The sequence below is a fragment of the Barbatula barbatula genome, assembly GCF_947034865.1.
Source record: "Barbatula barbatula genome assembly, chromosome: 24".
Taxonomy (NCBI): domain Eukaryota; kingdom Metazoa; phylum Chordata; class Actinopteri; order Cypriniformes; family Nemacheilidae; genus Barbatula; species Barbatula barbatula.
The window spans coordinates 2346299-2482362 of record NC_136787.1 but is presented as its reverse complement, the minus strand read 5'-3'; the positions used below and the strand labels follow the sequence as shown (position 1 = coordinate 2482362).

The 136064-nt window shown below is 39.9% G+C and overlaps 3 protein-coding genes across 4 annotated transcripts; all 3 read right to left on the bottom strand.

The window, feature by feature from the left end:
* Window positions 1-14767: 14767 nt before the first annotated feature.
* On the bottom strand, window positions 14768-22550 carry kcnv2a (potassium channel, subfamily V, member 2a). Its single transcript, XM_079449283.1, has 2 exons — window positions 20825-22550; window positions 14768-17609 (listed from the first exon to the last, which is right to left on the bottom strand). The coding sequence occupies exons 1-2, from the start codon at window positions 22136-22138 to the stop codon at window positions 17367-17369; spliced, it is 1557 nt and encodes a 518-aa protein (XP_079305409.1). The 5' UTR covers window positions 22139-22550; the 3' UTR covers window positions 14768-17366.
* On the bottom strand, window positions 22415-73234 carry vldlr (very low density lipoprotein receptor). Its single transcript, XM_079449282.1, has 18 exons — window positions 72875-73234; window positions 55339-55458; window positions 43129-43251; window positions 42439-42561; window positions 41259-41630; window positions 39237-39359; window positions 38069-38191; window positions 31549-31668; window positions 31315-31440; window positions 30767-30938; window positions 30399-30623; window positions 30180-30298; window positions 29533-29672; window positions 29294-29435; window positions 28991-29140; window positions 24939-25019; window positions 24230-24399; window positions 22415-23999 (listed from the first exon to the last, which is right to left on the bottom strand). The coding sequence occupies exons 1-18, from the start codon at window positions 72939-72941 to the stop codon at window positions 23964-23966; spliced, it is 2532 nt and encodes an 843-aa protein (XP_079305408.1). The 5' UTR covers window positions 72942-73234; the 3' UTR covers window positions 22415-23963.
* A 12653-nt stretch (window positions 73235-85887) lies between these two features.
* On the bottom strand, window positions 85888-114196 carry sh3bp2 (SH3-domain binding protein 2). 2 transcript variants are annotated; one of them, XM_079449153.1, is made up of 13 exons: window positions 113940-114196; window positions 106527-106666; window positions 105878-105980; window positions 103324-103441; window positions 103140-103207; window positions 97977-98062; window positions 96862-96933; window positions 95947-96475; window positions 95598-95700; window positions 90529-90584; window positions 89658-89736; window positions 87733-87792; window positions 85888-87654 (listed from the first exon to the last, which is right to left on the bottom strand). In XM_079449153.1, exons 1-13 carry the CDS (start codon window positions 114017-114019, stop codon window positions 87499-87501), a joined length of 1650 nt encoding a protein of 549 aa, XP_079305279.1. In that variant the 5' UTR covers window positions 114020-114196; the 3' UTR covers window positions 85888-87498. The 2 variants fall into 2 exon arrangements, with proteins under 2 accessions (XP_079305279.1, XP_079305278.1); XM_079449152.1 differs by lacking the exon at window positions 113940-114196 and adding an exon at window positions 107872-108005.
* Between the last annotated feature and the right edge of the window lie 21868 nt (window positions 114197-136064).

The window sequence follows — 136064 nt, the reverse complement described above, 5'->3', positions numbered from 1 at the left end:
TATAAAATTTCAATAAAAGCAACATATTATTAATTACAAAAAATAACTTTTTATCCTTAATTAAGAGACCAAACTTAATAAGTTCCCATGACAATATCAGCCTTACAGGTAATCTTTGTTGCAAACAGCTCAACGCATCGTTCCAGAATATGGTTACCAAATTGCACTGATAAAATAAGTGTTCAACCGTTTCTATCGCTACCTTGCATATTTGACATACATTTGAATCACCAACGTTAAATCTTACTCTTAAAAATTATTTTGTTGGATATATATGATTCAAAATTTTAAAATGCACCTCTTTACATTTAGGATTAATGGGAAATGAAAGAAACATAGTCCTAATTTTACACACATCGTTCTTCTCATAATGACGAAAAATATAATTTCTCAATACTGGACCAGGAAAACAATGTTGTATTAAACAGTCTCTTAAGAATTTGTTGGAACATTTTCTGTCAACAAAACTTACATGTTCTATAATAAGTGCTTGTAGTTTAGGAGTTATCATTGAATATTTAAACTGTTCTCTCACTAATTTAAGCATCGGAAATGGAATACTTTTGATAATTTTTTCATACATTTTAGAGGAGCAAAAAGCATCATAACTCAGAATATTTCCAACATTGTCCATTAAATGTGATAGTGACCATATGCCTTTCTGCCACCACTCATCAATAAACAAAGATTTTCTTTTCACAGTTATACATCTGTTGTTCCAGATTGACATATTATGAGGACTAAAATTATGCTTGAAAATCAATTTCCAGTATAATAATACTTGTTGATGGAAAGCAGAAAGTTTTACAGGGAGTTTGGAGAGTTCGAAGTCGCATTGCAGCAAAAAACTTATGCCACCACATTTATTGAATACGCTAGTAGGGATCTCAAACCAAAAAGAGGACTTATCATTAATGAAAGACTGCAACCATCTAAGTTTAATGACTCCATTCATAATATCAAAGTCAATTGTTTAAAGACCACCTTCTTCATAATCTTTAATCATATCACTTTTACGTATATAATGACTTTTCATTTTCCATATGAAATCAAAGTTTAATTTATTCACTGCCTTTATCTTTTTTGCCGAGACTGCTGAAGAGAAACAAGGATAGATGAACCTAGAAAGAATTTCTACTTTTGTCAATAATATTCTTCCAAAAATCGTTACGTCTCTCTGCAGCCAAGTGTTCATTATTAATTTACAATTGTCCAAAGTTTTATCAAAATTTTATTGTTCCAAGTTATCAATCTTCTTAGATAAGCGAATACCTAAATATTTGACTTCATTTTTAACTGCGATATTATATAATGTTAGATTAGGATGATCATGAATGGCCATTAACTCACATTTTGACATATTTAGCATTAAACCTGAAGCTTCTGAAAAACATCTGATTAACTGAAGTGCTATGGGAATTTGTTTTTCAGCAGTGTCGTCAGCAAATTGACTGACAGTAAAATTTTTACCTTCAAAACGAATGCCTGATATAGTTCCCATTTTGAGTAAAATAGACAACAATTCTGCTACCATTATAAATAATAAAGGTGAGCATCCACATCCTTGCCTGATGCCTCTTCTAACCTCAAATCTTGGACAAGTACCTTGGGTAAGAGCTACAGAACTGTTTATGTCTTTATAAAGCATTCCAACTATACTAATGAATTTAGGACCAAAACCAAAGTGTTTAAGCGTTTGAAAAATACGACAGTGCGTCCTCGTTTCCTTTCCTCGCTTCCTTTCCTCGTGTCTTAGCTCCACCTCTTCAGGATGCGAGAGAAGGAAACAAGGAAAAGACTTAAGAACGGAGGAATCGAAGCAAGGTTTCTTTTTTTATTATTATTTATTTATTTATTTATTCAATATTAACAATATAATACAACAACATCTGTTTATGCCAGGGTTGATACACAAAATACACTACTAAAACAGGCATACAAGACAAACAATAACCACAAAATAAAATAAAATAAAAAATAAAATAAAACGAGACCAAATTACATAAAAGGGTGCAAATTAAACATATTTAGAGAGTACAAGATCGGTCTTAATAGCCTTTCTATTTTTAAGAACTCTTACATTGGTGTGATATTGTTTTAGCTCTGCTAAGAGGTGTTCAAAATTTGGTTTGGACTCAGCCCATTTCTTCTTATGAATATGGAATTTTCCTAAGACTAAGAAAAATCCTTATCTGTTCCACCATCTTCAAAGGAAATAAACACATCTTTTCCCCTCAATGTTAAAGTTTGTCCAGTTTTACATCTTATATAGTTTTCAACATCTCTCCAAAATATCTTACTGTATGTACAATCATAAAACAGATGACAAATTGTTTCATCATAATTACCACAAAAGGTACAGGAATATTCAATATCAATTTTAAATCTCTCTAAAGTTTTCTTTGCTGGGTATATTCTATGTACAATTTTATAAGACACCTCCTTTATTTTATTATTTAAGAGGAACTTGTCCCCAATTAACCACATTCTTTCCCATTTGATTTCTTCAAACTGAGAAGCCCAAAAGAATCTTGCTGCAGGAAGTGTTTTAGTGTGCATTAGATTCCTAATGTATTTGTTTGGGCATTTTTTGGTAGTGATGTCAATGTCGCCAAGGAAAATTTCTTGTTTAGTCAAATAACTGCCACTTACAACAGTTGAGTTATATTTTAAAATCTTAATGATATTTCTTGGCACAGCATCAAAAATGAAAGCATACTCCTTAGGGGAGACAGGAAATTTGAAAGAAACTCGTCGTATGTTAGTAACTGACCTTCCCTTTTTGTCGGTCTCTCGACGTTGTGTCGAACCGACAGATGGGGTTCGCCCTTGAGAACCAATCATCTTCTGACTATTATGAAAAGGCTAATGAAATTGGCGAATGAAATTTGAAAACGCCACAGCACTAGCCGCGTCACAATCTATCGCGAAGTGACGTTGACCGGCCTAGGCGAGTCAGACGTAAGCGCTGTCGCGAGATTGTAACCTTCCAGTAGGTAGGCAGGGATCTCAGAGCTTTAGAAAAGATGAATAGCCCCTGCCCTCGGCCACCTCAGACGGCTCCATTGGCGAGAGCCGTCCGGTACCGTAGGACCCCTGGGTAAGCGCTATTCCCTCAATGGGGAGGTGCGCTACGGAGACCACGTCCCACCCTCGGGGGGAATACAGAGGAACTAACTCATGACGGAATCTCAGACAGAACCACCCTGCTGGGGGGGTTACTACGTCTGGAGCACTGAGGTCGGTTAGAGCTACATGAGGGTGACTCAGCTTGGGCCCGCCAAAGCTGGCAGGCTGCTCCGCTCAGCCCGCTGCCTTGAGTGCTTAGTGATGGATGGACTGCCTATTCTTCGCCCGAGGGGAAAGAAGGGAGGCAGATGATAGCGCACTGACCCACCTAAAGAGGGGGATGGCGCTCTTCACAGTCGTACGCCCTACCGGCTGCCGGTCTCACCTGGTGTTACCCTGTAAGACTCGAGCTGACACAGGTTCCACGCGGAGGTTGTAGAACCTCGCGAAGGTGTTGGGCGTGGCCCAACTCGCAGCTCTGCAAATGTCTGCCAGAGAGGCGCCCTGAGCCAGTGCCCACGAGGAGGCAACACCCCTAGTGGAGTGTGCCCTCACTGCCAGCGGGCACGGGCAGTCCTGAGATCGGTATGCCGTCGTGACGGCGTCCACGATCCAGTGCGCCAGTCTCTGTTTGGAGACAGCCCTCCCCTTCTGCTGACCTCCGAAAACAAACAAAGAGCTGCTCAGAGCTTCTGAAGCTCTGCGTGTGGTCCACGTAGAGGCACAAGGCGCGTACTGGACACAACACGGATGGGGTTGGGTCTTCCTCCCCAGTGGGGAGCGCCTGCAAGTTCAACACCTGGTCTTGGAAGGGAGTGGTGGGAACTTTGGGCACGTAGCCGGGCCGGGGTCTCAGGATCACGTGAGAATCACTGGGCCCGAAATTTAGGCAATCCGTGGACACGGAAAATGCTTGCAGATCCCCCACCCTCTTGATGGATGCGAGCGCCAGCCACCAGAGCCGTCTTCATCGTAAGATGAGAAAGAGCGGTCTCTCCAAGGGGCTCGAAGGGAGGCCTCTGAAGGTCCGCCAGGACCACATTGAGGTCCCAAGAGGGTACGGAGCGCGGACGAGGTGGGTTAAGCCTCCTCACGCCCCTGAGGAACCTGATGATCAGGTCATGCTGCCCTAGAGGTTTTCCAGCAACTGGCTCGTGATGAGCGGCAATAGTGGCTACATACACTTTCAGTGTGGAAGGGGAGAGATTACTCTCCAACTTCTCCTGCAGGAAGGACAGCACGTGCCTGACCGAGCAATTCCGTGGGTCTTCTCTGCGAGAAGAACACCAAGACGAGAAGAGGCGCCACTTAAAGGCGTACAGCCGCCTTGTGGCAGGTGTCCTAGCCTGAGTGACGGTCTCCACCACCGCGGGGATAGACCACTCAGGATCTCCTCGTCCCATCCAGGAGCCAGACGTGGAGGTTCCAGAGGTCTGGTCTCGGGTGCCACAACGTGCCCTTCCCCTGCGAGAGAAGGTCCTTCGTCAGGGGAATTGGCCAGGGGGGAGTTGTCGTCAGAGCATTAGCTCTGAGGACCAAGTCCGGTTGGGCCAGTAAGGCGCAACTAGTATCACTTGATGCTCCTCTTCCCTGATCTTGCACAGGACCTGTGCAATGAGGCTCACTGGGGGGAAGGCGTACTTCCACTTGTCCCGTGGCCAGCTGTGCACTAGAGTATCCATGCCGAGGGGGCCGTCAGACAGGGAGTACCATAGCGGGCAATGGGTGTTGTCCAGGGAGGCAAACAGGTCCACCTGTGCCCGCCCGAACTGCACCCAAATAAGCTGGACTGCACGGGGGTGGAGTCGCCACTCTCCACGGGGCGTCAACTGACGAGAGAGCGCGTCGGCTGTCTGGTTCAGGTTGCCCGGTATGTAAGTGGCATGCAGAGACTTCGTCACCTGCTGACTCCACAAGAGGAGGCGTCGAGCAAGTTGCGTTAACTGCCGTGAGCGAATGCCACCCTGATGGTTGATATACGCTACGGCAGTTGTGCTGCCTGATCGGACCAGTACGTGCTCTACCCTGCACGAGGGACCGTAGTCCCTTCAGTGCAAGCAGAACAGCTAGCAACTCCAGGCAGTTGATATGCCGGCACAGGTGGGCCCCCGTCCAGCGGCCCGACACTGCGTGCGACAGGGTCACTAGAGGAACGATCTGCTTCACCGACCCCGCGGAGGGTGCTTCGCTGGCTAGTGGTGCCGGCCGCACCTCGGGGGTGGGCTGGCTCTGCTGACTTACCTGCGTGGCGGTGGCGCAGCTCAACGCACCGTCGAGTTGCTGAACACCGTCCTGTGGAGAGTGAGTGCGGCTGAAGAAAGAAAGACCCAGAGAGAGAGACTGCTCTATTTGTGAGGAAGTGGGCACTAGGCCCCGAAAGGGGCAATATGTGCCTGATGGCCTCCGTCTGCTTCTGTACTGCCGAAAACTGCTGAGAGAAGTCCTCGACACAACACCAAACAGCCCTCCTTGCGAGATGGGAGCATCAAGAAAGCGAACCTTCTCTGCTTCTCGCATCTGTGCAAGGTTTAGCCAGAGGTGCCTTTCGTGGACCACTAGTGTGGACATCGTCCGACCCAAAGCCTGCGCCGTCACCTTAGTCGCCCGGAGGGGGAGGTCGGTGGCAGTGCGGAGCTCCTGCATGATCTTTGGGTCGGTCTTACCCTCGTGGAGCTCTTTCAGTGCCTTGGCCTGATGGACCGGCAGGATGGCCATGGCATGAAGAGCTGAGGCAGCTTGTCCAGCGGTGTTGTAGGATTTCGACACCAGTGATGCCAAAACCCTACACGGCTTAGACGGGGGTTTAGGTCAAGACCTCCACGTGGCCACCGTCTGTGGGCATAGGTGCACCGCGACTGCACGTTCCACCTGGGGGACATCGACATAGCCTCTAGCTGCCCCGCCATCAAGGGAAGAGAGGGCGACAGAGTCAGCTTGACGGGAGCGAGCCGAAAAGAGCGCAGCCACCCGTGATCGCAACAACTGTATAGTCATCCGCCCGCAGTGCGGGCAGGATGACTCCACGAAAGCTGCCTCAGCGTGTTGGATGCCCAAACACCTGACGCAGACATCGTGTCCGTCCCCCTCCTTGATGAGGGAGTCGCAACCACGAGAGCAGCGGGACATGCCACGCTGAAGAAATTAGCTCTTTTAGAAATTATCTCTTTCTCGAACACCTCTGGAACTGCTGAACGCCGGGGGGGATGATCACTGGAAGGGACAATCCGCTGCACCATGTCAAGATATCAGCTTCATTAGTCATTCGATGCGAAGTGAATGAATGAGCACGCCGGCTCCCCTTTTATACCCGGATATCCGGGGGCGGAGCCCGGCATGCAAATTTCATTCGCCAATTTCATTGGCCTTTTCAAAATAGTCAGAAGATGATTGGTTCTCAAGGGCGAACCCCATCTGTCGGTTCGACACAACGTCGAGAGACCGACAGAAAGGGAAACACAGTTGCCTTTCGTGGACCACTAGTGTGGACATCGTCCGACCCAAAGCCTGCGCCGTCACCTTAGTCGCCCGGAGGGGGAGGTTTCATTGGCCTTTTCAAAATAGTCAGAAGATGATTGGTTCTCAAGGGCGAACCCCATCTGTCGGTTCGACACAACGTCGAGAGACCAACAGAAAGGGAAACACAGTTGCCTTTCGTGGACCACTAGTGTGGACATCGTCCGACCCAAAGCCTGCGCCGTCACCTTAGTCGCCCGGAGGGGGAGGTTTCATTGGCCTTTTCAAAATAGTCAGAAGATGATTGGTTCTCAAGGGCGAACCCCATCTGTCGGTTCGACACAACGTCGAGAGACCAACAGAAAGGGAAACACAGTTGCCACATAAGTACAAAACTAAAATATTGGTGTAGTTGGTAAACATGTTTATTTACATTAAACTATTGGTGATGTGGGTATTGCAAATAATTTAATACATGAGGCTAGAGACACAGGGATTTTTTTACTCCATACAAAATCTGAACCTTAACATTGTGTGGAGCAAAATTTGTCTTTGTGTCTACAAATAATCATGTTCATTTAACTCCACCGGATGCACCTGAGGAGCTGAGAGTTTTGCTGCCAGATTATCACGCTAGGCATTCCCACTACAGACCCCTCTCACTGGACAGGGTGGAGGTAAACCAACATCATCCACCATTTCAGGGGCTTCAATCACGTCTCCTGTTGTCAGACAAATGTTATGCAGAACTGCACACGCCATGATATCTGTTGGGGCAAAGGTCTTGTCCACCTCAAGAGATTTGAGAAGCAGAGACCACCAGCGTGTTTTCATCATACCAAAGACCGGCTCAATTATGGAGTGAGCCTTGGCATGGTAGTGATTGAAGCGGGCCTGCACTCTCCCTTGCACTGGCTCCCGGTATGGAGTAATAATAGCCACAGGATGAATGATGCAGGGGTAGCCTTGTGGAGGATACAATGCATCTTTATACATCTTGCTGTTTCTCAGGACTCTAGTGTCGTGGAGAGAACCAGGATATCCCACAAAAACATTAAGGAACCGGCCCTTCCCAACACATACTGCCTGCATCTGAATGGATGGGAAGAGTTTTCTATTGATGTAGTCCTGGCCAGTGGGTCCAGCAGGGGTTTTTATGCGGACATGACATCCATCTATAGCACCCACACACTTGGAGAAGATGGGGCTGTTGGCCAAATTTTCAAAACCAAGGACAACCTAATCAAGGTCTTGTGCATCTGGGAACTGAATGACCTGCTGGCGCAAGGCAGCAATCTTTACGGTTCCTGTGTGAACCAGCCTACAAACAGACGATACTGGCACCTGAAAAGCCCGGGACACCACACTGTATGACAGACCATGTGCTAGCCAGTACACAGTAATCAGTGTGGTTATGAGATGTCCCCATCCATGTGCTTCATCTTGTGGCAGCATCGTCATCAAAGCTTCCATAGAGTCCCGGTTGAGTCGAAAGTCCACCTTGAGGTTCTGCCTACCATCAAAGTATAATTTTAGCAGTGGTACGTTGGCATTTATTTCAGTATAAATCGGAGTAGCTACATAGAATGCTGTGAATCTGAATTCAAATATTAACACGAAACATACAGTTTGTGCACATAGTATTTTTAACAATACCTCAGCTAGGAGTAGGACACAATGACGGAATCGTGCTTTCCATCTGCTTGAACGACGCTGTTCATGTTGTGCAATTGGTGAAGAATGTGGTGTAATGATAGGGCACAGGATATACCTACTATCGTTTCATCGTAATTGTAGATGGAAATGTGTAACGCAAATTGATTTATATACAGAATACACACCTGACTCTTATTAAAGTCCAATGATGATGTAATGGAATTAACAATAATCACTAGGCTAACAAGTAGCGTTGTAAACAATTGATCCATGTATGTTTGCAGAAGCATATTTTTTACAGTAGGCTATGTATTGTGCAATAATTCATAGTTAAATAACCCAGACTTTTGCCAACTTATATTTGTATTTTGATTTAGTAAAAATGGTGTTCTTGCCACTGTTTATTAATTATTATTATTATAATCATTATCATTATTGTTTACATGTACAAGACACAATGTATGTGAAATCACAGCAACAATAATTCATTAATAATAACTGGTAAAAAAATAAGAACAAATGTGGTATTTTGTGGAGGTTGAAACGGTTACACTATAAATAATTATATCTTATGTTCAAGAATCCCGATGTGCAAGCTAAATCCAGCGGTGTACAGTCATCATTAGTTGACGACGCTTTGAAGTGACGCTAAAGAGCGAGGATATATCATTTCACTTGCTTCAATTCGGGGGCGGGGCCAAGATGGCGTCATGAGAAGACGGTTTTGGGGTATAACTTTTGCTCAAATCCCGGTTTTACTTCTAATCTGGTCGTGTTCAGGAATAATTTCGAATAGCCACACTTTAATAATCTTTCTTCTTTGTAAATATTTATTAAATTCTGCACTTTTTACCCCAAATTATAGTTCGTTATCAACGTGCTAGCACATGCTTTTGCTTCAACTGATGCACTGAGTTGAGAATATGGAAGAAAAAGAAGAAACTCATCTTGCTATGCACAGTTATGCAAGGAGAACTCTAAGCACTGATATGGAGATGGAGACAGTTGCTGGACAGTCTGATGGTTTCGTGCCTTTACCCGATACACCTGAACCCAATCCTGCCAAAAAAAAGCCAATCGAGTTCTGATAATCCAGTAGTGAGTAACACTATGCTAATGAGATTCATGCAGCGAATGGAGGCCATGCTCGAAGAAACTTTGATTGAAAAAGCTGACGAGATGCATAGGAAAATCGGAAAACTGGAGAAATAAAATGTTGAACTTCGTGATAGATGTAACGATTTGGATGCTTACAAAAGAAGGTGGAATCTGCGTGTTGCTGGTATTCCGGAGAAATCAGGAGAGAACGTGAAGCAGGTGATCATCGACCTCTTCAGCCGGGTTTCACCAAGCATCGCGGCTGATCTGCACCTCGGAATTGACATCGCTCATCGATTGGGGCCTCGTTCTGCTGCGGAGAAATCCTCCCGTCGCATAATTGTCCTTTTCTCTTCGCGTTCCCAGCGGGACACAGTTTGGAAAGACGCCAAAACTTCGGACTTGCTCAGGAAGAAAAAATTAAAGGTCTTCGAGGATCTCTTGCAGAAAGATAAGGATGCAAGGTCTCTTCTGTGGCCGACAGTGGAGAGGGCGAGGAGGGAAGGGAAGAGGGCTGGCTTTCACTGTCCCTTCGCTGTCATCGAGGGTAAAAGACTGTCCGCTAAAGATTTAGCCAACATACCTACTTAGTAGTAACGGCTATGCAAAGGGTAATGGAAGCTTAAAATTACATTAGGGTTTATCTTTACCCTTAATACATAATACATTCATGGTATTACGCAATAGACTACTTTATATCAATAGTCAATCTCGCTTACAAACAGATAAATATATATATTTGAATTGGGTATTTGGAAACAGTAATTTAATTTGATCACCATTATTTTCTAAACTCAAATATGAAAACTTAAGTACCGGGTGGGCAACTTTTTTTTCTCTTGTGGTTGTTTGCGCTTTTTGAGGAAAGTGAGTTGAACGGGTGGTTCATTCAGTTGTATAGCTTGTTTTTTTTCTCTATTTCATATTGTTCATTGTTTATGTCATTGTCATTAAAATCTTTTAACGCCAGAGGGCTCAGGGATAGTGTCAAAAGGAAAGCTCTTTTTTTGTTTGCTAAAAAACACAAGTCCAATTTTTGTGTCATTCTACTAAAGATGATTACAAATGGTGAAAAAAATCTCAGTGGGGTAATGATATTTGGAGTTCACATGGTACTAAACATTCTGCCGGAGTAAGCATTTTGAGAAACATGTTTAATGGGGATATATTAGGCTCAGAGTCAGATAGTTTGGGCCACTTTCATTTATTAGTGATTTCACTTAACCAACAAACAATTATACAATACTTCTCAGGATAATAATGTTTCTATGACAAGTTAGATGAGAAACTCACACGTTGGTCGAATAAATTCCCTAATGCTTTTTTAATACTAGGAGGAGACTTTAATGTATCATTAAATAATGATTTGGATGGATATCCGCCAAAGAGGACTGCGTGTCTTAGCCCTACATTGTTAGGATTAATAAATACATCTGAATTGGTGGACATTTGGAGAGAAAGATACCCTAACAATTTGTAATTTACCTGGGCCAACAAAAGTGGGTCTAGTCAATCTCGAATTGATTATTGGCTCATATCAAAATGCATGTCCAATTTTGATTTGAATGTTGGTATTCAATCCCTTTAACTGACCATAAAACAGTTTTTATAAATACCCCTTTAACGGCAGAATGTGCACCAGACCATAGTAAAGCCTCTTTGTGGAAACTTAACAGTTCTCTTTTAGAATTTCCAGATGTAAATGATAAAATTAAAAAGTGAATTGCTCATTATTGGAAAGCAGCCACAATTCAAAATTATTTTTGTACCAATTGGGAGCTTCTAAAATTTGAAATTGGAGTTTATTTAAGGAACGTTGGAGCAATCTTAGCCAAAAAGAGGAGAGTTTTTGAGGACAGCCTGGTCATGAAATTATCTCAAACCCGTAACTTTAGTTGTTTATCTTTGGAGGTGAAATCTGAACTTGCAGGCCTGCAAACTAAATTAGATAATTTATATTAATCGAAATCTAAAGGTGCTTATATAAGATCCAGGAAAAGATGGCTTGAAGAAGGTGAACTTAATTCTGCATATTTCTTTAAGCTTGAAAAACGAAATTTTACCCTTTCAACAATTGATAAATTATATGTTGATGGTAAAATGATAAAAGATCCAAAAGATATTGCCAATTTCAGTGCCAGTTTTTATAAAAATCTTTATAGTTCAAAATGTACAGAGCAGATATCGAATTTGTTTCTGGATTCAGTTAATAATGTTGAATCTATTTCCGAAAGTGATAGAGTGTGTTGTGATGGAGTTGTAACTCCTGAGAAAGTACAAAGCGCAATCAAGAGCTTGAAAAACAATAAATCCCCAGGAGGTGAATGACTCACGGCGGAGCTGTACAAATTATTTGCCAATGAACTTTCTCCTTTTTTAACAAATGTTATTAAAGAGAGTATTGATAAAGAAACTTTACCTCCTACGTTAACGCAAGGTATCATCACTCTAATTCCTAAACCAAAGAAAGATCTTACAAATCTAGACAATTGGCGACCCATCACTCTCCTTAACAACGATTATAATATTTTTGCCATCATATTTGCTAAAAGGCTTAAAGATTGTTTGGATAGCATTATAGATGAAACTCAATCTGGATTTATGACAGACCGACACATAATGAATAACATTAGATTAGTTTTAGATTTATTTGATTATAGCAACCTAGTGGAACATAATAGTTTTATTCTTTTCCTGGATTTTTATGAAGCCTTTGATTCAGTAGAACATCATTTTATTTTTAAATCGGTGCAAAAGTTTGGTTTTGGTGAGTATTTCTGTAAGGCTGTAATAACTCTTTATTACAACTGTAATAGTACTATTAAATTAAAATACGGTACTTCTCCTAGGTTTTTCTTGTCACGTGGTATTAGACAAGGTTGTCCAATATCCCCTTATCTTTTTTACTAGTTTCCCAGATTTTTTCATCTTATGTTTCTAATAGTGGTCTACGTGGTATCTCTATTGCTGATAAACAGATACTCAACAGTCAGTTGGCTGATGATACCACTCTTTTTTTGCATGATGCAAATCAAGTTCCGTCTGCACTAGAATATATCCAGCAATTCTCCAAAGCTTCAGGCTTAGTTCTGAACCTATCGAAATGTGAACTGATGTCCCTCAAAGAGTGTAATTTGTCACAAATTTGTAATATTCAAATTAGAGATCAGGTATGATATTTAGGTATTATTATAACAAAAAATTAACAAGAAAGATGCTCTATAAATTTTAGTCCACTAATTGAGAGTACACAGAAAAAACTTTGTATATGGCTGCATTTGTATATGTTCTACTGAATGATGTTCCCTTCAATCTGTCATTGAAGGGAAGAATTTTACTAGCTAAAGCTGACGGCTTGTCAAGGCTAACATATGCTGCTCTTTCTTTGAGTGTTGACACTGCCATTCTCAAAAAAATTGAAACCATGCTCCTCAACTTTGTTTGGAAGAATAAAACTCATTTTGTCAGAAAATCTGTACTTACGAACTCCATTGAGAAGGGGGGGTTAAACTTTCTTGATTTTACTACGTTAAACCACACCTTTAAAATAAATTGGATAAAAAACTTTATCAATAAGCCTGCATCTATCTGGAATTTGATCCCTAATGCAATTTTTTCCAAATTAGGGGGTTTAAAATTCGTATTAACCTGTAATTATAGCATAATGGCAAATGTTTTTGTATGCCAGTTGTATAGTTCTGTATTTCATATGTTGATATGCCACCCGAGCATTATGCATTAGAATAGATACTAATAGATACTAACTAGTTTGTAAAGTAACTGCTTGTGTATATTTATTTGTATACACAATACTTAATGTGCACAATGTGTTCTCTTAATATTTCTCTAATCTCTAAATTTAATATTTCTTTATAATACAGAAGCTGTGTTGTTCAGCTTTACAGAGCTCAGATACTAAATATAAATCTACAACAAAACATCAGAGGCCAATAATTACTTTCTTATAAAAAAGGAATTTTATCAAAACATACCAAAAAATGATCCGTCATGCTTACGTATAGACGGTTTCATCTTAACAGCATATACAAACGTTCAATTTCCGGTGCACATTCAGAAACAATAGAGTGCCTGTAGATTATTTCTGAAAGCAATCATAAAGAAACCGAAAAGAAGCCAAACTTGTCTCTCCAATAGGCTACTAAACTTTGAAACAATTGCTTCGCAAAACGATTCACGAAACACCATGTGCTAGCGTCACCTACTTGTGAAAATGTTGTAAAAGCATCAAGAACTCAGGCCAAACTCAATCACATTATACAAAACCATTGCTAATGTTTTCTGAAAATAGTAACGTTTTCAAATAATAATAGATTAATCTGTTTCGTTAAATATTAGTGCCAGCATTTGTGCTTTAGATGTGGATTGAATTATAATCAGAGCATTAAAACAATGAACTACATATTTTCCCTTTTAAATAATCCACGTGTTTTTCATTGGCTGTGTAGAAGCCTGCCCCGAAGCCTCATCCTCCACCACTGAAAATGGCTATAACTCTTTTGAGAATTGTCCTCTTAAACCTAATAATGTCCTTAAGTTAAAAAATGTAATTGAAATGATTAATGTATAGCCTACTGTCTGCACTTTGTGAATATTTTTGTAACGTTTGGGCATATAGCCTGAGGGCTTAACATTTATTTAATCACATCAAAATGTCTTCTTTAATCACTTTTGTCTGTAAGATGTCCAGAAGATGCAGTGTGAAGCACATACATACCTTGTCTATGAATATTAGCTTTCAATAAATAGCCTGTGGGAGCACAGGAGTTTCAACATCAATGGTGTAATGATAACTGTGTTGATGATCACAATCAATTCATGTCAGGTAATTAATTAGGCATTTTAAGATAATAAAGGACTATAGATTTCTACAAACATAATTTATTCATTTTTGTTTGATAAATCTATATAGCAAAAATTATATTTTTTTAACACACATATTTAAATCTTTATTTATTCGTTTAGCATTTTTATTTGGTTGTGAATATTCTGTTGGTTGTATTTTATTTAAACGTTTGTAATGTGTTAAAGAACTAAAACAATGCTGGTTCAACACAGGTCCACTGGCCCGTTTCAGAAAGGATGTTTAGTGAAAACTCTGTTTTAACCGTTTGAATATGAGGTATGTCAAACCAGAGAAAGCAGGTTTACTCAAGCCCGTTTCTAAAAGAGAGGTAACTTATACTCCGTCAGTAACCATAGTAACTAACTCTGTTAGCCTCACCTGGTCGGGAGCAGGTTTTCTTTGGTAAACCCAGAGTTTCTTTCCATCTCCTCCCGATTTTCAAAGCACAAGTGGTGTACCTCATTCATTCATTAATACAATCATTCATGGGACACATTTTGATCACACAGAGACTTAAATGTCATATGTGCTTTTTTGAGGATCGTTTAAATGTGAAGAGGAAGCATTAATTCATAGGGATGTTCTTTGATTTCAAAAGAGCAATTTAGCAGCCGAGTTGAATTTTGTCAATTCCCTGTGCATTTTATTAAAACTGTATTTTTCTTTATATTGAATTAGATACAGGTATATCAAATATCAATCAGGGTTCGTACCACTCATCAGTCTGACTCAGACACGCAGGTCTGATACCCCAAGTGTCCTATACACCATGACGTCTGACACTCATCACCAGAGCACTGATGGGGAGTGAGAACATTAGAATTTTTTATTATTTCTGTTGTTTCATTAATTTATTCATTCATTTAGCATACAGATTAATTTCTTTGTTTACTAGTACATGTATCCATTAATGAATTAAAACGTAATTTTCAGCAAATTCGTAAATCCACTGTCGGCAAAGTGGAAAGTGTGCCTCACTCTCAAGTGCTTTCCGCCGCCATGTTGCTTTTTTGTGGTGCCGTTGCCATGGTGAAAAGTAATATTTGAGCTCAATTGATCATGACTTGTCCTAATTGTGGCGCAAGCGCTTAACTCAAGGTAAGCCTTCCAAGAGTTGATAGAACCAACTATAATCAGCTGTTGTGAAACCAAAAACTCAGTTTCGCATCTCTGTGTCAATCAACTCTGAATTCACATTTTACTCGGGGTTGGTTGAAACCCCAGAAGAAATTCTTGTTTATGTCATTCGAAGTGGTCTATATATAGAGAAATGCAAGCGCACACGTGTTTGAAAATTGACTTGCCCTCCCCTGGTTCCATCTATCACGCTTTGTAGTTCAAGGATAAATCTTTGAAGGATTATCAGTGCTTGTATTAGAATACTTTTAAGATGTAGTTACATGCACCACTGTACTTGTCTGCACTCTTGGTGCATGGCCAACATTTACAGGTCTATGTAAATGTAGTCACAATTTAAAAAGTGCTTCTTTTAAAATTATTTGAAAGAAAATAGCTTTTAGGATAGTTTTAATGTTATCCTGCAAACATAAAAGTAAACTTCATTATATCATTTTGCAAACTTCCTGTCAGGCTTTGGCTTTTTCTAGGATATTTTTTACTGCTGGATTGGTTCTTCCTTCCCTCCCACCTGGTACCCCGTTTAGTTACCCAGCGCTGTTAATTGGGTTAGCCACGGCAGTGCCAGTTATCTGTGAGGCGATGTATTTGTTTGATACGTTGTGTCGCGCTCTCTTCCCGTTCTTGAGCTGGAATTAACCTCCACATCTCCCTCTAGGAAAGTGGCAACTTGTGAGCCGGTTTGGACTATTTTCTCCCTTGTTACAAAGCAGCTGTACAAGAAAACATTGACTATAAGTAAAACATAAAAGGTTATGGAAGTCAATACACAAGTCAAATATCAGACACACAATTAATTCCTATATGCGGTGTTAATTAAATAAGACTATCAAATTCTCACTACGGAGAGAACAGCCGGCCGAGTTTTTTTCTGTGTGACGGACAGGAGTTCCCTGACGTTTTTTTTTGTTGCTGTGTGAATTCTTTATTGAATAAACTGTTATCTCTTACTCTGCATTTGAGTCCTTTTGCCGATTCTGACATTTCCTGACTGTATGCATTCAGAAAAAACCCTGATAAATAATATGACCCGTTTTAAAGCTAGACTTTTGCTCACGCGTTCCGCCATGTGGTTAATAAGCACAATTTTCTGTGACCAGTGTTGTAAATATTGTCACTGTGTAAGCTTCCCCGTGGGCAGCACAATGCGTATGAATTTGTGTACGGAGCTGATGGAACCGGCAAATGCAGAAACGTTGTTTGGAAATCATATTGTACTCTTCCACAGGCAGGGGATGGGCTGGGCTACCAACCCGAACACATAACTTACATATTGTGGTTGAAGCCACTATGAGGCTGCTCAGGTTTTACCACTGAAATTGTTGAAACACTACAGTGTTGCTTTATTGATTAAAGTACCTATGCAAAGCATGTGCTTTGCTGCATGTTAAACCTTAAACTGCGGGTTTTTTTGAACAGTTGATCTCAAGCAATGAAACTGTACTCTTGACCATACTAAAACAGTGTGTTTAACACAATGTTTTAAAAATTGATGTATTTATTTTAAGTTTATTAACTGCATTTCAACATATTTGTCAGTGTATTTAACTGCTTCCCTACATATTTCTCAGAGCAGATTACATTACTACCTGTACATTACTAACACTTTAACAGAAGGCAATAATCATGAGAAGTGCCTTTAATACGGTCACTTTGGATAAAAGCATCTGCTAAATGAATAATTGCAAGTGTATATGTAGCAAATAAGACACTGAAGAGACATACAAGACTTGATTCAAGATACGTAGTCATCTTTTCCAAAAACTTTCTACAAACTTAATTGCCCTGTTTCACAGACAAGGCTTAAGGCTAGCCCCAGACTAAAATAAATGCTTGAGCGGTCTGAACATAACTTGCCCTGAAACTATATTTATATGTCAGTGCCATTTGTTTGTCCCAAGATGCACACTGGTGTCTTAAGTTTCCCAAATTAGTTGGTAAAGCTTCAACCGCTGAAGTTAAGTAAACTCAGAAATGCTTAATAGATTGCCTAAATTTAAATGACCCTTTTTTTCAGTTTGCTCTCAAAACACTATACATGATGCACACAAAAATGAACGTGTTGTGGGCAGATGATTAACAGCACATTCTAGAAGTGTTCAGTAAATGTCTTAGCAGCTCTTTGTACAAACCTGACTTTTCCTCTATTCTTTATGGAGGAGGTGTATTCATAGGCTTTTAACTTTGCATAGTAGTCTGAGAATTTATTGAATAGGATGGATATTGGCATTCCATTAAGAATAATGCCAAATGAGATGCAAGCAAATGCAAAAATCCTGCCCAGGTGAGTTTCTGGAAACATGTCGCCATAGCCCACAGTGGAAATGCTCACCTGTGGAATAAATGCACAAGTAATATTTTAGTAGTTGTACAAAAGTCATGAATCAGCAGTGTTTTTTGATCAAGCTAAGAACAAAGACAGACTGTTTTTGTATAATATAATGTTATACAGAATGTTTAATAATTGTCTTAATGTACTTGAAATAGGGTTAGTATAAGGAACCTTTTACAGATTCCTAACCACAACAATCTTAATAACACTTAAAAATTAGTATAGACACAATTAATAGTGATATATAATGGTTAACTAAGGCTTGAAGTGAAAAATGCTTTATATTAGGGTGCGACAATTATTAGGCAGTATTTCTTTTACATGTATGAGTCAATAAAGACATTTAATATACACTGAAAAGTAAATATATGAAATACTCATTTTAAGAATAAAATACTATTGCAAGATCGCAACATTGGGGTGTGACTAGTGGGCAGCTAGACAAAAGTAGGCAAAGAAAATACAATGCAAAAGAATGAATGAATAATTAGGATGAAGAATAAGGTGTGAAACCATAAGGAACCCTTTAGTCTCCACTGCGACCGTTTTTCAGAACTGCAACCCACCTGTAGTCTTCTGAAGTACAAGGTTCTCAGAGACTTTGCCAAATAATCTTAACCCCCTCCACACACACATATAAGAATAACAAGTTGAGATTGTAAAATACATGAATACTGACAGAGGTTAAAACAGTATCATGAAAAGATTTGATATTATAAAAGCATGACATCATTTTATACACTGCTCGATTCTTCGAACAATGCGTTTTGAGAATTCATTTTTATTCCATCTCCTTCCCTAAGAGGTCTGTCTTGCTCACCCTTAGTTAGGGTTAACACCATAACCCCCTCACCAAAGTCTCTTGTCTGACTCGCCTTAAAAGTCAACCTTCATGGATTTCACAACACTAAGATGTGATTGCTAAAGTAAAGCATGTGACCCCCACTTAATAACAAAGTCTTACCTGAAAATAAGGTCGCAATGCAGAATAGTTTCCACATGGTTTCACACCATATTCTTTACCTTAATTCTTCATACCTTTTCTTTTTGTCCTGCTTTTGACTGACTGCTAGCCCAATGAGCAATTCTCTACCCCATTGGTCACGCATGCCTCAAAGTTGCAATTGAATTGCATTCTTATAATGGGCATTATTAGAGGAAGGGTGCCACAGTGTTTCATGCGTTCTGACTTCTTGACAATGTTAAACATGCTGGCTTCTCAGGCTTGACATATACTACGTCATGGCTTTTTGACAAGTTGACTTTCTGTGCTTGATACCTCCCCCAGCGTTCATAAAGGTTTCGGACAAAATGCTGAACATGAAATTCAGTTTTGTAACAACTTTTCTTAGTCCCTTTTTGGATAATTATCTCGGAAAAGCATGCCCACAAATCAACCATGGAGATTGGGGGGAAGAGCACACCCATCAATGTGCTCCTTCGTTCACAAAGTTCAGCTGTGTTTGTTTGTTCACTGCATTACAACAAGGTAAACAGTGGATAAAATGCTGGCTTTGGAGGTCGTTTGAAACTGACAGATTGAGCGCTCCCAGCACTAAAAAATGCCGGTCATGGAACGAAAGCGGTAAATGATACAAAGCCATATGTTTTGTTGGCAATCAGTGCGTATGTGCATAAGGTACACCACATGAACTTACTGAGAATTTACAGTTATGCGAGGATAAATATGTTGGTTATGTTATATTTTTATATGTTAAAGGGAATAGCTTTGAAATGGCTTAGATCTTATTTATTCAACAGTTTTCAATATGTAGCAATAAACAATGAGGTGTCACGCAAATCGCAAGTTCAGTACGGTGTACCACAGGGCTCAGTCTTAGGGCCTATGCTCTTCGCATTATACATGCTACCTCTAGGAGATATAATAAAGTGACACAGAGTTAGCTTTCACTGTTATGCTGATGACACGCAACTTTATATTTCCTCGAAGACTCTTGAAACACAGCAATTCCATCGAATGGTGGAATGCGTAGTCGATTCTTCAGTAATAACAATTTTGTTATTACTAAACTCGGTCAAAACAAAAGTGTTACTTATTGGAACATTAAACCCTCATCTTCAGCAAAACATCTTGACATTTTATTCGACTTCTCTATTAATGGATGTTCCATTAAACCCTCATCTTCAGCAAAACATCTTGACATTTTATTCGATAGTACTCTGTCATTTGAGAACCAGGTCGCAAACACCTGTAAAATTTAGTTTTTTCCATCTTAAAAATATATTTAAACTACGTCATATGCTGTCATCATCAGATGTAGAGAAGCTAATTCATGCCTTTATGACATCAAGACTAGATTACTGTAATGCACTATTAGGTGGTTGCACTGCAGGCTTATTACTAAAAACTCCAACTGATCCAAAATGCGGCAGCTCGAGCTCTTACTCATACAAAAAAGTATGAGCATATTAGCCCGGTTCTGTCAACCTTGCACTGGTTACCTATAAAGCATCGCATTAATATAAAATCTTGCTTATTGCCTATAAAGCTAGAATTTTATAGTTTTATTTAATTAACACTGCACATATGAATTTATAGTACAGCTGCTTTATAACATTGAAAATTGTAAAAAGCGGTATATAAATAAAGTTGACTTGACTAATGCGATGATGTAATGTGTGCTCATGCTTTAGTTCTGAATTGAATAGAAATAGAAAACGAATAGAAACGAATAGTTTTTGTTATATGAAGTTACTAGTTTCAACAAAAGCTATAAGCATCTACTGTATTATTGCTCTTGTATGACATTTCGCTTTATTTGCTCTCTGCAAGTCGTTTTGGATAAAAGCGTCTGCTAAATGACTAAATGTAAATGTTCTGCTTGGACTTTGGAAATGGTACTTTTAACAGCATTAGAGCACAAAAACATATTTTTAATTTCTGTTTAAGCACAGAAACGAAGTATTAACATCATGGTGTACTTTAAAGAACCTTGGGTTTCCATATAAATACTAAGGCATATAAATGCTGTCTCATGGTAATGTAATCTGATATTTAAAATTGCTGTACTTGGTTACCAGTGTTATTTTCTTGCAATTAGGATTTCAAGATTAAAGCTTCAAGTAGTACTATATCTTTTGCATCCTTTAAAAGTTTCAAACTGAGTTTTCTGCAAAAAAGAGATTGTGAAAGTTAAGCTTTACTTACTGTCTGATAAAACAGACTTTCAGCATAGTGATAAAAATAAACTTACAGCTGCCCACCACCATGCATGTGGAATGCTGGTGAAGTTTGTTTGATGCACGTCATGCTCTACGGTATACACCATGGCAGAGAAGGTGAAAATTCCCATGGCAATAAAGAGAAAAAGACATCCCACTTGCTGGTAACATTGTCGGAGCGTAAAGCCGAAGGCTCTAAGTCCAGTCGAGTGACGTGCCAGTTTCAGGATACGAAAGATACGCATGAGGCGCATGATACGCAGAACTTGACCCAATTTACCCACACGTCCAACAGTCTCAATATCACTGCCATGTTTCCCATAATCTTCATTATCAAAACCCTCTAGGATCATCTGAAGATACAACGGAAGAATCGCAATCAGGTCCACAGCATTCAGCATGCTTTTTCCAAAGTGTTTGAGATTAGGGGTGGACACAAGTCGAAGCAGATATTCCATAGTAAAAAAATCAATGCAGAAAGTCTCCACATACTCACAGTAGGTCTTACCACTCAGCTGGCCTGTTGTAGTTATATACTGCATTTCTTCTACTGTATTGAGAGTCATGGCCACAAGTGATACCAGCACAAAGAAACTGGATGCAACTGCCATGAGCTTTGCTGTGATAGATGAGAAGGGCTTCTCCATCATATTCCAAATAAGGAAACGAATATGACCAAAAGCCATATCTTGGAACAAGTCCTCATGTTCTTCAGTTTCCACCTCTGCTTGCAGTTCCCTTTGTATCTTGAGCTGTTCATTTATTTCATCTTGACGTTCCTCAAACGAGATGCGGCAACAGCGATGGGTGTTCTTAATGCGAACGCCCCAATAGTTGATCTCTTCCAAGAAATTGCGGGGACACAACTCATCTTTAATCCAGACAACTCCAGTTCTATAGAAGTTAAAGATGTTGTGGAAGATGTCTGGGTCACGGTCAAAGAAAAACTCATTGTTCTGCACAGTGTAATCGTCACAGAGATCAAGTTTCCTGCTGTGATCAGTATATGTTGCAAGGCGACCAATTCTTGTCTTGGGATATTTTGCAGCTACTTTATAAGATATCTGGTAGACCTTGCCTCCCACGTTGATGTTGAGCATGTAATTCTTAGTTGGAGAGGAAAGCTTACTAGAGGTGGATAGCAGTTTATCTTCTTCATCATCTTCATACTCCGCATAGATGTCATAAATATCCCCACTCAGCTCCTGCATTGAATTCCATGGTTTCACCCAGTTGTGTTGGTCAAAGGGAAAGTCAGAATCATCAGGATCTTTGGGAGCAGGGGCTGTGACCCCAAGTTTGTAGTTGGGGAACAAGCTTTGCCTCCGTCCCTTAAGCTTGATCATGGTGTCAACGTCCACTCAGTTAGGCAGATGTACTGGTTACTATGGGTGTAGAGGCAAAACATGCCTATAATACCTCTGAGTCAGACCCCTGAGCAACTGTAGTTAATAGCACCGACTAATGTTGCTGACAGAGGGGATTTGAGTGCTTAAAGGTTTAGAAGCCATTATCCTCTTTCAGACATTCTCTATCCACCATGATGTCTTTCCTTTGCCTTACATCCACAAATCTCCAATAAATGTCACACCGTGTGGCATGGAAAATATCAGCAAGTTCTACACACACTACACATTTTTACCATATGCTGATAACCATTTTCAGTGGGTTGCATGTTGGATCCATCTGTTTGTAAGAGTTCTCTAAGAATTCAAAAAAGTAATAAGCAGCAAGTTACTCCTACTGTGGAGAGACTTCACATTTACTTCGAAAGATTAAAGTAGCTTTTAAATATTTGTGCCTGTATTTCAGTGTGTCGTCTCGCCAAGTAGTAGTAGTACTGGAAAACGTTATACTTAATAAAATTAGAATATGACGTAATATACAAACATTTCCTGCAGTTTTTTTAAACACCAATACAAAATTTGTTGAGAGATAACATCTATACAGCATCATGGTTTTACCAATACAAGTTCCACTATGATTCTTTTACAGACACACCCCCAAACATGGCTCAAACATCAGCTACCACACCAATATTAGTCAGTGCGAGTTCAATGTGCATGTCTGGCATGACTTCCTAAAAGTAACATCATTTAAATCTTAATTTTATTGGATGTGTTTGCAAATATTTACGTTCTCACAATACAGAGCATTTTGTTCCCCTGCTAGAAAGTGTCACAGGAACAGCAAACATACATACAAAATTGTTTAAACAAACATTTTTAAATAAATCATCTACCCTGGTACAATGCCCAAACATACCAAAATTGCCTCAGTCAAATGTATACAATCTTATTTACAGAGGAAAATGTGACCAAAGGGCTACGTCCTGATTGATTATGATGTTAAGATGGATATATTCTGGGTTTTTTCAAAGGATTTAACAGCACTTTCCCTTCAAGTTCTATGTGGTATAGCCAATTAAAGAATGAACAATCTGTCATTAACTACCCTCATATTGTACCACAACAGGATGACCTTCATCTTCAGAACAAAAAATGAATCTTTCTCACCCCAGCCATGCAACTGCCACCTTCAAGGCACAGAAAGATAGTAAAGACATTAGAAAATGAAGGTGGAACCACTGTAGAATAAAAACAACTTATTCAGCAAATTCCTCTCGCATTCTCATCGCTTCATAAATTGAAGTTGAACCATTGTATTCACATGGACTATTTAATTGATGTCTTTACTATTTCTACTACCATTAAGGGTTGGCAGTTGCGATGCTGTCTATGACGGTTAAGAAAGCTCTTGGACTTTGTGTTCCGAAGATGAATGAAGGTCTTACGGTTGTGGAACAACATGAGTAATTAATGAACAAATTTTCTATGGACTATCCCTTTGAAAATGCACTGCTGAGAAACTACTTCTGTTTGGGGAAACATATCTTTGAAGGCATGACAGTCTAAAATATGCATTTCATTTAAACATTTCAGACACACAAGTGAGAATGTAGATCTGGACTCCAGTTCTACAGCTATGCAGTCAACATCATAAGTAGGAAATAGTTGAACTACTGATGTAAATGTCCTTTCTCGTACCACAATTCACATACTCTTTATGATGAAAATGCACATCAGAAGGCACCTGGTTTTGAGGCCCCTGAACTGGCATCAGTTGCCATTGGTGCGGTGGCAAATAAACTTGAACATTGTAGTGCTCTGGTTATGACAAGTCATCTTCTGTGCTTACCACTGAAATCTGGAGAAAAGAATAAAAGCAGGGAGATGAGATGTAGTCTGCCAAACTTTATGAACAGTTTTTGTGCCTGAATAAATTCTTAAAACAGTATAGTACATTATTTCCAAAGCCATGGATTAGTGCCTTTGCTTTCCATTTTACGTTGACAGCATATTTCCAATATTTTGTAACAATGAGGTAAATGGTATCCAATTTATATTAAACACAGACAATAAAGATGCATAACTCACAGCAGGGTATGTGTGGCCAACAGAGGCAGAGTGTCTACTTATATCTATATTGAGGTCCTCTTCTGTAGTCTTCAGATACACTGGGTTATCAAAGTTCATACTCTTCTTGTTTTTGATCTGCCAGTTCCTCCACATCAAGTAACCACCCGCAGCAGCCATGGCCAACAACACTGTAGGCAAAGAGCAATAAGGTGTGAGTAAGTAATAAGTAATTGTATGGTGGACATTTTGTTTTTAGCAATAAGGTGTGAGTAAGTAATAAGTAATTGTATGGTGGACATTTTTTTTGTAGTTAATATATAAAAAAAGTATCAATGAAAAGGCTTGACAATTATTGTTTCAATAGAAAATATATTTAAACAGTAAACACCACTGGGTTTGGGCAGGATGCACGCAAACCTTAACCTAAAAAAGATTTTACAATTACATTTTAAAATGTTTTATGTTTTAATATTTTAGATTTTTAGAATAACATTTTAAGCATAACATTAAAAATGAAAAGTATGTTTTTGGATCTAGGAGGACCTCAAACGGATCGAGATAACCTTTGGACCGACAAACTCAAGTCAAAACACAAGTAAACAACATAAATAATGCTGCTAGCGATATTGGAAATTTTATTTAAAAATACTTTACATTAACGGAGTCCTGAAATTGATCAGAAGTGTCCGAATTGAATGCTATCAAACAGCAGAAATGCCGTACTTACACACAGGGAGAATGGCCCAGGCAGCAGCAGACCCTTTGGCTGATGAATTGACTTCATGTATAGAAGTACTCATATTTCCTTCTAATGGTTAAAACAAAAAAAGATCAAGCTTCAGACAAATTAATTATAATAAAACCTATTTAGGCAAAATAATAACCAAGAAATGCTGTAAACAAACTTTACAGTAATATACAACATTACATAAACACAATCAAATGAGCATATGATGACAGCAACAGCAAGAAAAGGTTGGTGAATGGTTTTGTTCTGGAGACACTTTAAAACAAATGATTTTCTTAGTTTTGGGAAGATGGAAATAAATCTTGTGGCGCTTACAATACATTTTACATTTACATTTATTCATTTGGCAGACGCTTTTATCCAAAGGCGACTTACAAGTAGTTTTATACAGTGGCACATTACTGCAGAGCAATCAGGGGTAAGGTGCCTTGTTCAAGGGCACTTCAGCCATGACCTGCTGGCACTGAGATTAGAACCGGCGACCTTCTGATCACAAGCCCAACGCTCTAACCATTAGGCCACAGTTGACCCAAATTTTGTGACATGTGCAAGGGCTTATGACCTATCGACTGTCCAAATTTTAATCTTGTACGTCTGGCCTAGAAATGCTGCTATTTAGGGCTGCACGATTAATCGCAATTCGCATTCAAAACGTGATTACATTTATGTGGCTATTGCGATTTTTACTTTTTTTCAAAGCTCCTTTGAAAGGAGTTTTTTCTTGATAATAGAGTAATAAGCTGTTTTCCAAGTCGGGGTCTGCATGCTTCGAGGGCTGCTTTTCAAGACCGAATGCGTCACAGCAGCGTGACTAAAGACTGGTAAGGCCATTTCGAAGGCTTCTTCAAAGGCAGTCTCAAAATGTGTCCTTGTTGCCGTGAGCTGACATGGCTACAATGAATACAATGAATCTCGTGACAGGAGCAGCAGGTGACATAACTTGGAAATCCTGCATAAGACTAGACCGTCTCATTTCGGTTCGCTTCGTGGACTTTGGGTGCTGCATAGGAATGGCTTTTAAAGACACTCTTAACTCCATGGGCATTAGACAGCATGTGTCAGGACCCACTCACCTTCGTAATCATACGTTAGATTTAATACTGTCTTACGGTATAAATGTGGACGACGTAAAAATCCTTCAGCAGAGCAGCGACATTTCGGATCATTATCTGGTATCTTGCTTGCTTCATTACCCTATGGCTGCAAATCAAACTCCTAGTTACCAAAATGGAGAACAATAACTTCAACTACAAAATGTGCTTTTCTTGATAATTTGCCTGAATTGTCTCAAATCTTTAGTATGAGTAATAACGTTAAAGTTCTTGACTTTACCATTGAAAATTGTACTGCCACCTTCTCAGAAACGCCAGACACAGTTGCTCTTCTGCACTTAAAGAAGATTTAATATGACAGCCTGACACCGTGGTATAATGAACAAACTCAGGCTCTTAAGAAAGCGGGAAGAAAAATGGAGCACAACTTTATGAAAACTAAATTAGAGGTATTTCGTACAGCATGGAAGGATAGTATTTGAAAATACAGGAAAGCCCTAAAATCTTCTAGATCCGCCTACCTTTCATCACTAATAGAAGAAGACCAGCACAACCCTAGGTTATTTAATGCAGTGGCTAAATTAACCAAAAATAAATTGTCAGCAACTTCTGATTCTGTATACAAACATAGCACTGATGAATTGATTAACTATTTCATAAATAAAATCCAAGATATTAGTAAAATAATTAATAACCGTGCAACCAGAAGTGAAACCCGCTGAACAAATTACTAACTACAACGCCCCCAAGTAGAAATTGTGATTATTTTCTACCAAAGATCACAATGAACTATCTAAAATCATTAGATCATCTAAATCAACTACATGCATGCTAAACCTTATACCTACAAATCTACTGAAAGAGATGCTCCCAGAAATTATAGATCCTCTCCTTAGCATTATTTACTCTTCTCTGACACTAGGACATGTGCCTAAAGCATATAAGGTGGCTGTTATAAGGCCCCTTGTCAAAAAAACCCATCTCGACCCTGGAGAACTAGTTAACTACAGACCGATTTCGAATCTACCTTTCATATCTTAAGTTCTCAACTCAATTATGTTCCTCCAAAGGAATGACATCAATGAAGATTTTCAATAAACAATGAGGTGTCACGCAAATTGCAAGTCCAGTATTGTGTACCACAGAGCCTAGTCTTAGGGCCTATGCTCCTCGCATTATACATGCTACCTCTTGGAAATATAATACAGCGACACTTAGTTAGCTTTCACTGTAATGCTGATGATACGCAACTTTATATTTCCTCGAAGCCTCCTGAAACACAGCATTTCCATCGAATAGTGGAATGCATAGTCGATATAAAAGTGGATGAGTAACAATTTCTTATTACTGAGCTCGGACAAAACTGAAGTGTTACTTATTGGACCGAAAACCACCATACGTAACAACCAAGAATACTGCTTAACTATTGATGGATGTTCCATAAAACCCTAATCTTCAGCTAAGAATTTTGGCTTTTTATTCGATAGTACTCAAAGTCGCCAACACTTGTAAAATTGCGTTTTTCCATCTAAACTACGTCACATGCTGTCACCATCAGATGCAGAGAAGCTAATTCATGCCTTTATGACATCAAGACTAGATTACTTTAATGCACTATTAGGTGGTTGCCCTGCAGGCCTATTACAAAAACTCCAACTGCTCCAAAATACAGCAGCTCGAGCTCTTACTCATACAAACAAATATGAGCATATTAGCCCGGTTCGGTCAACCTTACACCGTTTACCTATAAAGCATTGAATCAATATAAAATCTTGCTTATTGCCTATGAAGCCCTGCATGGTTTAGCTCCTCGCTACTTGAGTGAACTTCCCTCGTATTACAGTCCTTCACGTGCACTACGCTCTCAGGTGTCAGGTCAGTTGGTAATACCTAGAATTTTAAAATCAAGTGCAGTCGGCAGATCCTTTTCCTATCAAGCGCCTAAACTTTGGAACAGTCTTCCCCGCACTGTCCGTGAGGCAGACATACTTTGTCAGTTTAAATCTAGACAAAAGACGCATCTTTTCTATAGTAAAGACCCATCTTGTATACACTACACTATCATAATATATATATTCTGAAGGTTTAGGCTGCACTAGTTAGAGCAACCGGAACAATGAACACTTCCAATAACAACTGATGCATTTGTTGCATCAAAGAGTGCAGAACAGTACTCTACCCTCAGCCAGACTTGTCTCATTGTTCCAAGGTTACTAGAGCTGGCAGGACGCAGTCCAAGGTTACCAGAGCGGGCAGGATGCAGTCCATGCCCAGACCTGTCAAATGCTGTGATGATAGAGCTGTAAAAAGGATGTGGCGACTCTACAAAAGTATTAATGATAATCTTAAATCGAATTATTTTTTGTATTTTGCCTTGTTGTGCAAGCAGTGTCAAGCTTGTGCAGAGGCTGCAGCTTTTGCCCGAGGGGAACAGGACTCCCTGGTTAGGCCTGGTGTCCCTCTAATGTTATTTTCTCCTCCAATGGAGTTTTGGGTTTCTCGCCACCGTTTTCATACTGTTTTGCACTGTTTGCCTGGCCGGGGGTGCTGCTAGAATTGTATAGTTTTATTTAATTAACACTGCATATAGGAATGTATAGTCTGTCTGATATTTGACCTGTGTTTCGTAACAAGTGCTATATAAATAAAGCTGACTTGACTTGAAGACTGAGATCTCGTTTTTAAGTCTACAGCTCTACTGATATTTTAACCTTGTTTAAATTACAATAGATTCTATTTATTCTGTGCCAATAGCATATCACTAACATCGAGACTAAATCAGACGCGACCAAACGTTGTTGGAAATTCTGTAATTTTCACTTCGTGAAAATAGCTTATATTTCCAATTTTTTTTTCAAATTTCACTTTGTGTTAATGGCATCTGATTGCTATTTGCAACAAAATTTACAATGGAGATGAAAAGTGAATTATGGGGAAAATGTCTCGAACATTATTTTTAACAGGGTGACTGTTACTTACCTGGTCTGCAACGCAGTCCATCCAGAGAGAGTGTTTGACCTTGTGGACAAACACAAGTGTATTTTGGGGAATGTTTGTTAATCTGTGGAGCTGGCAAACACATAAACGAACAGCCTCCATTCTCCAGCTTCTCATTACACCAGTTTGTCCCTGTATTGAGAACACAAAGCCTTTGCTCTTTAGAAGGTGATATTGGCAATAATAAATGCAGACAAGGGAGTAACTAATGAGTCACTGATGCAGAAATATTTCTCAGTTAATTTGGAGTTTGTTTCTAACATTCTAGATATCTGCAAGACCCACCTGACAGCTGAATAAGCTCATGGTACACAATGATGTCCTGTGGTTCATTGAGGTTGCTGGCCAGCATAGTTATATTAGAACCTGTGAACTTGTTTGCACCATAGATGGCCTCGTTTTCACCATCTGTCCAGAACACACGATCCTATGGTAAGTGTATGTAAAGGTTAAAGGATGATCTGATACAATCAATTAATTTTAGAAGCATCAGTCATGTCTGATCAAGTTTGAGCTCTGTGTACCTCAAAAACTGCTATAGCCAAAGGGTGGGCAAGGTAATATGGGGATTGCAGCACTTTTCTGCGATTGTCTCCATTCAGGTCAACACTACAGAGCATGTGCAGCTTGGAGTCCACCCAATATAGTCTCCCCTTGATAAGATCTATAAAGACACAAGTTTTGATTTAGGCAGAAAACATGTTTTGTCTGTAGTATTTTTACATTGTCTAGAAAAGAAGTCAGTGGTGCTTGCCCATAGTTTTGGGTAATTTCCAGGAAAGCCAGTTTTATCACATTACTTTTCAGTTACAATGTTCTAGGTGTTTGCTAGCTGGTTTCTTAGTGGCCAAAGTCATATTCCTAATGATACCCTGGTGATTTAATTTACATTTGAGGAGTTACCTGAGCCATATAACCAGGTTTCTTTCTCACATGCATTACACACCATGAGAACCTAAAGTAATTAAACATCTCCACTCAAGTGAACAATGAGTTTTTATTTACATCTAAAGCTCACAGAGAGTTACATACAGAAACTAATATGTAAAAAAGTAGGTGATTTCAACAAATCCCAACCATAGGCAAACACAACTTACTGAAAAAAGACAACACCTACTGTATTGATTCAATTACTTTCAGGCAAAAAAAAGACCACACAAAGCTTACGGACCAAGAGTGATTCCATTGGGCCACTGAATGTCCATCTCAACTAGCACCTGTCTGTCAACTCCATTCATTCCAGACTTTTCAATCTTGGCTGGTTCACCCCAGTCGGACCAATACAGAAACCTAACATTGCAGAAAGGTTACAGTACTGATTGATCCAGAATACATAAAAACAGGCAAATATCAGCAAAAATGGTTTTTATGTCTGATCTAATCACATTACCCTGACAGAGGATCTACAGCAATAGAGGCCGGTTCTTTTAGACCGCTGTCAAACAGCACCTTTCTCTTAGTACCATTGAAGTTGGCCACAGATATGCTCTTACTACCCAGGTCTGACCAATAGATGTTTTTGTAAATCCAGTCCACTGCTATTCCAACAGGCATGTGAACACCATCAATCACTTTGCTATGACTTGCTCCATCCTCCTGATTATCCAATACTGTGCTGTGGAGAAAGACATCAACTCATACGGGACATACAGGAATTTAGATAAGAGTGCACTTCTATTACATGTGTGCACAAATGCATTTAATGTCTAACATTAGTTGTATATGAGACATGCTTCATACCAGAGAACAAGCAGTTACCTGAAAATCCCTTTTTGCCCAAGATCAGCCCAGAATATCCTCTGCTGAGTAAAGTCAGCATCTAGTGCAACAGTGTTCCGCAGCTGCTCCACAATCTGAGTATATTCACGACGTTCAAGGCCCAGTTTACGAATGTCTCTTCGATTGGTGAAAATAAGACAGGGCTCTTTACCTGAGCACGTAAAATGACCATAAAGGCTGTTAAAGTTAACCTATAGTAACCTATATAGCAATTCATCTATATCTTACTATAGGAATTTTGATAAAACTACGATTGTACAGTACAAAGCTATAATGATGACTATAGTTTGTGATTATTTTTATGAAATGTTTTTACAACAAAAACAAATGCGTACAAAACAGGTAGTGTTGCAGATTTGGCGTTATTAGCTTGCTATGTTGTCTTGAAACAATAAAGATAGAAGTCTGACTATTTCTGTGGCAAAGTTCTAATGGAATGGAAGCAAATGTTAAAAAAAAATTTACATCTCATTAGCCAAGCTAAAGAACTGAGAAATTGCTTTAAAGTGTACTCAAAATTCTCTTGCCTACAGCCTTGCACACTCCAGTGGTGGGATCCATCTGATAGCCATTATGACACTCACACTTGTAGCCTCCTTTAAGATTTATACAGATCTGACTACATATTCCAGGGCTTAGACACTCATTGACATCTGCAGAGGAAACATTAAAGACATACTTACAAATTAGAACCAAGATTGATTTTTAGAACCTACAATAATTATTCTAAATTATTAAACACCCGTTTAAGGTATTCATACCACCACAGGTCTTGTGATCAATGAGCTGGAGTCCCGGCGGACATTCACATTCATAGCCAATCGTCATGTCACTGCAGATGTGGGAGCAGCCGCCATTGTTGAGCAGGCATTCGTTCATATCTAAAATAAATAGCGAACACCAGTGTGATACATTTGGAATACCAATGTGGCACACAAGCAAGAGACTTAAGTACTTAAGAGAGGTACTCAACATAATGAAACAATGTCCTGGGATATGGATTAAAAACATGGAGCATGCTGGAAAAAAGTGTCATTCATATTTTTGCTTGGTGGAACCTCAGGCTACAACTCTATAGTGTATTAATTAAATAATTTAATTAATTCAGTGTAAACTACTTCAGAATCACATTGCTTTAGTTGCACATGCTCTAGAGTACTGTGTATTGTGGCAGGAGGTGGATGTATTGCGACAGTGAATTTGTACAGTAGCATTTTTCTATATCTGTAAAGGGCCAATTTCTTTGAAAGGGAAAGCCTTTCATAATCAAAGATGTATAATATATGTGACAACCACTTTTAGGCTCCTAAAACACAAATCAGTGTTTGTCCGGGCCTCACGATAAGCAAGCAAGTTTTTTTGTCACAGTTTAAACCATAGACAATCTGAGTGTAAATACTACTTTGACGTACAATCCAATGGACAATAAGGAGTCTATGCAGATGCCATCTTGGTAGTGGCAAAAGACGACTATAAACACCAGTCGTCTTGCAAACCACAAGCTGCATTAATCATGTAATGCAGTGCGCAGAAGTTAAGAGCAGAAGTCTGCAAACTCCAAGTAATGTAATCCGTGAATGGCCGAACACCATGTAAAACCAATAGTAGCAATCCACAGAGAATTTGTCCGGGGGTCGTTAGATTTTGTCAGGGATTTTCTGGAATCTGTGCGTGTGTTCATCGTGAAAATGGGGTAAAATAGGGAAAAATATTTCCTTGCTGAGTTTTTGGCTGGCTTAATTGCGCAATCTGTTATTATTACTGCCTTCCTTTATTTAGTGCTAAATAGGCCTAAATAATGTTGCCTTTTGCAAATGACAAAGACATCAATTTTAAAAAACAAACTTTATGTATATATTTTGTTGGTTAATGCAGAACAATGAAGAGGAATGAGGCACAAAAACGCAAGGTAGGCTATAGCCAAATGAGATTAACCTAAATAGAAGATCGATATAAAATGTAATATGAAAACAAATAAAAGCAAATTGTTTAGGCTTGTTCAGTGCATATTTACCTTAGTGAAAAAATATAACAATGCAGCAAATATTTTTTGTAACATAGCCTAATGCAATACAAAAGGCACGGTATAATTATTTTAAAGTAAAATGATGTAAAAAAAATTAGTTTAAAACAAATCGAGAAATAAATTTTTAAACTAAGTTTAGCTTTTTTAAGCGTTTAGAATTTGTAATCATTTCGGAATAAGCTCACGAAGATCCAATTTTAAAATCCTTTAATAGGGCCTAAAGCACATTGCACATAATGCTGTACAAACCATAAATAAACAGACAGTTACAGGAGTGTAATGAGTCCTCTTCGTTCTAATAACATGGTGCCTGAGCAGGCCGATGTTTTTTACTTTATAAATGTAATTTACTGCTCCATTAACATTCACAAATAAGTGAAGGCGTAACACAAGCAATTTAAGTGCAAAGGGTCACAATCAGACTGACCACAAGGCTTGGTCTGGTAGTCCTTTACCCATATATTTGGTAGTCCTATACCTATATTTGTATTTAGCTAATCATGGATGAATGCAAGAGTCCTAATCACCCAACTTAAGGTCAGATGCGTGAATAGTGTTGTCAGCTTCTAAACGCAGTTTAAACTTGAAATAACTTGTATCAAAACTATTAACACGAAAATACACAGTGCTTCAATAAACTAGATTGGTTACCAACCTTTAAAACACTGCTGTGTGCATCTGCCGTGCTTGTGCTGCGCTGTAGAGAAGCCTGTGTGTTTCTGTGCAGACACCGTTAACAGATTAACTCCAAATCCGAACAAACTAAGTGTTTATCCTGTTGCCATCAGGCAAATGGGTGAGTAGTCTGATGGCCAAAACTGAGAGGCTTTAAAGGACCCCTCAGAAAGGATCCATAATCATCATGTCATGCGTTACTTAGCATACAGCACTTTGTACTGTTACTTCTATTAAACGCTGCATTTATAAAAACCTCTTCACAATGTCCAGACAAAAAAAGCAACACTCTCCAAGAGGTAAATATGTAAATGAATAAACAAAGAGAAGACAAGGACAACTACAGAGTGTTCACAACGAGGCGCAAAAGCCTAAAAAGAATAGGAGGGGTAAATTAAAACTTCTAAAATATCCGAACAAGCTCTAAAAAAGCATTTTTGGAGTGATAAAACACTTGAAAATATTTAAGGAAATTGTCAGAGTGCTCAGCATGCATGTCTAACAAACTATTATTACTGTGTAAACTTATGCGATAAATTTCCCATAAGGGAAGGAGGTCGATGCCCAAAATCTCACGATACATGGCCCAATCCATCCTCCTTTCAATACGGTGCAGTCTCTTTGTTTTTGTTTATACCAAAAAGTTATATTTTGGTCTCATCTGACCACATGACCTTCTCCCATGCCTCCTCTGGATCACCCAGATCAGAGGTCCCCAACCCTAGGGTCGCGACCCAGTACCGGGCCATGAAAGAGCCTATGCCGGGTGAAAAAATGTGCTGAAAATCCTTGTTACGTCACTCTATATTTTTATTATGCCTTGGCTCTTTAAGAGTGACCGTTCAAATTTACACAGAGGGCACGTTTTTAAAAATTTTTGACTTTCTGTCAACCAGAATTAAAATGAGTGCAAACAAACATCGCTCGATGGATTCTTCAGTGGAGGAGGTAGGAAAAGACAAAGTGATTGTGATTCAGAGACAGCTAACGTTACTTACAAGAAAAAGAAAACCACCTTTAACCGAAAAATATGATATCTAAATTATGTGTTTTTAGCTACCGGCAGCTCACAAGCTCCAAACCCTATGTGTGTAATATGTGGAGATAAATTGGCGAATGAGTCAATGAAGCCCTCAAAATTGCTTCATCATCTTGAAATTAAGCATCCAGCACTGAAAAACAAACCCTTTGAATACTTTGCACGGAAAAGATGTGAACAAATAGGGCAACAGAAACCGCTGAAAGCCACTACATGTTTCAAACATTATCTGGAAATAAGAATCCTCAGCCATCTCTCTACCAGCTGATCTGTAACCATATAGCTTCACTGTCAGTAGAGTTTGAACGTTACTTTCCAAGTTCAAGCAATCTAAGAACCGGAAAAGAATGGGTTTGTGATCCTTTTGAAAATATGCACCACGAATCATCCACGTCGGTTCATGATGAGGATCAGCTCATTGAAATCACAAATGATGGGGGACTAAAGAACATTTTTCAGACATCCTCCCTTGCAGGCGTCTGGATCAAATTAAAAGCGGAACATCCAGCGATGGCTGCGAAGGCTTAGAAATGTTTACTCCCTTTACAAAGTTCATACCTGTACTGACAGCAACCAAAACAAAGTTAAGAGGCAGGCTGGAGATTTGCATCACACTTCGCGTTTCACGGTCACCCATCCCTCCTCGTTTGGACAGTATTATTGCGGAGAAACAAGCCAAAGGCTCCCATTAATTGAGTTATGGCTTTGTTTCAAAAGTTATATTTAGAATTTCAAACAATGAATGTAAAATAAATTGGTTTTTTAATGTTTTATTAAGTTGTATGAAGTTTAAATGACGGCGAATTTTGACAACATTATGTAAATTCCATTGACTTTGTTTGTAAATGCTTTTATTTAGTTGTTGTCTGAAGTTTGAATGAGGCGAAGTTATACGATTTAAACAAAAAATTTATTGACTGATGTTTTATTTAGTTGGAATGAAGGCGTAGTTTGACGATTTCAACTAAACTATATTGACTTTGATGTTTTATTTTTATGCAGTTGGATGAATGTGCAGTTTGACAATTAAACGGAAATTAAATGTTAAGTTAATAATAAATAAGTACGTAATTAGTTATTAATTCACAGTTATGGATAATTAATTATTGTCCTGTAGCCCATCCGAGCCTTGTACAGGTCTACAATTTTGTCCCTGGTGTCCTAAGAAAGCTCTTTGGTCTTTCCCATAGTGGAGTGGTAGGAGTCTGATTGATTGATTGTGTGGACAGGTGTTCCGCTATGCAAGCAAAACTGCAACCATTAAGTGCGTGAAGTGTCCACAGTTCCACACTTCATATTTGCGGTTGAAAAAGTGCATCACCTGGGTACTTAAAGTGCACCTCTTTTTGGAGAATTTACTTTTAAACAGCGTTTAGAATTTAATGTGAATGCAGTATTTCTTTGGAATTTTCAATGTGAATGCAGTATTTCTTTGGAATTTTCAATGTGAATGCACTACTTTGAGAATTTTCAATGTGAATGCACTACTCACACTGTTTATACTACAAAATGTCATAGAATAGTGCACAAGTGCGTGATTTGGGACGCACCTTGACTGTCAGTTACACTTCGTATGTCTGTTATGAGTATTCTCTGCCAGGTCTATCAAGTAATTTGTTTTCCGATTCAACCACATAGTCTGTTAAGTGCACACACGTGTCCTATTAGCAGGTTTTTGTCAGCGTTATTATAGTGAACAGTTACTCTATAATGTTATTTAAGATTTTTGGCTGTGTATTTAGAAAAAAAGACTGAACTGGTGTTAATGTGTGATGTTGCTAGCTCGTGAGACTGATTATACCATACATATGTTAACTCAGTTAGACAAGCACATCATGTTGCGTCTTTTTTCACAGTAGTGCATTAAATCAGTATTTAGTGCTAATTGTATTGTTACTGGGGAACAGATGTGTTTTGTCTGAATTACATAAAACAGTTTGAGATCACACTTGTGTGTACATTGGAAACGGTTTAAACGTTTTAAAAGAAGAATTTTGCGACAATGAGCTTTGAAAACCAGGTGTTAATGTTACGATTAAAACGCACAGAACAGTGCATACTTTACTTACATATTTATTTTATCCTAGGACCTTTTGGAGCAAGACTGCACTTGAACACCCATTGGAGGAGCAAAACACTGAAGTAACAGACCCTGATGTGGATGGAGTGTACTTTATGCTATCATGAAATGGCTCAGTTCAGGACAACGATTAAGCAAATCTCACAATTCAGAGATATTAACTTTGTGTAAAATGTTGTGCTGCAGCCTGTTGAAAAACATACTTTAAGCTAAAAGCACCAGACTATAATTGATGTAATTTGTGTGTTTTTTGTTTCATTTAACACCTTTATGACAAATGACACAGGTGTGCCGTAAGTTCCAATGGCAAAAGCAGCAGCATAGAGGCGGCAGCCAAACAAATAAAAAAAGGCTGCCGCCTGACACCTGCGTCATTTTCTGAAACAACTCTCTTGTTCACTCGCTGCCAAGGGATAACGGAAGTTTTCGGACATTATCGATAATAGCTGTGTCAATATGGATATTTCTCTTAAACGCATCGATTCACTTCAGAAGACCTTTGTTACATTGGACATAAAGCACACAGTTTCTGCCAATCTCATATTAATCTTGAGAACCTATTGCATACTTCATAGCTTCGGAGAGTCTTTAGTTTGATCACATTTATAAAAGACAGATGCAGCTATACAATTACTTCCGAAAACAGGCAAGCCCTGAACGCGTTCAGTTGGGCAGGACTACAGCACGCACAAGCAATACATCGTAGCATTATACCTGACAATTGATTAACTGTAAGTTTGCCTTATGCACATACGTGCCGATTGCCAACAAAACACAGACAAAGGACTCATTTACCACATGCGACCGGCAACTTGAGACAGCTCCATCTATCAGTTTCAAACTCTCCCCAATAAGGCACCAAGACAAGTTGTTACAAAAAATTATTTCATGTTCAAAAAACCTGTACGAACGCTGGGGGAGTGTATCAAGCACAGAACAACTACATCATACGTCCAACTTATTTTATGACAAGTTGACCAAGTCAAGCCAGCACATTAAACATTGTAAAGAAGTCATAATGTATGAAAAACTGTTCTCTTTAAGACCACAGAGCCATCTCGATCAGTTCTTTGATCTATGTATGCCCTTTTTTTCGAGCTTCGAAAACTCACTCCCATTCTACCGCTTGGAAGATAAAGCATATGTGATAAAACAACTCATATGAGTCATATTCACATAGGATTCCTTGAGGGTGAGTTAAACATGTGAACATTTTGTTCCTTGGGTGAAGTATCCCTTTAACACAGTTTTAACTCCCTTGTCAGCAGTACACAGAAGGAAAAAAACTGTAGAGTTACTACAGTGTGTGTATATAGATATGGCCTGGGGGAAAATTTAGTTCTTATAGCAGGTGCTTGCGTCAACAATTGCAATATAGGAATTGTGAAAACATTCCTGGAATGGAAATACCCCTTATAGTCAGTGATATAATGACAATATCATTAAAACATTTGTACTTACTGCACTCTTTGATGGGTTCATCGCTCCAGTCAGGGCAGTCACGGGCCTTATTACACACTTTACTCATCTCAATGCATTCCCCACTTCGACACTTAAACGTGTCAGGGCCGCTACACTGAGTCACTGAAACAATAAACAAAGAGTACATGAGTTTCTGACCAAAAAGACAAAAATGTGAACCAATTTATAATAACATTAACTAAATTATTTTACATACACTAACAAGGAACAATATTTCTACAGGCTTTGTTATTCATAGCTATTTCTAAATATATAGAATTAAGCTTTGTGTCGGGTCCTATAACAACTGGCCGGTTGTCTCCTTAACTTTTCCTGCCACTCCCCGCTCTGGAGGTAAGGAAGGTGTGCGAGCCCCACCTGTCCCCAATAGCCAAAAAAACGAAATGGTAAACGCTTTGGATAAAAAAAGGGTCTGCTAAAAAAAATTACTAAATGTAATAAGGTCCACTGTCTGTCTTGGTTTTCTCTGCGGGTGCCGAATCTCCAGTTTTCTTTTCTTTGTGATCTGATAAGTAATTTTATGTTTTGAGTGTATGGTCAATAATAAAGTAAATAATAGAGATGACAAAATGTCCACCCATCTGTTGGACCCCACTTGTCATGTCTCTATTCCCCAACAGTGGGGCCCGCCCCACACTTTAAGAAACACTGCCTTAACTCAATTAATGAAACCTTGTTGTAAAGTGTTACCAAAAAATATAAATGAAAGGGATAGTTCAAGCAAAAATTTAAATTGTTTACTCACACTCTTGTCATCTCAAACCTGTATAACTTTCTTTCACAAAACACAAACATTTTGAAGAATATTGATAACTTGCACCCATTTACTTGCATAATTTTGGCAACATACAATAGAAGTGAATGGGCGCCACTGCTGTGCGGTTACCAACTTTCTTTAAAACAGCTTCTCTTGTGTTTAGGGGAAGAAAGTCATACAATTTTCAAATGACATGAGAATAAGTAAATGATGACAGAATTTTGGGAGAACTATCATGCATTCATAGTAAAGCAAATATTTGATTTCTCCTTTTGCATGAAAAATACATGCAGTAGACCTATATCTGGCCCGACTCCTCGCTATTACCCAAAGGAATTTAATAAGGAATTTAAAAAACATAAAATATTCTTTCCAGTTCAACAGACTCACCATTTTTGCAGTTTACTTCATCTGTGCCATCTCCACAATCTCTAAACCCATTGCACTGCCGGCTGCCATGGATACAACTTCCATCCTCGCACTTGAATTGGTCAGGCCTGCAGGTACGGACAGCTGTGTAGGGCAGGAACAAAGAACCACAGGAACGATTAAGGACCATTGCCCGGTTGCAAATGCTTAAAAGGGATACTCCAACCAAAAATGAAATCCACAATAAACCATCAAACCAATATGTTTTCCAATAATTTCCAAGTGAGTATTTCTGTCTGACAATGTGCATTGTTACACCTTGCTCTTCAAATAACATTATATCAGTCATTGCGTTTGAGACTTTGGTTGAAAACTATTGTTATATAATGCTGCCGAAGATTGCAAAATATTGTGCAATGCCTGGTTGTGGAAGAACACGGTCACTGCATAACGTTCCTTTGGATTCTGATAATAGGAATGTGTGGTTGAAGTTTATTTTTAAATAAGTTCCAGCTCACATGGGTAAAACATTGAGTGTTTGTCTACTTCATTTCAATGCGGATTACTTTGTAAACAAGGTACAGGTCAACGCTGGATTTGCAGGGAGACAGAGTTAAAAGTCATGCAGTACTGTCAAAATTGGAACCGACAGGAAAGGAGCAGCAATCTTATGCGAGTTAAACATATTTGTACTATGCGTCACTATTTCTTTGTTCGAGATTGCCTGATCGGTCCTGATTATGTGTAACCTACAGTACGTGTCCACCAGGGGCTGTTTCAATAAGGAGGTTTAGTGAACTCTGAAATGAGGGAAACTCTGGGTTTTCCTTTTCAGAATGCGAGGAATGTCGAACCTGATAAAGCGGGGTAAGTCAAGCCCATTTCTAGAAGAGAGGTACCTTATACTCCGATTCAGTAGCCATAGTAACTTACTCTGTGAACCTTACCTGGTCGGGGGCAGGTTTCCTTTGGTAAACACGGAGTTTGTTTTAATCTCCTACATTTTAAGCGCAAGTGGTGTATCTCATTCATTGATACAGTCATTCACGGCACACATATTCATGACTAATATATCATGTTTTGCTTTTCATTCATTCATATCGAATGTTCTTTGATTTCAGGAAAGCAATTTAGGACCCGAGCGGAATTTTGTCATTTCCCTTTGCATTTTTATTAAAACTGTACCTTTTTTTACAGTGAATTAGATAGATCTAATGTCTGAGCACAATTTTCTATGGACGATGAGAAATGACTTAATAAAGTGTATAAATAAAGTGCATGAATAAAGAAATTAATAAATACAGATATGCTTGCAGAAATGAAGCGATAAAGGTTTTTACATTTGAAGTGCAGCCATTCCAACTCAAATCTGCTCAGAGTAGGGTTTGAGCCGTTGATCAGACTGACTTTGCACAAGAGTCTGACACCCTACATGTGTCCTTTACACCATGACGTCTCATTCGCATAACCAGAGCACTGATCTCGAGTGAGAACATAAGATATTTATTATTATTGTTTCTGTCTTATTTCAGTAGTTTCATTTATTTAATGATTCATTTATTTGTCTATTGGTACATATATACCTCCTTATTGAAATGGGGTTATCCAATCATAGTGGGCGTTTACTTCCAAGAGTGTTTCTCGAGCCTACCTCCAATCCAGGGTAGACAATAGCCTATTATTACATATTGACTTTTATGTTTTTGAATGTAAAAACCATACGAATGTCATACGTTAACTTAAGTCATCAGTATAAAATAATAAAAAGGCCAGTTCACAACACCTTTAAAGACTTTCTTGTGCCTTAAATATATATTTCAACGGTTTAACAAAGTAACTTAGCATTCAATGGAATTTTTTGTGTCTTTATCAGTTGTGTGTTTAACATTATTTTATTAATTTGTTTAGCACCAGTTTACCACTAAACTCTATGAACACCATATTCTCAAAAAACAACATTCTCAAAAACATTGAATAGAGTATTATATCCTCAAACATATTGAGTATTGCAAAATCTTGACCATTTGACATCAGTGTACTCACAGCAGTTTTTCTCGTCACTGCTGTCCTTGCAGTCTGAGTCACCGTCACAGCGCCACTTCTTATGAATGCATTCCCCAGAACCACACTGCATTTCACTGGACGAACATTTTGCCGGTGGCGTTGGGTTGCGGCCGCAACGTTCAGGGGACTCATCTGATTGGTCTTGGCAGTCTACATCATCATCACATAACCAGCTCCTAGGAATGCATGTAATGTTTCCACAGGGAACCTCACTGGGACCACAGGAGGATGGAGCGCAACCCTGCTCATCACTGCCGTCCCCACAATCATCCTCACCATTGCAAACAAAATTATGAGACACGCAGCGACTGCTGGCACAGGTGAACTCCAGAGGTGAACATGTAATGTTTCCTGACAAAATGACATGAAGAAAATGTGTGATGACACTGTTAGAAGGGCTAAAATGTGCACGTAATCGAGGCAAGCTTTACCCAATAAATATTCTTTCTTCACTTCTAGAAAATAACTTTTCTGGAAAGACCTAAAATGTCTAGATTTTCCCAAGTGCATACTGTTCAGATGCACATTCACTCAAGGGAACAAGCTCCCAAAAACAAAGCAAAAACACTACTATCAGAAAATCAGTACACACAACATACAGGGGGAAAATAAATTATATTAAATTTGAGTAAAATAGTCCACATTCAAATACTTATTAAGTACTTTTAACGAATACACTTTGAATTCCAAACACTACACTAATGATCCTTGGGTGTCAGTTATTGAATACTTATTCTGTACCAGCCATAAACAAGTCGATTTTTACTTTTACCTTTACACTTTTACACTACACTTATTACTTTTTACACCAATATGGTATGAGTGCGGAGCTTTTAAATTGTGGACAGCATTGCTCCAGTCTTGGAAGATATTTTGATTCATGTTTACGTTTAGAGATAGCACGTGAGATTAGGGGCTTTGATCTTCTGTGCTAGAGACTTTCCATTAAAATAAAAATGAGTCTAGTATATATATAGAAGAATAGATATAAAAATTTGAAATGCGTGACTTTTCCTTCATATGGGTTTCTCTGAATGACTAATGTGCCAATATTGCCTTAACAGCAAGCAGCAAGAAGTGGGGCAAGCAACCCTGACCGTAACAGTTTGGTTGTAAGACCTAGGTTTAATTTCAGCATGTGATGTGCCTTGTGACTCACCACAATTAACCTCATCTTCCCCGTTGTCGCAATCTTTCTCACCATCACACTTCCAGAAAACCGGAATGCACTGTGTGGAGCCAACACCACAGCTGAACTCATTCACTCGGCAAGTTCTCATGTCTAGGTAAAAAAGAACAAGACATGACCATGTGACCTAATTCACAGATAATTTCAGAACTTAACTCGCTCCAGTTTAGCAAACAAACACAAATGGCTTTAGCCAATCCCATTAAGTGGGAATTATGCTTCAACTGGAGGATATATTTACTAGCTCGTCATCAAGATTATTTATTGTGTTTCAAAGAAAAGCTTTTATGTGTGGTGAGTAGGAGGGATCAATCATGGAATGTTAACTGATCCATTCAAGTACTTGCAGAAGTGCAGTTTTTCTTTATGGCTACACCCTGCATGTAACATGGGTGTAATGTGGGTGTAATGGGTTAAAAGTTACTTTTAAACCAACAGTATGTACAGATGTGACTAAATATAACAATACAGATTCAAATTCTCCTTTAATTCAAAGGTAAAAATCACACTCCAGTTAAAACAAACAACAAACTGTACAGTGTAAACTTGTATCATCATTTCAAACTGAATAGCCGGAGTCCACAAAGTCACAAAAGCAAAACAAAAAACGCAGCTGACCAAATATTACTGCTAGTCTTAAAGCTACAAAATCAAACTTACGGCACATCTCAATGCTTTCATCGGAGCCATCCTCACAGTCCGGTTCACCATCGCACTGCCATCTCTTAGGGACACACTGACCACTGTGACAGACAAAGTCCACTTCTGCACAGGTCTTCCTTACTGGAAAAGAAAAAATAAAAAAAACGTAAAAAACCACTTGAGCAGAGGCTCAAGAGTAAGCGCAAAATACATGAGATCAAGCACATTCATGTGTGCTTGAAATGTTTGCCAATGATCCCTAGTTAAGGACTAGTCAAATCCATTCTTGGAGGGCAAGTGATCTGCATAGTTCAGTTCTAACCAAAATCCAACATACCTGGTCATAATTTTCAAGCAATCCTGAAACTTTGAATAGCTTGGTCAGATACATTTTATTAGGGTTGGAACTAAACTCTGCAGGACTCCCTCTATGACCCGAGTTGACTAGCCCTGCCCTACATTAGGTGTTCAAGCATGGATTTGGAAGGGGACTTTATGCTGTTTGAAAATTCTTAAATCTTAGACTTTGGCACATACTTTGATTACTTATGAAGCAGACAGTGAAATGGAGCTGTTCCAGTTTAAATGTATTCATTTGCTTTATTCAAAAATAAAGCAAGAACAATAATATTCTGAATTTTATTACAAATTAGAGTGCTAGTTGCACGTTGCCGTCATATTAGATTTCTGATCAGCGAGTGTGTGAGGCTTATTTCCAATCGTATAACACTGCATGGGAAAAGAAGGATCTTTGGCTAGCAAATATGGATGTTCTTTTAGATAAAAAAATTGCAATCATTTTAGTTGCATATGCTCCCGAAATTTGACCTGTGTGACCTCAAAATATATTTTCAAGCATTTGGTCAAATGCATGTTTTGTTTCTGGTGCGACCCGTTTTCCTTACTAACCAGAACTGCACAAAGTATGTGCATACTGTGAGCTACAGTGACCAGCCCATCCATTCATAGACAACGTGATTTCCCATCCCGCTGCACTACTTTCCAACAGTTTCTCCAAGTAAAAATATTCTGGCGCGCGTCTAATTTCTTTCCGCATCTCGGGCATAAGCACTAGCATCTACGGTGGTTTGTGGTGCGGCAGCAATGGCTGAACAGCCAGTGGATCCCCCAGAAAATTTGAATGGGGTGGCCACTAGGAGGCTATGGCAAAATCTTTGGGTGGCACCAAAAACAAACAAAAAATTCAGTGTAATATGTGTTATACTTGTTTACGTTTGTTTCTGGTGGCGCCAATCAACCTAAAAATATTTTTTTTGGTGGCTGCATATTATTTCACTTATAACTATTGCGAATTTACATTACGTATTCAAATTAATAGTACCCACTGCACAAACACACTGGGGTGGCCAGAGTTTATACAGGGGTCGCCGTGGCTTAGACACACAGAACAAAAGTATTATGAAAAAGAGAAGGCAAAGAGAAAACAATACATACATATCTATAAACATACACAGTATAGTAAAGCTGATTGTTTTTGTTTTTCAACCACAGTGTCTTGCATGTGGAAGCTGATTGGATGTTTACTAAGAACCTTCGAAGAGTTTAATAATACTAATATGAAAAGAGTTCCCAAAAAACAACAAACATTAACCTAAACGAAATAAAAAATGCAATTCATGATCTATATGTCATCATTGTTAAAGGAGTTACTTAAAATTTTATAAGTCTAGTAGTTATTCACACATTCATTCAAACTACTTTGATTAATGTTATAAACAGACATAAAACTACAAGTAAATCAATACTTGGAAAGGTTATATATGAATATATGTACATTTCTACATAAATGTAGGTAAGACTGTGTGGCTGTCCCCAAATTGAATAAAGAGGGTGCATCTCGATACATTCCATTAGGTTGTAAAAGAGTTTTATCAGTTTGCTATAGGTTGTTTTGGTCACCAGAGGTCTGGTTCTGCATCTGGGTGTTTACAATTTTTGGGGTAGACCCCCTGGTGACTAGTTGGTTGGGTGAGGGTGGTGTTGTTAAATTTAAGAAATATAACTAGTTATTGCATTGTCTGATCGGTCTCAGGCACTACACAACATAACTAGTTACGTTACTACAATGAAAGTGTGGTCGTCAGATTAAGTTGCAGTTACATAATCATGTATTATGGTTAGTTTGGACTGCTATGCACATTTTGTATGTCTCCCTTAAAAGGCAGGGTAAATTATTGTTGTTTTCAAATAACGGTTTTCAGAAATAAAGCAAACAATACTACGCAAAAGGAAAACATCCCTTCCTGCATTGCTCCACCCTCAAACCAGGTGTCACGTTAACAGAAAACCTTCCGTCATTGACAGATTTTTTTACCAGTCTGTCAATTAAACGCACCTATAATGTTTAGCCCAAGCAATGACTGGATAAACTAATAAAGAAACATCGGAGCCATGCACGGTGCTGTTGACACAGATTTATTTTAATTTTCTCTCAGATCTCTTACTGCCTCCATTTCTGCTTAAATCTGAACCCCCATCCCATTCTTGCAACGTACGTTTTTTAACAGAAAAAAACATGCGTTTTAGATAGGCGGAGCAAAGAGGAGATACAAACATGCACTATATGTGGAAAATACAGCATTTTTAAACCTTAAATGTGTATACACATTGTATTACATCTAAAGCAAACAATAATATTAGTTTTAGCCGCATCAAATGAACCCTTTAATGAATTTGGCCTTAACATTTAAACCGGGCGATCCGACGGTCCCTGATCGCATCACGGCATGCCTGAGTGACATCTCACTTTGGATGAAGGATCATCACCTGCAGCTAAACCTTGCAAAAACAGAACTGCTTGTGATCCCTCCATTCAACTAGGCTCATCTGCTATTACACCGTCCAGCACAGCCAGAAACCTGGGGGTGGTAATTGATGATCAGCTTAACCTCTCAAGTCATGTTGCCAGCACCACCCGGTCCTGTAGATCCATCCTCTACAACATTAGGAAAATTAGACCTTTCCAATCAGAGCACTCTACGCAAGTCCTAGTCCAGGCTCTTGTCTTGTCCAAACTGGATTATTGCAATGCTCTTCTGGCTAGATTTCCTGCTTGCACAATCAAACCTCTCCAGATGATCCAGAATGCGGCGGCAAGAGTGGTCTTCAATGAACCGAAGAGAGTGCATGTAACTCCGCTCTTCATCAGGTTACACTGGCTCCCTGTTGCCGCCTGCATAAAGTTCAAAGCTATGCTCCTAGCCTACAAGACCATCACCGGGTCTGCACCATCATATCTTCACTCGCTAATACAGACCTCTGTTCCTGCCCGATCCCGGCGCTCTGCAAATGAAAACTATTAGTGGTACCATCCTAAAAAAGTCACTCTTGCGTACCTTCTCTGGATCTTTTCCACATTGGTGGAATGATCTGCCTGCTGCTACAAGATCAGCAGACTCTGTTGCCATGTTTAAATAACGAATCTTCCGTCAACATGTAGCTGATAGATTTTAACCTCTAATTCTTTTCGGTCTTCTTCTTAAAAAAATTAATAATTGTACTAACCTCACTATTATAAGCTTTGTATACTGTGCTAGGCTTTAGTGGACTAGTTTTGATGCACTTATGCATTTTGTTGCTTATGTTGTTATAATTGCTTCCAATGTTTCCTCATCTGTAAGTCGCTTTGGATAAAACCATCTGCTAAATGACTTAATGTAAATGTGAACATAAGACTGGCACCGTTCTCCATACCTAAAAGCCTGAATTGTCCTTACAGAAGTTAAAATTGGGTCATCGCCTTCAAGTTACAGACTGTGAATAAATTCACACTGATGCTTTTTGTCCGTTTAAAAACGTGCTGATTTCTTACCTTACTTTAAATAAATAGGCCTACCATATATATGGATGAAATTACAATGCAAAGCTAAACAAGACACTAACCGTGAACGACGACGAAAACAATATTTATATGCGGTGCTGATCAGCAGGAAATATCTAGATGACAGTCACGTAATAAATAGGGAAACAAGCACTTCAATGGCTCAGTCTTTGTGAAGGGGTATTTTTTTAGGATCTTAACAGTCAGCATTGAGGTGGAGTTAGATCAGAGCAGTGCCTTTTCTCCACTGTCGGCTTGTTGAACAGACTTTCATCAGATTTAAATAAACCTATATGCTTGTTTTTCTTATCAAGAACATGTCAAGGTAACCAGGGCTGGACTGGGAGATCCTTTTCCTATCTAGCGCCTAAACTTTGGAATAGTCTTCCCTGTACTGTCCGGGAGGCAGACACACTGTCAGTTTAAATCTAGACTAGACACGCATATTTTTGATCTTGCATACACTACACTATCATTATATGAATATATATATATATATATATTCCAACGATTTAGGCTGCACTAGTTAGATCAACCGGAACCAGGAACACTTCCAATAACAACTGATGCATTTGTTGCATCAAAGAGTGCAGAACAGTACTCTACTCTCAGCCAGTCTTGTCTCATTGTTCCAAGGTTACTAGAGTGGGCAGGGCGCAATCCATACCCAGACCTGACAAATGCTGTGATGATAGAGCTGGACGAAGGACGTGGCGACTCTACAAAACTTCAGCCGCTATTAGATTATTAATGATAATCTTAAATCTAACTTTTTTTATTTTGCCTTGTTGTGCAAGCACTGTCCAGCTTGTGCAGAGGCTGCAGCTTGTTTTCTTGTACAGCTGCTTTATAAGAATGAATATTGTAAAAAGCGCTATATAAATAAAGCTGACTTGACTGTTGCCGGGGGGATGGTGGAGGTGTATGGTCGGGTCTGTCGACCGGTGAAAGGGGTATTGGAGGTACAAGGTGGCAAACATACAATGTCTTTTGCATTCGCCTTGCTTGTATTCGCATTAATAATACATCTGTCTGAGCAGCCCAAGCCTCCGTTCAGGCCCCATTCGTTAGTGGTCCACCTGGAAAACGCCCGGAACGCAAGATGGACAGTCCACACCTGAAGATAACCATACACCACAGATCTCAATGTGTCGTGATGTGTCCCACATCTACAAGCTGTCTATCTGTAATGGGCATGTTGTTTTATAATGTAACGCTAGACAAACAATCACAAAAACGAATGCTGCGCAAATTGCATGAAATTTTTAACATTAATCAAAGAAATTGCATGTGCTAAAACCGACCTAGTCACAGGGTTTGGTCAGGTTTAACAATGTCAAATTTAAGATGCGAGACCCCCCAATGTGACTTGAAACATGATGCTATCCAGGCATTACTTACTTTTACACGGGAGAATAAACATTTAGCAACACAAATCCCTGTAATGAAGATACAGCAATAACTGTCCACTGAAGACAAGATGGCGCCGTTGTGTGTGGCATACCGTCTGCTCTCGGTGTCGTCTGTAGTTTTTTGTGTCTTTTTTTTATCACGAGTAAAAACAAACTCCATACAGCACTACATGAACAAGCAACCTAGGTGTTTGGTTTGATAATCTTAAATTTGCTATGCAGATAACTGCTGTGGCCTAATGGTTGGGCTTGTGGTCAGAAGGTTGCCGGTTCTAATCTCAGTGCCAGCAGGTCATGACTGAAGGGCCCTTGAGCAAGACACCTTACCCCTGATTGCTCTGCAGTAATGTGCCACTGTATAAAACTACTTGTAAGTCGCTTTGGATAAAAGCGTCTTCCAAATGAATAAATGTAAATGTAAAATGTACTGCAAGTTCCAAGGGCACGTCTTAAAAACAGAGGTGATCGTGGTTTGTCTGTTGTTGGCCCTATGTTGTGTGGAATAGGCTCCCAGTCAATATCAGATTTGCGTCAACATTTTTCGATTTTTAAGTCTTCGCTTAAAACGCATTTCTTCTCTTTGAAATTTAATATTTTTTGACCTGGTGTACGATTATGAATAATTTTACAGTATGCATTTTATAGTTTGTGTTTTTCTACTTGGTATGCCAAACAAAACAGGTCAATGATATTCTATGTACAGCACTTTGGTTGACAGGTTGTTTTAAATGTGTTCTATAATAAATGTTGTATTGTATTGTATTGTTCATTAATCACAATTGGTAAAACCAAAGAATATATGAGCCTGCTTGTTTGAACAAAATCTGAATTCTTCATTTACAGATGTGCTCAAATTTGTTGGTACCCCTACACAAAAAACAAATGCACAATTTTCTCTGAAATAACTTGAAACTGACTTAAGTAATTGGCATCCACCATGGTTTATTCCATATTTAATAGAAATCAGACTTTGCTTTTTTTATTCAACATATTGTAAATACTAAAACAAATAAAAAAAAATCTTGGAAAATAATGGTGGGACCCCTAACGTTATACTTTGTAGCACAACCCTTAGAGGCAATCACTCCAAGCAAACGTTTTCTGTAGCTGTAACGTCTACACCAGTTAACAGGTAGTTTGGCCCTCTCTTCCTGAGCAAACTGCTCCAACTGTTTAAGGTGTGATGGGTGCATTCTCCAGACTGCAAGTTTCCGCTCTTTCCATATATGTTTGATAGGATTCAGATTAGGACTCATAGAACATACCTGCAAACTCTGACAGTACAACCCCCTTATCCCCAAAAACGTTTCATTTTCTTCAGTCTTTTGGCCTGTTTTTTAAGTGAAAAACATGACACCAATGGACAGCAGCTAATCACATTACAACAATTTTGAGCTACAGGAAAAATATGGATTTTGTAATTTGAGATTTTTATAAAAAATAAATGCCCTCTTCTCAAGATCCCAATGCTCCAAGACATAATTAAACTTCTAAAATGATCTTTATTTGTTTAAGTTTTCTGAGAGGTGCACCTTTCCTCATACAAACTGGACGTGTGCCCATCAAAACCAAAGCGTTTGGTTTTTGGTTTCGGTTTTAAAACATGCAGGATTAAGAAAATAAAGTGTGGGATCTGATTGATCCGAGTTATAAGAGCTTTCATAAAAAGAAAGGTCAAAAAGCAGATACAAGCAATACAAAAGTAATCCCTGGGGCTCCTGGCGACATATTAACGTATTATGAAACGAATTGATCGGTCTCTAAAGTAATCATTAAATATCATCTGTAAACTACAGCTTCTGCGACAAACTTCGGACGAATACCAATTGCACCCAAGTGCCTTACTCAGAAGAGCAGAGCTCTAGAAATGGAAATTTGAATGGGAGACTAGCAACTGTCTCTCATAACATAGCCGTTTCCATCAAACGGGTCACCTGAATAATAAATATCAATGCCATTTTCTCTTTGACCGACACTTTGCAGTCCTCCCTTTCAGCACGGGCGCAAACATGTTTGGAACACGTGATTCTGGTTGGCCCAAGGACCAAAAAAGACGAGGCGGTTAGCTGTAATCTTTATTCTGGTTGGCCAAGTATGAATGAAAGTATGATAGAAGGCCACTTCAGAATTGTCCAATGTTTTGTTCTCATCCCATCCATTCTTGGGTGATTTTTGCTGTGTGGTTTGGGTCATTATCCTGTTGGAAGACCCATGATCTGCGACTGGTACTGCCCAGTGTCAGAAAGTTCTGTCCATTTCATTCCAGAACACCTTGATAGTCTTAAGATTTCATTGTGCAAAGCATAACCAAGTATGGTGTTCACTTCTTTGAAAACTCGATTTTTTTCGTCTGTGAACAGAGCTGATGGGACTTGCCAAAAAACTTTCAAAACCAGTTTTGACTCATCTGTCCAAAGAACATTCTCCCAGAAGGATTGTGGCTTGTCAATATGGATTTTAGCAAATTCCAGTCTTGCTTTTTTATGTTTTTCTTTAAAAGGTGGAGTCCTCCTCGGTCTTCTTCCATGGAGACAATTTTTGCTCAAAAAGCTATGGATGGTGTGCTCAGATACTGACGTACCTTCACCTTGTGATGATACCAAACAACACAGTGACTACTTTTCTCTGTTTAAATAGAATGAATGACTGATTATAAGATTAATTATTATCAAGATGTATCCAAAGAAACAAATAAGTTTTAAATATCACTATAATCCAATTATGTATCATCTAAGGCAGGGGTGGGCAATTATTTTTCCAATATTTTGGAGGGCCGGGCCAAAATGCCAAACTCAATTATGCATAATATACATTTTATTTCCACATTTTAGTGTTCTTCAGTTCTTTTTTTTCATTCAGTGTGAGAAATCCAGTCTCTGTTGAGCTTTAACAAGTCCATCAAAGTCAGGTTGAATGTCTGAGGTGGAGATGCGAAGCACAGCTGACAGATGTTCATCAGTGAGAGAGGATCTGTACCTGGATTTGGTAAACTTCATGACTGAGAATGTCTGTTCACATATGTAGGTGGATCCAAAGAGCAAAGAGAACCAACATCTTCTGAGCATGTCTCCTCATGTTTGGAAATTTCTCCTCTTTGAGAGCAGAGTAGAACTCTAGCAGTGATGCTGACTTAAAGTGCTCTTTCAGTAGTGAATCAGACTGCAGGTCAATGAGTTCAAACTGAACATCAGTGGGTGCACTATCAACACTGCAGGTAAAGGGAGAGGAAACCAGCTGCATTTCATCCTCAACCTTTTTGAAATCTTGAAAACGCCTTGAAAATTCATCATGCAGTGCTCCTAACATGGATGAGTACCTGTGCCGGTGATCAGCTGATGGTTTGACTTCTTTCAGGGTTTTCATGTGTTCGAGATTGTTGCTGCCTAGTTGCCTTGAAATTAATTGCAACTTTGTCATGAAGGCTTTCACATGGCTATGCATTTCATGAGCAAAAAGGCCCTTGCCCTGCAGTTGTGAGTTCAGTTCATTCATCATTGCAGTCACATCAACAGCAGTTAAATCTGCCATCCAGTCCTTATCAGACAGCTCTGGGATGGTTTTGCCTTTCATCTCACAAAACTCCTTAATCTCTGATTTCAGAAGCCAAAACCTTTTTAGCACTTTGTCCAGGCTGAGCCATCTGACAGCTGTGTGGTACCTGACATCACCATGTTCGCTCTCTTGCTCCTCATATAGTGAAACAAACTGCCTGTGATTTAATGCTCGCGCTCTGATGAAATTAACTGTTGTAGTAACAACATCAACCACATGGCTAAGTTTTAGCACTGACTTGCACAACGCTTGCTGATGAATAATACAATGTATAAACACCAATTTCTGCTCTGCGTTGAGTTCACTCACTTTATCTTGCATTCTTTTCAAAAGCCCAACATTTTTCCCTGTAAAATTCGGACATCCATCCGTAGTGACACCTGCCAGTCTGTCCCATTCGAGTCCCAGTTTGTGCATGCATGCGTTTACCTCGGTGAACAGATCACTCCCCGTTGTGGTTCCTTTCATTGGCCGCATTGCTGCCAGCTCCTCCGTAAGCTTGAAGTCGCGCGTTATCCCCGGAGAAATATAAGCGGCTGGGCTGTGTCACGGACGTCACAGCTCTCATCCAAAGCCAAAGAAAAAAAGTTGAAGCTTCCCACTTCACTTTGCAGCTGAAACTCCAGATTCTCTGCTATGTCCTCCACCCTTCTCGTCACGTTGCGGCGGGACAGCGGGATGTTTTCAAACGCTTCTTTTTTCTCTGGGCATAGCAGTGCTGCAGACTCGACCATGCACTCTTTCACAAACTCCCCCTCCGAGAACGGCTTACTGTTCTGGGCGATTTTGTGGTGCTATCACAAAGCTGGTTCTGGTCGCTGCATCTCTGGCTCCATGCAGCTTTGTAAATCAGCCTTGTTGTTTTTCTAGCTTTGCTAGCAAGTCCGTGGATGTCCGCGCTCGTTCGGCATCAGTCAAGTTTTTGTATTTCTCGGCATGTTTCGTCTCGTAATGCCGTTTCAAATTGTACCCTTTAAACACGGCGATATGCTCCCCACAAACCAAACACACAGGTTTACCCTTGACTTCAGTAAAGAAAAAATTTGTAGTCCATATTTGTTTGAAAGTTCTGCTTTCGGCATCCACTTTCCTCTTTTTGGCATGAGCCGACATTTTCGCATTTTTCAGGGGTGACAAGGAAGGTAGACAGGTTGTCAATCACACGCATTTCACGTGCACGATTACGTGCACTGTCAGAATAAATGGGCTTCAAAATAAAAGCAATGCGGTTTTAGTCCACCCATAAGATAATTAGAAAATATGTTTTATTTTCTAATTATCATGTAATCTTTTGCGGGCAGGTCAGAATCATCCCAAGGGGCCGTCTTTGGCCCGCGGGCCGTCCAATGCCCAGGACTGATCTAAGGGGTACCAACAAATGTGTCCAGGCCATTTTAGAATATCTTCGTAGAATAAGCAATAATTAATCTCTTTCCACAGCTTCTTTCATGCTTTTGGTATGTCATAAAATAATGCAAAGTATACATGATACAATAGCTTTTAATTTCACTGCAGCATTGAACTTCTTGAGTCACTTCAGGAAGTAGTGTTTTGATTGTCGGGTTTAAGCTCATTCTGACTGGCTAAATAAGCCATCCTCCAAATAAGAATATCACCTTGGCAGGAAGGTTTAAAAAATGCCACACACAAATTCAAAGCAATCCACACATGTGTGCAGATTTACCAATCCATTAATACATGTAAAACATTACAAATGATTATTTGAAACATTTGAAAGAACCTGATATAAACCTTTTCCCTAAATGCTCACAGAAATAAATTCAAATTGTTTTCACAAATATGTTTGTGTATTTATGAATACGTTTTGAAATTATGAATCTGATTTTGTAAATGTAATCAGCTCATGTTAATATCAGAACAGTTTTTTTATTTAATTTGTTAGATCATTATTCATTTTAGAGGTATACACTCACCTAAAGGAAAATTAGGAACACCATACTAATACTGTGTTTGACCCCCTTTCGCCTTCAGAACTGCCTTAATTCTATGTGGCATTGATTCAACAAGGTGCTGAAATCATTCTTTAGAAATGTTGACCCATATTGATAGGATAGCATCTTGCAGTTGATGGAGATTTGTGGGATGAACATCCAGGGCACCAAACTCCCGTTCCACCACATCCCAAAGATGCTCTATTGGGTTGAGATCTGGTGACTGTGGGGGCCATTTTAGTACAACTCATTGTCATGTTCAAGAAACCAATTTGAAATTATTCAAGCTTTGTGACATGGTGCATTATCCTGCTGGAAGTAGCCATCAGAGGATGGGTACATGGTGGTCATAAAGGGATGGACATGGTCAGAAACAATGCTCAGGTAGGCCGTTGCATTTAAACGATGCCCAATTGGCACAAGTGTGCCAAGAAAACATCCCCCACACCATTACACCACCACCACCGCCTGCACAGTGGTAACAATGCATGATGGATCCATGTTCTCATTCAGTTTACGCTAAATTCTGACTCTACAAACAGAAATCGAGACTCAGACCAGGCAACATTTTTCCAGTCTTCAACTGTCCAATTTTGGTGAGTTTGTGCAAATTGTAGCCTCTTTTTCCTATTTGTAGTGGAGATGAGTGGTACCCGTCGGGGTCTTCTGCTGTTGTAGCCCATCCGCCTCAAGGTTATGCTGCATACCTTGGTTGTAAAGAGTGGATATTTCAGTCAAAGTTGCTCTTCTACCAGCTTGAATCAGTCGGCCCATTCTCCTCTGACCTCTATCATCAAGAAGGCATTTTCGCCCACAGGACTGCCGCATACTGGATGTTTTTCCCTTTTCACACTATTCTTTGTAAACCCTATAAATGGTTGTACGTGAAAATCCCAGTAACGGAGCAGATTGTGAAATACTCAGACCGGCCCGTTTGGTACCAACAACCATGCCACCCTCAAAATTGCTTAAATCGCCTTTCTTTCCCACTCTGACATTCAGTTTGGAGTTCAGGAGATTGTCTTGACCAGGAACACCCCCCTAAATGCATTGAAGCAACTGCCATGTGATTGGTTGATTAGATAATTGCATTAATGAGAAATTGAACAGTTCTTCCTAATAATCCTTTAGGTGAGTGTATAAAACAAAAACATGGCAAATGGACAACATTAACTTAAGGTAGGTAATTCAGTTCTTATTCCATGTACACATGTCCGCTGTATGATAAAACATTTTTAAAAAGTTTAATCACAAGGTTTAACCAGGAAAAAGAAAACATTCTGGCATTAGACTAGGTTGTGGGTGAGGCTTTTCTGGCATTCACAGAGATTCCACACCCACATCAGGAAAATGCTGAATATTGTGCTGCAGAGATTTCATTCTTGCATGGCCCATTAATTGTATGAGACCTAAAGATGACCATTTAAATCTGTACACAGAAACACACACATCTCCCAAAAAAATAACTCACCGCAGGAAGTCTCATCACTGCCATCTGAGCAGTCCTGGTCACCATCACACTTCCACACAGACGGAATACACCTACCGTTCCCACACTGAAACTGAGACTGCTCACATTCTGTTCTGGAAGCTGTGAAGTACAGTAAGAGGACATGGTTTCAAGGCTTTGCATCTACAAATTGTCTCAATTAACACAGCTAAACCTTCCCAATACTTCTGTAGAAAGTATACATGTGGTAAGATTTAGCCAAACAATGCTTTAGGGCTGGGCGATTTTTCAGATTTTTTCGATAAATTCGAGTTTACGTTTTAACACAATTTAATTTTTGTTAAATCGAGACATCGAGATTTAAAAAAAAAGTTTATCATGCACATCCAATTAGATACGTTGGAAATACTTGTCAATACCACTTGATGGCGCGCTTGAACACGTCTCAACCGCTCACTCAGTGAGAAATCAGTAACGTAGAAGTTAACGGCTAACATCATGGAGACGCCTGGCTCTTCGCATCAGGATGATCTTGTATCAAAGAAAGGTAGTAATGTTACTTCAGTGATTTGGAAATGGTTTGGATTTGAGAGGGCAGACGTCAAACAAACTTTCGTCAAATGCAAGATATGTCGAAAGTCAGTTGCAACCGGCAGTGGCAGCACAACTAATTTGTTTCAGCATTTGCGACAGAGACATTAGGCTGAATGGCTCGAATGCACAAAATTAAGAGATGAAAACAACACAGTCAGCCATCCAAAGACGACAGATACACATCAAAATGCACAACGCCAGGTTTCATTAGCGGCATAATTTTCCAACGCCATTGCATATGATAGAAAGTCACACCGATGGCAAGAAATAACAAATGCTGTGGCATTTCATATTGCAAAGGACATGGTTCCCATGCATACCGTGGAAAAGCAAGGGTTCATAAATATGCTACACGCCGTTGATCCAAGATACAAGTTACCAAGCCGCAAACATTTTACAGAAGCCGCAATTCCCCGCATGTACACTGAAACACGCGAAAAAGTGTCGGAACAGCTTTATAGCGCATCTTTTTTTCCCACGACGACTGACCTGTGGAGTAGTCGTACTCTTCAGCCATACATGAGCCTCACTTTTTTTAATTAAACTATAGTTGCTTTTATTATTCAATCATATATTTTGCAAAGTTGTACTTCTACACCTTCTTGACCACTGTAAAGTACACTGAAAAAACAACTAGGCACAATAAAGAAATGTTTTAAAATACAAAAACTTTCCTTATTTATGTTTTTTTTCTAAATTACTAATAAAGAGAATGTTATTTCAGTACTTTATTGTTGTAGTAATGTTTTAAGTTGACTAGTTAAGCAAAAACGAAAAAAATCGAAATCGAAATCGTGAATCGGTCAAATGTTCAGAAAAAAATCTAGATTAGATTTTTTTGCTAAATCGCCCAGCCCTACAATGCTTTAATTGACTTCTTACCCAATAAACTGGTCTAATTCATGAAACACACGTATGACGCACTGATGACTAAATGCAAAAGTAAGAAGTTCGGCAATATAAAAATATAGAGATAAAAAGCTGATTACTTTATAAAACAAGGTGTGGAGGGCGAGGATGCTGGGAGAAAGGACAAGCAAACGAGCCAGGATACAGACTCAGACACAACATAGTCTTATGACAGGGTTTACATGCGATTCATCAAACATTTGTATGCCGCCAATCTCATCATACAAATGATCATAACTTGATAAATGTGGCGACTGAAATCGGTTGTAACTTACAAATCGCACCCCTATAAATTCAGGGTGTAGACTCCTTGCTCTGAGATTTTGCGACATGGAGAATCCGGCCAGAAAGATGAACTTTTACGATTTAGAATTTAAAGTTACACCTTGAAAAGCGAAATCAAAAGGAAGTAAAAACGGTTTGGAAAGAGATCGCTGCGGCAAACAGCGTTGGTGTAGTGAACCGCACTCCAGTTGAGGTTTGTATTTCCTTTTGATATTTATGTTTTGAAAATATGCAATTGTTTTATAATCTTTTATTATTAGTGTTTGACTGTTATTTTTACACTGAAAATATTGTTGTTGCCCAGACCTGAAAAAAGCTGTGATGATAGAGCTGGATAATGTATCTAATAGCGACTGAAGTTTTAAAAATTTTGCCTTGTTATGAAAGCACTGTTTGACCTCTGTTTTGACTTGCATAACCGTATGTGTTTTGCTTATAGTCAATATGTTTTCTTGTACAGCTGCTTTGTAAACAATGAAAATTGTAAAAAGCACTAGAATAAATAAAGTTGACTTGACTTAAGTTACTTTGGTTGTGTAATGCATTTAAATGTAAACAAAATTAATCGGATTTCAGTCTTGAAAAACATGTTTAATGTGTTAATGTAAAATAAAATGTAGATATAAATTACTGATCAATTTTACCGTCCATTAGCACGGTAAAATAATAAATAATAATATTATAATAAAGTTCATCTTTCTTATATAGAATAATATTTATATGTAAATGTTTTAAACAGTTAATTTAGGTGAAGAAAAAAAATGGTCTGTGGCAGAGGTGATCCGTTTGCTGGTCTGATGCATTTGGCACACTTCTTTCAGCACGTTCGAAGTCGTCATCTGATTGGTTAAATTTCACAGGATTTCCTGTAGATGTGCATGTCGCGTTCTTTAACAAGCGGCTGTAAACAACACGAAGATGTCTGATCTAGGAAGTAAGCTGTAATGTTTACAACGGTTGCTATAAGAATTCATCACGATTCACGATCAACTAAACGCTTAATACTTATAAGTTTTTACAATGCATTTTTTTTACCATTTTGTTGCTGTTAACTTTTGACACGTTTGTGAATTTACACCGGTCTGTTATTGCAGGGACATTTCAACACCTCTAAATATTAACGCGGCTCTAGACAAAGAGTGATTGGTTACTTTACCTGTCAGTAATATGGCTTAATGGGGAGGGCTTGGTGAAAGAAAATGCCAATAAGCTTCAAAGGTCTGGCTACGCGAGACTATGGCAGATGAGACTGATGCATGTTTCTAAAAAGTATAAAGGTTTAAAATATACTGCTGCTAATCTTGCATTTCAGGCTACTTAAATCAAGCACAGTTTCATGTTTGCTTCATTACTTTTTTCTCCCTCAGAGGGAGGACCAGCGGTCTTCAGCCCCATAAACCGGCCTGGAACCTGCCACACAAAGGCAGGCAACCTTGAGCTGTGACCCAGTGCACTTCCATCCCATCAAACATCGCACAAAAAAAATAAGCAAGCATGTTTTCATTAAAATGCATATTTGTCAAACAAAGAAGCTATCATCTTGTAAATATGTAAACTTACCCATTGCTTGTAACTGATTATTGTTGGTTTTAAAAGGTTTTACTTTTAAGATGATTTACCACAATTAAAATGCACAATTAAAAGTATAGCCTAAAAGCTAATGAAAGTTTTTTTTACACCAAAGCACCCGTTAACATTGTAATTTCAAACAAATAAATTATCAAATATTAAGGCTAGAAAGGAAAATTCTTTATTAATGTAATGAAAATAAGAAATCGCATCAGAATCTATGTTTAAACTTGTTATATTAAACGAATACAAACTAATCTTTCTTTTGTCATTAATCCTTTTCAGTTATCAAAAGGGTAAAGCATATACAGACCTTCACCCCATTTCAAAACTTGTGTGCACGAACTGAGCGCTGTCATGAGATTAGATCGTAGCAACCGCTCACATCCATACTGATAAACGCAAAGTTTCAAATGACAGTGTTTACGTGTGATTCATTAAGCATTTGTGTGCCGCCAATCTCATCGTACGAATGATCATACCTTGATAAGATATAGCTAATCATTGCATTAACTGAATGGTCAAAATGTGCTTTTATATTTTCAGAGTTTCATTCAACATTATAAACTAAAAAAATGAATAAACGAACTGTTGGATTATTATAGGCGACATAAATAAAAACTCCATTTAAGCAATTCTGATGGACAACTATTTCAATTGTACAGGGTACTGTGTGCAGACATTGGCAGATAGGTGTGTTTTGGAAACCCATTTGCAATTCTGCCTGGTGATACCAGGGCAAAATTTATTACACACTTCGCTTTTAAAGACCTAGTTTACAAACTTACTTTTGACAGCTTAAACTTATTGTCTTCACAGCTACTGTACTTGTTCTAATTCTCAAGGTTGTGAAGCAGTACATTTTCCACTGAGTAGGTATAACAACACCGGCTTAACGCGTTTCTACAAAGTTAGAATGAGCGACAGAACTCCGTCTGGAGTTCAGTCTAGAATTCCATCTGGAGTTAGAATGAGCATCGAAAAGCAACTATGATTTCCACCAGAATTAACTTCATTATATCAACACTGCTGTTCTTTCATCTTCATCTCTGATAGTAGACATCCAAGACTGCAGGATAGCTAGAAATCAATCAGTTTTGGCCCATGAACAAGATGGAATAACACTACGCTGTCACTTTGGATCAATAACAAGCACGCCCGCCGATAGGGGGGGACAAACGGGTCTGTTGTCCCGGGCCCAGGATAGGGGGGGGGCCCAGAACTGGGCCCTCATTAAATTATGGAATAATTTAAAAAAAATGTTTTAAAATAGGCATATTTGTGGAAAAAAAATATATATTTGACTTGTATAAAGCTTTTTTTTTGTTTTCTTCCTAATTGTCCTTAAAATAGTGGTCAAGAACCCCCCCACCCCCAACACAAAAATGGTTTGGCCACTGATCAAAACTTGAAGTTGTCAGTAGATTTGAAGTTCGGTACGCTCAAAATGTCCGGTCAGCACAAGTCCGGTGCTCAGAAAAGGAAAGAAAAGAGAAGAAGAGAAGAAGAAAATAGAGGCCTTAGAGATTTTCTAAACAAATATTTAAAAAAAGGTGGTGACGGTGAAGCTGGAACTAGTGAAGTCAATGTAGAGCAAGGTAAGAAACAGCGCAGCCAACGTTTACGAGCTTTGCAGTGTTAATTTCGTCAGACGAGACGAGACGAAATATGTTCGTCAACGACCTTTTTTTTCATGACTAAGACGAGACGATGACAAGACGGCACCACTGTCCAAAAACGCTGACTAAGACTAAATTAACATGCATTATTGTTGACGAAAAAAGACGAGACGAAAATGTTTTGCATAAAATAAAAACTAAGATAAAATCTCTCTTCATTTTCGTCTACAATCGTCTCTGCTTTTTCATCAGCTGTTACGCCTTTAAAATATTCAGAACGAGTTTCGCGGCTTTGCGCTGTTGCTCAAGTTACAGGTCTCATTGTGTGTTCACATTGAGCTTGAATGAGGCGTCAAGTGCGAGTGATTTACATGTTAAGTCAATGCAAAGACGCGATAGACGCGCTTGCGGCGCGAATAGCGCGAATGACTGTGTGTTCACATCGAGCGCCAAAGAGGCGTCGAAAACGCGCTATTCGCGAGTAGTTGGACGCTTGAACATTTTGTGTTTACTCGCTTCATTCGCACGTGAAATTCGCGTCATTCGCGCCGCCTCATTTGCGCTATTCGCGCCGCAAGCGCGTCTGCAAGCGCGTCTATCGCGTCTTTGCATTGACTTAACATGTAAATCACTCGCGCTTGACGCCTCATTCGGTTGGAAACTCATTTGGTTAGTTTTTTTTAACTTAAAATAACCCTCAATGGTTTGGATTTTGCTTTCTGTTGCAAATCTTGCCTTTGAACTTGATTGTTTAATTCATTCCTAAAGTGGACGTTTCAGCAGCTGTAGTAAGTTTTAGTATCAGCAGCTGTAGTACAACAGAATTGTTAATTGTTGAGCCTTGTTAAAGCGTTGTTAAATCTTATTTATTATTTCCCAAGATCAACATAGTCTGTAAATAGGTTGCAGAGAAAGGTGTGAGGAGAGGAAGAGCAGAGGAGAGGAACATGAGAGGAAGGGCAGAGGAGAGGAACAGGAGAGGAAGAGCAGAGGAGAGGAACATGAGAGGAGAGGAACATGAGAGGAGAGGAACAGCTGAGGAGAGGAACAGCAGAGGAGAGGAACATGAGAGGAAGAGCAGAGGAGAGGGAGAGCAGAGGAGAGGAAGAGCAAGGGAAAAGGAGAGATCTGGGCACGGGGGGCCCATCTAAGATTATCTTGTCCCGGGCCCAGGCAAGACTGTCAGCTGGCCTGATAACAAGACCGATAGTATATTCTATCAGATCTATCATATGGTGTCACGTCAGAAAAGAATGGCAGCTAATCGGACTATGGTAACTGATGTGAGAAAATCTGTGGGTAATCTTCTCATCGAGGAGCTGCAACTAAGGGGGATAAGAAGCAGTGCGAGTTGGTTGCCAAGACAATAGAACATGAGGTGCAAAAGGAAATCCTGCAGGTCTGCTCTTCAATTACATGAAATGATATCACCCTTTACTCCAAAACTACTATGCGTGTTTTATATTCTATTTGTTCAATAGGGTATGATAATGTCAGGAAAGAAAATTACTGACAGGTTGTCTGAAACTAAGGGTGATACATAAATTAAGCTAGATGAGAAACCTGGGGAATTGGGAAATAAACTATCTGAAGGCATTCAAACTGAGACAGACGGATGCAGTAATAGTTCCGTAAATTATTTTCATTTATTTTAATATTGTTGATCAGAAACAATGCAAACATACATATTAATAACCAAAAATCATTGCAAATTTAATATATTAGCAATTCCAGCGATATGTAACGTTATGATTGAGCAGTTTGTAATTTCATATCTTGTTAAATTTGTCAGTTTTACAAAAAATTTAGAAATCATCACCCAAGTAAACATTCTGGAAAGGATATACTGCTTCATGTGTCTTCGTTTGCTTGTTAGATAGCTGTCTAACTTCTTCAGAGTGACGCTGTTGCATAGTCAGAGTTAGTATGTAAAATAACATGAACATTCTGTAGCAAAAAAACAGCCCTTTTAAGTAAAGTATTACATACAGTCAGCCGGAATAAACAGAGACAGGGTGATCAGGACCCTGAAGCAAAACTGGAGAGGTCTTGTATCACACCAGGGTGTATAAGATAAACACGCAATTTGATTAAATGAAGTGTAATGTAATGTAATCTTACATTTTGCTTAATTAGACTGGCAAATCAGGATCAGGTATTTTAGAGGTGTGTGTAATAAGCAAGCAATAAACAATTGTTTTACATCATTTATAAATTTATGCTCATGTTTAAGAATTTACTAACACTTTTAATACTTCAAAAGTTTTAACTTATTGCATTTTAAAATTAAATGGGAAGAAAAGTATTGTTTAAAAGTTCCAATGGCAATTAAATCATGCAGTCTAACAATAGCATCAGGCTCTGTGGATAAACAATGTGGCTTACAGATCTTCTTAATCAGTGACTGTGTCCTTTGATCAATGCGGTCACTACACTGGCGCACTCAGCCTTTATGACGTGACAACATAACTAGGACAAATCAATGCTATACCACAATGACAACCTAATACTATCTAATAGGGTTCAATATTTTTATGTCATAAAGTAACATTAGATCATGAAAATTACATTTCATGCAGTGTGTTATGTTGCAGTGTTTGAAAGCAAGCAGTCTGCCAAGTTCTAAGTCCGAAGGAAAATTAACAAAGTTATTGGCTTGTAAAAAAGGGAGTCGACTCAGAATCACGCAAACGATACGTGACCTAGTCTGAATCTCTAACAGCTGTGTATCTACGTCACTAGAAATATCTACGTTTTGCTGGGACTTCCGCGAAAACTTCACTTTCCTCCCCCAAACACTTTCGCTCGTTCGTGACGCGTGTGAATCATGTCTAGAACCTGTGTTCTTGGTTGTAAAACAAAGTTAGTCTTATTTAAACTACCAAAGAAAGAATTTATGAGGAAACAATGGTTACAATTCATTTTCAAAACGACACCAAAGGAGTATAAACCCTGGGTTTTACTGTGCGCGCGTCATTTCACTTTAGATTGCTTCAATAATCTCAGCGCGTTCACTGCAGGATATGTTAAACGACTATGCTTGAAAGAGGGGGAAATACAAACTTATTTGGAATGTTAGCTCCACCGAATCACAACCTGAAAGTGTGACTATTTATTTTTGTCTTAAATAGAGATAAGGTACACAAATATTTGTGTTTAGCTGCGGGCGGATGGCTATTCAGACGTTGCAGTCACGGATGGCCGTGTCCTTTTAAAAGCCAGCCACCACCTCGTTTGCTTCCTGTCCTGTGACCGCGGTGGCTCCTGCCACGCCGTCAAGGACGGCGAGCAGCGTGGGTGACATGGGGATTTCCGTGAGCGTTAATACGTCAGCCACCGGCTCGCGGACCGTTCATGCCCCGTCTCGCTCGTCTGGCCACTCCCTAAAAGACGGCACCTCTTGCTCCTTCCCCACGTACTTGGACACGATGCGTGACGAAAATGAGATGTCCCTTGCAGCATCGGAGGGTGACGTACTGGCTTCCGACACGGATGATTACTTGGAGCCCCCTCGCCGGGAGGTTGAGCTCGGGATGAAACGGACGGCGAAATGCCGGCCGTGCAATCTCGGGCCGCCGCCAGCACTCTGAGGCGATGCACAGCACCGCCCACCCCCGGTGCCTTTTTGTCCCCGAGGTGCATGAGGAGCTCGGTAAGACTGGGAACGCCCCCTTTTCGGCACGTTTTTGTTGACTGTCACTTTCTCTTCCCTTGATGACTGGGCAGCTAGGGGCTACGTCGACGTACACGGTGCACTTGTGCAGCAGACGCCGTTCACCTGGGGGAGCCGATCTAGACTCCCGTCTACGGCTTGTGGGTTCTCGGCACCCCGGTGTCGGGAGCTTGCAGTGCAGCGGACCAGGCTGCCCCCGCTCTTCACACCACCCTAGACTCACCCTAGAGCGCGCACAGTCAGTGCTGAAATGTTTGAGCCTTCTCAGACAGCAACCAGCGGTCCCCCTGAAATTATTTCAGAGGCTCCTGGGGCACATGGCATCCTCGGCGGGGGTGGTCCCCCTCTGGTTGATGCACATGAGACCACTCCCGCACTGGCTACAAAGACGAGTTCCCTGGAGAGCGTGGCACACAGGTAGCAGGCGTATCGTCATCACGCCTCTCTGCCATCGCATCCTAACCCCATGGTCTTCAATTACCTTTTTTACAGGCCAGAGTCCCTCTCGGGCAGGTCTCAAGGCGAGTCATGGTGTCAACAGACGCCTCCTCGCAGGGTTGGGGTGCGGTGTGCAACGGGCACGCAGTATCGGGTCAGTGGACGGGCCCCCGCCTTCGCCAATTTCATTGGCCTTTCCAAAATAGTCCGAAGATGATAGGTTCGCAAGTCAAACCCCATCTGTCAGTTCGACACAACGTCTCGTTCCCTCCATCAGGGAACGGAGGTTACATACGTAACAGAGACGTTTTTGCACCTATATAGGGGTGAAACTAAAACCTTTTTCATAACGTCGGCAATCAAAAATGCTCTATGAAACATAACGCACAGAAATAGCACTATTACTAATGTATCAACAGTATTTTAAGTAAAAATATTATTTTCAATGATGAGCAAAAGCACAACATGCATGTTGTCACACTGGAAGTTTTGATGACAAGAGTTGTCACTTGCCACTGAGAAACATCATGCTCCAGTCGTGCTGGAGTTTCTTGTTGATTAGCGTCTTCGGATGTTTCCTTGTCAGACCTGGCCTCAAACTGCTATACACTGTATAAAATACCCAACCACCTGTAAACCGTAATCCAGTTATGATGATAGGCGTTCCACTAGCGACATGATGGACGAGTTTGACCAATCACAACAGACTACACCATCTGACTAATCACATGACACTAGGCTCGTGGATAGGAGGGGATTAGACTGATGAATCGCGGAACGAATCATTTGAGAGTCAGTCAAGAAGTATGGTAAGAATAACTGCCTATTATGACAAGTGTTTTTACACCTTGTATGTACATACACTTGTTGTTGGACACTCCATAAACCAAAGTAGGACCTTAAATATCCAATTTTACCCACTCTTTAAAGATTACATTACAGTTACCAGGCAAGACATTCTCAGACAGCTATATTCTCTTAAAGCTGATCTTTTCTCAATGTTTCTTGATAATGTGTAGGGTTTAAGAGAATGACCGTGAATATAGCTCATTGCATTGTAGAATGCATCATTTAAAAAATAAAGTTTTAATTAAGTATACTGTCATATGACAGTGTGCATTTAATTTAGCGAGCGGTGTAGAGATAAAAAATTATGAGATTCTCCTTCAGATGTGAAGGCATCTGACATTATTTTAAGCAGACTGAGAGGATCATTGAGCAGCACAGGCATATACGAAATGCCCTGAAGCTTTATGCTTTCATGTAAAAAAAAAGTATTCTCCTCACCGGAGCGGACACGGGGGAGGGATAGTAACAATTTGAAAGAGCTGTCCTTCAGCACACTGTTGGTTGGCCCTGAAACAGCCTCTTCCACTTTTGAAGCCCAGCTTCTACACTTAACCTGAAATGGCCCTGTGTGTTTAGGGGTGACTTGCAGTCCTCCGCACTCTACCAAGGATTAAATACATTGCACTGAACTCATCTGCAAAATTTATATTTACTACAATCGCTTTATATTGGTGGCAGATTTCAACATACACGTTTGTTGTCCGTCTAACCCAGAGGTGCCCAAACTAGGGCCCAAAGTTGGCCCGCTGCGACCTTTATTTTGGCCCGCAATGCCATATATGGTAAGAGAGGTAAAAAGACAGCAATCATGCAGATTTTAATTTCTGATTTGACATAATATTTTAACATTTTACATGACATGTTTTTGAGTGACAATGTACAATGATGTCAAATTAAAGGATTAATTATTTATGATTAAGCGAATTTGACTCTTATTTGCACATGCCTAATATGACTCGCAGAAACGGCGCGATTTGCGACAAGGAACGTTTACATTAATAATGGAGAGAGGGCGGCAGTGCCACACAGACAAGAGACATTTTAAAACAAATTGGCAAAACTATTTTCTTTTTACTGAGGTTAATTCAAAGCAGTGTGTCTAGTTTGCAAACAGTCAGTCGCTGTGTTGAGAGTACAATATTCGTCGTCATTATGAAACAAAACATTCTTCGGCTTTCTCAAAGTACAGCGGAGAGGCACGAAAGCAAGAGGCTGCTAAACTTCGATCGGAGCAGACTACACTGCTACGTCCTTCGTTGGCTCAAGAAAATAACACACGGGCCAGCTATCAAATTTCTGAATTAATTGCTAAAGGTGGAAGGGCCTTCGCAACTGGAGAGTTTGTCAAATAATGCCTTGCAGTAGCTGCAGAAGCAGTATGCCCCTCTCAAATAAGAACATTTTAGCAAATCAGCTTGTCAAGGAATACCTTTACCCGACGCATAGTGGACATGGCAGAGCACATTGGTGAGCAAATCAAGGCAAAGGCAGCAGCCTTTTCTGCCTTTTTAATAGCTTGCGACGAGAGCACAGATATATCAGATTCCGCACAGCTGTTGGTATTTTTACGTGGAGTAAATGAAGATTTTGAAGTTACACAAGAGGCACAGAGACTCTTTCAGGGACTACTAAAGGTGAGGACCTTTTCTTTGCGGTTGAGCGCGTGTTAAGAAAGAACAAATTAAAATGGAAGAATATGGCTGGAATTACAACTGACGGAGCCCCAGCAATGGTAGGGAAGAAATGTGGCCTTGCTACTTTGGTGTCTCAGAAAGTCCATGAGTGTGGGGGGGAAATCGTGAAGTACCACTGTATTGTAGAACAGCTAGAACAGCTATATGCCAAATCCATTGGGCTTGTTGATGTGATGCGTGAAGTCGTCAAAATTGTGAATAACATACGCTCCAAGGCGCTGACTCACAGGCAGTTCAAGGTACTGTTGGACGAGATGGATGCGCAATATGGTGATGTGCTGTACCACCAGGAGGTTAGATGGCTGAGCCGAGGAAAAGTTCTCATGAGGTTTTTTGATTTGCTGGATGAAATCAGAGCTTTTCTGGAAAGCAAGAACAGTAACTTCCAAGTGCCAATGGACCAGTATGGCTTTCTGACCTTGCTTTCCTTGTGGACATCACAGAGCTGCTTAATGTTTTGAATGTTCAGCTCCAGGGAAAAGACCAGATTATTACCCAGCTTTTCGATCATGTCAAAGCCTTCAAACAAAAACTACTGCTGCTCAAAAGACAACTCTCAGCAGGTAACATTCAAAGTTATAATATTAACCATTTTATGTGCAGTCAATAATTATATTTTGTTTGTATTTAGTGCATATCCAGTGGTATCAGTTGTATTATTTAATATATTTGCTAATAAAGCTAGTAATTGTTTTATAAAGTTATTTTAACTTGTGTATTGTCTTTAAGCTTTTTGTCACTGTTTTACATACCTGCTGCATATCGTTCAAATCACTACTACACGTCTCTCACTGTTTCCCCTCTCTCTCTCTCTCTCTCTTCTATCCTTAAATTCAGGTATATTGGCTCATTTTCCCTGTCTTAGAGAGGCAGGAATGATGAAAGATAAGGTACCCGAGTACGATGCTGTTCTCAGCAATCTTATCCAGGAGTTTGACCGTCGCTTTGAGGACTTCAGAAACAGTGCCGCTGACTTTGAATTGTTTTCTCAACCCTTCACCATCAGTGTGGACACAGTCAGTGATGATATTCAGATGGAACTAATTGACCTTTAGTGTGATTCAGAACTCAAACACAAGTTCAGGTCCCAACCGTTCTACAAATGTGTCCCAGCAAACAGGTACCCAAAGATGTGCAAACAGGCACAAGTGATGCAGTCTCTATTTGGCAGCACCTACCTCTGTGAGCAGACTTTTAGTCTGATGAATGTGAACAAGTGTAAACTGAGAAGCTCACTAACTGACTCTCACCTAAATAATGTACTGACTTTGTCAGTAAGTCAGCTGCAGCCCAATATAGAAAAACTTTTGAAAAATAAGGACCAGCTTCATGTATCTCATTAGAGGAGAGACTGGCTACACTGCTATTATAGCTTGATTAGCTGTATTAGGAATTGATTTCATGTGCACTCAATTGCACCGTTTCTCAATTTGAATTGTTATTTGTATATGTGACTGTTTCTGTGTTTTAATTGTACACAACTTTGTACATGGCACTGTTTCTATGTTCTGAAAGTACTTTATATAGTGTACAATGCAAGTTATTGAATATTGAATTGTAATTTCATTGAACTATAAACCTTGGAATACAAACTGCATTCATTATACAAATCACAGAGTAATGTATTTACTTTATCAAATGCTAAATAAGTCATAAATAAATGGGATAAAACTTTAATTTAAATATTATACAGTTTGGTATATTTCACAGATATTTCGGCCCACAGTCCTCAGTCAAATAATTTTTTTTGCCCTTCATAGGAAAAAGTTTGGGCACCTCTGGTCTTACCCCTTGTCACATTAATTTCCTAAAAGGGGTCATATGGCGCGAATACGCGTTTTTTGGTGTCTTTGGTGTGTTACAAGTTGCCCATGCCTGTATTAGACACGTAAAATAGCAAAAATTTAAGAATGCATAATTTGTTCCGACACTATCTAAAAGTGAATGCTCACCCAGTCCTGCCTGAAACGATTCGTGAAACCATCCCCCCACAAATCTACGTCAGTTTAAGGTATGGTTTGACTAAGACCGCCCAAATGTATACGCAAGTAAAGTGGGCGTACCTATCAGTACAATTGCTTTGGAACCTGATGTTCCAAATCTGGTAAGGGGCGTTACGTCTTCATTCAGGCTTGCAGTATTCGACCAATCACTATGCACTGGACACATTATTGGTGCTGCTAGACCCAAGTGCTGCATTTGACACCATTGACCACAGCACCCTCTTACATAAGAATCGTCAGCATTATTGGAATCTTACTTATCCAACCCTTTTCAATTTGTAGCAATAAACAATGAGGTGTCACCAAAATCCAGTACGGTGTACCACAGGGCTCAGTCTCAGGGCCTCTGCTCTTCATATTATACATGCTACGTCTAGATATAATAAAGCAACACAGATATAGCCTTCACTGTTATGCTGATGATACTCAACTTTATATTTCCGCAAAGCCTCACGAAACACAGCAGTTCAACAGAATAATGGAATGCATAGTCTATATATATACTGGATGAGTAACAACTTTTTATTACTGAACTCGGACAAAATAAAAAAGTGTTACTTATTGGATCGAAAACCACCATGCATAACCAAGAATACTGCTGAACTATTGACAGATGTTCCATAAAACCCTCGTCGTCAGCAAAGAATCATGATGTTTTAGTCATTTGTATTTATGCATTTGGCAGACACTTTTTTTTATCCAAAGCGACCTATATTGCATCATCCTATACATTTGTTTCTAAGCAGGTGCAATCCCCTGGGATCGAACCCACAACTTTGGAGTTGTTTACGCCATGCTCTTACCACAGAGCTACAGGAAAACTATGTTTATATTGTTCTATGGTAATCTGTCATTTTAGAACCATGTCGCCAACACCTGTAAAATTGCACTTTTCCATTTTAAGAATATATCTAAACCACGTCATGTTGTCACTATCAGAGAAGCAGATAAATTCATTCATGCATCCATGATATTAAGACAAGATTACTGATCTGCAGGTGCGCATTTCGTGGATTTTAGTCAAGCATACACGCACAACGTGAGCGTGTTAGGATGTGCTGTGACGGATTTTAGTCTTTGTACGAATGAGTTGAGACGTTTAAATCAAAACTAACCGCAGAGGAATTCAGGAAATATAATTTAGCTAAAGCATTGCCACGACATTATGGTCTGTGCGTGTGTTGTGTTGACACGCCGGATGGAAGGGGGGTGGGGTGCGCTGGGGGCTGATTATGACGTAGGAGGCAGAAACTCGAAACTATGGAGGACTGCGCCTCCTAAGGATCTAATGGACTCTTTTTCAGCCTTCCATAGCACAAAGCACAGCTACCCTCTCAACAAAATCCATCTCAGCCATTTCGCAATGAGACTGGAGCCGCCTGGCAGAAGCCCCTTGCATGCCGTAAATTCGAGACTGTTGTGAAGTGAATTTCAAGCGCAAATGAAGCGAGTAAACTCAAAATGTCCAAGCGTAACGTGAGTAGCGCGATTTACCACATTTGGTGTGAACACTATTAAAGAGCCAGCAGCATAATAGAGAATGTTCATCAAACAAAAAAAGGACGTGCCCAAAAACACTCACTGATACTAAAGGAATTGTGTTCTCTTATACGAGTTGTTCACAACAAATAAAGGAAGAAGGTAGCTTTAAGGTAAAGCGTTGAAAGAGAGTTTACATATAAAATTTAAATTGATACATCAATAACCATCATTGTTTTAATTTCTAATTTATTTATTAATGTATTTGAATGAAGTTTTAGTGATTCTTTTTTCTAACCTCACCTCATGACTCTTCATTGCCTTTCATAAGCCAGTTACATCAGCTTTTGTAATCAAATTCACACGTATTGAGCTGCACCGGGGAATCTTTGCGACAGTATATACGACGTACGTATCAGACAATTGCACTAATCAACCACATGGGGTAACCTTACAATAAAACAGCTTGTTGTTGCTTTAAAACTTGCGAGCCCAATAAATCCAAAATGAATGCAAAGAAATGCATTTTATTTTATACAGTTGTTGTTATTTTTTATTCAAGTTATATATTGGCTATGAAATTATATAACCCGACACAAATATAACCCGTCACTCTCCACAATGCTCCTTCGTTGCACTCTTTGCAAAAAGCTGTAAATTTGCCACTGGCCTTTATTTTTACCACATAAAATTAAATCAAATTAGCTATCTCAAAACTCAAAAGTAACTAAATATTATATATTTACTTTACTATATATTGTCATAAATAATTTTTACATTGACTTGCTTACCAACCACTCTTGTTAAATGGTCCAAGCACACTTGTGTTCTGATGTGCTTTGAGTGACTGATTTGATGGGTTCAGTCAGTGAGTCTTGTGAGCTTAGTGTTTGATATAAGAGTTGTTTCAACAAAATGAATCCGTTCAAATGAGCCATTACATTGCAAATTGGACATAAGTATTTCAAAGAAGATAGGACACCGCAAAAGATAGACGTTAACAAGGAAAACACTTCATTGGATAGGATTTTTCCTTTATGTCAGGTGCATGTGCGGAACACTTGTTGGGGAAGAAAAGGCAACATGTTTTTGAGCACATTCACACCCAGCTGCAATTCAGGTAAAACAAATTCTCTGAATGTTTGCCATGTGAAACATGGATTCTGTCTTCAGACCTTACTTTTGATTAAAGTGTGCGGGAGCTAGACAGTTCAGAAACCGACTTGTTTAACTACATTAAGCGCTGTGCAGAACAATCGGAATACAATTTTTTTAAACAATTCATTTTCAATCATCAGTATGAGTCATATTGACCACAAATTTCAGTTAGTATTAGTCACATATATCAATAAGTGGGTCATGGGAAAATGTGGGTCACGTGGCCAAAATAGTTGAGAACCACTGTCATAAGGTACTTCTGGGTATTCGATTTTTCTCACAGAATGGTCTCATTACAACCAATTAGTAATCTAAAATGTCTTGAACTCTAAATTCATCTCAACTCAACACAAGGCTATGCATTTTGTTCAACAGTAAAATAAATGTAAAAACACTGTTGTGGTTAAACAGAAATACCGCTCCACATTGGAAACCACAAGCTAAAATTAACCCACCCTTGCAAGTGTTTTTGGTAGCTGGCCAAGGCATAGATTATGAAGATAAAAAATGGTCCATATTTAAATGGCCCCATAAAAGCATACACAATTTGTATGACCAGTTTTACTACAAATACCACGGTTAAATTATGAAATTACTATAGTAGTCACAAATGTTATACTACAAATCGTTCCTGTAAACACAATTTCCCAACAACATTATTTAATGGTTTGACAGCACAGGACTTAAAACGCAAACATATAACTACTGAAAGCAAAATGAGCTTAATCATTGTGAGCTTGTAAGTGGGCCAAGAGCAAAGCTGTACGCTTAAACTGGATACCTGTTTATTGTCTATTAACTAGAAACGTGAATACAGGTTCAAACTGAATCGTGCATTTCAAACAAATAATGTTAAGGCCATGTCTTAATAAATTGGGCCTATAATAAACAACTAATAAATGATCAGCTAAACGCATGCATGGACACGTTGGCATGCGTTCATATTAAACGCTAAAAACGTACGATTGCACATAAAAATAGGGGAGACGCGTGGCGAGATAACGTTACCAACACGAATAGTGTTTGATTAAAGAAAGATTGCTGTACACATTGGCAAGGGCCTGAAGACACGCTGTCAATGAACTGTCAACAAACCATTAAATGAAATGTACTTCCTACCGAAAATGAAAATAATATAGCATACACGAAACAGTGAAAGAAAGAACTGAGCAGCGTAATTTATGACGTGGAATTTAAATTCTCTAATAAAAGACAGCAACAGAACGCGGCATTGTGCAATATTATCTTTCCATGGCAACCACTGTTACCATTGTATTGAACACTCACCGCGGGAAAATCCACACAACTGAAAACATACTGGAAGGCAGAGAATCCACAAAATAGACGTGACCATTTCGCATTAGTCCTGATGGCTGTGATGTCGGTCTGTGGCCTCGTCCCTGATAATCTAGCACAGCCGTGTCGTCTCCGTGGGACAACAGAGTGCAGCCTGTTCTAGGGGCTTTTATCTCATTTATGCAGTTCCTTGGTCAGTCTCTCCACGCAAACGAACGAGTTACGGAACCGCAATCCATGTCCTAATTTAATGATCGCGTAAACCTGCAGCGAATAACCGCGCCGCTGCCGAACACAGGCGTTTTCTCCTTCAACATGTCATTTACACATTGTTAACCCTTTCTTCACCACAACTGCCTCACACACGCTAGTGCTTATTACTTCAACAATTGTTTATTGCTGATATATAAAAAAATATTAACACGTTTTTCGTTATTTACACCATTTTAATTCTATTAATCAAAAGATTAGTTTTTTTTGCCAATGGGTTTGTGCATATTACAATTTGTGTTGGTTTTGCTTTTATACGGTTACGCCATGTACTGTTGTGTGTACATTGTTTTTCTTGTTAAGACTTATCAAACTTTGCTTTTTAAATAAACCTAAACATTAAAAAGAAACATGTATAAATAAACCTAAATAACAAATGTGTAATACAGTGCTCCATAAACTACACCTAGCATTACCCTTTGACAGATACAAAAACTGCATATTTAAATAAAACCCTTTTCAAAATGTCCAATGCATTCTGAACAAAAACATCAGAAACTGTGCATCAAACATCTAAAAACAGCAGTGATTGAAGAGTTTTTTCTTTTTAAAAATAGGATTACTTGAACAAAAGTTGATCTGGGTCAGAAATTAAATGTACAATTGATCTGTGTTCTCAGCAGAAGTCAGGCAGATCAGCCTGCAAGGAATTATCACATATTCATCATTAATCACCAACTGGACATACAGTATTAGAGTCATTTGTTCTTTCTATTTATTGTGATGACTGCTTTGTGACTTCTACTTTTGCTCAGTGCCAGAGGATTAAATAGCCACTCAGAATACCATAGCAACCGCATAACAACACCTTAGCAATCACACACCCTGCCAACAACATACCAAGGTCCTGCAAACCACCACAATACCAGGGAATCTCCTACAAACATAACATATTGTAATATACTGGAAAATATCATTCAAACAGCACATGTTCATATTTAAACAGCTCATTTAAAGCTCTGTAAATACTCAGGGGTAATTCCTATAACTGATTTAAGTCTATTTTACACAGAATCGCAACCTTCTGGTCTCTCTCATCATGAAACCAATAAGGAAGTGACTTAAAACGCTATAGACTGACCCCAAAAGGGAGTAAATTTAATTGACACCCCATGTTAAAATGCCCAACTTCACAGCAGAAAAAAATATGTTTACAGCCAGGTACAAAAAAAATGGTTTTGGTATATATAGCTAATTTTGTCCTTCATGACAACTGGGGGACGAGGGGGGTGAATTGTTTAATAACTCATCCGTTAAAATTATATTAAAGTATGTAATTCTTGGGATGATCTATTGATAGAAATGCAATATAATATACATGTCTTCAGATGTGTATAAAGAGCTTACACAATGAAGCGTAATGTTTTAATTACCTTAGAATTACCTATTTCTATACACTGTGGGTCCCCTTGCATGTAATTCACCCTGTTCTGTCAGCCATCGTATTGTTTCAAAAGGGAGGGGTGGATCGAGTGAGTGGTTGGTTGCAATTTGCAACCTTGCCGCTATTTATACTGACTAGACCTTTAATACTTAAATTTCTTTAAGATCATTTCTATATAATTAAGGGCATGGCCACTTGAGTGACAGCTGAGTGATCATTTCGTCCATCCCTACCATCAATGTCCCCGACTAACAACCCCTGTTACCAGTAGCACATAGCATTAGCTATTGTTTGCCTGAGCTAACTTGATCACATCGAGTTAGGCAGGTGTGGTTTCAGCAACCAGATACCTTAACCTATTTTAGATTTTCCGGGAGTAACACGCTGTGATACGCTACCAAGATGGCGATGACCTGCTCTGCCTACTTTCTGCTACTTTAAGGTGACTGCACACAGTAGAATTTTTGCCAAGATTTGGCCGTCTCAGACAAATTATGAAAATCCTTAAAGATTTCTTAAATCCTAGTCCAAAATCTGTAGTCTTGCATCGTTGGTTTGACATGATCGCAGACAGCCGATTAAATATCACTGCGATCAAATCTGTCCCCCGATAAAGTTTTGGCATTGTCAGAAATTTTGAGCTACTATCCTGCAGTGTGGCATTTCCTAGGACGACCGTCTAATGAGGAACCAATATGAGCAGAGAACGTGAAGATAAAATTAATGCGGCTACAACAACACAGAGAAAAAACACACACAGAGAAAATGTTGAAAAGAGCGAGGTGGACTGTACAACAAAAAGAAAAACTTTTTGAATTATAGAGAGAGAAAAAACGTTTGTTCTACGTTGTCATCACCACTGTATCATGACAGAGGACAAAAGTTCTTGCACGTGATTGCACGTTGATGCACTTCAACGTCAAAGTCTAATGATGTAAACTCCGGACGAACTTCTTCTGCGGGTTTATTGGCGTTTGACAAACGATGTGTTTGTGTATTACTGCCACCAACTGGTATGCCGGATGATCTTCTCGTACGTATCGTACAGTCTGTCATAAATAACACGTAAGATCGCAGAGTGTGTCATGAACTTAACTGGGATCATGTTCCTATAGTTTGACAAACAACGCTCTTAAATAACTATATAAAATCGCATAGTGTGCAGGGTCCTTCAGGCTTTAAAAATGCTTATCACAAACCTACAGGTGACGTCACAGACATTATGTCCATGTTTTATACAGTCTATGTTTTACACTAAATTCAGATTGTATTAATACAACAATATACATTGTTTAAAAGCCCTATTCTGGCTGGCACTACAGCGAATGCAACCAAACCCCTGCAAATGATCCAGAATGCAGCACCGCCCGCACGTTTGGTCTTTAATCAACCAAAAGGAGTTTACATCACACCCTTCATCATATCACTCTATTGGCCAATTGTAGAAGTGATAATTCACTTTACTCTCCCTCTTGTCAATTCAAACCCGATGACTTTCATTCTTGCACTGGACATAAAAGAAGATATTTTGAAGAAGGTTGTTGTCTGGCCCCCCATTCACTTACATTGGTTTTGTGTCCATACCATAGAAGTAAATAGGAGCCATTGCTGTTCGGTTACCAACTTTCTTTAAAATATCTTATTTTGTTTTCTGCAGAAGAAAAAAGGTTTGAAATGACAAGAGGGTGAGTAAATGATGCCAGTATCACCTTAAAGTCACTGACACTGGCCTTTGGAACAGAAGTGGAAACTTCATCCTCTTACCTGAACCCACTCCAACAGGTTTACGCCCCTCTCATCATTTATGCTCTGTAAGAGACGTCTTGCTACATCTCAATGTGGCACGCAAAAACGTTTATTTATTCTGCTCCTCTCTTTTGGAATGAAAGGCCAGCCTCCACCTGAGCTGCGCAGTCCATAACAACATTCAAGAATCAACTGAAAACATGAACTTGAAAGACGCCCATAACCATATGGTGGCATTTTGAGTGCACAATTAAGTGACTAGATGTTTGATTAATTGTATCCCATTGTGATCAATTTTGTGCTCTAGAAGTAATTTAATCATTGTTTTCATAGGTAGTAATGGTGATGATAGGGCACAAAACATAGACCAAACATAAAGTATATGAGATGACATTTTGGTCAAAATAGCAGCATTGCGGAAAAGACCATTCGTAGAGTTCATCAATCTTTCCTGGACTTGAATAGCACTTGCTTCTACATGAGCGAGGTCATTCTGGATCAAATTAATCGTCATCTGATCTCCTCAGGGCTGCCGAAACTAGGTCTCCTGAGCGGCCTGCACCTTCCAGGCCACCAGAGCTCCCGGCATCCAAGGCCCCTATCATCCCTGGTGCCAGGAGTACCGTCCTGGAGGCTTCCCATTCCATCCTGTGCTGTGTTCCCTACCCCAGCCTCTAGGATGCCCACCCCCCCTCCACCAGTTGTTACGGTATAGGCGTGAGGATGCACCTCCTGGAGAGGGTGGTTTTTGTCTTCAGTATTCCTTAGCCTGTGTTCATAATTTGTTAGTTAGCTCCTCACCTGTTTCCTCCCTTGATTATTTCTCCATGTATTTAAACCCTGGGTGTTCCTTAATTCCTGTGGATTATATCTCCTTGATTTAAGTTAAATTATGTTGGTCAATTATTTACATCCTCAGAACGAGCCCGTTCTGTTACATGGATATAGTAAATGGGGCAGAACGTTCATTTTTATCAAAGCAACCCTCCCCAACCATGACAGAGGTAGAGCAATCCACCTGTTCAAATCATCACAGATTTTCTTGAGCAATGGAGTGAAATTTGCTTTATACAATTTACTCAAAACTAAGAGTGGGGGCTATTTTGTTGCCCAAGTAAATTATTTGATCTATGACTGTTGGTAACGACCGCAGCCACAGGACCATTCCATTTAATAAAATGTTCCCCAAGGCCAAGCTTCTCCAAGGTGTAAAATAAATAAGAAAAATACTCAGGCGGCCCTCCAGCCGGTTACGCGGCCGGCACCCAGCCCTGCCTTCTGTTTGGCATCCTGTCCGGTTCTGCCGTGACATGCCAGCCGGCGGCCAAGCCTGCCCCAGTAAAGTCCCCTCCGACTCTGCGCTTTAGAGTGTCCCCCCAGACTGTGACTCCCCAACCTACCCCTCACCCATTTGGACTTCCCCCCTCTGTACTCTTTTGTCCCTCCCTCCCATGTTTGTTGTTTTTATTATTCCAACCCTTTTGTATTGTATTCTTGTCTGCCTCTGCCTTTATTTACCATGTTTTGTTGGATGTTGTCTGTTTCCCAGTCAGTCTTGGTAGAATCATGACAGAGCCACGTGCTTTGTGTGGAGAGAAACATATTATTGTCAGCCACGACATAATATGTGTTCTCTCCGGCCCATCTTGTTCTCTCGATAGCTTCCCTTTAGTGTTTCATTCCCTAAACCTGTCCCTTGTTAATTTCCCTTTGTTAGTTCCCCTATATTATGCCCTTCTGTCCTGTGTTCAATTGTTTTATTCCAGTGTTCGATTGCTGTTGTGTCATATTGCTCACGGTCTGGAAAACGTTGTGTCTTATTTCCCGGCTGTAAATCACCCCAGTCTAGTCTAGTGTAGCTTTGTCAAGTGTAGTTTAGTCTAGTGTTAGTAAGTCTACGTTCATGTTTGCTTGTCTTATTATCCCTTGTGTTTATTGTTTTCCCCCCTTGTGGGTCTTTGTTTTGTGTTCTGTGTTAAATAAATCTATTTTGTCAACCCCTTCACCACGGCCTGCACTTGGGTTCTCTCCGTGTCCAAATCCTGACAATAGGTGCATTAAGAAGTTCCCTCTGTTAATCTGAGACAGTCAAAAATTACTCCATGTGACTATATTTTTGAGGTATATAACTAGAATGATACAGGCATTAATAAAATTGACTGAAAGGCTGAGAGTCAAAAGGCTGCACTCCTTTATTGTCTACAATAGAAAGGATAAATTGTGACATAGATTTAGCCTTCGTGAGGTGAGCTAGATATTTACATGGCTTATTGCCCCATTCGTACAACTTTTGCTTCGAGTACATAATATTTGATCTAAGCTTTTGTGTTATCTTAAATTTATTTTTGTAAATTCTGGATCATATATGCAAGGCTCAATCACACTGTAAGCCATAATTAACGTCGGCTTTCTTCTGAAAAATCGAACAGCTGTATCTCTGTAAATATTTGAAAACTAAACACTTTTCAGAGATATGAAGAACACTATACTACTTTACAGGAACTCAAGATTAACATAAAATTAGCAGAACCATATTATGTAATCTCTCCTTTAAATTTACAGCTGGATAAATAAATGTATTCTAAACTACAATACTTTAAAATATACTTAAATGCAGAGGTAAAGAAATAATTTTATTTCTTGTTAGGCCTGGGCAAAAGTAAGTGGGCATTTAGGGTCTTTCACTTGCCCAAGTGTTCTATATAACTAAAAACAAACCAACAGACTAAATACATCCAACAGTTGTCACAAGGGAAGGGTTCAAAACAGAAGAGCACACCACAGAATTCTGGGAAAGAGTGGTTAATGAGATGCCATCGAAGTGAAAACAAGGTGCTGGAAAAGCAGGTAAGCCAAACGGGCGTTAAACAGAAGGTAATGCCCAAAAACAGGTAAGTAATCCTCAGAGGGCTGGTATCGACAAGGAGTTAACAGCAATGCTCGACACTGTGAAAAACATGAGGGGAAACTTTAATAGTCCAAACAAATGACGTGCAGGTTGTAACGTCTTTCAAAGTTTGAAGTCTGCCCAGATAAAGAATAGAAGACACAGTACAACCGGGTGAACGGGTGAAGCGGTGAGGGAGCGCTGGTGCAGTGGGCGTTGAGCTGAGGTTGACTGCTCCAGTGGACCCTAAAGGACGACGAGGGTGCAATAAGATCCATAGAAGGGAAGGAAGGAGGCGGGAACCGGCGGACATTCAAACAATAAAACTTTAATAAAACAAACAATAAACAAGGAAATAAAGACATAAAACATACACACAAACTTAACACAATGTCCAGGCCCGGTGCTCTCTCGTCAACAGTCCTGCCGGTCGTCCTTTTAAGCTCCCGATCTCCTCCGTAAGATATGTGGGAACGGGGCGCACACAGCTGATTGCACTTATCACCCACGTCACCGGTCCCGCCTCACGGCTCTCGTCCCGCCTTCCTCACCACAGAGGGTTACTGAGGGGCTCAAGTAGTGACACTTGGAAGGAAGGTGAGATCAGGCAATGAGCAAGTAGTTGGAGCAGGTTAGTAACTGGGTTAATCTGGCGGATGATCGTAAATGGGCCTATGTATCCGGGACTCAGCTTCCAGCAAGGTTGTCGCAGACGCAGGTCTCGGGTGGACATCCATACTCGCTGTCCCAGTTGATAAAAGAGGAGTAGAGGGGCAGCGAGCATCGGCGTAGATCTTCTATCTGCGAACAGTATGCTGTAGATGTTGGTGGGCTGAGTCCCAGACCCTCTTGCTCTCCCGGAACCAGTGCTTGAAAGCTGGCTCTGATGAGGTGTGTCCGAACCAGGGGAATAGGGGGGTTGGAAACCGAGTATGCAAAGAAATGGGGTCAGTCCTGTGGAGGTTTGCCGTAGGGAGTTCTGTACATACTCGGCTCATGGCTGAAATCTGTGCCAGTTGTGTTGATGGGAGAGGCAGTATGATCTCAGGTAGCTCCCGATATCCTGGATCTTTTGGTCAGCCTGGCCATTTGCCTGGGAATATTAGTTGGAGGTAAGAGTGACAGTGACATTCAGTAAGGTTCTGGATCAGAGGTTTCAGGTTCAGGGCTGTTCTAACGGGAAAGCCCATCTGCTTTGCTATTCTGGGACCCCGGACAGCACGTAACAGTGAAGTCAAACCGGGAAAAGAACAACACCCACAGGGCCTGTCTGCAATTTAGTTTCTTGGCATCCCTGAGGTATTCTAAGTTCCAGGGGTCAGTGATGACTGTGAATGGGGTTTTGGCTCCTAGCCAGTGTCACCATTCTTGCATGGCCAACTTGATAGCCAGGAGTTCTTTGGTCCTGATGTCATAGTTTAACTCTGCCGGGGATAGCTTATGGGAGAAGAAGGCTGAAGGATGTAGCCGAGGTTGGGTCCCCTGCTACTTTGATTAACCATCTCAGTGAAGGGGTCTGTAGTTCCAAAACAGGTAAGTAATACACAGCCAATGTTCAAAATCAACATAATTCCACAGATCATCCAATTGTGTCTCAAAAACAGGTAATTCCAAATACAGGCAAGTAATCCTCAGAGTGCTGGAATCGACAAGAAGTTAACAACAATACTCGACACTGCGAAAAGCATGAGGGGAAACTTAAATAGTCCAAACACATGACGTGCAGGTACGGGATAATTAAAGATGGCGGGGAGTGCAAGGATTTCTGGGAAATGTTTTTGATCAAAAGTCTGGTGAAAGTAAACAGATGAAGCGGTGAGAGAGAGCTGATACAGGGGTTGTGGTCGGCGGAGGAGCTGAGGTTGTTACAACAGTCAACACGATCAGCTGAAGTATTCAGGCCATTATCATTATAATTTATCATTTTAAACTCAATGAACAATTGCAATCACAGCTTCTTCATAATGGTCCTCAAGGATCACTAGCAGAATTTGTGGACTATGTGCTGTTGTTGAGCAGTTTCTCCATCACCGTAGGGGAAGCAGAGGAGGACGTTACCCCTATAAATTTTTTGGGGAGCAGTAGGGAGCACTGCCAGAGACCTAGCTCTCCGGGCGACCGAAGTGACGGAACACACACTGGATCTGACGATGTCAACTCTTGTGGTCCAAGAGAGACACCTTTGGTGTGCGATCCGGTTTGAAAGGCGAGATCGTTCCCATGCTTCGGCCCGAGGTTGCCAACCTTCTGGAGAAGGGGCCAATCGAGCCTGTCCCTCTGGCCAAGGTGTCTTGGGGTAGCATCCCCTACTTCATCATCCCTCAGTAAGGTGGGGGGCTGCGCCCCATCCTGCGATGTTGACAAAGAAGCGCATCCTGGAGTCCGTCCCACACCAGGTTTGGTTCATGGTTATCGACCCGAAGGACGCATACATCCTGTCTCTATTCTCCCCTGGCAGACAGTTTCTTCGGTTTGCCCTCAGGGGTCTAGCATCCTAGTAAAGCCTCCCCACCTTCGGTCCACACCCTGCTCCCCTTGCCTTTATCATAGAAAACGTACCCCTGAGACAATCAGGGAATTGGGTCTCCTTATGAACATTACTGACTTTTCTCACATTCGTGAAGCTACAGACCCTGATGGTTGGTGCCTTAACCTCAACTGTCATATCCGTCTAGGATAAAACAGTTCCAATAAAGAAGGTTATTAAAAACACAGATATGCCCTGGGTGACTGTTCAAATTAAAGATCTTTGGAAGAAGTCAAATTGCAGTGTACCTCCTCTGAGTATTGGACAAGTCAAAGCTAGATTTTGTAAAGTGAATGCAATAAAGGCTGCTGGTCCTGACTGCATTCTTTCCTGGGTGCTGAAGACTTTTTATGTAGAGTTGGCACCGGTGTTATGTTATATCTTCAATACGTGCATCCAACATGACATTTTTCCACAACAATGGAAGAAGGCTATAGTAAAAGCTGTTCCCAAAAAAGCAAAGCCTAGTTTTACAGTAGATTATTGGCAGATCTCATTACCAAACTGTGAACCATCAAAACGAAATATATAAACAAATATATTTGACTTTTATATGGTCAGTTCTTGAGTATGCATGCCCAGTATGGGGTGGAGGTCTCTCTGGGGAGTTAGAGAATTCAAAAGCGATGCTGTCATATCATAGGCATTCCAATTTCAACTTTTCCAACATTGAGTAATAGGCGTGATGAAGCCACCATGTGTACTCTTACTAAAATACTTCATCACCGCTGCATTGTTTTTTCCCTCGGGTCCCAACACCTACCTATTCTCTACGGCAGGACAAGACATTTGCTGTATCCACGAGTAAGACTAAATTACATGAACTCTCCTTTATTCCCCCTGCTCTAAAACTGTTGTATAAATAACTCACAGGTGTCTGACAAACAGTCTCCAGAAGCAGAGTTGGTGACCACTGATTAACATGATCTTCAACATCATTAAACATGTATGCATTGGCATATGCATCTTCTCAACAATCTCTGACTTTTATTAGGAAAACCAATGAACATTTAAAAGACATCCCCAATAACACCATGATAAGTCAACACCATGTACTCATCAGTGACTACAAACCCAAACACTCCACCCCCATTGCCACAGATGCCGTCTTCCTGAACGAGCTTAATGACTTTTATGCTCACTTTGAGAGAGACAATAAGGAAACAGCTACCAAGCTCACACCCTCTGCTGACCACCCAATCATCACACTGAACTCCACTGATGTTCACACTGCACTAAGCCGGATCAACGCGCGCAAGGCTGCTGGCCCAGACGGCATCCCTGGTCGTGTACTCAAAGCATGTGCGGAGCAGCTCGCTGGGGTCTTCACGGACATCTTCAACCTGTCCCTCGCCCAAGCAGTGCTTCCAGCATGTCTTAAATCCACCTCCATTGTGCCCATTCCAAAACATTCGAACCCGACGTGCCTTAACGACTACCACCCTGTAGCACTCACACCCATTGTTATGAAGTGCTTTGAGCGGCTGGTCCTGGCACACCTAAAGGTCTCCCTACCACCCACACTGGACCCATACCAATTTGCCTATCGCAACAATAGGAGCACAGATGATGCAGTGTCCATGGCGCTGCACTCCGTGCTCACACATCTGGACAATAAGGACACTTACGCACGCATGTTGTTTGTAGACTTAAGCTCTGCTTTCAATACCGTCATCCCTCCCAAGCTAATCGTCAAACTTGGAAACCTAGGCATTAACAACTCTACCTGCAATTGGATTATGGACTTCCTGACGAACAGGCCTCAGCTTGTTAGGATAGGCCACATCTGCTCCACCACCGCCACCCTCAACACTGGTGTACCACAGGGCTGCGTACTGAGCCCCTTTCTCTACTCCCTTTTCACACTCGACTGCAGGCCTGTGAACGGATCTAACTCCTTCATCAAGTTTGCAGACGATACAACAGTGATTGGTCTCATCAGCAACAACGATGAGACTGCATACAGGGAGGAGGTCCGGCACCTGGCCACATGGTGCTCAGACAACAACCTGCTCCTTAACACCTCCAAGACAAAGGAGATCATCGTGGACTTCAGGAAGGCGAAAAGAGGCACACACAACCCCATCCACATTAATGGGATTGCTGTTGAACGTGTTTCCAGTTTTAAGTTCCTGGGGACTCATATCTCGGAGGACCTAACCTGGACCACCAACACCTCATGCCTGGTCAAGAAGGCTCAACAGCGTCTCTTCTTTCTGAGGACACTGAAGAAGAACCAACTGTCTTCAACTATCCTGGTGAACTTCTATCGCTGCACGATAAAGAGCATCCTGACCAACTGTGTCACAGTCTGGTACGGGATCTGTTCTGTTGCTGAGCGCAAGGCACTGCAGCGGGTGGTGAAAACAGCCCAGCGCATCACAGGGACTACACTTTCTCACATTGAGGACATCCAGAAGAAACGCTGTCTGCGTCGAGCTCGCAGCATTCTCAAGGACTCCTCTCACCCTGCTCATAGACTCTCCTGCCTCTCCTGCGCTTCCGGTTCCTCCAGACAAGAACCAGCAGACTAAGAAACAGCTTTTTTCCCAGAGCTGTTTCATTATTGAACTCTGGCCCCTACTGATTCCTCTACCTCTCTTACCTTGAACTCCAAGCTGCTATAACATTGTTTAGATTGCACTACAGGGCTGCATGCATGACTGAACTATACACACCAGTACTTCATGTTATCTGCTCTACTGGACTGTTTACACACGCACAGCATCATTTGCACTCTATACTGCTCACTTGCACATCTGAAATATGCTCATTTGCACTAATGGACCACTTTCATAACTGCACTTACTTATCTACTGCACTGTAACTCTATTAACTGCATCTACTCATCTATTGCACTGTAACCTCAATAACTGCATTAACTCATTTTCTGGACTGCAACCTATTATTAACTCTTTTACTGCACCGTAACTTTAATAACTGCATGATCTCATCCACTGCACTGTTACTTCAACAACTGCATTAACTCACCTATTGCATTGCACCTTTAACAGCTAATGTCAATAATCTATGCACACTTAAATCACTTGCACTATTGTTTAGTCTAAATTATTATCTGCTCATATCCACCTCTACATTAATGTTCATAGTGTTAATGCTCATAGTATATAGTCATCTGTATATATTGTTCATAGTACATACCTACTGTCATATTTTCATAGAACATACCTACTGTAAAATATTTTCATAACTGTATAATATTTTCTCAATATTGTATTCTGTATTTATTCTATCTGTATATCCTGCACTTGCTAATTGCACTTCTGGTTAGACCTAAACTACATTTTGTTACACTGTACTTGTAAATGTGTAATGACAATAAAGTTGAATCTAATCTAATCTAAGAACATTCACCACACTGTCATCAAGTAAGCTCCTCACCTCCTATGTTTGGGAAAAATATGGCTTCCTGTTTGCGGCCAGCCCCTTTCACTAGAAAGCTCCAAAGAAAAGCTAAGACAAAAAGAATCATTAGCAAACAACATAATTTGTCTCATTACTATTTTCTTTTCCTTTTACAAAGATCCAAAACCTTCAGTCAAACTGGAATGTGCACCCTCCATGTGACTGAAAAAATGAAAAGAAACAATAAATAAAGTTATCTTGTACAAGGCATTGTGGAGTAATTCATTAGCTGACATGATACATACACTCACTATGTCACACCTTGCAACAATACCATGTATCTTAATACTATATATTTTCTCTGATTTTCCCCTAGTATTATTATATTACCATATAGTCTCTTTAATTTTGCCCCATATATTCCCCTAGTATTATTTTTCTTAAACATTTTATTATGATGTATGTAAAGCTGCTTTGCAACAATGACAATTGTGAAAACCGTTACATAAATAAAATAAAATTGAATTGGACTAGCCCATCTTAGACTGGGACTACATGTGACAAAGTGAGTATTAGGTTATTACAAAAAAATTCCAAGAGCATCCCATCAAATAATTATTTATATTCATACATAATGCAGAGAAGACAAAGACTGTGTAGAAGTTCTACCTCCTAACACAAAGACATGCAATATAAAATCCAACATCTGGAAGAAGATGCAAGTAACTGCCATACTGAAGACAGTGACACATGTTGTTTCAACAGTATTTAATTGTATGATTCCTCTCCCTTGTGTGCTGTGAATAATTATAGGAAATTTGAGGAAAAGTACAAAATAAAAACTTTATTGACATTAGTCTATATACATTTGACATCAAACATCATATAAATTATAGGGCAAAATAGTTAATGATAATACTGTCTTTGACATACATCTGTGTTCAATTTTAACAAGGATTTTTCATTTATAGTGATTAATAAAGTGATATAATATGACAACATGACAGAGAATCAGTGGTAATACCATTTCATCACCGGCAGATCAGTGTTAACAGAGCTCAGGTCATGCAGTTAACCTGGCAGTTATCCTGTCCCTGACCCGTTTTTGTTTCCTAAAATAATTAGCCATTGTAACTGAGTTAAATTTATATAGTGCTTTTTCAGAGCTCAAAGCGCTTTACAAATCATAACATAAATACAACTAAAACAGAAAAGTACAAAAATATATACAATATACATATAAAACATCACAAACAATCACGGTGCCAGATTCAAAACATTGTCCAACATAAGAAATATGAAATTTAAATATCTATTACTATCTGTTATTAACTACACAATGCTCTTGATATGTTTCATTAGATGCACTCATGTACACATACAGTTTGTGTACAGACTTCATATAAGTAGAATTCAAATTACAATATAAAGCTTCCTGAATATTTATAAGATTTACAAAGTGCATGAAGACCTCAATCTGATCTCCATATTTATGACGTAATAATATTGAGACCACATTCATAATACTGGACATCTCGTTTCACTAATATTTTCAATCGATCAATACATAACCAGTGACTGTTATTTATTCAGCTTTTTCATTAGATACCCATTCGTATGTTATTAATACTTATAACCAGTGCTTGAAGTGGGCCAGTACCCCTGGTTGGTGCCGAGAAATGCACCCCTGCCAGATTATATTGATTCTCTATATATTTTCATCTTTAACGTACATTCACATCTGGAAAGGCAATCGAAATCGGGCATGGGACCTCTGAACTCTCAGATCGATCAACCCCGACCTCAGAAGACAGAACTTTACTGTCGGCAGGAGGAAACTGATTCAGTTTTAATGATGACTGTGTAGTGAGATGTGAGAAGGCAAACATAACAAAGTTAACGGTTTTCCAATAAAAAAAGATAAATGGCAAGATTTCAACGATGCAAAAAAACATAATTTTTGGGAATTCTGCTGTTTGAAATGACTTACCATCTGTTTGACTTAACATGCCTAGAAACATAATATTGTATAAACTTATCTGTAAACAGATAAGTTCATAGCATCTAAGGCATCAGATATGACTGTGTGTTTATGTTGTATTAAATTAACAGAAGAATTCAATAAACTGCAGAACTATTGAATAAACTGCAGAACTACTACTCACAGGTAATGAAATGACTATTTTGAGGTCAAATTTGTATTAAACATAAAAAGTTGTTTGGCAAATAGTTCCTTTAGTGAATAAACATGTTGTACCAGCAATATCTCCAAATACAGTTGTTACTTGTAGTGACATTCTGCATATGTCAACGTGCACATGAGAGTACCGGAACTTTTTTCCTGAGAGCAGTACAGACAGTACAGAGCAAACCACAACCTGAAGCATGAAGTCCACAATGCTTGTTGTTGTTTCAGCTCAGGTAAAAGGATGATGTCACCTCGGTGGTTTGTATCCATAAGGTATTTGTAAGCACAAAGAATTGTTGGGCAAAGAGTTGTTGCTACTGGGCAGTGCATAAATGTAGTAGTGCTCGACCAGAGCAGCTAAGGTTGAAAATGTTACATCTGTTTCCAGGTACACCTTCTGGCCCTACAAATGTAAAAGTGTGATAAATGATAGAAAACAAAAACAATGTAAAGATTTAGTGTGTGTCGATGCTATACTGACCTCCTCAAAGAGCCTGTAGTTTCTGGCTTTGTTTAAGCTCATGTCCCATACAACCAGCACCTGTATCAAAGATTAAACATGTAAACATATTGCACAATACCCTATCATACATTTTATAATTGTCTTTGCCTTCTTCAGGGCCGGGTATAGTTGACTTTCCGCATCCGTCTTCATGACAGGCAAACGCATCTGCATTGCTTCCAAAGCATACTCCACCGCATATAAGCGCGGTCTGGACATGTCCAACACATATCACCTAGTGGACTCGGCTGACTCAACATTTTCTCGCGCATGCACTGTTGTTTGCGTTCAGACGTCTTCAGACCTTTCTGATGATGAAAATTATGTTGTGGACGGACGGACTATACTGTACTTTCACCTTTAAGGATTTATAAAAGGAATAAAAAGTAAACATTTATTTGGGGAAAACAAAAAACTATATGGCCCTGATTTATCTATTTGTATAACATGATGTCCTTTTTCAGTAACTTGTCTATTTATGTGATGACCTGTTTTTTTTAAAGATGATAACAGACTTTATACAACTTTAACAAAATTTAAAAAATATTGTGTTTTTTCAAAAACTAAGCGTGAACAACTTTTACAAGTGTTCCACAAAAAACACAATAAAGATCTCGAAATACCCTGAAATATGGCCCATTTTAAATTAAATGTACAGCCCTGCTTGTGAAGGGTCTCAGTTTAGTTCTAATCCCAAAGACGTTTGCTCTGTCCAAATTCTCCTACTTATCCTATGTACTAAAAGTATGAACTTTTTGTACACTTTTTGTGGGTGTGTAGCAAGAGTGTACAAAGGAAGTGACTGTTGTTGAAGTTAAAGATCAGTAATATGTACTACTTACATTTACATTTATTCATTTGGCAGACGCTTTTAAGCGACTTACAAGTATATTTTTTATACAGTGGCAAATAACTGCAGAGCAATCAGGGGTAAGGTGCCTTGCTCAAGGGCCCTTCAGTCATGACCTGCTGGCACTGAGATTAGAACCGGCAACCTTCTGATCACAAGCCCAACACACTAACCATTAGGCCAAATAAAGTTGTTTAAATAAAGTTTTGTTTTTTATCTCACGTCTGCCTGCGCTTGGGTTCTGTCCGTAAACCGTGACAATACGTAGAGTAGACAGAGTTTTGTGACGCTACACTGCATATAACTGATACATCACTAAATTAACAAATGTAAGTATACAGTAAACATTACATACTAAATAATAAATTAATAAATACTTTAATGAAGAGAAGAGCTGTATTTTGATGTGTGTGACAGTTATTGGTCACAATGTTGTCTAGGCAACAATGGCCACTTCCTGTTAGTATGTGTGTGCAATCTATTTTGCCATACACTCAAAAGTACCTACTATTCCAACACAAAAATAGTACCTACAATTAGGGCTGGTATAAGTAGGTGAATTGGTAGGCAGGGATTGACTATTTTAATGTCTGTAAATGTTGACAGTTGGTAGCGTTATGCACTGGACTCACAATACCATACCCACATCCATGTGATCAGACCCTGTGACTTAACACTGGAAACTAACTTCCCTAAATCAGGAAATTGTTGAATATAGTCTGTATTTTTGTTTATTTACGCACACAATTTATACTCGTCGTATAATATAATTAAAACGGAACCACTGGAGTGACATGGATTATTTCAACAATGTCTTTACTTTCAGCACTTTGAAGTTTGGTTGCGTGTAAATAATAAATGTATTATTATTATGGAAAGACAAATTATTATGATTTAATGTGTTCAGGTCAGCAATAAATTAAAAAACAAATCAGAATTTTCAAAGTTCCTTATATTTTTCTTATATGTTCAGCATTTTCCAGATTATGCAACGTGTATGAAAACTTTTGACCACAACTGCACATCCTAATTAAGGCAAGACGGATTTCTGTACCTGTGATGTCTTCCCTGTTCCTGATTTTCGGATGCAGTAAAGACCGTTCTGAACAGAGCTGTATGTCTCTTTAAATAATCTGTGGTCAGAGAGTCAACACATTATTACAAATTTTTCTGTATTAATTATACAATATGTAAAATGTATATATTGCTGATGTGCATTTACAACTTTTTTACTGTAGAGGGCAGTCATACAAAAACATTGCATGTTACTGTGATGGTTGTGAAAACAATGCTAGAAATGTATACTAACAAAACAACATGACACAAATTTTGAGGGTTAAGGCCCTACAAAAATGCACCAAAAGCTTCAACCCCATATTCTTTCTTTGCTGGTAGTAATATATATATATATATATATATATATATATATATATATATATATATATATATATACACATTTTTCAAAGTTTAACACTCACCACACACCAAGGTTATTTTAGTTTAAATATTGACCTAAAAATTATTGGAAAGACTTAAAGGAAAAAATTTAAATAATTACTGAATAAGTTTAAAGCACTTAATAAGTTTAAAGCACTAAAATTATAATAATAAACAAAAACTAAAATAAAACTGAAATAAAAATTAAACAATTTTATATAGCAACATAAAACATTTTTATGCAAACTTTAACTTTAAGTAAAGTTAAAATAAAACTAAAAGCTAATTAAAAGGTAAAAGCTCATTTTTAGCAGTTATGAAATATATTGTATTTCTAATCCTTAAAACAACATACCATTTAAAATTACATTAAAGTGTATAACATAAGCTACATAGTCACTTCAAGAATCTTCCTGTGGTAAAACATTTATTATTTAAAAAAAATTTATTTAGCCTAAGCTAAATCTATGCAAAAATCTTGTGTTTACCTCTCAACATCATTCGTTTCTGTCGTGTCCACAAAAACAGAGGACGGTAGTTGCACCTGCAGAGAAATTTTTTTTTATAAATGTGTAATGTTCACTAAACGTCAACATTTTGTGTGGGTTGTCATGTTTTAACCAAACTGCAGTAGAAATAACATCTCCATAAATGTAGCAATGGCAAAACAAAATGGCTAATTTGAGAAATGAATCCCACACAATCTATTTCGATTCATTGGGGAAGTGAGTCATGTTTTTCCACCATGGCAGCTGTGCAACTGACATTTTAAACCCCAACTCTTTCACAATATGTTATCTGCTCTTCCATGGATTCACCACCAGATGTCGCCTAGTCACCATAAGGACTCTCATACATATGTCACCAGGACTTCATTTCCCATAACCCTTTGCACACACCCACAGCCAATTACACACACATTTATGCTTCATGCTTAATTCTTTTTGTGTTGAGACTTTGTTTTCTAAAATATTCAGTGTCTGAGGTTTTCATTGACCATAGGCGGGGCATGCATGAATATTCATGAGCTTCCTGTTACGTGTTGAAGTGCCACTGAAAATATTAGAGTACACTTTTCAGATTGAACAGAAACTGATTTTTAAATTATGCTTACGTTTGGGCATAACACAATTAAGTCAATGATTAAAGTCATTGCTTTGCCAAAGATGTGGTGACAGAATTACGTTTCAGTTAAATGAGCCAGCAAGTATGTTTGTTGTGCATTGCTGTTTACTTTGACAGGCTATTAATAGCTAGTATAAATGTATGTTTAGTTGCATAATAAAGATCCAGATGTGTTGGTTGGCAATTTAATATTGTAATTAAAATGGCTGAAATAATCCACCACATAATAACTGGCACATTCACAATACATGTTAAAGATTAAAGGAACTATGCTGCATATTTTGCAGCCATGAATGAAATACAGACAGCAACCATTTTAGTGTTAAAGTTTTATACACAAATATGTATGTGAAATAGAACATGATATACTGGCTAATATGTAGGATTTCAACTGACATATACTGTAACGTTTTGTGATTATTCTGTGCTGCATTGCCTCAGGATTATTATGTAGGCTATAGATAACTTGAATTCCAAATGTTACATACAACTCCCATACAGGACAACTAACCTTCACATTTAAATTTTCAGTCAAAACTGTGACCCAGTTCTGTGAAAATGTATTCTTAATATCTTATTGACCGGGTAATGCCATTTTTAAATTGACATCATAGTCAAATTAATGATTGAAATAAAACTGCGATGCGTATTTTGAGACCTAAGCCTTTTTCACAGACTGGGTCACACAAATGGCACTTAGATTTTTTACTATTAAAATTAATAAACAAATATTTTTAGTATTTTTAAAGAGACCAAGCTAATTTTTAAACAATCTCTTTAAAACATACACTTTAATATCTATTTGATACCGTGATTAGATGGGGAGAAACCAGTGTTGCACAATCACCTATGTAATCTGATGTGGAACAAATCAGTAAACGAGGTATTAAAACAAGGTAACATATCATAAGACCCTTCAAAGCCATGCTCTAGTAGTTAGTGTGTTTAACTTAATGCTGCTATTATAGCGACCTCTTATTGCACACATTAACTTTGTACCTTTGGGTTCCAAAATAAATATTTACTAGCCAGTCAAAACAGCACACTCGTCTCACTAGCATAAGGTCTAAACACAGCTCAAAGATAGCGGCGCCCACATTTACGTCAAAAATAAGGTGTATTGTTTACACTTATCGCTCTGTCCAGTGATAGCAGCTTTACGGAGCCAGTGCATATTATAATAGTTTAGTCTTGTTTCCTGTGTCTAGATTCTAGCCTTAGTACTTTGGATCATCCCTTTGTCTTCGGACCCTGTTTGCTCCCGCCTGGATTTTTGCTTGTGTACCTGGATACTAGGGCTGTCACAATTATTGAAAAATCGTCTCATCGCAATTATTTCTGATAACCACAATTATTGTGAATCCTCAGAAAACAAGGGTGCACCATCCTTGATCTTGATTCAATGTTACATTCAAATGACATTTCTCCATCATTTCATTTGTATTAGTTTTGTATTTTTTTGTTGATTTGTTTTGTTTCCAGACTTGCTAAATCTACAAAGCAAGGCCCTCATGTCTAGTTTTAGTTTCTCAAAGTGTGGGGGGGGGCCACTGGTGGGGAATAGAGAGATGACAAGTGGGGCGCTACAAATGGGTGGACATTTTGTCATTTTTTGACAAATCTCTATTAATTACTTTATTATTGACCATACACTCAAAACAAAACAATGATATTTAAAGGTAAGCCTTACATTTATCTGCACCAGCAGAGAAAACCAAGACAAGTTTATTACCCTTTTTTTTGGCTATCGGGGACAGGTGGGGCTCGGACCCCTTCCCTACCTCCAAAGTGGGGAATGGAAGAAAAAGTTTGAGAAACACTGCTCTACAGTAAAAAATACTAGTTATTTACAAACTTTTCACATTTTAAAAGTATATATTTTCTTCATTGAATAAATTAATTGTCATTAATAGTTATATTGTCAAAGCCAGACAATATTTTTGCCATAATCGCAATGATTTAAGAGACAATTAATTATTAGCCAAATTTCATAATCTTGACTGCCCTACTGTATACTTTTCTGTTCTTGTTTGCCGGTGTTAGACCCTAGCCTGTATAACATCTGTACCGTCTTTGTTGACCACGCCCCCGCACCAGAGCCATCCAACCGATACATCCGTTCTCAATCAACAGACTTTTAACTCCAGGACTACACCTCCCATCATGCACTGCACTCCTCTGATATCCTTGATCACCCTGCACCTGACACCCATTATAATCCACCCGAATCCCATCCCAAGGACTCTATATATACTCAGCCTTTTGTCATGTTAGTTGTCCAGTAAAGTTGTGTTCTGCCTTAGTTTATGCACGGCGCTCTTATTTTGCACCAGCCTGTTCTGTGGATGTTGTTTGTGGGTTTCTGGTTTCTGTAATTCCTGTGGATTCATATTTATTTACTTCGTTCCTGTGGATGTTTGCTCAATTTGCTTGGACTCATTAAAACGCACCCTGTTTACTTCAATTCTCTGTGTGGCATGGATACTTCTCAGACGAACTGTTACAGCCTGTTTGTGGAATGCTGTTTGTCTTGCTTATTATATATAGGGATGAACAATTATAAATTATTTTTGGTAAGATTATAGTCTGAGGAATAATCAAGGTTGCATGATTATGACGATTATTATGCATACGTTCATTTCTACATTTTAACTGGCCTTGACAAAAATTTAACAAAATGTAATAACTAAATAATATTGTCTAGTTATTAGTTTTTTTACCTATATGCAATCTTAATAAAAAAGCTATTTTTAAACTATTAGCTCTCTCTTAACTCTAATCATAATAGTAAATTAGTAATACAATTAGAACAAATTATCAAATTATGAGCAATAGCCCGAATAAATGTAATAAAGCAAACGCACAAATAAAATTAACTGTGCTTTTTAGGTTTTTCAGGTTGGTTTAACTGTGGTTATTAGGTACAGAAACTGAATTAAGGAGTCAAATGTAAAATACTTCATAGTTTAATGAAATATACATCAAACCATATTGAAGTTAAAGATCCATCAGGAGTGAGTCTTGTTTTTGTTGTTTAATAAGCATAAAAACTTTATTTATTATGCTACTGTTTAAGAGCTAGCGCGCATGGATCACATGTTTTCTCAATGTAATAAAGAGTCTATTCGCAAAATAATAAAATAAAAATAAGTTAAATTGGTTCAACTTGCATCAGGAGTAGACTTTGAATTTGAGCTTGTACTGAATGGATTGTGAGCTGTCGACGCAACGCTTCTTGTCCTGTGTTTGACTCTGTTAATCGCTCTGTTTGTTTACGTTGCTATGAAACCCCAACTTTCACCTCTACAGCCTTAATTGTGAATGTACGTGTAAGATTGGCTGTTTGGTCTCTCTGCCATAGTTAATCTGCCAATATGTGTGTCGTGGCCTCCTTGTCTCTGATAAGCACGACTCTTTAAGCTAGTGTTTCATTTTGTGCAAGGTGCAATTGTATCAGTTCCGTGCAACAGAAACACGAGGTGGAACGAAGCTTTTACGATTAATTAACCTCACAGTTAATAGTGAAACTCGGTAATCGCTGCATCCCTACTCGTTTGCCATTATATTGACCCATGCCTGATTTGACCATGTCTTATGTTAAATATAGCCTGCAAATGGATCCGCATGCCTCCAATACAGTTTTCACCGTGACACTAACCTTTGTGAATGAACATCACACTTCAAACCACAACCCATGCTGTATTAGCGAGCTCAAAAGGTCTCACAGAATTGATGGAAGCATCAACCATTTCTTTCTTTGGTAAAGGAAGCTGGTTTCCCTCATGTATACATAGGTGTCCTAACAAAATTACTACGGATAATACACTACGTCTCACAGATAGAAAATGTCAAAATAGCAAAAATTTTATTTTCGTTTTTAACAAATTTGTAAATTAGTGTTAAGTACTATAGGCCCCGTTTCACAGACAAGGCTTGGTATAAGCAAGGACTATTTCTTAGTTACATTTAGTCATTTAGCAGATGCTTTTTTATCCAAAGCGACTTAAATTAGTAATACCTGGAATACCATGTAACATTTGTACCTTCCTTGTTTCCTTGCCTAGCCCTGCCCTTTGCCAACCTGATCTTATTTGTCTGATGTTGCGTTGTGTCCTTAGTTAGTTTCTTACTGTCCCCCTTGTGGGAAGTGTTTTTGTTTACAGTTTTGTATTTTAGTTTAGTTTAGTTTAATGTTTTCCCCCATCGCTGCCTGCACTTTGGTTCTTCTCCACCTCGTTCATGACATATTAAATACACAAACATTTATTTTAGAGAAATGTTTTGTCTGCAACACGTCAATGCTATGAATCTTTAAAGTGCTACTTTGTTCTCTTGTGCATAATGTATTCTTACATTTGAACTGAGATTTTTCTGGTTATTTAATAAATGTCATCTAAGCGTCCTGAGTTCAGCAGATGGCAAGTATGCTTACATTTTCATAGTCATCATCATCAGAATCCTCACTGATTTTTTGGGGCACACACTTTTTCTCTTCTAAAGAGGAACGAAAACTTTGTCCATCTGGAGATGCTCTTCTGAAATAAAATGTACAAATATATTTTTTCAGATGCTGATGACATAAAAATTAGCAAATGTATGTTCTACCAAAAATAATTTACTTCAATCATAGAATGTGCCTGGTGTTTCTAGGTTATAAAGGAACTGAGCCAGACTGGAATTTAACATTTCAAATGCGATAAAAGTATTAATTTGCTGTGTAAACAGTTTGTTCAAATTCAATTCAAACTTATAGCAAATACAGAAGTTCTGAAGACACTTACTGGAGCAAAGGTCTACTGGGTTTAGGTTTGATTGGTAATGGAGGCTTTGGTATCCGGGCCAACTGAGTTTTGTTACCCAGAGGAGAAGATAGATGAGGTGACAGATGAGGCTTGTTCTCTGCTGTGGACTTGCTCCCCAAGTGGTGGCTGGAGCTGGAAGTGGGTGGTTTATTTCCAGTGTTTAGGATCACTTTCTGTAAGTTCTCAACAATAGGTAAAGCAGTATTTCCGACGAGAGACCTATATGACTTTTTCTCACAAATAGGTTTTGTGGCAAACGAGCCTGGCGGGGGCAGTAATAGGGCCATGGGACCACCAGGACCTCTGTTTGGTGTGTGCATGACTGGTTTCTTTAAATGTGGAGCGTATGGTAGAGGTGGAGGTGGACCCTTGTTTGTAGGTATGCAGGAAGGAGGTTTTTTAAATGACGGAGGAAGTGGAGGTGGTTGTCCTTTCATTTGGCGGTTCTCTCTAGACAGGTGAGGAACTGGGGGTGGAGGGTAAGGGGGGGGTGGAACCATAGGACGACCTGTAAAAAACAACAATAATTTTTACGCTGTGTTCAATCTAAAACTGTTGTGTTAAAAACAACACAATCTGTATTGAAACACATCTCTGTGTCTTCTCACATTTGGTGTCACTTTAATCAGCCTTGTGTTGGTCCCTTTTAATTATTTAACACACAATCAAATGTCACAAAATAACACACTGTCTTAAAATGACACATCATGTATTAAAATTTCATAGTTATTATAATATATTATCAACACATCCGTTTTGAGAATGTAGGTATTTGCTAGGTTAAATATTGTCTGTCAGTATAAATACTAGACTAAATTTACTAAAAGCAAAAATGCTGTGTGCAAAATGCTTCACACAAACAAGCCAAGAAATTAAAAATAATTAAACAGTGACCTGGTGGAACTGGTGGTTCATCTTGTTTGTGGTTGTCCTCTTCATCACTGTCTTCATCTTGTGTCATATAATCTAAATCAATTAATTTAGAATTGATGTTTACAAAAATTAAAATACATTTTACGTACTAAAATTCCAATTATACGCACGCATGCACACACACAAACAAACATATAGTATAAGGGATGCACAGTATTATTAGCACGCAAATATTATCTGCCAATATTGGCTTAAAATTAAATATCGACCTGATATTGCTGATTTGGTGAAGACCGTGTTGATTATGCTGAAGACGTGTTGATTGTGTGCAGCTGTTCTTCTGACATACAAGTGTACACATGGGAAGGCCTGGAAAGTAAATTCTGGAGCCATTTTCACTGTTACTAATATATAGCTATATCTTATGTCCTTGCAAACACACCTGTAAATGCTGGAGCCATTTCCACTGATACTAATATATAGCTATATCTTATATTTTACATTTAGTCATTAAGCAGACGCTTTTATCCAAAGCAACTTACAGATGAGGAAACATTGGAAGCAATTATAACAACATAGGCACAAAATACATATGTGCATCAAAACTAGTCCATAATATCCTGGAAAATAGGGCTGTCACGATTATTAAACAATCGTCTCAACGTGGTGGTTTCAGATCATCACAATTATTGCATATCTCTATAGAAGGCTTCAACATAATCAACATGGTCTTCACCAAATCAGCAATATCAGGCCGATATTTAATTTATAAACCAATATTGGCAGATAATATTTCTGTGCCAATAATTTTGTGCATCCCTTATATATATATGTGTGTGTGTGTGTCATGCAGTAAACCCCCTTTACAAACTTCATGTAATTATGTAAAATGTTTAAATGTAACAAGTTTTGCAGATATATACAGTGCATATGGCAAAAATATAACAGAGACCATTTTTTTCCAAAAAAAGAGATGCACCTTTCATACATAGGCCTAAAGTATATTGATATTGGATCGGCTAATTACCTTTTTTAAACAAATAAATATTGGCAAAAAAATTAGATTTTGCACCACTAAATATAATAAATGTAATTATAAATTATAAAAGAATACCTGCTTCTAATCATTTATCTACCTGCTTCAGGGTTATCATCAAAATTACTGATTTCCACAGCTTCTTCCAATGGACCATAGACACTCTCTGCATCCAAGTCATCACTACTACAATACAAGGAATTTATGAAAAGATTTATGCAAAGTGCTTTGTAACAGCAGCAGATAAAGAATAACAGGCAATTAATCTAAAGAAAAAAGGATGTTGTTACTGCCAGAGTGTGTGCAATTCCTGAGAAAACCAAGGTAAACTTGAAGATTTAAAAACACAAGCCGTTTTCACAGACAAGGCTTGAAGCTAGTCCATGACTAAAATGTAAGTTTGAGCTGTCTTAACTTTGGAGTGGAGTGGGCCCTCACTGCAAGCGGGCACGGGCGATCTTGGGAATGGTATGCCACCGTGATGGCATCCACAATCTAGTGCAATCTCTGTTTGGAGACAGCCCCCCCCCCCGGGTGCTGTCCTCCGTAACAGTCAAAGAGCTGCTTGGAGCTTCTTAGTCTCCGTGTGCGGTCCAGATAGAGGCGCAGCGCGCGTACTGGACACAACACACTAGAGGTTGGGTCTTCCTCCTCTGAGGGGAGCGCCTGCAGGTTCACCACCTGGTCCCGGAAGGGAGTGGTGGGAACCTTGGGCACGTAACCGGGGCGGGGTCTCAAGACAACGTGAGAATCACCGGCCCCGAACTCTAGGCACCCTTGGGACACGGAAAATGCCTGTAGGTCCCCCACCCTCTTGATGGAGGCGAGGGTCGTCAGGAGTGCAGCTTTAATCGACAGATGAGGGAGACTGGCAACTCCTAGGGGCTCAAACGGGGCCGTACCAAGGCCCTGTAGGACCACGTTAAGGCCCCAAGAGGGTACAGAGCGCGGTCGAGGTGTATTCACCCTTCTCGCGCCCTTGAGGAACCTGGTGACCAAGTTGTGCTGACCGAGAGACTTACCCTCCACGAGATCGTGATGTGCAGCAATGGCAGCAACATACACTCTCAGAGTGGAAGGGGAGAGATTACTCTCAAGTCTCTGCTGTAAAAAGGCCAGCACCGACCCGATCAGGCAATTCCGCGGGTTCTCCTCCCGGGGAGAACACCAGGATGAGAAGAGGCGCCACTTATAGGCGTACAACCGCCTAGTGGCAGGGGCTCTAGCCTGCAGAACAGTCTCCCGGAACGCTACCGACAAGCCCCTTAGGGTCTCTTCGTCCCGTCCAGGGGCCAGGCATGGAGATTCCAGAGGCCCGGGTTGGGGTGCTAAACCGTGCCCTTCCCCTGCGACAACAGGTCCTTCGTCAGGGGAATGGGCCAGATCCGAGAGCCAGGTCTGGTTGGGCCAGTATGGCGCCACTAGCAGAACCTGATGCCCCTCTTTCCTGACCTTGCACAGGACCTGCAAGCTGTGTGCTATGGCATCCGTGCCGAGGGGACCCTCGGTCAGGGAGTACCAGAGCGTGCAATGGGTGGAGTACGGGCAGGCAAACAGGTCCACCTGTGCTTGACCGAACCGCACCCATATGAGCTGGACTGCGCGGGGATGGAGCCGCCACTCTCCGCGGGGAGTGCCTTGACGAGAGAGCGCATCGGCTGTCTGGTTCAGGTAGCCCGGGAGAAACGTGGCCCGCAGGGACTTGGTCACCTGCTGACTCCAGAGGAGGAGGCGTCGGGCGAGTTGCGACAACTGTCGTGAGTGTATGCCGCCCTGGTGATTGATGTACGCCACGGTAGTCGTGCTGTCCGACCGGACTAGCACGTGTTTGTCCTGCACGAGGGGCTGGAGCCTCCTCAGTGCCAGATGGACTGCTAGCAACTCTAGGCAGTTGATATGCCACCGCAGTCGGGGACCCGTCCAGTGACCCGATACTGCGTGCCCGTTGCACACCACACCCCACCCTTACAGGGAGGCGTCTGTCGTTGCCACGACACGCCTCGAAACCTGTCCAAGTGGAACCCCCGCTCAGAGAAAGGTCAAGTCTGACCAGGGTAAGAGAGTGCGAAGGCACTGCGGCGTTACCGTAATCCGCCTGGTGCCGGCGTGACACGCCGTCCAGGGAACCCGACTCTGTAGCCAGTGCTGAAGCGGCCGCATGTGCATCAACCCGAGAGGGATTACCCCCGTTGAGGACGCCATGTGCCCCAGGAGACTCTGAAAGTTCTTCAGCAGCGTCGAGGGATTCTGACTGATCAACCTCAGACAGCGCAGCACTGACTGTGCACGCTCGTTGGTGAGACGCGCTGACATACGGACAGAGTCTAGTTCCATACCGAGGTAAGAGGTGCTCTGCGCGGGGGAGAGCTTGCTCTTCTCCTGGTTGACCCGGAGGCCTAGACGGTCTAGGTGCCGAAGCACAAGGTCCCTGTGCGTGCACAACACATCTCGCGAGTGTGCCAAGATAAGCCAGTCGTCGAGATAGTTTAGCACTCGCACGCCTTGCTCCCTGACAGGAGCTAAGGCAGCCTCCACTAGTTTGGAAAAAACCCGTGGAGACAGGGCCAGACCGAATGGCAGGACCCTGTACTGATACGCCCTTCCCTCGAACGCGGACCGTAGGAACGGCCGGTGTCGGGAAGAATAGAGACGTAAAAGTACGCGTCCTTCAGGTCGATTGCCACGAACCAATCCTGGTGACGTACCGAGCCCAGGATGCGCCTCTGCGTCAGCATTCTGAACGGCAGCTTGTGCAGGTGCTTGTTCAGGCAACGCAGATCCAAAATGGGCCGCAGCCCCCCGCCCTTTTTGGGCACGATGAAGTACGGGCTGAAAAACCCGGACGACATCTCGGTTATAGGGACGGGTTCGACCGCACCCTTCGCCAGAAGGGCGGCGACCTCCTGCCGAAGTACGGAAGCATTCTCTCCTTGCACCGAGGTGTACAGAATGCCCCGAAACTTTGGGGGGCGTCTGGCGAACTGGATCGAGTAACCGAGACGGACTGTCCTCTCTATCCAGTGTGAGGGGCTGGTGCGCTGCCAAGCGCCCAAGAACCGCGACAACAGGGCCAGAGGGACAATCTGCTTCACCGTGCCGGGGGAGGCTGGTTCGGTGGCTGACAGTGCGGTCACCTCGCACAGGGGGGACCCCCGGGAGGCTGACGGCTCTGTATGTTTACCTGCTTCAGGCGGCCTGACGCAACGTCCAGGGGAGATTGCGGTCGGCGGCCCGATCCGTCCAAGACACCGTCTGGACGAGAGTGCTGTGGAGGAAAACACAGGGGAATCATCTCTCTTTGTGAGTATGTGGGTGACGGGCCCTGAAAAGGGCCCGGACTTGATGGAGACGCGGCAGGCAGCGTCCTTCCCCGATCCAGCGTTGGAAAGGCCGGGATCGGACCCAATGAAACTTCCCCCAGGTTCGTCCCGTCAGGGCCGCTTAGCAGAACTCTTGGCGGACTGCTGACGGGGGACAGATGCCTTCTTCCGCGGGGCTCGACGTCTCTAGTGGGTCGTCCTATGGGAGGGTCCTGGAACCGGAGGTGCCACCGCGGAAGGGCGGGGCTGCTGGGAAGAAGACTGGCCACGTCGCGGACTGGCCACACCTGGAGGACCGCCATAGCATGGAGAGCAGAAGCGGCTTGTCCAGCAGCACTGTAAGCCCTCGACACGAGTGTCGAAGAGAGCTTACATGCTCTGGACGGGAGTCTAGGTCGACCCCTCCAAGTGGCAGCTGTCTGCGGGCACAAGTGGCCCACGACTGCACACTCCACCCGGGGAACGTCAACGTAGCCTCTAGCCGCTCCTCCATCCAGGGAAGCCACAGCCGCCGAACCCTCCTGCCTGATACGCGCTGAAAAGGGCGCATTCCAGGACTTGGAGAGCTCTTCATGCACCTCCGGGAAGAATGGCACCGGGGCGGGGCGCGGTTTTTGGCCACGCCCCGATCCCAGAAACCATGCATCCAGCCGCGACCGTTTCAGGGAGGGTGGAGCCACAAACTGCAACCTGATGCACGCGGCTGCCCGAGAGAGCATAGCCGACATCTCAGTGTCAGTCTCCTCCGGCACTCGACTGGCTGACGACAGGAGATCAGAGGAGTCTTCCGCATCAGATGCCAGCAGGCAGCTGTCCGATGCAGCAACAGAAATGGAGTCATCATCCCTATATGAAGTCTTTCCACTATGAGACGGCCGTCTGCCGCTCGTAGGGGAGGAACCAGGTGAGCGTGCAGGGGTATGGATGGTCCGCGAGCATGCAGCTGACGGAGCGACATCCATAGGAGTCCCCGAATCACCCCCGCCACTCGCCAAAGCGATTAAGCGCGCCGAAACAGCGGCTGAAGATGCCTGGGAAGCAGACGGGGTGGTGGCAGCGCTCTAAAAGAACGTAGCCAACCGTGACCGCAACACCCTGATTGCCATGTCAGCACACACGGGACATGCAGAATCAGTGAAACCTGCCTCAGCATGGTGGAGCCCCAAGCAAGTGACGCAGGTATCATGGCCGTCAGACTCCGGGATGAGTCTGTCGCATCCGAGGACACAGCTACGAGACATCCTCGTAGCCGGAGGGACTTACCTCTTAAGGTCTGTAGCCTTCTGCTGAAACGCCCAGGGGAAGTCCACCGAAAGGAGAAGTCCGCTGCTCCGCGTCGTAAATCCAGCAGGTTAAAATCAGTCTCGAAGTCGAGTATCGCGTGTAGCATGTAGCAACACACAGGTTCCGAAGAACAAAGGATAAGTGAATGACCGCCGCCATCTTCCTTTATACCCGTATGTACGGGGCGGAGACTGGCATGCGCGTGCCATTCGCCAAGCCCATTGGCGTTTTATAATTAATTATCTCGGAGAAGGTAGGTTCTCAAGATCAAACCCCAGTCAGTCTCTCACAACGTCGAGAGACCGACTGAAGGGGAACTGTGTTTTCAAATTGTGTCTTAGAATTTTGACATACTTAAGACTAAATCTTCACTTTAAGAATTTTAATACATACACGGCCCCTAATTTTATTTGGTTAATAGAAGTTAATTGATAAATTAAAATGATTTTCTCCAAACTCCATTTCACAGAATTTTTAAGTGCCTAAAACTTTTCTCAGTACTATAGCTATGCAGGTTGCTGCCTTTTTAATTTTCTTGGAGACAGTTCTTCTGGATTTAGTCTGAACAGACCTTTGTGCAGTACTGTATGTCCAACATGATCACATTTATTCTCACAGACAGAGCAGTAACGTTTTTATATTGTAATATCAGTTTTTACCTTGGAATCTGCAATTCTCTTTTATCATTATAATGATCTATTTCTTTTCTCAGGTGTTGCATCCATTTCTGTCAGAGAGATAAAAATACACAGTCAGATTTTACTGAATTAAAACATAATATGCATTCTTTATAAATGTACAACTTTACTAAGAAATTCAGAGTGGCACATAACATGATCTCACCCTTCTTTCAGGCTCACTTGCCGCTGAGAAATACCACGTACGATGTGTCTTACTGAAGTGCACAATCTTGAAAGGAAAAACATTGCTAGATGTTGTTTCCTCTGCTGCCCGTAACACTCTGCCAATCAATAAGACCATTTAGTACAAAAATTTCATTTTATATGTTTATGTGTTCACACCTCAAAACATGTTTGTTAAATTTCATTGCTTAGTGATAAATTCATATTACTTTTGCTAGCACAAAACAACAAATAAACAATAAACTAAAATTACAAAGACTTTAAAGGACAAACCTGAATCATATCTAGTAAAACAAAATATCACAGAGACTTGGGCATGAGCTCTTTTGACTTTTAACCACCCCCCCATAAAAAGGCAGCCACATAACAACGGAAACTGTATAATTTGACCATTGATCTTGACGTAGTAAAGAAACTCACAAAATGTTTATATATGTGTGTATATTTTGTAAAATTGTCCTTTTTAGTGTCAAGTGTACTACTGCTGTACAGTACAGTATATACAAGCACACAACGAAGAAGGTAATTCACATGGAAGTGTTTAATGCTAAAATCCGAAACAATGGAGCATGAACACAAAGAGGCAACAGAAACGATAACGGCCAAAAACAAAACTGAACAAGAGCATATATAACAAGGCTAATGAGGGGGAGACAGGTGATGATGATGAGTGACTATGGCAACAAATGAGTGAATGAAAAGAGCGAGGGTAAACTAATAAGACTAATAAAAAATAACAGAAATACACAACCAAAAGTCCATAACTGTGACAATTTGCCCCCTCCCAGAAAGGCGCACCCTACTCCCATAGAATACAAAGTCCAGCTGAGGAGGGAGGATCATATAATTCCAACACATTGTTTCTTTGTTATAAAGTCCATGGTCTCTGACTCTGCATTGCTATTGTGTCACTCTTAGGAAACCTCTCCGGCACTCCTTAATTATTTAGAAGCTGAGACCTAATCTTAACTGGTGTGGTGTCTTCTCACTAGGGATGTACGGAAATTCTAATTTAAAAAAATGAAACAATTGGCCAAATATCGAACACAGAACATGGATTTTTCGCATTTCTTTAATTTATAAGCTAAATATGAATAAACGAAAACGACAATGAACATCGAAATTATTCAGAAAAGACTTTGGAGAAAGTGCTGTGAAACCAAAATTGACTTCTGTTTTTTGGAGGGAGAGAAATGCAGACTATGACCCCTAGAACAATATCCCTACAGAGAAGCACAGTGTTAGAAATATTATGCTTTAGGGCTTTTTTTCTGTTAGGAGTAAAGGATAACTTCACCACATTGAGGGGCTGATCTTGGACGAGAACCTCCTCCCCTTTACTAAATCACTGAAAATGGGTCGTGGATGTACCTTTAACATGAAAAAGATCCAAAACATATTGGAAGACCATAAGAGAGAAGAAGCACATAAAATTATCCTAGACCCTTGTCCTATAGAAAATCTGTGAAGGAGGCTAAAACTCCAATTTGCTGAGCAACAACCAAGAAACCTTAAATATTTACATAGTGGACTAAAATGTATTCTGACACATGTGGAAACTGGTGACCAACTATCAGAAATGTCTTACCTACCTCTGCTTACAATTCTCCATCAATGTATAAATCGGTTTCTAAATTAAACTGTTAAATAGTTTTTAACTATTTAACATAATAGTTTTTTTAATGAAACCTGCTTAAGTCGCACTGGCAAAGTAGATGTATGGGCCTGATTATCTTAATTTTCTGGATCAGATTCGGTGTCGAATTGATATAAGAATGTAAAGATGACATTTTATCACCTGTCAGTACAGTTGCTTTGGAACCTGATGTTCTGAATACGGTAAGAGGTGTTACATTTCTGTCACACACTTGCAGTATTCGACCAATCACTACGCACTGGTTTACTGGCCAATTGTAGCACACCTCGCTTTTCAGAGCGAGGAGCTTTGTAAAAAATAAGTGCGTTTCAGAGAGGCGGGGCAAAGAGGAGATATAAACATGCACTTATGTAGAGCGTTTTTTAACCTTAAATCGTGTATACCCATTGCAATACATCTATAACAAACTATAATATTTGTTTTAACCTTGTTATATGAGCCCTTTAAAATAAATCTACCATAAAAATGATAGACCCTTTATTTCTTTGTTAGGAGGCAAACTTACAAAATCAGCAGGGGATCAAATAATTATTTCCCTCACTGTACATGCTCAGCACAAACTAGTATAATTTAAAGGCAATACATATATACAAAAATATATAAATCAATTACATTAAACAGAACATTTTATAGACATGAATGTCTATAAAAACCTCATGAATACTGGTTCAGTGCAGAATAGAAACTTAATACTAAAGTCAAGAATGCACTGTGGACAGGATGTGGTCAACAATCAAGTGAACTTTTTACATATCTAAAACTTAAAACGTATAGGCGCTTGAAACTGAAGACCACTGATAAATTTGTACTGCAACTAAATTCAGTGGCAGCAGCCAGGGACAATTATAAAAACTTCTGATGAATTGGTGTAACCGACCTGTTGTAGCCTTTAAGAGAGAATGCTCCTTGTGGTGTAGCTGAAGTACTGCTCTTGAAATAGTACACACAGCCTTTGTGAATTATGACAAACCGGAGAGGCCCTGTAGGATTGGCAGATACTCAATATATGTTCTTGCAAGTAACATTCAACAGCCCAATCATGTCAACAATTTATTACGTCAGTTTGTAGCTTTTCTGTTCTTTTTCATAAAATATATTAATAAAGGATATGTATTGGCTTAATCTGCATTCACACCTCATATGACTAGTAGTAACACAGTGAGATGACCTTATTAATTTCAGTGAGAGCGACAGTGTTCACTGACGATTAAATTGACAAAGGTTTAACTTCATGCAAAAAATGAGAGATTTTGAGCGACTACCAATGGGAGTCATGGGTGTTCGTAGACCTTTATAACTCCGGTTTATAAATACCTAGCCTTTATAAACAACCTTATAGCAAGTTATGGGCACAGAGTCGCTATTGAAGTGAATGCAACTTTATTCATATGTATTCCTTAACATTTTCCCTAACACAGTCAAAGCACAGACGGAAATATGGACTAAGCTTTATGTAATTAACAGAGGTGGTTTACTATAAATGTCTGTGTCTGGCTAATAGATTCCAGTGAACTTTCACAACTCACATTTCAACAAGCTGAACTGGCTACCCCCTTTCTTGTGCAGATATCCAGATGTGGTCACTCCTCCTGGCATGGTGAGCAGATTCTGAGCTCCAATAGCCCTCATAGGAAGGGCCCAGGAGACTGTTGGAGCGGCCATGTTTCTACAACCAAGAGGAAATATTAACCATGCCATTAGCAGCAAATACAACACATTGAATTCAATTTTATTTACATAGCATGTAATTTTGTTTCATAGCAAAAGCGTTACATAGAGTACATTTTGGCAGTGGTCATTATAGGTAGGAAAACCATAGTATTTTACAATATGGTAGATACAATTTTTCTATTAAAGGGATATTCCGCCCAACAATTTTTCTTCTGTCATGAATCCCCCCCAAGTTGTTCCAAACCTGTATAAATTCTGTTGAATACAAAGAAAGATATTTGGAAAAATGTTTGCAAGTGACAGTTCTGGGACATCATTGACTACCATAGTAAAAGTTTTAATGGTAGTTAAAGGTGCCTCAGAACTGCTTCATTTATCTGAAATTCTTCAAAATATCAAATTTTGTGTTCAACAGAACAACAAACAAAATGCAATAATGTTTCCTACTCTGGTAGTCAATGATGTCCCAGAACTATCAGTTGCTAACATTCTCCTAAATATCTTTATTTGTGTTCAACAGAAGGTTTGAAACAATTCAAGGGTGAGCAAATGATGACAGAAGTTTCATTTTTCAGTGGATTATACCTTTAATAAGAAAATATTTTGCCAAAAAGAAGAAAAGAAATGCTTTACAAAAAGCCCAGATAATTGCTTCCTAAGTATTTAACTTTCTGTAATATTGAGTGTTCAAAACCAGTATTTTACTCCAAATGTATGACCTTGGTTTAGGCCTGTCCCAAATTTTTGAAATAAAAACCATTTGTGCTCTGGAATGCAAGGCTTAGAATAACTGAAGGGTGAATAAAACTTCAGTTACAGCTGTAACAATCTTAGAGAACAACTTTTCCTTAAATAGTAGCTATAACAGTGACAAAGTAAGAAAATTCAGTTCCTACACAAAGATATGTCTTAAATAATAATAAATAATTAAATTAAAAAAATTCAAACACAACTGGTAAACAAAAAGTACTAACAATCACAGGAAACATTACTTTCTTTCTACAGTTTACATCTGCAATTTCCACACAGCACATTAGTAAACTCTAGAAAATTCCCAAGACTACAGTAATCCTAGACAGTAGAGTGTTATAGAATGCTTATAATGATATACATCTGCGCAACCTAACTTCAAACAAACAAATATCTTCCCACACACATAGTTCTCCCTACTTCCCACAAGACTGAACAATTAAAGCTTACTTTCGACTGACGCATCTTTTGATGTTCTGCAATGCTGTACTCTCTCTGAACATACTAAACTTCAAAAAACAACTTGGGACTTTGAGAACATTTTCTTCTCCAACACAGAATTTACAGATTTATCTCTAAACCTCCAGCAAAACCTTCAATCTGGCCAGGATACAGAAAGGACAGGAAACTCTACATTTCCTCTGGGAAGTTCAAGCCCATCCTGGTAATAGCAGAGTTTGCTATTACGTACCCGCAGAGATGGGTACAACTACATAACAAAGTATTATAATTCTAATACTTAAAGGCAGAGTAGGCGACCATTACCCTGACCCGAAAACTTTTTTTCATGCTGTTTGAAAGTCTCTTCACATCCTGATAGCAATCAAGAGAAACGTGGTCCAATAATATTTTTACTTGCTCACTTGCAGTTCATTAGATAGCCAACCTTACGGCAGAAGCCAAGTGCTACATTTTCGTATACATTAGTAAAGAAACCCTGAAAATATTTGTCGAATAATGCTGAAGACATTAACGAGTTAACAATCTAAATCGGATAATGGATAATGTTTTCAAGTGGATGAATATTTTGTAGTAGCAGAACATTTTATTGGGTTTGGATTTTTTTATTTTTTTATTTTTAACATTTTTCTCTTCACCATCTGCAAATTGACATTTGAGCTAGCTTAGTGTTACCAGTCATAGCTAGCTAACTTTGCAGCTTAGCCATGTTATCTTCACTAAGAAGTCACCATGAATAAGACAGAGCGATTTACTATTTTTCCAATTTAGACAGCTTCTGAAATTATAAAAAAAATTTAGGGTGGGGCTCTTTTTTTCTGTTGGCCATTGGACAGTGAGTATACTGTAGTTCCCCTTCAGTCGGTCTCTCGACGTTGTGAGAGACTGACTGGGGTTTGATCTTGAGAACCTACCTTCTCCGAGATAATTAATTATAAAACGCCAATGGGCTAGGCGAATGGCACGCGCACGCCAGTCTCCGCCCCGTACATACGGGTATAAAGGAAGATGGCGGTGGTCATTCACTTATCCTTTGTTCTCCGGAACCTGTGTGTTTGCTGATGCTACACGCGATACTCGACTTCGAGAAGACTTTTAACCTGCTGGATTTATGACGCGGAGCAGCGGACTTCTCCTTTCGGTGGACTTCCCCTGGGCGTTTCGGCAGAAGGCTACAGACCTTAATATGTAAGTCCCTCCGGCTATGAGCGTGTCTCGTAGCTGTATCCTTGAGTGCGACAGACTCATCCCGGAGTCATAAGCCATGATGCCTGTGTCACTTGCTTGGGGCTTAAGCATGCTGAGGCAGGTTTCATTGATTCGACATGTTCCGTGTGTGCGGACGTGGCAATCAGGGTGTTGCGGTCACGGTTGGCTACGTTCTTTTCGAGCGCTGCCACCACCCCGTCTGTTTCCCAGGCGTGTTCAGCTGCCGTTTCGGTGAGGTTGACCGCTTTGGCGAGCGGCGGGGGTTATTTGGGGACTCCGATAGATGTTGCTCCGTCAGCTCACGCTCGCGGACCATCCATACCCCTTCACGCTCACCTGGTTCGTCCCCTATGAGCGGCAGACGGCCGTCTCATAGTGGTAAGACTTCGCACACGGATGATGACATTATCCCTGTCGCTGCGTCGGACAGCTGCCTGCTGGCATCGGATGCGGAAGACTTCTCTGATCTCCTGTCGTCAGGCAGTCGAGCTCCGGAGGAGACTTGGGAAGTCCGACCCAACTCGTATGAGTAAACTGCGTACTGCCACAGACCTCGCGCTACGAGCGACGAAGGCCTCGGCACGTGCCCTGGTTCGGTCGATGTCCACAATGGTGGTCCAAGAAAGGCATCTGTGGCTTAGTCTTGCACAGATGAGCAGCGCCCAGAGGGCCCGCCTTCTGGATGCGCCCATTCTCGCAAGCAGGGCTGCTTGGTGAAGCAGACTGAGGCGATCGAACAGATCCTGCCACGCCGCAACGTTCCCAGCAGCCCTGCCCTCCCGCGGCAGCCCTCCGGTTCATATCAACTGCCTAGAGTTGCTAGCAGTCCATCTGGCACTGAGAAGGCTCCAGCCCCTCATGCAGGACAAACACGTTCTAGTCCGGTCGGACAGCACGACTGCCGTGGCGTACATCAATCACCAGGGCGGCATACGCTCACGGCAGTTGTCGCAACTCGCCCGACGCCTCCTCCTCTGGAGTCAGCAGGTGACCAAGTCCCTGTGGGCCACGTTTCTCCCGGGCTACCTGAACCAGACAGCCGTTGCGCTCTCTCGTCAGGGCAAACCCCGCTGAGAGTGGCGGCTCCATCCCCGCGTAGTCCGGCTCATATGGGAGTGGTTCGGCCAAGCACAGGTGGACCTGTTTGCCTGCCCGAACTCCACCCATTGCCCGCTCTGGTACTCCCTGGCCGAGAGTCCCCTCGGCACGGATGCCTTAGCACACAGCTGGCCGCGGGACAAGCAGAAGTACGCCTTCCCCCCAGTGACAGGTCCTGTGCAAGGTCAGGGAAGAGGGGCATCAGGTTCTGGTAGTGGCGCCATACTGGCCCAACCAGACCTGGCTCTCGGATCTGGTAGATCTGGCGACGGTCCCCCCTGGCCCATTCCCCTGATGAAGGACCTGTTGTCGCAGGGGAAGGGCACGGTTTGGCACCCCAATCCGGGCCCCTGGAACCTCCATGCCTGGCCCCTGGACGGAACGAAGAGGCCCTAAGGGGCTTGTCGGTAGCGGTCCGGGAGACCGTCTTGCAGGCTAGAGCCCCTGCCACCCCGGGAGGAGAACCCGCAGAGTTGCCCGATCGGATCAGTGCTGACCCGCAGGTAAGTATCTCCGTCAGCACGACCTGGTCACCAGGTTCCTCAGGAGCACGAGAAGGGTGTATCCACCTTGACCGGGCTCTGTACCCTCTTGGGACCCTAATGTGGTCCTACAGGGCCTTGGTACGGCCCTGGTGAGCCCCTAAGAGTCCCTAAATCTTCCTCAGCTGTTGATGAGAACTGCACTCTTGGTGGCGCTCACCTCCATCAAGAGGGTGGGGGACCTACAGGTATTCTCTGTGTCCCAAGGGTGCCTGGAACTCGGGCTCGGTAATTCTCATCTCGTCCTGAGATCCTGTCCTGGCTACTTGCCCAAGCTTCCCACTACTCCCTTCCGGGACCAGGTGGTGAACCTGCAGGCGCTGCCCTCCGGGGAAGAAGACCCAACCTTTAAGGTGTTGTGTCCCGTACGCGCGCTGCGCCTCAGTCTGGACCGCACACGGAGCCTCAGAAGCACTGAGCAGCTCTTTGTCTGTTCTGGGAGACAGCACCAGGGGAGGGTGGCGCACTGGGTACCAATCCCAGGATCGCCGTGCCCGCTCACAGTGAGAGCCCACTCCACTCGTGGGTACTGGCACAGGGCGCCTCTCTGGCAGACATTATAGAACTGCGGGTTGGGCTACGCCCAGTACCTTCGAGGTTTTACAATCTCCACGTGGAACCAGTGCAGCCCATGTCCTTAACGCCGAACGTTTAGGTTGGGCTCCTGTTTTGGTCGTACGCCTGCGAAAGCGCCTTCTCCCCTCCTCAGGTGAGACTAGTGCGCTATTTATTAGCCTCCCTACTTTCCCCTCTCGCGGCGAAGTATAGGCATTCCATCCATCACTAAGCATTGGCACTTGGTAACAGACTGAGCGGAGCCGTCTGTTGGAACCAGGTCAGGTATAGGTAGAGTCATCCCTACTCAGGTAGACCCCTGTACTAGGGCTAGTGCCCCATATGTAGTGACTCCCCTCTGGGTCCCGATTTCCCGATTGGTGAATCTGTGACCTTCCCGCCGGTGGTAATCCCACCTGGATTTGTCCCCCTACTCGGGCTGACACCTTTTTTGCGTATGTTGTTCTCCCCGCCGGTGAGACCATGTTAGTGTCTCCACATGTAACCTCCCCTCCGGGTAGGATGTGGCCTCCGTAACACACTCTTCTAAGAGGAGTGCAGTGTTTCCCCAGTGTTCGGCTCCGGACAGCTCCTCGCTACTAGAGGCATACGCCACTGTCCGTGAGGCCGTCAGTACAGGCTTCTCAGTATGACCAATACTATGTGACTGGAAGATTACATCTCGCGGTAGCACTCTTGTGACTCGCTAGCCTAGTCAGGGTCGCTCCGCTAGAGGTCGTGATGTCGGTGCAAGCGCTGTGGCGTTTAAGATAGATCCCCAGTCAGTCTCTCACAACGTCGAGAGACCGACTGAAGGGGAACGTCTCGGTTACGTCTGTAACCTCCGTTCCCTGATGGAGGGAACGAGACGTTGTGACTTCATGCCACAACGCTGCACCGAATCACTGCAGTGAACGACTCTCAGGTTCCTCAGTACAAAGGGTAAGTGAATGACCGCCGCCATCTTCCTTTATACCCGTATGTACGGGGCGGAGACTGGTGTGCGCGTGCCATTCGCCAAGCCCATTGGCGTTTTATAATTAATTATCTCGGAGAAGGTAGGTTCTCAAGATCAAACCCCAGTCAGTCTCTCACAACGTCTCGTTCCCTCCATCAGGGAACGGAGGTTACAGACGTAACCGAGACGTTATACAGTAATAAAACTGGGGTTCGGACCAGGCAATTGAACTAAATGTGAAAACCAACCTAAGACCTTTGGCTGTGGCTCCATTATACATGTATACTGTAATATAAAAAACATTCTCATCTGGCACTTCACATCAACCAGATGGTAATCACCTTTCTAAATGGACCATACTCAAAGGGAAACATACTTGTATTGTTACTCAAACAGGTTTATGCTCTCTTTATCTCCTCTTAAGTTTCACTAACTGTTTCCAAATTCTTTAAACTGTTATAACTTGGAGGTTAGCAGAGCATCTGTGGGTAGCATCTGCGGTTATTATTAACGTCCCTTCTTTCCTCTCCTTATATGTAGGGTATATATAATTTAGAAACGGATGTACGTACATCATGAGACGCCATGTAACACAACGTCTATCAATAAAAAACTATGTACTTTTTTAAACAGTTGCCCACATAGATTAGCGCTGCGCTCTGAAGGATGTGGCCCTCATTATGCGAATGCAAGTTATCCTGTGTATAAAGGTCACACAAATACTTGTTTCTTTTATAATGGAGTGGATGTCTACAGCTAAGGATGTTATGAGAATATGAACTATGATTGTCTGTGTATGGTCTTTTAAAGGACACAAAAATAAATATTAAGAAATACTAATTTTACTTTTAGTAACATACAGTAATAAAATACTTAAGCAGACTCACCAAGCTGCATATATATATCAGGCTGAGAATACATCATTCAGAAATATAAAGGCTATGTACAGTCAATTTGGCAAAAATGTAACTTTTTTTTCTTGGAACAAGAAAACGTGCCTCATTGTATTCCATCACAACGTGGCACCAAATAGTGCAAGCACCAAATTGCTTGCAAAAACCTTTACTCATTCGGTTCCCCTGTAGTGGAATGAATTTCCAGCCTCCACCTGAATGGCAGCATCCACAACTTTCAAAAAACAACTAAAAAAGTACCTGTTACGCATTTATCTGACTAACCAATAACTGTCTCCGTTTTATGTCTAATTAAAAAAGTATTTCATGATGTTCATTCTTTCATTTGCTTAATTCAGCTTTAATCCTCCTAGTAACAGGGCGTTGTAAACTATCGGTACCTTTTAGCACGATGACAAAATGTTATATGCGCTCCTAATTGTAGGTTGCTTTGGAAAAAGTGTCTGCCAAATTAATAAATGTAAATGTAATCTTGCCCCCATCAGACTCTACTCTACTCTTAAGCAATGATTGAAAAAGTTTGTTGATTTTGGGGTGACACTTTAGAAAAGCAAACGTTTGCAACCCATGCAACTACAAAACTGATTAACAAAAGTGAGCTCCCAAGTTCAAATTATTTTGCTATTTTGTATTTTAGAAGGATAATACTAAATCAAACTATTTGTTTAATCAGTTAACAATAATAACCTGTACAAAAAACACTCTCATACCTTCAACCAATGCATACAATTTCAACATACATATACAACATACATTTAGGTAGCAACAAACACACCCACTTACTTCTGGTTTTGTATGCACATTTTCCCTTGAGAATGTTGTAAATAACCGATAGATTGTTTGTTTTTTATCGAGAGAGCCATTCGTACAGGCCTGTGTTTGTCACCATGTTCTTGGTTGATAATTAAGCATGTAGTCGGAAGTTTAAAGAGTCAGTTTAAGTTTCAGGCACAACCGATGGCGTGGTCGAGCATAGACAGCCTGTGATCTCAGCCTCATGCACAGTGCAAGTCATTTCCTCTCATGGCCCACGCCAGTGTACTTTTTGTCTATAATGTCACTTCCTTTTGGTTGCTGTATAGTAAACTGATTGGCCAAAGTCCCATTCTTCAGACTCAAGTTCAATGTAGAAGAGGGACAGGGACTTTCCACATCCTTTACCATGAAATTATGTAGTCTGAAACATGGCTAGTTTAACTAACCCGCAACTGTATTGCAGAAATATTCCAATTGTAAGCATCTATGTTCATTTATTAAAGGTTCTATAATACAAACTCAGACTACAAACTACAAAGTCAGACAATAGGTCTTTTTACTCATAATACAAGTGTTATTTGCCGAACATTTATCTACTTAAGACATAAAAATACCTGGTTGGTAAACATGTAGAGAGGTTTTATTTGTATCTAAATCATCTGACTTTTTCCTTTTTCTACTGTTAAGAATTTATTTTCTTTCAGCATACAAATATTTAACATTAGCAGCCAAATGGTCAGCTTCCTTTCAGATAAAGGTATTCGCTACTTGTAAGAGTAAATTATTATTTTGTCACTTCCTAACTGCATGAACGCAGTTGAAAAAATAATATAGGCCACAACACAAATTTCTTCCCAAATATCTTTATAGCAGTGTGATAGAGCAAGTAGTAGCAGTCTTCTATCATTATTGTCTATAAAGGCAGCCAATGACATTATAGCATATGTGACCCTGCATGAAGTCTCCAGCTTCTTAAAAAATTCTGTTAAATAAGAAATCGGGAGTTCAAGAGGACTTTTGACGAGAGAGGACCGGGCCCGAACATATGTTAAGTTTGTATTTATGTTTTGTGGCTGGCTGTCCTACCGTGAGGTGGCTGCCGGTCGTTTACTTCCGTGTTATTGTTTGTTCATTATTAAAGTTTGTTGAATGTTCGCCGGTTCCCGCCTCCTTCCTTCCTTTTATGGATCTTCATTACAATAGTATAATGCAATATAAGTTGCTTTGGATAAAAGCTTTGGCCAAATGAGTAGATGTAAATGTACTACAAAATGGCATAGAATAGTGCATAAATGCACGATTCGGGAGTGACCTACTGTTTTTTTAAATCATGCTACATAATATAAACCAACATTCTGAGAAAATATTAAAGAAAGATCTTAATTAAGGCAATATCAAAAGATTGAAATCATTGGTTGACACGATTAGATTATGAGACTTTAGTCCGGATTTATTAGATTGAATCACAATTCCTTATCTACTTTGAGAATTTTATCTCTGGAAATGAAGTTTGTTTTATGTCTACCTGATACATTTACATTTACCAGACCAAAGCGACTTACATTGCATTATCCTATACATTTGACATAGGTATCTGCAATCTCCTGGGATCCAACACACAACCTTGCGTTGTTAACGGCGACTACGCTTGCTCTTACCACTGAGCTACAGGAAAGATACATCTACATCAGTGACTGCTCAGGATTTTGGAATGAACTACTGACAGGTACACTCACACTATAACAGTTTTATCATTGGAAGAATATAAATAAAGAGAAAAATATTTGAATATATATTTCAAGCATTTCAGTTAAATATAATATATATCAGATGTCAACTCTTTACTCCACAGGTAAAAACAACCCCGAAAACAGTTTAAAACTAGCCTAATTCCTGTTTAAAATCAGCCCATGTGCAGATACTTTCATGGGTGCAGTCGGATGGGGGGCTATTTCATCCTGTATTCCACTTTGAGGAAACGTGCCCCCCGCACTAAAGGGCTCATTGTAATCACAACCAACACATTCACATAGAAAACACTATTTAATGTCCCATTGACACCTATTTAAATATTTGAAACCTTCCAACTTTAACTAGATCCTTTTCAAACCATATTTAAACTGTGAGCTACTTGACTAATGGAAATACTTTAAATAAAACTCCAAAACTAACCTAGTCCACTTAAACTAATAGCTAAACTGATTTGAATACACCTAAACTGGCCACCTTGGCAATGCTGACACGTTACTGTATCCTAACTGGGATGATACCTTCATTCATTTGTTTCATTTAGTGCATGGGTCTCAAACTCAGTTCCTGGAGGGCCACAGCTCTGCACAGTTTAGCTCCAACCCTAATCAAACACACCTGATTCAGCTAATCAACATCTTCAGGATTACAAGAAACTTCCAAGTAGGTGTGGTTTAGAGCTGGTTGGAGCTAAACTGTGCAGAGCTGTGGCCCTCCAGGAACTGAGTTTGAGACCCATGATTTAGTTTCTTCAACATCCTCTTTAAATAAAAATCTACTGAAATCCCCTAAAAGAGGATGCAAACCCTGAGTTCCTTCCCTTTTTATTTGTTTGGAGGGATGTGAAGTTACAGTGTGTTACAGTTGAGATCCTCCCATATACTAGGCCTACTGTTCATATACAGACAAACAGTTATAGTCAATGTGAAGTTAAATCAACCAACTTCACTGTGCGTTTTATAGCCCTGATAAAATAAAAAAAAAAAAAAGGATGAATTCGTAAAACATTTCAAAGATTATAGGGGGCATTTTACAAGTCGTAACATTGCAAATTAACAATACTTTAACAATACTGCAGCATTAGGATCAAGTCATAATATTATTCTAATAAAATATTTTCCGTAATTTTTTTACATTAAGTCTGGGCCTCACAAAAAGATTTGTTAAATCTTATAAGAGTTTCAAACTATGAGAGACCACAAACATGAGGACAACAAATCCTAGATTTAATAGTTTTTCTCCATTCATGTGTGGTGCATCGTGATGTGACAATGACAGCACACCACATGTGAACAGAGTCCTGACTGTAAAAACAGGAAATCTCACAAATTCTCTCGAAGACTTCAGAATACGTTTTTTTTTCTTGTTTCACTGTTTGTTTATTATTCACGTGTTCAATATAAACAAATGTGTATATATAACCTTATTTCTGATTTTACAAATATTATTTATCTTTGAGAAATTGTTCAAGCAGCATGTTCATTTAAGACAGCACAGCACTAGATATAATTTTATTTTGTTCTGAGAATATATACAAATTCAGGTTTATTCACTCTTAACACACATCACACCACAGTTTACACTAACCCGTTGTCGTATGAAAACAGCATTTTAAAACTAAAACAATTCAAAAACGCATATCACATGACCAGCTGGTCATGCACACACAAATGTAAACAGTTGTATGCGCATGCATACAAGTTGGTTGTTGATGACAGTTGGTGATTAGTCAGGACCAGCCTTTACGATAAGAACATCTTTTTGTGAATTTCTGAGGTGTTATCCATGTTATTAAAGCTTGTTTCATTTCATCCGGCGTCGCGCAAACTGATCGACGGATGACATCAAAGTACTGAGAGAGCGATTTAAAAGCATGCAGAGCATACAGGTCTCGATTGTCTCTCGTTTCTCATCCACTTACACAGAAATGAAACCCCAGCGTTTTCAAATTTAAACAGGGTCTGCAGAGTTTCCAAAAGTCTCTGTTTTCGGGGGTCGAAAACTCCGAAGTAGTGTAAATGCTAGAGTGGTTAGAGTGTTGGGCTTGTGATCAGAAGGTTGCCGGTTCAAATCTCAGTGCCATCATGTCATGACTGAAGTGCCCTTGAGCAAGGCACCTTACCCCTGATTGCTCTGGAGTAATGTGCCACTGTAAAAAAAACTACTTGTAAGTCGCTTTGGATTAAAGCGTCTGCCAAATGAATAAATGTAAATGTAGCTCGGTACTGAATATTTTGATGATGATTGGGTGAAGACAGTCGAAAAAACAGACTGGCGGAGACTCAATACAAAATACTTCTTAGGCTTTTTATTACCCCACGAATACTCAATAAGATGGATAAACAACATTCTCTGTTGTGTAACAAATGCCAGAGGAAAATTGGCCCCTTAATGCACTGTTTTTGGCATTGTCCAACCATTTCAAGGTTCTGGGATCTCATGGCACGCAAGTTGGGTTTAATTTTTGATATAACACTTAGTAAGGACCCTGTGTATATCCTGGTAGGCTTGCCCCCAAAAGACATTGCCTTGGATGCTAATAGGTTTTTGCTTTGTGATTAGTTTCCGCTACTAGCTAGGAAATGTATTTTGATTATGTGGATCACTCCTTAACCTCCATCTCTTTCACTTTGGTATTGTGAGATCTTCAGAATCCTGCCTAGGGAAAGGTTAACGGCTGTGGTTAGGGGAAACCGCACCATGTTTGACCGGATATGGAGGCCAGTGCTAGAACATCTCCCGACCAGTTTACAAGTGCTTATTTTTAAGGGTGGTTTTGTTTGTGAAGAGTGACATTCTTTTCCGTAATGTGGGTCATACTAAGTTGACTCCCTTTAAGGGTGTCCAGAGGGCATTAGACACTTAAGATTTAAGTAGAGAGCTGCATGAGGAGGAGAGCCATTACATGTTTTTTTTTGGTGCTGTGCAATAGTTTGTTAACGCTTCTCCAGCAAAGTGTAGATTTACTACACCAGTACTATAACCACCAGCGGAGACTAATTATTTATCTACAGCAAAATATTAACACTCATTCACAGCGACGAAGGTCCAAATTTTTCGCCATCTTGTTTGTTTGTTTGTATATGTGTGCACGCTTCTCTTCACTATGAATGAGGAGAAATGCAGCGCTCTTTATTGTATGGTATCTTTAGCGACGGAAGTCCGCCTTCCTATAAACCGTCAATCAATCAGGGACCCTGGTATTTTTTCTTTACAATGAGATGTCGCCAGCTACTGGCGTAGCATGTGTAATACAGTGTTTTAGTCATTTTTGTGGATCTGTGTAAAGGCGGATTGTTTTGATAACATTGTCATGTGTGCGTGAAACCTTTCAAAAACGCAAAAGAAAAACATTTCCGTTTTTCATCGGGTAAATCTGGCCTAATACGCTACAGAGGTTCTAAAGGGACATATGAGATGGAAAACAATAAAATATTTATCGATGCAGAAAAGTTTTGCATTGCTCCTGCTCATTTCCTGCACCATCCAAACAAATTTTGCATGCTCAAATTCTAGTGTGACCGACGAAAACAAATGAAAAACATCATGACTGATGCTTTAATACTTGTTCATGAAAAGGTTAAAATGTGTAACGACACACACAGTATCTGCTTTTCCAGACAAGATCAAATTTATAGTTAGTTAAAAGTGACAATGTATATTAGGCAGCAGGATACCAGCCCACATAAGCATAAAGATAGCAGCCCACAAACAGAGGAAGTACTACACGAAGGCTGTGCGGTTAAGACTTCCAGCCAGTGGCATGTAAATGAGAACAGTTGAATGTTGAACTGTCTTATTGTTTATCTTCCATATGCTTTACCACCATCTTCCACCCACACATGACATTCGAGAACATTTACATAAAGAACAAACACAAAACATGCATCAGAAACATGGTAAGACTGGAAAACAATGACTCAAGAACAATGACACAAATGTTCCACTTGAAGAATGTTTTGCACATGATGCTAGGAACGCAGAATCAGCCATCTGTCTGTATTTATGACAATCTCAAAAACGTTAATAAAACATGCAGACCTTGGAGGTTTAAAAAGTTCAAATATTTTAGTAAGACGTGTTTCACATTTCAGTATTGTAAACTCCAGAGATAGGTTATGTAGTTTGTAAAACTGCTTTTTTCCACATAATTAAAAACACCACATTAAGGACATGTTTGCACTTGCTAAGTGAATGAGGTTGAGATGAGGTTGCGAACTGCAACCGATGGCTCACTCCATCGCTCGCCCCTCCCCAGACAGGGGGAACTACAGTAGCTGACACAGGACAAAGATGTCATGTTTTCGCTTCTTTGCCGAAGGAGATAACGCATTTATGAAACGCTCTGTAGAACAGTCAGTTTTTCTATATCATGTATAGATATAATAAATAAGATGTAGTAAAATATATTGAATAATATGAACTGTATTATTGTCAGAAAGATCTAAACTGGCTTCTTCGTGTGGCCTACCATAGAAAATGCCACATCACAAAAGTCTTTGACTTCCTCCGATAAGTGACATCTAATAGTGCATAACCAGGAGAGATAATTAGAGTAAACTAATAATTATAAAAGCCACTGCATCTATTATTTCAACACACCTTAGATAGAAAACATCATGATTTTCCTTCAAAACAAACACTACAACAATTTAAACTTTCACTTTCTGCAGAAAAGACTAGCTTAGACTAAAGCATGAACAAATGTGCTTGCCTGGCCTAGCTGTTCTAGTTTGACAAAGAAAACTTGTCTTTTATCAATGGTTCAAAAACAACTGATGTATAAAGGAAGTGAAACTTATTCAATTCATGTGCATCAATGCCTCGCAAATGATGCATGTCTTTAGCCCACACATCCGAGTTCTGTTTCTATTTTTAAATCCTTTCAGCAGAATTGATTACAGTGTCACAAAATTATTTTTTATGTGAATCGAATAAAAATCAAACAAATAATCAACCAGTTTTTATGTTTTGTAAATGTTTCATTAAAACAAAAATATTACAAATATATTGTACAGTAGAAAGAGTATGTAGATACTTTGCTTAGGTTTTGTAAGTGTGTTTATTTAAACTGTGCATTTATATTGGTACATATTTTCAAAACAGTAAAATGTACACACAGTTTTTGGAAAAATACCTTTCTCTGTTTAACAATGCTCACTATTCGAGAAACGTAAAGACCCCCAGTCTCGCACTAAAAGGCCCTTTTACAGGAAATATGTTGAGTTAAGCCAGATCTCGTTTTCTAGTCAATATCGCCACCTGCTGTTTAAAACACATACTGCACCAACATTTGAACACTAAGACTCATAACAATATCCTTGGTAAAATAAGAGACAGTTTCAGATTTAATGCTCAAATAAAACAATAAAATAAATAGCATTGATTACTGCAGCTTTTGTTTAGTGTTTTATTTTATTTAGTTTGTGGTGGTGTACTATTTGAACACACACCACCATTCAACAATATAATGTGAGAAAATGACATATCATTTGAAATTTACAGAACTTTTATTTTAGACGTGCTGAAACATTTATTAGGAACCTACATTTTTTTTATTTGTAGTACTAGCTTATATAGTAGATACATTTCAATACTGTTTCCACTACTGGGTTGGACAAACCTCCCCTTCTAAACCTAAACACCCAGAGTTTCCCTACTTTCAGGGATTACATACTCACTATAATGAAACTACCTTCCTGAAATGGGCCTCTACAAGACAGTTACATACAAACTTGGTTTAAGTACAAGACTATTAAATAAAGTAAATATTGACTTTTTCTTCATGGCTGGGTTGTGTTTGTGTGAAATAAACACTACTGCAGACTAAATTAACTGTTTAGCATTAATCTCCAAAACTAAATTGGAGAACCAGAGCACAGCATGACTAATCTACAAATTTGGTTAACATCTGTGCATGTGTGGTACATGGAAAATATAAAAATGCTTTTGCAGTTTCTCTACAAATAACTAGAATAGTAATGTTGAATAATCTTGATAAATTATGTTTTAAAATTTTCGGGGATTAAATTTTTTATATTTTCTTATAAATAACATTTTATGTGTATTTATTTAATAAAATAGGCTTAGCGGCATGATGACTTCATCCGAGTCTTATAGGAATTACTAGATTCATTCGACGCTGGAGAGGAACTATTAGAGTACTACACGTGCAGCAATTTGATGAAGACTTCGACTTTTCCAATTTTTCATCTTGTAAGAGGATAAAAACATTAAGGCATACATTTTCTTAGAATATAGATTGATATATCAGGAGAATATACTAGAAAATGTGTTTTTATTGCTGAGAAACTGACTGTTTTGCCCAATTGCTCCCTCCACAGCCCTTGTAAAGTCCCTAAAACAGACATTTTACAGGCCTCATGTCTCTGAAAGGAAATGGAAAAGAAGTATCTTAGAAACCCCTGCCACGGTCGCCACTTAAAATAGCCACTTCTCAAGACAAGTATAGCATAACATAAAATAAACAATCCTATTTAAAAGCCCAATAAGGCCTATAGATTCCTTTGCTTAAACCAGGAATGGCTACTTGAATTTTTTTGTCAAGAGTGGGTTTAATGTTCTGTTGATTCAACAAAACATTATGTCAGAACATGTGATCAGTAATACTTTACAAGATAAAATAATACCTGAACTTAAACAATTTATTTTATTTTAAAGGTTACGGGAGTAACAAAATACATGTACTGTAACTGTATTTAATACAATGCTAAAGGATGCTAAAGAAAATAATTTTTCTACATTGATCTCTGAAAATGCGAATAGACTGAAAGTTTTGTTCGAGACAATAAATTCAGTTTTGAATCCAACAGAAAATATTGATTTGGAAACATTTCTACACTCCTTTACTCATAAAATGTCGCAAATTAAACGTGGAATTGTGCTTGCACCATTTAATCAACCACAAATTACTCCAGTATTCAGCTCTCCGACTAATTTTGAACTAGTTACATCAGAACAAGTAGCAGAAATAGTCTCCAAGCTGAAGTGTTCAAGCTATAAACTGGATTCCCTTTCTACATGTCTTTTTAAAGAAGTTTTTATGACTTTCAGTGCCAGTGTAACAGCTATAATAAACAGCTCACTAGTAAGTGGTGTTGTTCCTAGCGGTTTTAAGCATGCAATTATACATCCCCTGTTGAAAAAAACTTTTCTGGATCCGGCAATACATGATAACTACAGACCGATCTCCAAACTGCCTTTAATGTCAAAGATTTTGGAAGAGTTGTTTATTCCCAGCTCTACTCCTATCTAAATACATTTAACATTTTTTATATATTTCAGTCTGGTTTCAGATGTCTGCACAGCACTGAATCTGCACTACTGAAGGTCACAAATGATATCTTACTCTCTATGGATTCAGGTTGGATTCTATGGATTCATATCTTACTCTCTATGGATTCAGGTTGGCCTGTTGTCCTAGTTTTGTTAGATCTCAGTACAATACAAGCGTTCAATACAATGGACCATTATATACTTTTAAAACACTTAGAATGTATGGTGGGAATCCAGTGGAATATCCCATCAGTGGTTTTCTTCCTATCTAAAAGTAAGGACATTCTCTGTGAATTTGGCCAAATTTTCTTCTGTTTCGTCTCAGCTACTATGCAGTGTCCCTCAGGGGTCAATCCTGGGACCCCTGCTATTACCATTGTATATGCTTCCCATGAGCTCTATCTTCCAGAAGTACATTTACATTTACTCATTTGGCAGACGCTTTTATCCAAAGCGACTTACAAGTAGTTTTTTTTACAGTGGCACATTACTGCAGAGCAATCTCTCTCTCTGTCTCTCTCTCTCTCTCGCCGAACATTTGGTGCATCACTACTGTCAATGCTTGTGGATAAGCAGGAAGGCATTATTGCATTCTTAAAACATTGATGTTGACCCGAATTTGGGCCATTGCGTAAGCTCACCGTGATGCCATGAGACAACAGGGTCGTGGACAGCTAACCACGGATATCAAAGGATGATTTCTTTGCGAGAGTCGATGATATAGAAGGTGACAGCCCCTTGGTGAAATAGTCCAATTTTTAGTTGCATGGGCTGAGTTTGCAGGTTGTTTCTCCTTCACAGACAAATGAGAAAAAAAAGAAAAAAAACGTACACTAACCCTCTTCTCTCAACAGGTAGTAGTCTAGCTTTTTTTTAAACTAGTAACTTTGTATAAGCACCTATTGTACTGTTGCTCTTTGTATGACAAAACGCTTATTGCTCCCCACCTCTTTGTAAGTTGCTTTGGTTAAAAGCGTCTGCAAAATGACTAAATGCAAATGTAAATGTGATACCAATAGGCTGATTATCGACTGCATTGATCTTGTTACGTTGCATGGTTGAGTAGGTATGTTGTACTTGTGGATCAGATTGAGAGCGGCCCAGAATCAATCAATGTTGTGAAAGAATAAGAGAACTCCTTAGTAGTAATCTGAACCAAGAAAGTTAATCTTTTGGTGGGGAAGATACAGAGGTGTTTAACACTCACCCGGGTTAAATCAGTCTTGGCCTTCCGGACCTGGTTATAAAAGACCTTCTAAAATGCTCTGTAGAACACTGGTACATTACTAATCTACCACTAAATGAGCTATTAAAAAAGTCCATTAAAAATACTATGTAGGGGATGATCTCCAAAAAACAGAATCACTTTTAGTTTTTCCCTAGTTCTCTTTTCAACGATAATCTCCAGTGAATAATGTTTCCAAGGGGCAGCATGTATATGGAGAATAGCAAGGGTCCTAGAACCGTTCCCTGAGATAATCCATAATTTACTTAGATTACATTTGATGATTCCACATTTAACAGATACGGTCTCTATATAGTTGGAAGCAGAAACATTAATAACAGTTGAGTGGGAGGAACACAGACTATGTGTCATGATTCCGCTATCATGTCATGTTTATTCTTGGTCTTGCAGCGGAGTCATGGCATAGCCTTAGGTTTTGTGTGAGAAAGACATGGCTTTGTTTTGATTTTGACTTGCCATGTGCTTTCTCGTGTCTCGTCTGTGTTTCCAGCCCTTTTGTCTCGTTAGCCTTCCCATTAGTGTTTCATTACCTACACCTGCCCCTTATTAATTATTTACATTTTATAAGTCTAGTTTTGTCCGATGTGTTTCTTCCCTCAGTCTAGTTAGTCCATGTCGTAGTTGTCATTATTGTTTATCCTGTCTTGTTTTACCCCTCGTGGGTTTTTGTTTTGTGTTTATTTTATAATAAACTTTTTGTTAACCCCTTCATCCCCGCGTCTGCCTACACTTGGGCTCTTCCCCCTACCAAATCCCTGACACTATGGTTAAAGTTTTGACTCACCAGTGGGAGACGTAGTCAAATGGTGCGTAACGTCCTTAGAGATGTTGTCAGACAGGAGATCCGCTCCGATGCTGTTGGGGTGCAGGCCGTCGGGGAACAGATCAAAATTATTGACATAGAGCATCTTCTGTTCAATAGACCATGACATTAACCATTGATTAAGCGACAATAGTCTACTGAACTTTTCATTCCCTCGTTATTAGGTAGGAAGCGGTCTCTGATACGATGATCCTCGCCGCGGGTGTTGGGTTGCGTACCGTCTCGATCAGACTCCTGAAGTCCCTCTTCAGGATTTTTTCAAAATTAAAAACAAAATTTGCCTTTTAATCAGTTTGTGTCTATTTGGAAGCCACTAGGTATGTTTTTGTATTATACTTCTGTATCTTGTTTCTCCTGAAAGTTGACTTCACAAGCAGCAACTCTGTGAATCCAGGGAAAACAAGGCACTCTTCTTCACTTCCAGCCAACATCTGCTGGACAACTGCACCCAGGAAGTCAACCTTCACTCTGCAGCCCACTGGTACCTATCTTCATCTCTACCGTATTTCTTAATAAACTAAATGCTCCCAACCTCAGATACCCCACTCTAGGTACCAAAAATTTGTGAAGGAACAATACAGGATGCAAAAAGCTGTGGGGAATTTATTCCGACTGCTATTTCAGGAAAGGACAATGGTCTGAGAGTTGTAAGAAAAAAATATTCTTTAATGCTTATTTGGAGATAATTAGGTAATAAGAAAAAGAGTAAATGTTCACAGTTGGTTTAAGTAACAGTCCATTGCTTAAATGTAGTGTGGACAATCCAATCAAGACAAAAAAGAAATGTACAAATGAAATACGGTAGAGGCTAACATTCAAATGAAAAGAATAACAGTCAAACAAGGCATTATGAGAAGCATCCACTATCTATGTGAAACGCTTTGTGAACTGGCAATTCTTTGCAGAAGGTCCATGTGGCAGCCAGGTTAATATGGCTGCCAAGTGTTTGCAGAGGGAGAAGTAAGCAGTCAATATTCAGGAGATAGCTCCCTCTGCTGGCTTGGCATTACACTATCTAACGTGTAGGAAATATACAGAATTTGAAATGAATGAAAACAATTCTGGTGCGCTGTCTGACAGAGATTTTCTGTGCTCCACAGAAGCTGCATGTCTGCACTGGACGAGTGAAAGCTGTTTGAAATCTTGCTAAAATGGTTTAAAAGCCTTGGCATGAATAAGATAATTTAATTGACTTGCATTGTTAGTGGAAGTACAGAAAAGAACATGTTACATTAGCAAAATAATAAAAGGTGGAAAAGGGCTCAGTACCAAAAATAGGCAAACATACAGACAGACCACACTACTTGAAAACACCACACTTTTTTGACAACATAAATAGCATGTCACTGAAATTGTTGGCACTGTGACAAAATGTCTGCACAGGTCAACACAATGGGCGTAACCCAGACTGTGACCATGTATGTCTGCTTCCTCTTCAGAAAAGGCAAAACTTGTACCATTCTCTCCGCCTTTATGGCGCTGTAATTTCCTTTGAAGAGGCCCAGTCACGGGTGAGCGTTGGTGGAGACAAACCAACACCACAATTTTATGCTACAGCTTGGAGTCGGAGAAGGACACGACCCTTTAAAGACAGGATGTAGTAATGATGGGAAAGTTTTGGGTTTGGGCAAATCTACGGATGGCTTTAGATTCAAGGCAGTATTCTTTGATTCCAATGTTTCTAAGTAAATAAGCTTGAAATATTTTACCAAGTTCACTTGAACACTTCACTTGAAAAAGCTATTGCTTGTTTTTTTTTTCTTGTAGAATTTGTTCTGCAGACAAAACACGCATACTCTAAAAATTCTTGTTTTTGACCAAGATATAATCAATAATCTTAAATATTTATTCTTCAATTAATCTCATAACATGTCAAGTCAAGTCAACTTTATTTATACAGTTGCTGGTCAAATAATTAGGTCAAATATTTCCTCGAAGCCTCATGTGTCACGGTGTGTGGACAGAACCCAAACGCAGGCAGCAGAGTTAAATAACAAAAACTTTATTTAAACAAAACACCCTCGATGGGGAGAACATGAACTAAAACAAGACAAAAGTGTAAACTAAAACTTCCCACATGGGGAACAAAACAAACAAAGTCCTTTGAATAATAAATCAACAAAATCCACAAACTTAGAACAGGAACAAACACGATAATCCATAGACAGGAATAATCCAACAAGGTGACGTGAGGAGGTACGATAATGACAAAATGACAATGAACCGACAAGGGACAGAGGGAAAACTGGGGCTTGATAAAGGGAAACACTAACAAGGACTGATGACACAGGGAGAGTGGCCACAGGTGACAAGGATGAAACACTAAGGGAAAGCTAACAGGAGGATTGCACGAGGCAGGTGAGGGGACTGAAACACTAAGGGAAGGATGGATCAGGGCTGGAGACAAGACTAACACTAATGGACCGCTAACCGGGGAAACAAGGGGGCGGGGCTAAAAGACGCGACACTGGAGAGAGAGCATGGCTTCTCAAACCAAAACAATGCTCTTTCTCCACACAAAACACATGGGACTGACATGATCCTGCCACAAGACTCGAAAACCAAGACAAGGAGAGGCAGGATCATGACATCATGAAACAGCAGTTCCATCGAATAGTGGAATGCATAGTCAATATAAAAAAGTGGATGTGTAACAATTTCTTATTACTGAACTCAGACAAAACAGAAGTGTTACTTATTGGACCGAAAATCGCCATATGTAACAACCAAGACTCTACAAAATTTCAGCCGCTATTAGATTATTAATTATAATCTTAAATCAATTTTTTTATTTTGCCTTGTTGTGCAAACACTGTCAAGCTTGTGCAGAGGCTGCGTCTTTGGCTAGAGGGGAACTGGAATCCCCTGGTTATGCCTGGTTTCTCTCTGAGGTTTTTTTCTCCTCCAATGGAGTTTTGGGTTCCTTGCCACCGTTTGCATACTGTTTCGCACTGTTTGCCTGGCCACGTCGCTTCTAGAACTTTATAGTTTTATTTAATTAACACTGCATATAGGAATTTATAGTCTGTCTGATATTTGACTTGTGTTTTGACTTGCATAACCTTATATGTTTTGCTTATAGTCAATGTTTTCTTGTACAGCTGCTTTGTAACAACGAAAAATTACATAGACCTGTCGCTTCCATAACAACATGCAAGGAATGTAATGGTTCAAGAAGGCTCCAGCTCGAAAAAATAAGATGCCGGCCGAAACGCCCGTTGGAGCATAGTTTTGTTTCTTTTTGCAAAGTTGAATTCTCTTTCAACAACTTCTGATTGGATTTCTAACGAGAAATTAGTATTGTAGTTTTTAAATGTGATTATTTATAATTTATCTGTTTCTCTGGGCTGCCTTCATGCACAGACGCTGACGACAAAGTCATGGCGTTCAGCTGCTGTTTGTAACCAAAAGCTGCCAGAGTTTTCTTTTACTTGGTCAATTTTCTTCTTAAAATATAAGTTATGTATACCACAGTATGAGAAACATCCCCATATAATGATGCTTGCGTCACCATGATTCACTGTCTTTATAAGCGCGCTGTGGCTTGAATTTAGTATATGGGGGTTGTCTGACAAACTCTCTGCGACCCCTAGACCCTTTAGGCCAGTCAATGTGTTCTTTGGAAAATTGTAACCTCTTCAGGACGTTTTTTTTCAACAATGGGACTTTGCGGGGGCTTCTTGCTGATAGCTTGGCTTCACATAGCTGTCTTCTAATTGTTACACGACTCACAGGTAACATCAGACTTTCTTTAATCACCCTGGAGCTGATCATTGCCTGATCATTCTTTGATCCATTCGAATGGTAGTTTCTGTTTTCTTCCAACTTATTCTGGTTTTGGAGGACTTCTGAAAGCATTTGATATCAATTTAGCTGAGCAGCCTATCATTTTCTGCTCTTCTTTATATGTTTTTCCCCCTCTATTCAACTTTTTAATCAAAGTAACTGTTCTTCTGATCAATTTCTGAAATGACCCATTTTACTCAGATTTTCAGAGAGAAATGCAAAGTGCAACATCTGCTGCCTTCTTTCTTAAATACGGTCCACTTGTTTGATACAAGTTCTTTCACAGAATGATTTACCTCTCCATTCCATTTTCACTCTACTACTTTTGAACACGCTGGACAGGGCTAGGCAACGCCGGCTGAGCCACCCGCTGGAAGGATACAAACAACGTGTGGCTGCTAAATGTTATATTTACTTTCTGTTTTTTCCACATATTTTTTAAATGACAAAACTGGAATTATGGTTTTAGTGTCTTGAATTATTTTTTTCTTAATGTTGGAAATGTATTTAAAGCAACATCTAAACAATACATTCATTTATGTAATAATGAGCCAATGTTTGTGTTTCTCATACACAAATTTCTTCAGTGCCTTAATCAGTGCCCAAATGTCTTGAATTGAGTATTCTCTAGACAAAAAAAATACCAGGCAACTTTGGAGGAGGCTGAGGGCCAGTGGAACTGATTTGTGTAGTGTGGGTCTGCAGCAGCAGCTAGTTGTGGTAAATTTACTGTTGACCGCAACAGACTTCACTCGATGAACATTCAACTCCCACACACTGCCCCAAACAGACCTTTTCCCCTGCTTTTCTAAACGGCATATGGCCCAATAACACAAAGACACACATCTGTACAAGAATCACACTCCGAAAGCAAGCTTGAGGACTGTTGCTTGATGAATATAGTTATTGTGTTTTGGATACAGTTAACATATGACTAGTGCTGTGGGTCTTCTGGTGCCTTTTTATGTAGTTGTTACGGTAATTATTTATAGCCCTGTACTAAGGTTTTTCTGCACATAGATGTATAGATGCTGCATTGGCTGCAAAAATGTTAATCAATGTCACCAATATCATGATGGCCTCTTTTTCCTCAGGGTTATTTTTGTCCAAGCCACCAAGGGACACCAAGGCCCAATTAGTTCTTGCAGGCCTGACTTATGTTAGTCATTGTAAAAACACGATTGTGTGTGAGGACTTTAGGTTTGTTTGCATATTTTCCTAAATTCTTAGAAAATAGGACAATATTTCCACATCAACTTTCATGAACATGTTTTTATGACATGTTTGTGTTCATTTGTTTTGTCAAAGACTGTAAGAATTTAACAGAGACAAATGGTTTGAAAAACATTTTTTATGAGGGTGGAACTTTGTGTGTATTTGAGCTTTCCCTGGGACACTCCAGAGATGTTTTTGGCAACCAAAGTCAAACAAAATGTTTTATTCATTTTAAGCAATGTGGAAATATACAGTTCAATAGCATACAGTGCTATGTGACCTGCATAATCATTGTCTAAGCATGCTAAATAATTAAATAGCAAGATAGCCAAAACTACATGTCACAAAATTAAAATCTGAAAGAATAGTGGACATTGTGTGTGTTCAAGAAAATATCATATTTTTTATAGCTCTCTGAGGTCTCATTCTACAGGGAATTTCCATTATTTTATAAATCCCAGTTGTTCCATTGGCATTCTGATACCACTTGTGACTTTTGTCCTTAACATTTGTTTATTTGTGTAATAAAGACCCATAGAAGGGAAGGAAGGAGGCGGGAACCGGCGAACATTCAAACACTAAAACTTTAATTAAATAAACAATAAACACGGAAGTAACCGGCAGCCACCTCACGGTAGACTGCGGGCCATAAAACATACATAAACTAAACATATGTCCAGGCCCGGTCCTCTCTCGTCAACAGTCCTGCCGAACATCCTTTTAAGCTCCCAATCTCCTCCGTGATAAGATGCGGGACCGGTGCGCGCACAGCTGCTTCCACTTATCACTCACGCCACCGGCCCCGCGTCACGGCTCCCCTCCCCGCCTTCCTCACCACAATCTGGTGTTAAAATCATTATCCAAGACTCTAACTGATGATCATTTTACTCTTATGCAAAATGGACTTTTATTGCATGTACTGGTATAACCACATCTTATAAAACATTTGTTAATGCTGCTATAGAAAAATAGCTTATACCACATTAAAAAGAGGATTAGAGAATAATATAACATGTAAACACAAATGTATAATAGAGACTGCAACATCTTTAAATTGTATCTCATCGCTTTGCTATATATTTCATGACCTGAAAAACATACTGCTGAAAACAAACTTCCTTTGAATTGTATATATTTTTTCCATTGAATAGATTTGCCTATTACTGCAAGTCACACCCGTAACTTCCCAGCATCTAGGAGACATCACTTGTCATGATTCTGCCGCATCATGTCATGTTTGTCTTGGTTTAGTGGCAGGATCATGACAAAACCTCATGTTTAATGTGGAGAGAGGCACTTATTGTTATGGCCTTAAATACACTCTCTCTGGTCTCGTCTCTATTCCCATCCTCTCATTATTGATTAATAACTTACACCTGTTCCCCTCTTGATTTGTCTAGTCTAGTCTAGTGTTCATGTTCATGTTCATGTTCAGTCTTGTTTAAGTGTATGTAGTTTTAGTGTTGTTTTGTAATTGTACCCATGTCATGTTTTGTTATGTTACCCCCACGTGGGTCTTTTTTTATTATTTATTAAATATATGTTAACCCCTTACCCGCTGTCTGCACCTGGGTCCTCTGTCCTTGTCTCACCACTCGAGAATCATGACATCACTGCATAGTATTTAGAGAAATCCCTACTTTTGCAATCCACTGACAGTTTAAAGAATTTCAATGGACGTTTTACAGGTAGCTTTGCAAGTGTCTATTTCCACGTGGATAAGCATGCTAAACATGAACACACACGTTTTCAATAGCTGTAAATATCAGTAAAATATGAAACGTCAAACATAAGATCAGGACTGGGGGGGTTTGTCCTCTTGATGCCTGCCAAAAAAGAAGAATGCGTTCAGTAAGCCTCTGTTTAAAAACATATGCATCAAATTACAGTTTTACACAAACATATTTAAGACTCTAAGACTATTTAAGACATTATCATCCACCAATATCGTATGCTTTATACATTATGATTATATACTGATAAACACAGTACCAAGATACTTGTGGTTCGCCACGGTCGTGACAGTCCGTGACAGAACGAACTCGCCAGAACCGAACCCAGCAGGCAGTATGGACACGGGATCTCAGCACAGATCAACCCCACAGTTCCGCTTGCCGTGATTCCAGAGGGTCGTCCCCTGCAGATCAGAGTTTTGGGCATCGCCACCTCCTCCGCCTCACCATCTACAGCCTCCTCCCACCGGCAGTCAGCCTTGGTGGCAAGTGAGGAAGACGAGAGTCCTGGGGGTCCTCTTCCGAGACCTCCAATCCGGAGTCAGCCATGACCTTCGTCTCCTTCCTCCAGCCGACCACCGGACGGGTGGCAAGATTGAAGAGGAAGAGGCAACTGAGGAGGGGGCGGAATCAAGGCCAATAGTGCCTGTGGGTCTCTCCAGCCGGTGGATCAGCCGGCGTTCTGGCCGGCGACGCAGTCAGTCCCTACCACATCCTCCGGGACTCCGAGCTCTCAAGCGCATCCCTCCCAGATGTCCCCTACTAAGCCTTCCAGGACCCCACGCTCAAGCGTCTCCAGAGACTTAATCTGTTCCCCCCGTGAATTTTGTTGTTTGCTGGTTTCCTGGATATATTGAATAACCTGAGGAGGCAGCGGAATCAAGCGTAGCCGCTACTGCAGCCGCTCCCAGTCCTGCTGGTTGCTCAGCCGGAGTTCCAGCCGGCAACTCAGTCAGTCCCTACCCGATCCTCCGGGACTACGCACTCTCGAGTGCCTCCTTCCCGGATGTCCCCTACTATGCCTTCCAGGACCCCACGCTTGAGCGTCTCCATAGACTAAATCTGTTCCCCCCATGAATTTAGTTGTTTTGTTGTTTGCTGGTTTCCTGGATATATTGAATTACCTTGTTTTATGTTGTGTTCCCCAGTTAGTCCTGTTTTTATCAATTTAATGGATTTTTGTGCTTTAGTTTAATACTGCTTCTTGGTTTTGCCCCATCGTGTTAAGTTTTTGTTTCCAGTTCATATTTAGTTACTTTCCTGTTTTTCCCCCCATCGTGGGTGTTTGTTTTATACAAAAGTTTTCGTGTGTCCGCTACTGCTGCCTGCCCTTGGGTCCTTCTTCCTCCCTCTGTCACACCCCCGCGGTCGTGACAGTCCGTGACATTTAAACATTTTTGCTACTTTTTACTAGAACACAAATCCAAGTAAATACAATTTTAAAACTCCTAAATCAATCACTGCAAGAATGGGGTTTTACATTTACATAGCCTGTTGCCTTTGGCAGAGTTTTAAATGTGCATGCATGTTTGATGTTCGTTGAAATTTATATGAAAGATGTGTGCACATAGTATAACATAGTTTTTAAATCATTGACATTTGGGGAGTAATTTTTGGACAGGCAGACAGTATTACATAAAAAAAGAGTAAAATGTTTTGCCCTTGAGGTAAGCTTAAAAGGTTTTAATGCCACCCATAAACTCAATGTCTCTATTCACTGTCTTTGCCAAGGAGGAAAATTCCTTTTTAATATACATCTTCTATTTTTACACAAAGTTTGTCATAATGCTGTTGTGTTTCTCTATATCCCACTCACTAACCAATTCCCTATAAGTGTTTCTATTTTCCTAAACATCAGTTCCCTAGATGTATTTAAAAAACTTATGAACTAAGTTCCCGTTTCTGAAATTTTTGTAAATGAAGCAAGTCATGGTTCTATTCATGCTTATGTTATACTAGTTTTATACTGGAGACCTTACGCCACTGGAGTCGCTATTTAATGTTGTTCTTACAATAAGTACAATCACATACTGCTACATTCAACTCAAAAGGAATTCCCGCGGCTCAAAACAATATATATTGACGTCTTATAAAGTGATTTGATCGGTCTTGTCTAAGATGTTATTTACAACGTTTCAAGAAACAGTCCGTTTGCGCATGCAATAGGTCGCCTTTCAACACGTGTCTTGTGCCCTTGAAAGTAACTGCAGGAACAGTACACCATGTGAACGGTTGTCTCAGATGAGGGAAAAACTGTGTTGTTTTTATTACTGCATTCATTAGGTATGATTTAAACAGCTATATTTACCAAAAACGGCTGTTCGTTTCCCCCCAGAATGTGCACTTCAAAGGATCTGCCTTCTAAGTGCGTGGGGCTCATGAATGTGATTTGCATTCCCCCGAAGATGCAATCATGACATTAAGTTTCTTGCACAGCCCAATTTTTTCTCTTTATAAGATGCAAGGCAATGCCCAGTGATCAAATGTATTTGTTTAAGATGTCTACATTATTTTTTTTATTATTTATTTTCGTTTTAAAATAGCCTGTTAAGCAAGCTAACTGCGAATGTGAATGTAGTCTGTGAGATTTCTTTTGAAGTCATTCTATTTATTTATTTTTGTATTTTATTTGTTTAAATTATATCTAACCTATTGTCTAAGTTATATGTGTTTGTTTATTTATTTAATAAGTTAAAGGGGTTTAGACTAGGACTGCCCAAATATTTACGGAAGTGAGGTGGGTGTACCTGTCAGTAAAACTGCTTTGGAAGCTGACATTCCAAATATGGTAAGATGCATTACATTTCTGTCACACGCTTGGAGTATTAAACCATCACTACGCACTGGTTAACTGGCCAATCTTAGCACAGCTCCCTTTTCAGAGCGATGAGCTTTGTAAAAAAGCGCGTTTCAGAGAGGCGGGGCAAAGAGGAGATACAAACATGCACGGTATGTGGAAAATACAGCGTTTTTTAACCTTAAATAGTGTATACACATTGCATTACATCTAAAACCAACAATAATATTCGTTTTAGCATAAAGTTATTTCAGATTTTGCTTTGGCTTATTTACTTAAACTGTTAATTAAAAGCTATACTAATTAAGACATTCAAAAACTGAACGAGGTGCCACAAGTTGTGGTTTTATTTTAACGGTTTATGTCTCATAACGCTAATAAAAAATACCCAATAATTTTGAAACGTGTGGTGCTTTGGTTTAAAATCTTTTTTTAAACGCAATCATGTTTAATGTCTCTTTAACGAGCAAGGCAGGACAAGAGCCGTGAGGGAATGGCCGAGGCCGGTGACGTGAGTGATAATGAGTGTCAGCTGCGCAGTGCACCAGTCTCGCATCTCTAACAGAGTAGGTCCGGGAGCATAAAAGCACGAGCGACAGGAGGGTACGACGAGAGAGGACCAGGCCTGGACTTTATGGTGTGTTTTGTTATGCTTGTTTGTTTGTGTATTTTAAGTTCGTTTTATTGTTTGTTTTTGTTATATTAAAAGTTGTTTTTAAGTTCGCCGGCTCCCACCGTACTCAAGTCAAACATCAATCTGTGAGCTAAAATGGTCTGGTACCAAATACACTTAGGGATCACCCTATGTTTGAACATGGTGTTTGTTGTGGCCAATCTATGTAAAGCACAGAAGTCCAATGCAGTGTAAAGCAATGTAGTGAAAGGCACACAACAATACATTTCAGTACAATACAATACATCATTTATTATTTATTTAGTAGCACTTTATTGTTCTTCCCTTTTGACTATGTATCTGCAAATCCCATTTACAACATCCACAACTCATGAATCTAACATCGTAGGCAATGCAGCCCTAAAAGTTTGCGCTCTCTTTCCATGTCTAAAACTGCATCACAACAACACGGCATCATTAGGGTAAAACTGTCTCACGGCGGTTCCCATTGACTTCTGGAATTGCAAATCTGCTGTAAAAATGCGGATTTCACTACAGCTACTACTAATCATTATGTGTCAATCTTCTGGCCCTTACTGAAACCTGGATCAAACCAGAGGACAGTGCCTCACTGACTGCCCCATCCTCGCACATCAGGAAGAGGTGGAGGAACTGGCCTGATCTCAAATGATTGGAAATTTAAACTACTACTTCAGTACCTCCTTTTTGCGACAACAAATAATTTGAATCACATGCTGTTACGATCTTGCACCTTGTTAAAATTTACTTTATAGTCATCTGTCATCCCCCAGGTCAGCTTGGACATTTTGTTGATAAATTGGATGTACTTCTCTCCTCCTCACCTTAGGTTAGTACTCCTATGGTTACACTTGG

Coding starts and splice junctions, on each gene's coding strand:
- kcnv2a (XM_079449283.1), bottom strand. CDS start 22,138: ATGATCAAGCTTAAGGGACGGAGGCAAAGCTTGTTCCCCAACTACAAA. Junction 17,610..20,824: donor ATGCATGGTGGTGGGCAGCT/GTAAGTTTATTT, acceptor TTTATTCCACAG/GTGAGCATTTCCACTGTGGG.
- vldlr (XM_079449282.1), bottom strand. CDS start 72,941: ATGGTCACGTCTATTTTGTGGATTCTCTGCCTTCCAGTATGTTTTCAG. Junction 31,669..38,068: donor TGAACCCATCAAAGAGTGCA/GTAAGTACAAAT, acceptor TATTTATTTTAG/ATATGAACGAATGCCTGCTC. Junction 29,673..30,179: donor GCCCAATGGAATCACTCTTG/GTCCGTAAGCTT, acceptor GTGTCTTTATAG/ATCTTATCAAGGGGAGACTA.
- sh3bp2 (XM_079449153.1), bottom strand. CDS start 114,019: ATGGCTCTCTCGATAAAAAACAAACAATCTATCGGTTATTTACAACAT. Junction 105,981..106,526: donor CCAGTTCAGCTTGTTGAAAT/GTGAGTTGTGAA, acceptor CCAATCCTACAG/GGCCTCTCCGGTTTGTCATA. Junction 87,655..87,732: donor ACTACAGGCTCTTTGAGGAG/GTCAGTATAGCA, acceptor TTACATTTGTAG/GGCCAGAAGGTGTACCTGGA.